We start from the raw sequence: 117,340 nt of genomic DNA on the forward strand, positions 1-117,340 counted from the left end.
CCTCTATCCATACTGTAATCGTGCACGGCGCAGTTTTTGCTTTTATGCAACATGACGTACCACACATACGCTTGATACGTTTCTGCTCGTGCGGGCGGAGATTATGCTATAGAGAGACCAGACTTCCTCCGCTGCACAGTAATGTAAGCAAAAAAAACTAAGAGCGTACAACCTCTGTTTTTATTGCCTTAACTCACTTCGCCCTGTGTTGAATAGCTTAAGGCCTAGACGACCAGAAACGCTTTGTATTTAAATAACAAGGCACCGCCTGCTAATTCTGTGGCCTAGCACCCACACCTCTCAACTGTTCCCGCCCTCTGGATGAATATGATAAGTGGGGGAAGAAGTTAGTTGTCATGACTGTTACATAAATGACCTATGGTGAACCTCTGGCTGTGTGAGGCGGCGGAACAAAAGGTTCAGAGCCCCATTTTTTGCTTCAGGGGCCCGCAAATGTTTCTAGTGCAACCTGGAAACCTTCCACTAACTTTGATACATTGTTGCCTAAATGCCTGGAGCCCCATTAAGAGCGACATTGTATGCGATATGGCGGCGCTACAGTGGAACTACAGCAGGCTGTTGTAGCAAGGCGGGCGGGGATATATGTAGCTGATACTTGGCGTTAAACTGCACCGCCCCTCTGCTTTTAAGACACTTTATACAACCACCGTGGTAGTGATTGCTCACTAAGGTCATGGCTTCCAACAGGCGACACCCAGAGTTAAAATACAACTTCACCCCTGTGCCCAAGCAGGCGCGTAAGCTTTTCGTGGATCGTCTGTATTTATCATATTTCTCTGAGGGGCGCAGAGGAAATAACAGTCTGGCGCAGTCGCTGGGCTACAGCACCACACACACCACCGCGCGCCCCTCTGCGTGGAAGAAGGCTTCTCAAAATGGAGGCAGTGACTGGTGCACAGGGCCTGCCTCTCTTCCCCCACACACATTCACAGAGTTTGGCTGTGGTTCACGTTGGCGCTCAATGCGTCCAGTGTATGCATATCTCACACTCTCCTGTTTTACATTTCGCAAGTCTGGATTTGGGTTTTTAAAAGACCTCTTTCCTCCATGTGAGAGGCTATGGAGACTTTGTGGGCACACTGTACTACAGGCCCCGGAGGAAACGTGTGCGCTCGCTTTGTTAGAAAATGGCTCCTGAGCACAAAATGGATCCAAACCCTGGAAGTGGTTGAATTGAAGGCTAAATGTTGCCCCAACATGGTTGAAGCGATCGAGAGCATTTATTATAAAAACATTATTTTTCAACAGCATACAGGAAGAAATCTGCTATTGTGCCCATATTCGGTTGCAAGCGCATTAAATGAAATTCTCTCAATATATCTGACCCAGTATCTATTTAAGAATCTTAGTTTCTTCATGATACCGTCCAGGTAAGCTTAATTGTATCTGTTTTATTGTTATTAGTCAGTAGTATTTTTATTGTAATATTAGTCCTGGAACCATATGTATAAAGCCTGTTTAAATTCGACCACACAACATATTATTCTTAAATTAATCTAATTATCATATGTAGCCACAGCCGTATCCTTATTGGATTAAACAGCCTGAAGTGGCATATGAAGCAGAATAATAACACCACAGAGGAATACTGTAATTATGCAGCTTCCAGACCATTTAATATAGCATGATTGTTTAATGGTAAAGCTGCTAAATAGTCAACTTTTAACCAGTTTTGATGCTGTATTCATTTCTCTGAAGCTGCTCCAGATTCACTTTACCCTTTTCAACCCCCTCTTCCTATACTTCTTCTTCTACCCCTGTTCCCGGTTCTTTGAGAACATAGCCTACAAGTGAAGTTTTTCCCTTTTTTTCCCCATTGTCCTGAGATGGCTTGAACACCACCTCCACCACCCCCACCCTCCCCTTGAAACACACACAGGCTGGTCACAGGGGAGCTGCAGGGGTCACAGGCTGGGGCGTCCAGGGGTCAAATGACCGCATAGGATGCAACATATTTTGAGGCTTTTGAATGAAAGGAGTGTGGGTGAGCAAAGATAAAAGATTACATCTGTTCCACTGAAACTTAAAAACAGGAATTCTACTGCTCACTGTTTATCTAAGGTAACATATTCTCTGTTTTTAGGTTATATCATATATGAAAACCATACATTTGTCCTTTAGTCAGTCAGTGTTGAAATGATCTGTATGTATATATTTGTTTGTTTTGATCCACAGGTTGTGTCTATACATTATGAATAATGAATAAATTTACATGATTTTTTTAATACAAGTTTCAGCATTATCACAAACAAATCAAATTAATTCAATGAACCTTTCAGTGATGAATAATAATCATGTTTCCTTCCTTTTCCTCAGTATCCCATGAGCACACTCTGCACCAGTAACCTGTAGTAAACACAGATGTCATTTCCCTGCGCCAGACCTTTTAAGAAGTTTGAATGTGAATTCAGAGAAAGCTGCTGTCCTTGGACACTAATGAACTTTATTCATAAAGCCAGTCAGATTTGAGGACATCTTATAGTATAAATCATAAATCAAGCTTGTTTTTCATCCTGATATCAGAAAAGATATTTTTAATCCCACTCGTCTGTTGGTACCAGGGAATATCTTTCCTTCAAACCCCAACAAAAGTACCTCTCCTGGTAAAACCTGTCCGTAGTCTTTTCAGATTTTTTCCTTTATTATTATTATGTCGGTGTTAGCTACATGACCCAGTGAAATCCTGGTATCTCCAAAATACAGTTGTTTACAGCCCGTCTCTCTCAGGTGACGTGGTTTAACATGAGGGTCAGTAAATCTAAATTGCAACATGTGCATCAGCCCTAAGAGTTTCATGCCGTAATCGCTAAAATAATCAAAAAATAAAGTTGAGTTTTGCCTTTTTGGCTTCATAATGTTGTTGGCTGAGTGTGGACATTGTAGCTCGTTGAGGCAGAGCAGATTTTTAGTTATGCAACTAAAGATTATTGTCTTACTTGCTTAATCTAACAATCATTTATTTTCTAAACCATCAGAAAAATGTCCATCACAATCTCCTGGAGCCCAATTCATCATCATGTGATGTCATCAGATGTCTGATGTTTTGTCCAATTAACTGTCCAATATCAGAGATTAAATTTATTTTACACATTTATATTGTATATAATGTTTGCTACATTAATCTATAACAATGCATCATAGTCTTTAAGATCATAATATGTCTTTGCAGGGAAATCTCAATCTGAAAAATAACTAGTGTCTGAATAACTGTGGAGTAAATGTAAGTATAAAGTAGCAAAAATAGAGATATTCAATTAAGTACAAGTATCTCAAAATTGTAGCCTACTTAAGCACAATACTTGAGTAAATGACATAAATTCCTGTTTTACACACCTTGGAGGAAGAAAAGTCAGGAAATGAGTTTTTTTTTCTACTCATGCGCTTCCTAAACACTGCCATCAATGGCATCACAAGACCCTGTCAACAGTCTTCCCTTGTGTGTGTGTGTTGGGGGAGGGGTGGAAAGGCGGAGGTCAAAGGCTGTGAAGAAACAGGGTGAATTGGGCGGGAATGCAGGAGGAGGAGACACACTGCCTCGGGTGATCTAAAAGGAGTAATGTTGAACTTTTCTTCTGCAAAAGGCCTAAATTTTTATTATTTTCTATACTGTAGGATGTTTTTTTTTTTTTTAGCAAGCCTATAGTAATTCATCATAATTTGATAAATGATCATCATAAAGATAATATTTTGTATTAATAATGTGAATCTGCAAAGAAACTAGTGACTAAAATTATCAGATAATAGTGGAGTAAAAAGCACTGACAAGTCCTGAACAGCCATATAGGCCTATGTTGTTTGCCCTTGATCCGACCTGTGGGAGCACTTCCTGAAACTGCAGCAGGAGATACACCACAAATCAAAATAAATAACTAACCCATTTATGACGTGACAGAGGTATGGTAAAAACATTTGAAGCTTTGGCACAAAAACAAGTGCTTTGTTAAGGTTAGAGGAGCGTCATCGCCATGGTTAAGCACCGTGTTGAAGTCCAGTGCTTTGTTGACCCATGTGTCCATCCTGACCTCCTCCCTACACAAACTCTGTCACCATATAACAACGTCACCTGACTTCCTGCTTTGCTCTCATCGTAATTACTATGGCAACCAGACAGCTTTGTGTGTTACTTGAAGATAAAGATGTCGTTTTCGGACATTTCTTGAAAAAACGCATTTATCTCATGACTCTAGATGTCACTTAATTATAAAAAGTAACTATGGGTTAACTATGGGTGAGCTGCTTGCACAAACACAAACAACCTAGAGAACCGTCTGAAAAGTCCAGTAATTACTAGTTTTCAAGTAGTACAAGTACCTTACTTACAGTACTCGAGTAAATGTACTTTATTTTCCACCACTGTTTCAATCAAATTTATTCTGAAGCTTTAAAGCAACAGAACTGCCTCAACAAAATTAAATAATTAACTCTGTCAACTCATTAAACTACTTGGAAAAGCTGAAAACAAACAGTGAGCATGAAGACACTGACTGCTATGTTGCCGTCCAGCCAGATGTTTGAGACGGAGTCACACTCCAGAGTAACAGCTGTCTACCTGCCAGACTCCCAGTATGGATATTTGTATGTTTGCTGATGGTCATTTCTCTCCTGAGCGCCTGATAAGCAGCATAATCAAATCACATGTTCATTTCACAAAGGGCCGAGCCTTCAGGGAAATGTAGTGTAAGCTCAGAAGACATTCGAAGCATTCCAGTTATGTGCAGCTTATAATTGAAAGATTAACCTAAAAAAAAAACCTAAAGAAGAATTACATGTGTCTCTGAGGTCGATGGCGAACCTGCCAGTCATGTAACATTTACCTTCATATATCTATTAAGCTTTAAAGTACAAGTCTGGTAATATTCTGTATCTTTCTTATTGTCAACAAATCCCAAATCATTAATGAACAAAATAAACAGGTACTCTGTGTGTGTGTGTAAGAGTGTGTGTGTGTTGATATATCTTATTGCCTCATGCCAAAGAGCTCCACTGTTGTCCAAAAACTATTAAAAACATATCAATGCGCCACACTGTTGCTCTGGGCGTTTCTTTTTCACCATGAACACACAGATTGTAGTTTATATTTGACTCAGTCACACATACACACATACATATACACACACACACACACACACACACACACACACACACACACACACACACACACACAGTCCCGCTGCCCCAAATACTCACTAGAGCATCAAATGTGGATTAATCCGCTGCGGAAAATAGTCCCCAACACGTTTGTTTGTTTAAAACTACAACTAAAAACTATGATAACCAGCTGTTTTAAGAAATTATTGAACCTTGAAAATTTTTTTGAAAAATTAAACTATATTTTCTATATTTTTTATGTTTTTTTCCAAGATTTGTCGTCAGTAGGAATCAATGGACTTGGAGCTGAGAGCCACGACATTGTGAAATCTGTCAGTACTGAGAGACAGACTGACACCTTGTTGGGATTCATTGACAATAAGAAAACCACAAGATACGCCAGCCTTACTCTTTCATTTTAAGATCCCTGACCAGAAGAGAAATAGATGGGAATGGTGAAACTGATGCTCAGTGAAGGATTTGCAGGTTAAATTAAAGCTAGAATCACCTGGTTAGACTGAAACGCCTCTCTCTCTTTCTCTCTCTCTCTCTCTCTCCTAGTGGAAAAAAAGTATCGAATGATTGGAGGAAAAAGATGCATCAAATTCCACAATGAAAGGGCCTTTACATCCAAAGAGTCTCTTCATGCTTTAACTCCATGACATGATGATTTTCTCTCTGCAGCATCTCTGGGCTCAGCGCTCCTCCTCCAGAAGCTGAAGGTAACAGCATCTTGTGTAACGTCGGTGTCTTCCTGCAGAAACAAAACAAGACGGAGAGGAAGAGTCCTCATTAAAACGGCCTGTACTGTAATGATGAAGATGTTCAGGCTGGAAAAGAAAAGCCCTTGTTCAAAAGCAAATAATGAGATCTGTGCATCATACGTCCAAAACTGAACGAGAAATTGAGTTTAACATTGTCTGGACTTAATTAGTAGAGTCACGGCTTTTACACTGGCATCTTTGATATTTAGTGCACACAACATATTCAAACCCTATATTTGTGGTCCACATCTGTATTTTTTGATCATTATTTTAATGTAAATCCAGCTGATTACATGTAATGTTGTCATGTAAACATCCAGACTCAACACACATTCATTTATTTTCTCCTGACTTCTTCCCTCTGCTGTCTCCTCTCTCCTCGCTGTGTCAGATGTGCACAGAGAGCGACTTGCATGTCAGTCACGTGTGAACCCTCTTCCTGTCAGTAGTTAACTCGGGTTGATTGCATGTATTCAAATGCTTTCCATGCATATTTGCTGCAACGAGAGCAGCAACAGGATGTCTGCTGCTGGACTAATGAGATCTACCACCACTGTGCACAGACAGATTGTTAGTGCTTCAATGTTGGTCCTGTTCATTTTACCTTCTCTCCCCATTATTTCTCCCCCCTGACTCTCCTCTGTAACACATCAGTCCTACTTTCCAGCTGCTCTGACCTCTGGCTTCAGTGTTGTAGGCTGCTTGTAATGTTTACAGTCTGGAAAATTAAGTTGTTTGACCTGCTGGTCGACCCTACAATCTGAAAATGTAAATATAGAAATGCTTGTGTACAAACAGTGTTTACTACAGTAATTGTTTTTGAGTGTGTGTTGGAAATGGTGTCTGGTGCACATGCTCATTAGAAAAACCAAGAAACGGTTGTGACAGATTTCTTCCTTCAGGCGAAAGTGAGAGTTTCATTTTACATGTGACACTTGATCCCCGCTCACCTCCACCAAAATCTACCTTCAATAAATGTAAGTGCAACTTTTATCTTTACAATACAGAAAACAAATGTTCTGACTCATCTGCTCTATTAAAATAAGTTTAAAAATATAAACCTCATTATCGCTCATCAGTTTTCAAGAACGCAAAAATAATCTCACCTCAGACTCTGTTAAGTAGCCGTTGTGGGGCTTTTGATCACATGACACAGTCTTCATCAGCAGATGGAGACGAGAAGTGAGTGGAGAAATATTGGAGATTTGAACATACGCATTTTAATGACGACTTGTGTCTGCTAATGAAGATCATTTGATATGATAGAAATCTCTGGACCCTGGAGCTGAGATTGTTTCATCAACAGATGATTTCAAAATAAAGAATGAACTTGTTTGAAATTATCACCTCAGTTTCTGCTCACTTGATTTTTCCAGAGCTTTCAAACACATCGCTACTGTTTTACATCACAATACGATGTGTTCAAAAACTCATGAAAAAGTTAGTAAATAGTGTTAAGATGTTTTTGTACCTGTATCACAGCCAAGCCAAGGTCATTTTTTGATGTTCCCAAATATGCAGATCAGCATCTACACAGAACAGGAAAAAAATTAGAATATGAAAAGTAAAATATAAACATGCTTGGTCAGCCTCACAACTTTACTGTTGCTATAGCAACAAAATGTGTGATTCTTGGTTAAAAAAAATGTGAAAATGAAAAATGGAAAACATAAGAAAGGTAGGAGGACGGAGCTGCTTCACTTTCTGCTCTGTCTACAGTCAGAGGTCGATCAGTCATCAGTCTACACTGACACGTTACACATGAGATCAACCATGCTGGAACAGATCTGCAAAATAATAACGTTGTGGTTTTAGGTTTCACGTTTCCATCCAAATGAAGGATATTTAGTCTCTTTCTCCATCTTCACCAGCAGAAAAAAATCTTTTCAGAGTAACATAAATTATTTTAAACATCTAAAATCAGGAAGAGCAAAGTACAACCACTGAACGTATGTCGTGATTTATAAGTAATAATTTTTCTCAGTGCACTTCAATTTGTTCGATCAACAGCTGAGATCATTTTTCATTGTGAATTCTGTGAAATGAGAAGTGAATGAAAAAGCAGCCCCAGCTCGCTGCTTCATGTTTAAATTTCATACTTTTCAACAAAGTCAAAACACCAAACAACTCCAGGAATGACTGTAGTTCATACTTTTGATCATCACGTAGTTCTTTTATACTGGGAATTAAATTGGAAACTCATCCATTTAATTTATCAGATACATTCAGTATAAACTAAAACACAACTTTTATCAAGCAGGAAAACATTTCCTGCACATTGACCAAACGAGATGCAAAAATGATCTGTTACTTACAAGAGGTGGAAAACATGAACGAAACTTTCAGGATTGACTGACATGGTCTTTGTGCTCATTGTATCACACTTTGTCACCTTTTGGAAATGTAATGAAATGATTGTTTTTAGTATTAAATTATTTTATCTTCATTATTAAACTGATTACTTTGGCTAAACACACCTGACACTGCTTCAGAGACCTGGAGTCAACTGCACAAAACTTTTTCACAAAGTTTATTTTGAAACAAAGAACAGAAAATTTCCTCATCATCAGGTCATTTCTCTAAATGGCCTACGGGTGAAAATAAACTAACTTTCACTGCATTAAAGCTTTTTTTTTTTAAAGATCTTTCCAAAGCAACAACAAAAGTTAATTTATCTTCTTTAAAATTCTTAATATTTCAATGTTTATTTGCTCTAATTGATCTGTGAGATTCAAGTTTCCACATCACACTTTGTAAGTTGCGTACTGGGCTGTGATTGGCTACTACACTTATTGTGATGTCACAAATTCATTGTGTCGATCAAGTGTGTACGGACAGTTAGTGAACTGGTGGTCAGAACGGTTTTAAATCTTGTACAATTTCATCTCATCAGGAAATGTACCTATGTGCACATTAATGTAAAAAAACAAACTGTAAACGGTGCGACTTCAACTTGTTTGTTTGTTTCTACCAACCAGAGTAAAATCATAAAAATCAAGGTTCACTAATTTAACTTAAATCCAAAAAACTGACTTAAAAAACTGTCAACCCCAGCTTGAGCTTTCAACCATCCGACCAGCTCCAGAAAAAGCTCAAGGTAAAAAGTGAAGCTTGAGTTGGGATAGTTCTGTCAAACTGCTATTTCTTAAAATGAACTTTAACGATTAAAACTGTGCAAAAAAAAAAACACAAAAAGAAAACAAATTCATATTCATGTTAAGAAAATGGGACCTTTGCATTTCATTTATTCATTTTCATTGTCAGCCTATAAACCTATGAACTAGTTACACTGTCTTAAACTGGGATGAATGTGAACTGAAACTGGATCAGAAACTTACTTTATTTAACTGAACATTTTGTTTTCCCAAAGATTTTACTTCACAGGCGTCTTTTTGTCTCCTTCAGTCGCCCTGAGCATGAAACAGTTTTGAAGTACACTGCTGAATTTACGATTTTAAATCATTACTGTCGACTCAAAAACACCTGAGAGACTCTTTATTTGGAGGATCCGAAACACTGGGTCTTTTGGTACAAACGCAGAATTTGTTGGCTTTAATTCAGATTTTAATTCAAACTTATGTTTCCACAGATGTCAAACATGTCAGACTGAACTGCTGTGATAATTTTATCTATGAAATTGTACCAAAAAAAAAAAATCTGTGTATTTCATTTGATATAAGAAAACAGGGGCAGAATGAACGGTGCAGAATAAAAGTGTTTTCAAATGCTGAAGCTGCTTTAGAGGATTTTAGGTTTGACACTGGAAACATCCTAGTTCAGGTAGAGATGAACACCTTACTGCAAACAGGTTTCACTTCCTGTGCTGACATCACAGAAACAGGATGTGCCCTGAGCAGCCTCACCTCACAGATAAAGAAGTCATGTGAACAGCGAGCTGCTCATGTTGTGGAGGATGACTGCACAGCAGAGGTCTGGCTGCTCACAGACTTTCTAATGAGAAACTTTCATCTGGAGTTTAAGTCTTTTTTTCACAAGAGAGTCTGAACTGAAATATTTCACACAAAGAAGAAGAAGTGTGATGAGAAAAGACAATTATGCAAAGGAAAGAAAGAAAGAAGAACTATATCAATCAAACCAATTTGTTACCACAACAGCATCACTATTAATTGAGAAGCCAAATTAATGCATCAGTAAATACAACTTTTCCTGTAAGAACATTTTATTGAAATGTTTTCACTACAGGACAAAAACAGAAATATTTGGCTTTAGAAAATCGTTTAAACACATCATGAAAAGTAACTTTCTGATGCTTCATTACTCATTTCTAACAGCACACAGCCTACAGATAAATTATAATGATCAAATCCGCTTTTTTCCTGAATGAAAACACACATGAGCTTTGTGAAATGACAGAAACAAGCGAACTGAAGGGAAAAAAAAGATTAATCCCACACATTTTTTTCTTTATAATTAATACGTTTTCTATTTAAGAACGAGAGATATTTAAATGGTTAGTTCCCTTCAGTAAAATATAAAGTAGGCCTGCAACAGGAGAGGAAACCTGTTCACTAAATAAAGCATATTTGTCTGTCAGGCTCCGTCTCTAATGTTGGTTTTCCACATTTTGAATCCATCTCGTGCAGCGAGGATCTGGACTCTCCGGTGCAGCCTGGATTTCTTTTTTTTAAAAAGCTGCATGTTTTCCTTACGACCGGTTTGGATTGGATGAACGAATTAAAAAAAAAAAAAAACATGATTTCATGGAGTTTAACCATTTGTGAATCGGACTCACCGACCACGAGCGCCATCAAAATAATAGTAGCTGTCCTCCAAAAATCCCTCATGTGGCGGAGACCGACAGACTCAGGACCTGGTGCTGTTTTCACACGGCTCACAAAATGGAGAGCGGGGCGGGGAGGAGGTTTCCTCTCACAGGGAGCCGCCGGTTTGGAGAAACACAAAAACAAACTCCATGATGACAAGAAAAATCTGCACTTTTTTTTGTGGCTAATAATGAGTGTTCATGTCTGCACTGGAGGCGAGTCAGAAACACGAGCAGAAATCAAACTTAACTCGGTTTTTAAATGTGAAAACTACAACTTCACAGGAAGTGTGTGGACAACAAACTAAAGGTTTATCTGGTTGCAAACAAGAAATGAAAGTTTTAATCCTTCTTCAGTTTTCTAGAAATAGTTTTAAAACGTTAAGGTCGCACAGGATGGAGGGAAACGGTGTTTAGTTTCAACAAGAAAGAGAAAGAGAAAAAAATAAGTAAAGAGAAGAGGAAGAAAACTTAAATATTGTTTTTCTAAAAGCTGGCAAGATGAACAGCTGCTTCCCACCTATCATTACAATTATTCTACATATGACAAATACATTGGATATTTATGGTTTAATAGCTTCCTTCAATACTTATAGTTAATCTTTATTCATTCATTTATTGTCTAAATCTCACTTTTTAACCTGATTTTAACTTTAGTTGTGATTAAAATGACACTACAAGCAGTTTATTGTGGCTGAGGGTGGAGGTGGTGAAGCAGGCTACAGTTAATTAAACTGAGCGCTCTTCCGCTCCTCTAGTCTGGGCCACTACCGCCGCACAGCGGCCGACACGGAGCGCTGCACCCGGGCCTGCGGGAGGGGAAGCGGGGCCTCCGGCTGGGAGGCCTGATGAGGCGCAACAGTCTGACACACCCGGGCGGAGAAACATAATTATTCAGTCGGAACAAAATATAAACTATTTCTTTTAGCAAATGTCTCGAAAAATTATTTTTATTTATACTTTTGTATTAACTTATTATGACAGAGATAAAAATAAAACGCAAACTATCGTTATTGACTTTCATTTCTCTTTTAATTATTAATTTATCAAAATTAATGACATGAAAACCAAAAATAATTTGTTTAATTAATAATACGTAGGTTTAATTCGCGGGTTTTATTGTAAAGCAAAGTGCAGACTTTTTTTGGTTTGACAAAATAACATTTCCGGTTGACAGATGCAGTGACACAGCTGCTGCCAATTAACCAGCTCTTTATGCAGATTATTAGCGTCACAAATCATTTGTATCTTTACCAGCTGTGTGTGTGTGTGCAGCCCCGGCCCTGAGCCGCTCTGACACCGGGGCTGGATCCGCCGAGGCCCTCGCAGTCCCGAACGATCCCGGTCATCGAAAACACTAACGATTTCTCATCAGTAACGAGCCTCGACACCGAACTAACGACCCGACCACCGATTAGTGGATTTTAATTCGGTGTAATCTGCACCGGAGTCCCGCGCTATTGATGACGTCAAAGTCTTTAATCGGGCCGATAAAAGAGCGCGAGTCGGTTCATTCATTTCTTTAAAAGTTGGATTTTAATGCGCGCTCCCGCCACACGCGCACAGCCTGGTGAAATATAACAAGGGTTGAATGAAACCTGTTGACTTCAGAGTGACACCCGGGAAATTAAACTATTTATCTTCTATACCAATAATAATGAGAAGAAGAAGAAACTGCTCTGAAACCACGTGTCTTTAAGGTTTTGAAAAAAATAGATGTAACATTCAAACACATTTACACGAGTCTGGGTTTTAAGTAGTTTTATTTTTAACACTTTGTATTATTTACACATTTGTGTATGAGGACTGTGTCATCAGTTCCTAGACCAAAGTCTGTTGGCAGCAACACATGATGGGACTGAACATGGAAGAATCCTCCTCTGACAACAGGGCTTAACTTGCTACAGGGTCAGGGGCAAAAGTTGTTTTACCCCCAGGTCACCTCCGAGCTCCCAGTAAATCCAGTGCAGACAGCTCACACCATTATACAGAGACCCACCCAGTCACCAGCACCTGATGCTGGATGTTATCACCTGACTCATGTTTTCTGGGTAATAATTTCATTAAAAACATCTTCATTTAGGAAAATGCACCGTATTACATCAAATAATACAAATTTTGACACAGGACCTCTTTATAAGAACAGGACATAAGGTTTTTAATAATGCATAGTTGATATTATACTTTATTATAGTGTTGCAACTCCTGCAATTCAATTATTTGCAACTAATTGACACACCACAACCTGGGGCTTTTGGGCCCCCAGGACTTTTGTCTGCTTTACTATGTATCGTCAGACACATGATGCTTTGGACTGTAAAGTTGACTTGATCATGTGGGCTGCTATCTCCCAATTTGGGTGGTAAAGTAAATGAATGGGTCAGAAAATTAGCCTCAGGAGTTGTTAGATGATTAACAGCACAGAGAAGATCACAAAACCACATTCTGCTACACATAAAAAAAAATTTTCTGAATTATTTTTGTGAAATACTGGGAGGTTTTATCTCTTCTAGCCTATAAGAAATATTTAAATGTTCAGAAACTCATTCATATATACAAGTGTGATAAGAGACATTACTTTATATGAGACTTTACAAATGGTGGGGGACACTGCTGGTAATCCACTCAGAAATGTTTTTGCTTTCTCTGTGATGTTTGTAACATTCATCACCATTTCTCTCTGCTCAACCTTAAACTTAACATTCACATTTGGAAGCAGCATCAGGATTTTGTGACATCATTAGTCCAGTACTTACACCTGTGTGATGAGGAAACTTGAAAATTGGAGAGAACTTCTCAGTGAAGCAGGAAATGAACAGTATGTGTATACCGATAGATTCTGGATACTTTATCTCTGAAAACATGTCTGGAGGAAACCTGGAAAGAAAACGTACATTAAATGTAACATTTACGTGTTGTGATCAATAGTAACTGAATGAACGGTCAGCGTCCTCATATGTTATCAACCCAATTAACAGAGGATGTATGAGGTGTCATCAGTGCTCAATTGTAAATACTCACCTGTACCTGAGGAGTAACTCTTGTGGAAGACAGTCACATCCATTTTAGAGAAAAAAGTTAAAGTGTGCACCTTCTGATGATACTTACATATGAACTCATTCATAGTTTTAAAGATCTCAGCTCAACCTGCTCAAAAGTCTTTGAATTAAGTCAAAAAATAAGCAAAGTCGGTCTGAAGGTAAACTGAGGGGAAGTCATCGGCCTGTGGTGTCTGTTTTCAAACTCTTGTGAAATGAACATAAAATCACATTAAAGATGTGGGAAACAACTGAAGATAGTTTAGGTTGTCACTCAAGGTCCACTTACCTGCTTGTTCTGGAGCTTTTGACCTATCACACAATCTCCATCCGTAGGTGAAGCTGGTAGATGTATATGTTCAAACTTGTTATTCTGAGATCAGCTTCCAAATTACATTTAATTACCATGTAAAATATCTACATGTGGCTTTTTAGTTCTCAAAAAAATGAATGTTCATTTAAAAATGAAAAAGCAGCATTGAAAAGTTTAATGTTACCTCTAATTATAGCTGCAACAATTAGCTATCAAAAATCAATCAGCAAATATTTTGATGATTGGTTAATAATTTGTCATTCCCTGGTTACAGCTTCTAAAATGTGAGGGTTGATGTCTTTTTAATAAAGAAAACTGAATATTTGGGGTTTTGGACATTTAATAAATGAAACCGTATAAAAACATGACCTCAGACTGATAAATTATTATTGATTTAACATTTTGTTAATGAAACAATAAATGTAGAAAACGACTGTCTGCATCCCTGATTCTGCTGTGAGCGGAGGAAGTGCAGCACTGATGGTGATAATGATAAAACATTTTATTTGTATAGCACTTTTCTAAATACTCAAAGACACTTTACAAGGAGAGAGAAAGCAACAATGAAAACATGTCATGAATAAAAATAGAAACAACTTTTAAAAGAGAAAATACAATGTCAGTAGAATTGTGGGTATTTCAATGAGCACCATGTTAGCAAGATAACCTAATGTAACTACCTACTGGATCCATGATTTAACTGTTATTCATCAAATTGACTGTTTACAAAACACTTGGATTTATCCGGCCAACCGTGATTGGCTGCTTATTGAAACACCCTGCAGGTAGGTGTTAACTGAATCCGTCCTGGGAGCAGTGAGATGCAGCCTTAACGGTTTTTCTTTCTACAAGAAAAGCAACACTGGAGGGTGTGTTGGAGCCGAGGGGAGGGGTGGAGTTGGGTGGAGCTGCAGACCTACTGTTTTTTGGCCACTGCAGTTGCAGCCATGTTATGGGCACAAACTAGGCCCAGTTCTGCTGCTAAGTCACTGGTGATCATGTGAGTGGAGTTCTGATGGGGGGGGGGGGGGTGATGGTTTGATGTAAGGCAAAGTTACATCTTTTTAGCCGACACAGCTCTAGGTAAAGGATGGGGGTGGGTGGCGGAGACAAAAGTAATACAGCACTTGTCTTAAAGTGCTTCAAAGTGAAAGGAACAAACATGTTAATGGTCAGTTAGGGTGGAAAAAAAAAGGGGGGGAGTGGGGTGGGGTGGAGACGTGAGCTGTTTCCCAGTTCAGGGGCTGCATCCTTCAGAGGCTGTGTTGGAAGTCCGACTGCGTTGCAGTGGTGCAACTACACTGTCCCATTTCGAAGGCTCCTTCAATTGCAGCCTTCTTTTCCTGGGCAATGAAGGCTCCAACAGGTGGATTCTTTGTGGCCCAACCTATCCCAAGATTCATTGCGTGCTGGTAATGAAGTCAAAAAACACTGACAGAGAGCCTGAGGATTACACTTTTAAATATTGGGTTTCAGCTCAGTTCAACAGCTAATGGTACAACTGTTAAAACCAAGGGCCTTAAAACCTCAAGTTATTGTAAAAAAAAAAAAAAAAAAAAAAAAAAAAAAAAAGACGTCGTCAAGGTTGCTAGGCGACCTTAAGAGTTAGGGCGGGCACAGCTGGTGATGCACAGCAAAAATCCTGCATAGACCAGACCATCTCATTTTGGTTCGGTCTTCACGGTCTAAGACGGCGTCCTCTGAAGGATGCGGCCCCTGAATCGGGACACAGCCATGTCCTGTTATCTTTATATTATTAAAACGACAGTGTCGACATGCCACCAGGAAGTTGAGCTCTCAGTTGTGTATTGAAAGAAGGAAACCGCACCAAACTGTCCTTATATCCGTGGCTGGTTGGCGAAGAGGTCCTTTTCAACAGCGGGGCTTCAGTCTTCACAAACACAGAGAAGCCAAACTGGCACGTATACTGTCAAAACATGTTTTTTTTTTTTGCTGAACAACAGTTGTCAGTCGTGGTCCTTGCTGTTGGTGCTCAGAGACGAGAGGTGTGGGTGCTGTAACGTCAAATAGAACGGAAACAACTTTCTGAAATAGTCATGACACCTCCTAACGTACAATATACACAATGTTCATTCTGGAGCATGTTAAAGGGGTACGTAAAAAAAAATAAAATTAAAAAAAAAGTTCATGTTTCCCCCTTTCCCTTTACTTTCCAGAAGCCTCATTTTACAAAAACAAAATTGGGTTTTATGTTCAAAAACATATCAAACTGAAGGGACTTTTTGTCACATTTACTTTGACAACTTTGGGGTTCAGGGTTGGAAACACACTCTTGATAAAAAATAGCCTTTTGTTTCATTTAACATATGGATAAAGGGGGGAGGGGGTGAGGAGAGACACTATTCATAATGGGAAGGATAGATATTTTCATAACTAGAGTGGGAGAGAAGGAGGGGGAGATAAATTCTTGGTGTGGGGACATTTTAACTTATATCAAGTACATGGCATAGATCATACATTAGGGTCAAGGCAACACATTTTTTTAACCTAACTACTCAGTAATCAATCTCAACTAGTTCTCAATAGTGCCCTTCCCTGATCCCAAACACAATGTTCCGAAGGAGGGGTGAGGTGTGGAGGGGCCTCCAAAGTCCTCCGTCCTTGATGCTGGATCCAAAAAGGGGTGGGGAGGAGGAGGTGGAGGAGGATGTGTAGGGGTGGTGGTGGATGCGACGTGAAGGTGGGGTGATTGATTCCTGGGGAGGGGGGGGGTCTCATTGATTGTAGAGGGAGCGCTGTTCCCAGGGCATGGCCTGGATGGTGCGTGGCACAGGGGAAGGCTTGAGCGTGGGTGCTCCGTTCGGATGAAGGGAGTGGCCAATGGGGTTGATGGTGGTTAGGGGCCGCTGGGGGGCCAGAGAGAAAGTGTCCTGGTGCTTCGGCTGAGGGGAGGTGGGGGAGAGAGAGAGAGAGAGAGAGAGAGAGAGAGAGAGAGAATTCCTGTCAGTGGAGTGAAGTTTTCAGATTAAAAAACACCAACTGATGCCTATAGATGAGGAAAAGATGAGTTCAGAAAAACTAAAAAACACTGCTGCAGATGAGAAGGATTGAAATCTTCCTCTGTGGGAACAAACTGTGTGTCTGCACATTTACTCATAAAGGCCCTGGCAGATCTTAGCACAGTGTAGGAACGCAGTAGTTCAACGGTTCACAAAATGTAGTGCCACAGGAAAGGCAAGATAAAGAGGTGAAAATATTCAAAATATAGCGTACACTAGGGCTGGATAGAAAAAAAGCTGATTCTCCAATTCAAAACGATCTTCATTTGAATAATCCCATATCGATTCATAAAATCCTGAGATCGATCTTTTAATATATGTCTTTTACAGTCTCCTGTGGATGTGTCAGGCTGTAACCTCATAAGTCTCTCGTGACCGGCCCTCTCGCACAACGAGATCTGGTCACGAGAGAGAGACAAAAAACATGGCAGCCGTGACTCCACTGAGGACACAGGTCTAAAGTCAGACGTGCTTCGATTTCAGAAGCTGACAGAAGAAGCAGCTGTGTGTACCCGGTAGTTCACACTGTAGCCGCTGCACCAGGGTACGTTAGCAACGCACATCACTTACCTACCTATTATTTCTAGAGAAATAACAGGGTCTGAACTGCTGGCCACGTTGAATGAAAAAGTTAATGTAATCAATTAATGTAACTGCTCTGGGCTCCATTCCTAATATAAACATTAATATTTTAAATAATGCACCAGGTTAGAAGAACAAGTTACAGCATTAGTTCTCTGAAAATCTCATTCATATCTGAGCAAAACTGTTATTGTAACTGAAATATCTCTAACTGAATCGATTCAGGAAAGCTGTGGCGATATTGAGTCCTAGCGTACACTTCAACTGATATTAGCTTTTTTCTGTGAGCATTTTTTTAAAGTGACTATAACACATTTTTGCAGCTGACCCCCGTAGCCCCAAAGCAGCACATCTGTCAGCTTCTGTGCTGGTGCTCCCGCTGCTTCTCTAAACTGGGAAGGTGCCGATCCAAATCCAAATAGTAATACACCGACTATGTATAAGGACCTCACACAACCCTGTGTCGAATAACCTGAACTATCACTTTAAAACAGCTGATTCCCCGCAGAGAAAACGCCACAAAAACCGGCAAACACTCACGTCGACGGTGTGAAGGCACCATGCAAATTTAGTCATTTCATCATGCGGGTTGCTGCTCGGAGGTTGTTGCTGCCTAACGCCTGTCAACATGTTGATGTTCCAACCCTTCTTTGAACTTGTCTGCATCTTATCACACACACACACACACACACACACACACGGTGAAAATAATACCAGCCATGCTGTCGCGGCTGATCATCAAACTTGATGCATCTCAACAGTTTAACCACAGAACTCAATCGTGAATGAAAAATAGTAAAATGTTATGAAGAAGAATGACTCATGTGCAGCCCAAAACTACGACACTGAGATGTACAACAGAAGCTGAGTGAATGATTAGTGTGAAAGAGTGAAAGTTAACAGCACAGCCCCCAGTTAGTAGTGTTAGAGAGCTTCCTACCGCCAGAGTCGATCAACAGTTTAGAGCCCAAGCAAAGGAAATACTCATCCACTGAATTTGAGTCTGTTGGTTTTCTTCTCTGGGCACTGGGAAATTTGTTGGAGAGAAATGTCAACGTTTACCCTCAGACTACTTTCTTTACCCTCAGACTACCTTTGTGATGTGATGGCTGTTGCTATGGTTACATGTAACCCAGCTCTCTGTTTTGTGCTGGGTTGAGCAGCTCTGCAGCTCTGAGACCCTGATTTAAATAACTACTTTCCAACACTGATGCAATCTGCTTAAAAGGATACTAGGGACAGTTTGACTATTGTCTACAACTACTGCCTTTAGTTGTTGGCCAGGACTTGAGTGTGTATGCGTCTGGAAAACGATGTACACAGTGAGGCTGACACTAGATTGTCTATATACAGACAGACTCACCACTCTGTTGGTCTTTCTGAACTGCAAATTAGACTCAAATCCAACATAAAAACAGAACAGAGTGGCATTTATCTGTGTAGCACACACTGGCCAAGCGTAAGCTGTGACAGGACATCTTATGTTTTGAGCGGGTCATTTTGCTCTGTATCAAAGCTTGAAGTCATATTTCCATCAGTGTCCCAAGAGCATTTTGAATGACACCAACAGACTAAAACCCAAAAGATTTACGAAGAAGACCGTGTCCACCAGGCCTCTCTATAGACAGAGAGCAGATGACTTTATCTCTCTACTGAAACAGTGATCAGTGAGCAGAGAGTCCCAGTGGACACATGAAGCACTGACACATTAGTCCCTCTCTCCTGATGTTAGTAGGCAGACAGGGAGAAGGCAGCTAGCCAGCGGACAGCGGGTGTGTGGCGGTTCTCTCTCCTACCATGGGGTTGGCGCTCAGCCTAGTGTATCCCGAGCTCATCTCCTTTACCTCAGGCACCAGGGGCTGGAGCAGGGAGTAGGAGGAGGATGGGGTGGCGCTGGAGGAGGAGACGTGTTTGTTGGAGGACGAGCTCCTCATGCTCTGCTGGCTGCTCTGGGAGGACACTGAGCTGGGACGGCCCTGCAGGAACACACAGGTCAACACACTCTTATATCAACAACATTATGAACCCTCAGTGTTTGTCCTGCCCATTACGTCCACACTATTATGTTTTCGTTTTAGCTCCATATCAGAAACAATCCTTGCTTGACTACCACACCTGAAAATACACACATACATGACCATTCACATCCACTGGGCGTGCGTGAGCCAGTGTAAACAGGAAGCAGATTGTCTATTCTGCAGTTGATTAGCTGCAAAAAATCCTCTGAACAAGGAACAGCAAAGAGAGTTGTAGCTTTAAAATGCAGAATTTAACCGAAGAGCTGCTACTAGCAAAAACAACAAGGTCAGTAACACTTGTAATTTATAATTCATGTTGCTTCCATCACTTGTAGTCGAGGCCCTATCAGGGAGCGACAGTGGGTGTCTATGTCATCCATTCCAAATGTCTCCATTTTCGCCTGTCTGGACGACAACACAACCCCAGAGCTTTCAAACTAAAACAGGTTCAGCAGGGTTTCCAGAAGTCCCTGTTTTCAGTGCTCAAAAAAGCCAGAGTTGTGTGGACAGGATGAGGAAAGGTAGCAGAAGAGATCCATTTTAAAATGAAAACATAGTAGTGTGGACGTGGCTTGTGAGCTGATTTCTCCTCCCTACCTGGTGGGGGTCAGGCACAGACTGGCTGCCGCCCTGCCCTCCCTGAGACATTGGCGACACGCAGTGGGAGGGCAGAGGATCCTGCTGGCCGTGTCCTCCATGCTGCGGTTGCATCATGGAGTTAGCACTGTTCTGCTGCTGCTGTTGCTGACGGCGAGGATTGGCGGAGAAATTGGAACGACGGCCGCCAGACTGGATGGGAGGAGGGGTGAAGAGAGAAAGAGAGGGGGAAGAGGGATGTTTTAAAATCATTTCAGACTTAACACAGTTTGTGCCACATTCATGCAGAGACTTTGTGACGAGAGAGAGAGAGAGAGAGACAGAGAGAGAGAGAAGTCACAGAGCGGAGGAGAGGGGACAGATGAATGTGATGAACTGTTGTTCCTCTCCACAATGAATCAGATTCTCCAAGCTTCTTGTACTGTTCAGTGTAAATGAAGTTAATGCATCTTAATACTGACTGACTCCTTAAATCTCACTGCCCTGACATGAGGAGATGGAGTGATCAAGTCGTACACACACACATACACACACAAATACACTCACAAAGATTTGCCAAATTACCAACTCTACAGATTATAGCTGAACAGAATGTCGACATCCAACATTAACCTGTGTCTATCTCCTCTAACCATGACAACAACAGAAGATGTGTGTCTGGTCAACCTGTCCGCTAACCCTGACCTTCTAACCGACCTTTTCCCTCGAGGTTTGCAGCGACAGGAGACCTCTATGCTTTAACTTTGCCTCATCATGCTTGTAGGAAAATTCAGTCTTTGCTTTACAACTCAGGTCTTATCTTAACAGTTCAGACCATCATTCATATCAGGGATGTTTACATTTTACAGACCAGATGTCCTGCTGAGACAGTGGGGTTCATAAAATGAAATGACAGTGGTTTCATACATTTATACAGAACACTGACTTGGAAGTGAAAAGGAAACATGAGTGGACCTTTCTAGTCATCGATTTGATCAATTGTGTTTTTACGTTCACCACTTGAGTCAAGTTTGACAAATTAAAGTTGAAGTACTTTTATAATGCATTGGGTTAACATTTGAAAGGGCAGGAAGTTCCATAATAAAAGCACAGAAAATAATAAACTGATGAAGCTTCGGATCAGCTTCAGCTAATAAGAGATATGTTCACTCTGTCAGTATTAAAGACAGAACCTATTCTTTAATGTGTACTTTCATTTTCACTTCCAAAATAAGAAGTTTTAATAAAATGGACATGTTCAAAACCCATTCATGACCTGTGGACACCCTACTGGTCAGAGCTGGATTCATCCACAACAGGGCCCCTGGGCAAAGATGAGCTGTGGCCACTTACTTTGTGGTAGCTCAATGTGATAGAAATTCAGTAGAACTAAGTCCAATAAATACACTTAAATATTAAACTAGACTCGATTCTAAACTCAGGACCCCACTACAAGACGGGGCCCCAGGATTAGGTTTGAATGTTGCATGTCTGGGGATTCAGCATACTTGGGACTGTAGCCTTAATATTAGAGGTCAAACATGAGACCCAAGTTGTAGGGAAATAGAATTTTCCTCTTTCTGATAAAGTTGAATTATTTCCAAACTAAGATTTTAGATGCAATGGTCAGACAGACACTCTGACATCAGTCATCATCGTCTGTGTTTACTCTTATGTTAAAACGCTGCCTGTAATAACAACAGCACCACACAGTGGCTGAAGTTTAAAACAGGCGCAGGGGGTGGTTGAACCAGTTGATCGTGACCATCACATATAACACTCCTGCACAGGTCGGCCCTTCCTCACAGCTACACTGACGCCGCCTCACACACAACACACACAGACACACACACACGCTCACTCATGCTCACACCAACCTGGTTTTTGGTCGCAGCGCTGCACCGGTGCTGGGCCAGGTCCAGCATGGTTCGGTAGCTCTTAAAGCAGGACGGGCAGTTGAACCGGTTCTTATGAACCAAACCCCACACGCACACACAGACACACACGTACACACACGCACAAACACACATATAATTGGATTACTATACTTGTGAGGATAATCAACTGAAGTGCATCCATTCTCTGATATCTGAGCCCTGACCCTTTGCCTAAACTGAGCCTAACCCTGGTCTAACCCTGACTCCACAGCCCACGTTCAGTACAGGAGGGTGGGGCGCAGTAAAAACTGTGGCTGGAGAGAGGACAGAGGGTCAAGAGAAGTGGGCTACATTATGTTACATGCACACATTTCATCAAAGCATATAATAGAAAATATACCTTGTCATACATGCACATCAACACTCACACCCCAGTGTTTCCCCTGTACTGGGCCAATTACTTCACCACAGAATCAGAAAAGACGCAAACGCTATTTCATTCCATTTATGTTGAAATTGTTAAAAAAGTTGATCCAATTAATGCACAAGACGACAAACAGCACTGCTGTGACTGATAGTTTGTAGTGTATTCCACCAACTTTACACAGTAACTTCAGGATCCTCGTCACAAGTACAACTCACCTTGTGACAACATTATATATATATATATATATATATATATATATATATATATTTGTGTGTGTGTGTATGTATGTATATACATACACTTACAGAGACTTTTATTAGGAATTATAATAGGAACTCCTGTATACCTGCCTATTAATGCAATTAGCCAATCATGTGTCAGCAGTGCATACAATCCTATTGATACAGGTCAGGAGCTTCCGTTCATATTCTGTTCACGTCAATCAGGGGGGGGGGGCATAAACAAAAGTGAAAACTTACCTCTGATAACGAGAACTATGATGTTTTACATTTTATATGTATGAATTAAAACTATGTGAAAGACATAGGAAGATATCTTAATGCAAAGTCTTATTCAACAACCTGCATCTATGGGAGCACACACTGCATCTCCTGATAAGTAAAGCAGTTTCTTCTGCAAGCTGTTTCTTATGAATAGGAGTGCAACAGGTCAAATGACTCAATCATCCTCTGAATATCAAAGTTCTGTGTCTGTCAGTAATGTTATCTGATGTTGCATGTTCTTGGTAGAAAAAGATTAGAGCTGACAGAAAGGTGTCTCTGTCCACAGAACTGATGCTCACTGGATGTTTTTATTTTGACCATGTACACTCAGCCACCCTGTGTCACCACGAATCATGCCACAGTCAGTCACTGATATCACACTTTTTCCTCATTCTGATGTTTGATGTGAACATTAACTGAAGCTTCTGGCCTGTATCTGCAGGATTTTATACATTCTCCTGCTGCCACATGATTGGCTGCTTAATATTTATTTAATAATTGCATGAATTAGCTGCTCATTGAGTGTGTATATATATATAACAAGGCCAAAATGCCTTGTTGATGCCAGAGGTCAGAGGAGAATGGCCAGACTGGTTTGAGCTGATAGAAAGGCAACAGTAACTCAAATAACCAGTCGTTACAACCGAGGTATGCAGAAGAGCATCTCTGAACGCACAACACGTGAAACCTTGAAGCAGATGGGCTACAGCAGCAGAGGACCACACCGGGGGCCACTCCTGTCAGCTGAGAACAGGAAACTGAGGCTACAATCCGCCCCGGCTCACCAACATTGGACAATAGAAGATTGGAAAAACGGTGCCTGGTCTGATGAGTCTCGATTTCTGCTGCGACATTCGGATGACAGTCAGAATTTGACGAAAACAACATGAAAGCATGGATTCATCCAGCCTTGTATCTACGTTTCAGGCTGCTGCTGGTGGTGTAATGGTGTGGGGGATATTTTCTTGGCACACCTTAGGCCCTTTAGTACCAGTTGAGCTTCGTTTGAATGCCACAGTATTGTTGCTGACTATGTCCATCCCTTTATGACCACAGTGCACCCATCTTCTGATGGCTACTTCCAGCAGGATAACGTGCCATGTCACACAGCTCAAATCATCTCAATCAAACTGGTTTCTTCAACATGACGATGAGTTCTCTGAACTCAAATGGCCTCCACAGTCACCAGATCTCAATCCAATAAAGCACCTTTGGGATGTGGTGGAACAGGAGATTTGCATCATGGATGTGCAGCAGACAAATCTGCAGCAACTGTGTGATGCTATCATGTCAATATGGACCAAAACCTCTGAGGAATGTTTCCAGCACCTTGTTGAATTAAGAATTAAGGGAGTTCTGAAGGCAAAGGGGGTCCAATCCGGTACTAGCAAGGTGTACCTAATAAAGTGGCCGGTGAGTGTATATATACATACATATACACACACACGCTACACACATACTTTATAAACATATATTCATGTTGTGCCATCTGCTGCTTAAATTTTGAGCATCCTTTTCTAACCTGTCCCTTGTGGCTCCTCCAACTTGATGCAAAGATTTCACAGAAATAAAACACTGAGTTTCACCTTTAAGACCAGGTGGAGATTCATTTAAAAAACAAGATTTACCTGGAGGGGTTTAGTTAAAGAGTGTGACGCTCCTCATTAGTGTAGGAACAACAGTGATACACCTTGTTAACATACTTAATGAGAACAATGCTTAACATTAATTACACATCATTCTGAATAGTATTTTAGCAGCTTAATGGAAAATACGCTCCCAATCCATCAAATCAGTGATATGTAGTCAGTGTAAACTGCAGCAGAGACATCTTCTATCTTACAGTACAACAGTGCATTTAGCCTGTGGGCTCTTGCTCTCCTAAGCTTTCAGATTTTCTTCACACAGGTTGGTTTAAATGTATCAGTGTACTTGGTTTCCTGTGTGAAGAATATGTATCATTAATTAATTGCATTTATATTAACAGGCTTTGATTTCATTCAGTAATTAAAAGGGATATGGCACCTCTCTCACACTGTGATACCAGCCAGTCAGCAAGTTAGTTCACAACACACTGTCACTTTTCCAAACACACCGTCACACACACAGGCCCACACACTTACTGATCAATTACAGTGTTGCATTAGTGGGATTAACAGTGGATTATTTTGGATGTAGAATTCAAATGCCAAGTTTAATTTTAAGATCTTTTCAAAAGCCCTTTTAAAAAAAAAAGTAATTTTGTTCCAAGATTGTGATTTACTCCGTTAATCAGCTTCACTTCTTAGATTCTGCTGTTTGTAGATGTCGTCACATATGAGAGTTTATGGAGCCAAAGTCTATTTACTTTTATGCAATATCACTAAATTTAAATCTAAGTGGGACATTATTGAGGAGTTTACTGACTCTGCAAGTATGAGCAGAAATTTGTAAATGGTTTCTGTCCCCTCCTTTTGTTTCTGCAACTGGTCCCTGGTCAGACCTCATGCAGTGACTGATGTTACATGCTGTTACACACCTGAGCACTAGTGTCAAGCAGAAAACATCAGGACCAGGTGTGTTGATGCATCAGGACATTTTTCCACTACATGGTACTGGCTCAACCTTACTCAACTTTATTGGTTTTCCATGGGGCAAAGGTTGTGGCTATGGCCTTGTACCTGGTACTTTTCTTTATTATAAGCTCAGCTGAAGTTCCAAGCGAACACCTGATACCAAAAGCAAGTAGAGGAGAGTTGAGTTGAGTCGCTACCATGCTGAGGAAAAACAATTTTAACAAGTATTCAGACTAAAATAATCACTGCATTAAAAATCACAGGGGCCTGGAGGGCTCCGGCCCTTTTGCACTAGAGCCACCAAGTGGTTTGTCAGGGTGCCTTCATGAAGGGAGGTGGAAGTGGGACAGGTCACATGTGAGATATTCTGTCGTCCTGCTGAAGCAACTTGCTCCTTAAAGTTATTTCACTTACACAACTCTCTAAAATGTATAAGTGCAGTCATATTCTATATTTTTCTTGCGTATCAAAGCTGTAAACTGTAACATTTCCACATGAAAATGTCTAAAAAACAACTAGACCTATGTTCTATATTTTGTTGAGTTGTGTTCTTACATATTTTACGAAATGTTTCCATCAATTTTCAAACCAGTGAAATCTGTGATTTTAATTATGGTAATGTTTCACTGGTTGCCTGTCAATGACATCATATCCTCTATGCACATGTGTCAGTTTTGTCTGACAGAAGCTCAACGTTGACTTTTATCTAATTTTAAGCCACATACACCTTTTACACCTTTGTGGTTTTCAACTATATATTTGAAGCAGATGAAGGATTTTAGTCGTCGGACGTCTGGTTAGTTATCAGAGAAACAAGCTGAGGAAATGTTAGACAGCTCAGCTCCCAGCTGCTGGAGACGTCCTGTCCTGTGTCATTGAATAGCGTCTGTTAATCTCTGATTTTTAAAGTGAAACTTTCAGTGTTTTCACAGGTTATAATCACAAGGTCTGTTTGTTTTGTGGAGGAGGAGACCTCTGTGGATAATTCAGCTCCGGGTAAAAACCTCCTGAACCACTGCCACTGAAGGAATCCAAACCAGGAGAAGCTCACTGCAAAGGTGGTGAATACAACAACTCCCAAGATCCCACGCTACTTCACGACATCACCAAAGGGCATCTTTTGTTATTGTTTTGTTTTTGAGAGACCCCTAGAGGCAGAAGTTACAGACTGTGCGTTTAATCAGTCTCTGAAAATAGCCCCAAAAAAATGCACCATTTCCGTTTGAGTAATGTTTGCTAAAAGCTACAGTGATCAGCTGTTTTAGTCTTTTCAGTACCATTAGCTGTATGTCATCTTGTGTGAACACACTCTGATTTTTGCATTGATTTCACTGGTTTATGTAATTTCAGACTTAATAAATCACATACTACTGTTAATATAGAAGACAGACTACAGCTGTTTAGAAACAATAATGAGTAAAAGGAGAGAAGAGCAAAGGTCAGACACATCACAGAGGAACAGCTGATCAGGAGATGAGCAGAAATTTTGTTCACCTCCTCTGAGAGAAGATGTGGTTCATGAATTTGATCTCAGTATCAGTCACTTTCAACACACCTTGAAATAAATATCACATTTCACTTAGATAGAAAATGTTCAGACTCTCACAGAATTGAGACAGTATCAACATTAATGCAGCCCGACACACATCATCCACTCCTCTCAGAGCAGCTTCTCTCACTCTCACATACACACACACAAACACACACCCACCTGGTTGGACACAGCGGCAGTGCAGCGATGCTGGGCCAGCTCCAGCATGGTCCTGTAGCTCTTGCAGCAGGAGGGACAGTCGAAGCGGTTGGGCCCGTCGTCATGGATCCTCTGGTGGTTACGTAGGTACCGGGCCAGACGGAAGGCCTTCCCACACAAGTCACACATGTAGCGCTTCTGACCGTGGATTCGCATGTGGTTGCGCAGGGACATGTAGTTGGTGTAGGGCTTGCTGCAGAAGTCGCACCTGAGTTTTGGAGATGAAAACGGTGCGGAGGTTAGAGAAGGAAAAGTACGGTGGCCCTGAGTGACATTTAACCAAACAGAACAGAATGCGTTTATTTGTCACTGCACAGCTATGCAACTAAAATTAATGCATCTCCGTAGTGGCACAAACATTCAGGATAAAAATATAAAATAAGACAAAACAAACACACACTATAAAGAACCACCACTTGCAGCAAATCGTGCACGCTGCCATCTCTTTTGTGATTGGACAGAACTCAAGTCAATTCAGAGTTTGTTCAGTGGATGTGTTGACGCAGATTGGTGTTAGATATGACCAGCTGTAAACTCTGCTCTGATTGGCTGTCTCGCTGTATGAAAGTTAACTACAATGGTCAGCTGGATGGAAGTCCCTTAGATGACTGACTGAACATTTAGACTTTTAGCTTTATTGAAAGAGTGACGCCTTGACAAGACAATTTCCTACTGCTGCCTCTTCTCTGCGGTTTTATTCTGTGTTGTTGTGCGATTTCCAACTAGGGTTTGTGCTGGACAGGCCATGGCCTCATCTCCCCCTTCTACGAGCAATTATGTATTGTCCATATTATGGAAAGAAATTTCAGTTCCCTCCAAATTTTTGCAACTCCTCTGGAAGCAGGCTTTGACCTTATTAAAACAAAGGTGGCATGAAGAGTATAAGGACACTGCTGAGAGTAAAACTCAATAGAAATGACATTGAACTGTGTCCAGGGACTTTGTTCTGTCCAATCACACCCAAGAAGTAAATTAAGTAATTTTTTTCCCGTAGTCTGAAATGTTTTGTTTTGTGAAACGTGGTATTTTCTGAACTGCTGTTGTGTTTTTGACCCTCTGGGCCACCACAGAAAAGGGGTTCTGATATTACAGGTATTTCACTCATGCTCTCCAAGTACAGTGACATACACTGAGGTGTCAGGAGTTCTGTGTCTTGCTAAACAACATCTTTACTGACATCAGCTGAAAACAGTGGATGCCTGGAGGACATAATATTCTTAGTCCTTACCTGAAGTCTCCAGTTTTGTGGGTGAGCTTGTGGTTGAGCAGGGAGCTGGCATGCTTGTAGGCACAGCTGCACAGGTCGCACACGTACGGTCTCTCGTCTGACTCCATGTCGTCTGACGCCGTTGTCGCCGGTGCCGGCGCTCGGGACTCCATGGAGAGACTGGAGCTGGAGAGTGACGTTGAGGAGAGACTGGAGCTGGAGAGGGCTGCTGAGGACGTGGGGAGCTGATCGCACCAGCTGATGGTCGAACTCGGCTGTGAGAGAGGAGACAAACATATTAAAACAAAGTACAACATGCATATATAAGATATCATTTTGTACAGAACTAAGTATTTCTCATGTAGTTATTCGGAGATTGCTGCTAACAGAGAAGATGTCAAATGTGATGTGAGTAAATACATGACTGAAACGACCAAGTGTATCATCAGATTGCATTACATAAATGACAAAGACAAACTGTTCTATGTTGTTGTGCTGTGCAACCAAAGTTTAAAATGTCTCAGGGTTAGGATAGCCTCTTATTGTAGTCTGTCTTTTCCCCTGCATTTCCATATCAGGTCTGTCACCTTTTTGTTTTATCACTGTCTACTCCCACATGGTGCTGCTGTATGTGTGATCCATACATGGCCTGAGACACAAAGCTATATTTATTTATCCTGAGGTAGCCCTCTAAGCTGATGCAGCACACTGTCTATATTCTGTCTTTTCTGCTCCTTTCTCTGGACAGCAAGAACTCGCAGCACAAGACGCACGTGGACAAGTTGACCGGCCCAGTTTGTAAATCACATTTGAAAATAACCAAACTAAAAATGAGCACAAAGCTTTACGCAACAAAATGACCGGGAACAGAACCCCGAGTCAAGTGTACAAACAAACTTCTCCATGCTCGGCTCTGATGTGTCGGCAGGTGAATAAGTTCTCTCAAATAACTTCTTACTGGTGCAGCGCCATATTTTAAACATCATTTTACTGTGTTTTCTTCAAATGCACTTCTTTGTACAAGTTTACAAAGTTTGTTGACTGGGTCTCAGTGAAACCTCAGAAAACAAATGCAAGAGGACAACACCACAAGAAAGTGAAGTAAGCATCTCCATGACTTTGTCAACACATCAAGAGAAACTGCTGCAAATTAAGAAACACATTGAACAATCTGACAACACAGACACAAACAGTCAAAAGTTTTAGAGAACCTCTGTTTTTTGTATTTGGCTGTAAATTTACATAATTCATTGTCTTTCTGGAATCAAAGCAAAGCACAAATAAACAACTACATTTTGAAATCAAGTACTCATTGAATGTGAATTTAATCTAAATATTTTTTTTACTAATTCAGTAGCTGAACATGCTCATGATGTTATTTATATAATGGAAAGTTTGTTCGAACACTGTTGCAGAAGTTCCCGCAAATATGCTGCACCTGTAGTTTAAAAAAAGAAGAAGAATTGGGTTTTCTGAGACTTTTGACCAATAGTGAACATGGCTGGTAGAATCACCTTGCTAATACAAAAATGCAAACAAATCAACAGAGACACTACAAATGATTCACAACAATGCAAGTTCTCCTTGATCACTACACACTGCTAATTAGGAAAAGGCTGACAATGGATGTACAGCCTCCTATAAAACTGGACCTGTGCAACCAGCTAAAACAAACAGAGCCGGCTAATGTTCTGTAAGGGCATGCAATTTTAGAGTTCACCAGAAACTTCTGCTGTTGTCAACCATTTGCAGTATGTCTGCATCTGCAGCACAGCTCTTAATGCTATATTTATGTGTTATCAAAGTTAGTTTTTGTAAGTTGCAAACCAATGAGTTCTCTCAGCCAGAGTGGTTTCAATATCAGACAACAGAAATAACAAAAATTAATTTAAAGAGACACCGCGAAAATAAAAGTTGTGCATCAATACATGGACCTACACTTTAAAGAACTTAATTGACATATTAGTAGTTTGTTTTTTGTCTTTTTAAAAAGAGGGAAAAACACACACCCCTCTAGAAAGAATCTGCTTGTCATTTCCCTCCAAATCATTTCCATACTGCTATTCATGAAGAGCGCCTAAGTGTTCCTCAGTGTGTCCAGCTGGGTCACACAAAAACATAATGAAAATCATTGATGTTAAAAAATGTTGGGGAAATTCAGCAACTCAGTTGAGATTACCCGATATCCCCGTACACTGTGTAATTAGATGCAGATTGACTGGCAGGAGGAGGAAAGATCATACAACTGTCGCCTGTAAATTCGCTCACATTCAAATATAAAAAATGTTAGCATATATAAATTAATGTGTGGGTGTCTGTGTGCGCTGTGCAGATAATCTCTCGGCAGAGAGCGACCATGAATGAACCGCACAGTCTGGCATCACAAAGAGGTCTTTCAAAGTCCTCCGCGGGGCGTCATCCGCTACCGTTTCCTGTGGGACAGCCCGGTCGTGTTTACTTTGCGCTGTTCGCTAACAATATTGCAGGCCGCGTGCATGCACTTTTGCCTTAACTGCTCAAATAAATTCACTGCTGTTCAACACATTGGAGCTGGCCATTTTAAAATAACAGTTTTATACAAGGCTGTGCCCAAAAGCAATATACAGCTTTCCAGCGCTGCCTTGTTTTGTACAGGCTCCAGTGTTAGCTAACCGTACCCATTTAGCCAGTGTTGTCTGATGTTAGCATTAGCTCGCTAATGTTTGGCTACATTAATGAACATTTTCCTAAACCTCTGGCGCATGTTCAGCACACAGCAATGATAGACTCGCAATGACAATTTCACCAAACCATTAATGGAGTGTAACAGATATAATGTGCAGCAGCTCATAATTACTAGCCACTTAGCTCGGCAGCTAAGAGTCAAACTAGGCCATGAGCCGCTCAGCATGACGGAGGCTATGTTTGCAGGTTTGCTGTTCTGTCACACAACTTGTAGCATATTATTACCCGGTGTTGCTAAACTCAACCAACAAACATGTGTAAAAGAGATAGCTGGCTCAATGCTTAGTAATCAAGCTGCTGCTCCATTAGCCGTCTGATACAGCTAATTGTCAGCTGGGCTCGCTAGCTAACGGTGGTGGCAGCTGGCTTTCTTACTCCGGAGTCGTTGGGATCCTTTTTCCAGAACAATTGAGAGCAGTGACCGAAGGACTCTGTCGATGTCACATAATTTACTCCGTTTCTATCTTGAAAGTCTCCGTGTGTGCTGCCGGTGTTTGTTCTGGCGTACATCGTTGGTTTTCGGATTCTTCGACTTTTTCTGGCTGAAAAGAAATAGGGCCGCTTTGTCGGGATCTTCTTCCGAAAAGAAAAATATTTCTTCTGTGAAATGAGCATTTTGGTGGCGGACAAATCGAAGCACACAGGGCATTACCGCCACCCACTGGACCGGAGTGTAACAACACTTAGACTCAATATATGGATATCTGTCTTTTCTTCTATTAGAAGCCCAAACTTGATATATGTAAAAATGTACATTAAGCTTTTTATTTATTTATTATAAATATCACAAGAAAATTCAGCCATGGTGGAACTTGCTGGTTTAACTTTTTTTAGTATGTTTAGAGTATTTTCATTTCATGCTGTTTTCTTACCTACTGCTACTCCACTGCATTTAGGAAGTATTTTACTTACACTTATGGGCTCATTAGATATGATGCACTGTTATACATTAAACTATCATCAATATATGAAGATTAAAATTCGCTTCACTTTGACCAGCTACAAACTGCTACTTACACATTATTGCACCAGTGATTATAATCTACTCATATAAACGTGTTGTTTTGTTGACCTTTACATATACTTTAAGTACATTTTGCTAATGATACTTGAATACTTTTACTTAAGTGACATTTTCAATGCATGACTTTTATATCTAATTAATTCATCTAAGAGTATGTAAGTATTTTTATAAACCTTAATCTATACCAACATTGATAAAAATGATTTAGTTTTAAATGTTTTATAACTTGAGGTGTTGATGCTGGACTCATGAAGATGTTTACTGCTCTATATGGGAGTGATAGTAATTCAATTTCACCAGGATAAATCTGCACCACCTGATCTATTGTCTCTGCTAGACAACAACACTGGTTTACAGGTTTATACTTTGATACTAAGTTGATGGGAAATTACCATTTATTCAGTCCAGCCCAGAACATATGTGGCACTGGAAATCTATGATTCTTTAATGTTTTTATGTTGTTGTTGTTTCACTGTAAAGGCAGACACAACTCTTTTATGAACAACAACGTGTTACTAATTTATCCAAAATATTTTATGTATATTTGTTATATATATTTTTATCAATATTGCTGCTCTTCGGATGCTGAGTTAGTCATTCAGAATTCATATGAATAAACAGATATCTGTACTCTAGTCTTTTACTCACCTCATACTCTGATGTTTCATCTCACATGATCGTCACCCAGCTGGCCAAAGGTAAAGTTCAAATTTTACAACTAATTATAAAATTAGACTCTCAGCGATGACAAATAGAAATGATCAAACCATCATGTTTGTGTCTCACCCTGCTGCTGCTCCTCTCTGTCAATCAGCATCCAGCATGAGAGACCTGACTCACACCAGCTGTGCCTTTTCTGAAAGGCAATTTATCAAAGTTCATCTTCCATGTTATTATGTTACAGCTGCTTGAGGAGACAGTTATCATGTTTGTGACAGATCAGCTGAAAATCTTTCAGAGGGTTCTCAGTCCAGATTACACTGAAGATTCAGAGGTCTGGAGGGAAAATGAAGACATGGTGGACAGCGAGGAGAAAGATCACGCTCCACCTCCGCAGAGTGAAGCAGGAGGAGCTGGCTGATTCTGTTCAGAGTGACAACAGGTTTAATATGATGAGAAGAAACAGTGACAATTTATTATACAGATAACACTGTGTGTGTCCAGGGCTGTCCTCAACTGCAGTCATGTTGTCAGTGAGTCGAACCCTGATGATCTACAACTAATGATCAACAACTAGGTTCCCTGAAATTAACACTGCTGTTGTAATGCTGGTATTTTAACATGTAGCTAGCAGTATGTATCAGTTAAATCCAGATGTTTTCTCCTGAAAGCACAGCTGTTAAAATCTCTGCATGTGTAAAATCACGATGGCTCTGCTATAGCTGAGGCTGGTGGGAGGTGAAAGTGCCAACTTTCATTATCTATCCAACAGTTGTTAAAATTTCAACCTCATGGTGGCACCAGAGGAAAGCTCAGGCAGTAACTGTTATTAACTCTCCTGGTCCAGCCTTTAGCGACAGGCTAAGGAGAATACCAGTTACTGACTGACTTTATCTTTACCCGTTTGTTTTTTTTTCAGAGGCTGCTCTTCCTGTATGCCAACAAAAACCCAAGTCTCACCTGAAAGAGACCTGAACTACACCTGTGAATGACGCCTACACAGAGCGCTACATCACAGGGGTGTAAGAAAGAGTGTAAATGAACTGAATCATCATTAATGTTATTTTTTACATCTGTGCTTTTCTGCTAGGATGAATAAAAACGTCTGCTTTGCCTACATTAATAGCAAAAACCCCTTCATTGCTTTTTTGAGTAACTCTTCTTACAGTTGCAGGAGCCTGACAGTGTTGTGTGCAGTGTGTGTGGTAATAGACTCTGCTGGTGTATTGTTTGTCTTGGCTGTACTTTTCCTTGGGATTAGAGCGAGGCTGGATTACCAACTGGGCAAATTGTCATTTAATTACCTGCAAATTTGTTTGAGGATTTGCACCACTGGAGTATAATATCAATATCTTTTTCAAAGAAGAAATTTTGACTTATCATACTGCTGAGCTTCTGTTAAGGTAATTAACAACACCCGTGAAAAGGGTTCATTACTGTACCCAGTATCGTGGCCCTGTTTTGAAAAGTTCCCTGTATTATCCCTGTGTGTGCACCGCACCTGAAGGGAACTTGAATGTCAGTCGTGGCACAACAACAGCTTACTTTTACTTTTTTTTTTATTCTTCTATTATTTCTATTGAGCACATTGACTACACTGTGTATGATAACATGAAATACAAATGAATGTGCCTAATAAACTGGGAAACTAGTTTAAATTGCTGATGAAAGCACCAGATAACCATCCCATAATTTCTAAATCGTTTCACCTGGGTGTGTCTCATTTCCAAAGAACCATGAATCTACCAGAGGACAGAACAAACAACCAGGACCAACGTCATCATGCCAAAGCGAATGAGTTTTATTTACACATCTAGTTTGTACAACATCGTCACCTATAGTTCCATGTGCGGTACACGAGTAAAAGAAAGTGAACACGTGAGTAGTGACAGACTATTATTTTTCCATCATGTTTAATAACATTATTCCAGGTAAATACTTTGAACATGACACTTTAAGTGCACTATATATTGTGATTATTATAATCTACAGCACATAGTTTGTTGTTTTGTGTCAGATCTCTCAAAGAGACTTCATAATAAGCCGGATGACTTGCACATAAATAGTAACTAGATTCTGTACAACATTTACAATGTATGACATCACAAATACTGTGTCAAAATAAAAGTGTCAATATAAAAAAGCTCACTTACAGTGGCAACAATGGACAAAATCAGAGCTGGACTGCTTAAATAATACTTGTTCATACCTCGTATGCAAATACACAAAACCTGTGAAAGTAAACAATGAAAAGAATCACTGGTTGAACGAAACTAGTTTCATTTGTTAGATAATAAAATGTTGACTACAGCAGCTCAGTCCTCACTGTGACGCATGTGGAGGAAGTTTTTGGTGTGTTTGGTTTAGCTAGGTCACACCAGGGGTGAAAAAATATTCAAGTTAAATATTTAGGTTAACTCAGTGTAAGTGACACTAGTTTACAACAGTGGCAGAATAACGCTGTTCGCTCAGGTTCACAATGACGCTGAAGGATGAACTGAGTTTCCCCGTTTTAAGTAAGTGGGTTACTGACAGTAAGTAGGTGCTTTTTTTTTCTCTAAAGAACAAAGTTTAATACATATTTTCTATTTTTCTAAAACTATTTTGAAATGATTCTAATTAACATATCTGTAAAGTCTGATTTCAGTGTTTTTAATAGGCTACGAAACAGTGAATTAACAGCTCGACTTAAAGACACCCTGTGGATATTTTCAACACAAGAAGTTATATTTACACACTGTGTGTATCTGAGGTCTAAACAACACACTGAATGTATTTCCTTGGCCATTATACATTTGCAAAGCTGACTTTTAATACATTAAGTCTTATACTGTTTATATTCATGTTTGCCTCTTCCCCACTGCCTTTGTTCCCTGTTTGTCGACACTTTACTGCCACAAACTGTCAATCAGCGCGGCTGCGTGACACCAACAGCAGGATGTGAGCTGCACCATGTTGCAAGCTGAATGGTGGCTCACTTACGGTGGCCCTGAGAGCTCAACGCACTGCAACTTGTGTCTCTCTCACTGTCTCTATCGGAATAAAGGCAAAAAGTGCCCTAAAAATAACTTTTTACTTTTAATACAGCCATGCGCATTTGTGTGTCCCAGCCAGGTTCATCACTTTTAGTGTCCCCTGGAAACGCTTCCATTGTGTTGAGTATTTGCAGCACATGTTTTCAAATTGTTTGTATTTTTGTCTGTCTGCATGTGTGGTGTTTTGTCTGTTTGAATCTGAGTGAGTACGGGCCACCATACTCACTCATAAAAACGTTGCCCCACCTCTAAGCGGATTTGCGAACGGCCGAAAAAACAATGAAACAAGTCGTTTCTTCTAGAGCTCAGAAACTCTGTCTGTCAAACTTCTGCAGTTATTGTTTCATCTCTCCAGCTCCAGTTGTTGATATTTCATAGTGACACATGCACATTATTGCATTTGTATGAGAAATGTAAACAATAACAATGAGTATCATGTCCTTTAACTATTACCTGTCCATTTTTTCAGTGCATGAAAACAGTGAAAGGTTAAAATATGGCACATAATGTTGGCTTTTGGCACCTTTACATACTTCATTATGAGCAGTCTATACTGGTTAAAGGCCGCACTGAATTGTCTCTCGCAGGCTCAGTGACACAGTGAATACTACTAAAAAATGATGTGGTGTAGTAAACAGCTTATATTAATCATGAAGACATTCATTTGTGTTGAGACAAGCCAAATTAAAGGGTTAGAAACACAATCAGCTGATCACAGCTAAAAACACGTCGGTGTTCATGTGTGCTGTATCTATTTACTACATACCTACAAATACTTTACATTACTTTTGACCATTTTACAAATCTTTTGTTTCAGATTTTTCAAAGAAATAATTCAACATCTTCTATGTAGTCAGAGATGCTGCTCGATGAACGGATAAAACATCACTCCCCTAAAACTACATATTGTCCGTTTACATTTCTTTGTGTATACAGATTAAACAAACACGATAAATGTTAAATATGCTAAATGAAGCTAACCATATCCTGACTCCATACAAACATCAGATTGAAGTCAATCTTCTCATGTGCCTTGGAAAGAAAGCAAATACGTGCAAGCCCCGGAAGGCTGAACTATTCTTTTGATGCCCCCACTGGTTTCCATTCATTACCACACAGCATAAGAATTAAAGGAGCTATTTGTGTGTTATGCTATTGGTACATAGCCAATGTTAGAATTAACAGCTGTTTGTTTACTGTCTCCAGAGGTGGAAAGCAATGCCAATATTAACTGCTTTTCTTCTATTGAAGTTAGCATGCTAAGCAGCTAGCCACAGTCTGGTTGGACCACCTTTTCACTTTCCAATACCGAGTCACTGTAGCGTCTAGTCTGCCCTTAAGAAGTTAGCTGCCCAGAGGGCGTAATATAACCTCTTGTCTTGTAAACACAATGATGGCTGAAGCTCTCGTCAAGCAACAATCACCACCACGTTTAGAGCAGAGAAAACTTCCAAATGGCCCCTTTAACTTTCATTTGTGATGGTAGATTGGTTTGAAAAATCTGCTCAGCATTGCCATGAAATATTATGATTCTGACAATAATAAAAAAAAACCATAATGATCACATGAATATCATACTTGAGAGGATTTCAAGTCTCTACAAATTGATTTTCATTCCACCATGTAATGAAAAAAACTAATGGCTGCCTGGAAGATGGCAACAAGACATTCAAAATGATATACTGCTCATTGACTGCTTTGGCAAATGGTTTATAGTAAACATGCAAGACACTGGTATGTCCTGGTCCTTTACATCACTCATTGACAATTAACTATAGAGCTCTGTATTGAACAGTTAGTGCTTTGTCTACATCAAAATACTTTTTATTCCCAAATATTTTCTGGTCCCCAAATTTCAGTGGCTTCAAATATACAATGATAAAACATTGATGGCACATGTAGATCTGCAGTGATTGACAGATTTCCTCATGAATAGTGTTGGTGGACAGAGAGAAATCCTGCTGTGGTTATGTAGATCAGTGGTTCCCAACCGGGGGTTTGTGTACCTAGGGATACTTACGAAGCTTGCAGGGGATACATGGAAAGATTGGCGATTACAATTAATTTCCAAAATAATAAGAATATATTCCAAGTCATTTCATAAATAGGAAATAGTTTCCCCCTGGCAGATGTCAACTTTTTAGTAGTTTGTGAAGAGTTTATCCAGTTGCTGTCGCTTCAGATTCAGGTTGCACCAAAGCACCAAACACTCAAGAAGTGATGGTAAAACTGAGGACTTTTTCAACTGAAAACTGTCAGAATTCAAGTCGAGTCAGATTATACTGAAGAGAGCAACAAGTGTGTCAAGCAAAGCACTACAGGCGTCTTACACTGTGCCACTAATTCAAAAATGTCACATTCTGTAGTCAAAGATCTGGTTCTTCCTGCAGCCACAGATTCAGCTGAAACTATGATCGACAAGAAACATGACACTCAGTTTCCTGCCAGATCAGTGATATGTTCCTTACTATTGTTGGGCAAGTTGGAGCTCAATTTGCGTTGCAGTTGGATGAAATGAAAGATCAGCTCAGCTCTTGACCTCTGTGCATTATAAAGACGTGTTGGATATAAATGAGCATTTCTGCTTTTGCAAGCAGCTTCGAGGAGAAACAACTGACAAGGACATTTTTCAGGTTATATTCAGCTTTTGCAAAGACGACGATCTGGAGTGGAAATCCTGTGGTTACATTCTTACAGATGGTGCAGCAGCAGTGACGGCAGAGTGCCTGGGCTGCTCGGGCGAGTGAATAAAGGAAACCCTGACATAAGAAGGATCCACTGTATTATTCACCATGAGGCAGCAGAATGTTGAGTGCTGTTATGGATGATGCAGTTAAGGTAATTCATTCAATTCAGTCCAGGCCATTGAATCACAGACTGTTTAAAAATCTTTGTCATGACAGTGAGTCAGAGCAGCTGCTGTTTCATACTGACTACCCTTGTCTGTCCTGTGGAAAAACACTACTGATACTGTCTGAACGTCACACTGAGGAGTAGAAGAGCACTCCTATTCTTTTGCTGCAGTGTTTGAGGACGCAGAGTTACTTACTGATGTGTTCACCAAATTGAATGACTTCAACCTAACACTTGAAGGCCAGGACTTACATATATTTAGCATGTATAATAAAGTGAATGGATTCATGAGGGAGGTCAGACTATGGGAGAAGAAATGTGAGGATGGAGATGTGAGCTGTTCCACTGATGTTGACAGAGGTCCTGTGGTGAAAATGCTGAAAGTACATTTGTCCAAACTCAACACTGATTTCAACCAGTACCTCCACCAGATGAGGCAGACCAGGCAAATGTTTGGGGCCTCCAAGGGAGACAGGGGCCCCTGATGGCCACTCATATTGCCATGTTGCAATGACAACTATGAGCCTGTTCAGACCTGGTATTAACATCTGCCTCAGGTGATCCAATCACAAGCTCTAAGTTCAGGTGTGAACGCACCCAAGAGCATTTAGGATCCGATCACTCAGACCACATTCAGAGGAAGTCTGGTCCACATGTGGCCACATTCTTTTAGCAGTGTGAATGCAAATGTGTCCTGGGTCACAGTGAAGGAGCAGCTACTCTACTGACGTCCTCTGTCACAGACTGATTAGTCCGACACACTTTATAATGAACAGCAAATATTTCACTATTTCAAATGGATAAAACTTAATTTCATTATTAGACCTGTGCGCTGCACATTAATTCGCTCAACCCCACTCTTTATCTCTCTCCCTCTCTCTCTCTCTCTCTCTCTAATACCAGGTCTGAGCAGGGCCTATAAACCCCCTTAAACCTCCTGTAAAGACTCTATACAGTGCCCTGCTGCTGCCCCTAAATGGGGCCCCTGATGATGTGTGCTGTAGTTAGCATCTACCCATTGCCTACATGTGAGGCCTTTAGGGGACATCTGTAAATTGTTGCGTCTACCGATAGTCTGCATGTGAGGTGTTTAGGGGACATCTGTAAATTGCAGACAAACATAAAGTGAATGCAATTTTGCCTTTTGGATCTACTTGTATGTGTGAACTAGCTTCTCAGCTTTGACTCACAACAAAACCAAGCAGAGGAACAGGCTGAATGTGGAGCCAGGTTACTCTTGTGGGAGTCTGAAGATTATTTACTATTTTCATTCAATATTCAGTTGTATTAGATACTAAAAGTGAGTGAGGGGGTAATAACAGCTCTAGTATATATAAGACAAAAAAGGTTGGAAACCACTGATGTAAATAAATAGTAGATGTGTGTGTGTGTGTGTGTGTGAGTGTGTGTGTGTTTGTGTGTGTGTGTGTGTGTGTGTGTGTGTGTGTGTGTGTTGTGTGTTTAACTTTTGATCTCCAGAATAGATGGGTTGTGGTCCAGAATGGCCAGAATGATTTTGTCCATGTACTGCCTCAGACGCAGGTTGATCTCCTCCTGCTCCTTCAGAGCATCGACCAGCTGACAGACAGACGGACGGACAGAAATGCATTAGACGGGCACATCACTAAAAATCAACATTACATCCAACCACCAGCAGCAGACTGACCTCGTCTCTGGATGCGTTGTCGATCTCGGCTGCCAGGCACTGGGCCTTGGTGTGACAGGCAAACAGGTTCTTAGCCTCGTACAAACTCAGGCTGAGAATCTGAGCGTTCAGGTCGTCATTCTGATCCCGAAGCTTATGGTTCTCCTGTGGAAGCAAACACAGAACATTTCCTCCACATATTGCCGTCTTATAAGTTATAAGTTATTGGCTGACATATACACTCATGCCGTTGTCTCTTTAATTGGCCCAAATAAGCCAAAATTAGAGAATAATATCATCCATGTCAATAGACAAAGTGTCAATGTGTGTGTGTGTGTGTGTGTGTGTGTGTGTGTGTGTGTGTGTGTGTGTGTGTGTGTGTGTGTGTGTATGCTCTCCATGCGTGTGAACCTGTTTCAGTCTCCTGACTTCATGTTCCATTTCAATCTCTCTGGTCTTGGCGTTGTACTCAGATAGCCCCTTGCCCTTCCCAGGATGCTCCATCTCCAGCTTGAACAACTGCAGATACTCCAGCTCTCGGCGCAGATCATCAATCAGCTGCAGGGAGGAGAGCAGATTAAATCCGACTCCTAAACGACGTCCATGTAGCTTATCTGTTATCTGGAGTTATCTGTTATCTACCTCCTGCATGGCCTCCTTCTCCTTCTGAAACTCATGGCGGTTTTGCCAGAGCTTGTCCATTATCTTCCTGTAGAGGTCCATCTCATCTTTCAGCCTCAGACTAGTGTCCTCCAGCTTGTCTGTCATCCTCTGCTTCTCCTGCAGAGGAAACCATTGTTGAAAGTTGACAAGCAAAATAACAACTCTCCTCTCGCTTGAAGAAGTGAAGACAAGACTGAGATGGTATTTGGGAACAAGGAAGGAGGGTTGCAACTTAGCGCCTAGCTGGAGTCTAGAGCATCCACCCATATTAAAAGTCTGGTTGTAATCATGGATGGGGAACTTAGTTTTAGTGACCACATCAGAGCTACAACTAAATCTGCATTTTGCATCTCAAAAACATAGCTAGTGTCAGAGACTTTGTGTCTGACCAAGACTTAGAGAAACCCATTCTTGCCTCTATACCTTCCAGAGCCAATTATTGCAATGCTCTCCTTACTGGTTTATCTAATTAGACCATTACACAGCTACAACTTATTTAGGACACTGCTGCTCGGGTTCTGACTAAAACTAATAAAAAATAAATATCACTCCAGTTCTCAGGTCTTTGCACTGGCTTCCAGTCAGACACAGAGTTGACTTCAAAGTTTTACTTATTGTCTATAAGTCACTTAATGGTCGGGGCCCTAAATATTTCTGAAATGTTTGATGTGTAAGATCTGCAGGAGCAGGTCAGTTAGTGGAGCCTAGAGTTAAAACTAGACAGGGTGAAATGACTTTCAGCCATTATGCTGTCCCCTGCTGGAACCAGCTCCCACTGGATATCAGATCTGCCCAAACGGTAACTGGCTTTAAAAAGAAGTAAAAAACGTCTCTATTCTCCTCTGCCTTCATCTCTTCATCTTTTAATCTTGCATTTTAATTGGGTATTATCTGTTTTACAATCTGTTCTTATAGCGTTTTCTTACTAAGTGTTTTAGTTCTTTTTTGTATGCTTCGTTTATTTCTGTTAAATACATTGAATGACCTCTGTGTGTGACAATGTGCTACACAAATACATTTCATTGCCTTGCCTTTAGGTTTTTGAAACAAATAAGTCTGGATAACCTTGGGCTTTGTTTAAGATTTCATTCATTACAACATTATCATGACTGATCTAATAAACTGGAATTATCCTTTCATTGAGCCACACTCACCTGGTCCAGTTTCTCTGTCTGAGACTTGAGTCTGCACACGTTTATCTTCATCTCTCCATTTTCTTCTTCTAATTGCTGTACCCTGCATACGCACACACACACACACACACACACACGGTGATATCATCTAACACAAGGTATAACGGTCTGCCAAGCACTGCAAGTCCTCGATCGGTTTGTCAGCCTGTACAGATACTTGTTTCAGGTTGGGTTTACTGAAGCAGTGTCTGTATGGAACTGCAGGCTTCATGCTCTCATCAAAATACCAGTTAGTCTCCTAACGTACTGTAGATGAAACTTCACCAGGAGAACTATACCGTCCAGCAACAGTGCAGTAAATCATTTAGTTAACTGAGGTTTGAGAGGAAAATAAAAAAATCCACAACCATCCACCACCATAAGAGAAGAAGGAGTCTGTTGTGTGGCCCTGTCAAAACAAAAGGTATGAGGAATGTTTCTACTCTTGAAAACCCTTTGTTGTCTTCTGTGTAATAAATAACCTCTGATAAGAGCTGGAAGATATGAACCATAAATAATATTGCAATATTTTTAGGCTATAGAGAAATAAATGATATACATCTCTTTATTTTGGAATCTCCTCTGAAGCACTTCATAAATGCACAATTTAACCCTTTGATGCATAAATCACACCAGACGTGTGATGATGACAGCATGATGTGTCTAGTCCCTGCAACATTTGTCTGCATTAAAACATTCTTGATTACTGTTTATTCATTGGTGGTTTCTATTGGAACAGTTTTAAGTTTGCAGATAGGGGGAGAAATCCCAACCAAGTTAAACTTGACTTTTAACAAAAACAGAACTCAAAGCAACAACAAATGCATTAAACAAAGATCTCAGGGAAAGACACTTAACCCTAACTCACTAATGTTTCTTTTCTGAACCAATTCATCCGCCCTCGGATACGACCGCAGGAGAGCACGAGAGAAGGGAAACGCCAAAGCAAATTTCATGCCAGCAGCTTAAGACAATAACGTGACAATGTGTACCTGGTGTTTCATGATTTAGTCGTTTACTACATCCCACGTGGAACAAGCTGCGATAGACTGAGTATGTTTATCGCCCGCCCCTACTTGTGGTCATTTGACGGATAAGTACAAACACAAGAGGCAGAAACAGCAACAAGACTTTTAGAGGCGAGGCCAGGCCCTGACGCTACATGCCGTGGCAGCAGTGGTCAGCTTAAATCTTTAAAATGGGAGTAATCAAGTTGCTGATGTGTTTTGAGTCAGAAGCAGAGCCAGCAGCAGCACCTGTCAGGGTGTGGATGACGGTGGGGGCTGATGAGGTTACCTGGTACAGAGCTGGTCCATCTCTGTGTTTCTGTCTCTCTCCATCTTAGTGTAAACCTCCCGGTGCCTCTTGGTCTCCTCTTCCAGACTCTGATCCGCCCTCGTCTCTGCATCCTTCACCTGCTCCTCCAGCTCATGGACCCTGGGATGCAAACACATGTACACAGTGTGAGAAAAACACGCCATACATGCAGTAAACACATGCAATGTTTATCATATTAAAGATGGAATATGTATCCCTATCTTTAACCTTATGTGAATTTGTCACACATAGAAGATATTTCACATGTTAGTTTCATTTGGTTTTCTGACATTTCGTATGTGCTACATTTACCTGATAGAGTCACATGGGATTTTCAGATAATTCACACTTACAAAATCTAATAGAACGTGAATATTTTCGTAAGAGTAAAGCTGACTACTGTTAAGCCAGTGCGAAAAAAATAAAGAATAAATAAACATAGGGTTTGTAATGCCCAGTGTGTGTGTTTTCCCACCTGTGGACTAGTTGTGTGTTTTCCTGTTTGAGTTTAGACTTGAGGTCACCATTGGCCAGACTGTCGCTTTCCAACTCTGTCACCTTCTTCTCCAGATAGCTGACCTGAGGGAGACAACCAGGCTTTTACCTCCTCCTACAAGACATGCAGGTGGCTGGTGGTGCAAACGAGGACCTTTTTTTTAATACACTTTGTATCAGACCATGAACTGTCTCTTGCTTTTGACTCCACTGGTTTAAATATGACAGCACATGTGTATAATGTGTGTCAGCATTTTTAAATTCAGAAGGTCATCCGTTTACAATTTTCTTACAACCCACAGCAATGACATTCTTGTACACTCTTTAGTCACATCTCGCCTTGTTACTGTAACTCTGTCCTCTCTGCTCTTCCTCACAAACTCCTCCATCAACCTCAACTGGTTCAGATGCAGCAGCTCGTATCATTACCAGAACCCCTTCAATAGAACACGTCACACCTGTTCTCCAGCAACTGCACTGGCTTCCTGCTAAACACCGTACTGACTTCAAGATTCTGCTTCTCACTTTTAAGTCACTTCACAACCTAGCACCTCCATATCTCTCTGATCTACTCCATATCTGCACCCTTGCCCCTGCCCTTAGATCTTCCTCTTACATTCATCTCACTGTACTTCCTGCCGGTGAGGTTCAGAGCCTTCAGCCGTGTTGCCCCTCCACTCTGGCACTCACCTTCACAAGACATTTGTAATATTGACTCTCTTCCTACTTTCAAATCCCACCTCAAAACACTCCAGTGCTAGCATCTGATGCAATCATATTCATCTTATGCAGCTATATTTATTCTACTTTATTTTGTATTCTATCCTTTGTGGTTGCTATTTTATCTTTTACTGTGTGTTGTACGGTCAGTTTAATGTCAGTAAAGGGTTGACAACACAGACAGCCTAAAATCAAAAGGAAAAAAATGCTATTTAACTTTTTTTCTGTTCTTTGTTGCAGCTTAAACATTTCAAGATGAATAAAATGGTATGGTATAGACCAGGAGCATGGCTTCATGGCCACACCTCCAACATAATACGCTGTTAGAAAACACTGTTGAGCTAAATATATCTCAAGCAACATCACAACACTGACTTCAGGTTCCTCTGATGGTCTGCTCAGTCTAAAGCAAGAGTCTCCAACTTTTGTTTTCCTCTGAGAGATCCTCATGTCTTATATTACTGGTTACATTTATTCACATATCGTATCAAAACACTCAAACTGATCTCCAAACCAAATCAGATGAATAAGATCATTTAACAAGTCATTAAGTATCAATATCCAAAACTCACATTTTGTATCAAAAACATTGTTCAGTCAAACCTGAACACAGACATGAAAAAAACACTGAAAATAAACCTCTGCAAATCTGCTGAGAAACCAGAGAAAGAAGAAGCTCCTCACTCAGTGATCCAGTGATAGTTGTCAGTGCATCAATGATTCAATGGTTCGCTTCATTTTCCAAAATGTAAAAACAACAGGGCTTGAGTTGAAGCCCACAGCTTAACTTAATGTATCCATGGCAACATATTTCCTGTTAGTTGGAAAAGTTGAGTTTATATCTGTTCTGTTATCAGAAGAGTTGCTATCACTGCATGTCACCTACGGCACATCTGATGGAAACAAACCTGACAGTGACTCATTTGACTGAAATCTGACAAATAATGATGGGGAGGTGTTGTTGCTGCTTGAAGTTTGAACTGTACATCCATGGTTTGTACAGACTATACACTCAGAACCTTTGGGGGAGCTACTGGCAGCTCGTGAGCCATGTGTTGGACCCCTGGTTTAGAGGTATAACTAAGATATTTTGCTTAACTAACCGGCCACTGTTTGGAGCTTCATATTCACCGCACAGACATGATACTGCTCTTCTCATCTCAACTCTCGGCATTCTTCACAAAGACTGCTCCTTTTAACTAATACACTGTACAGAAACTGTGTGATAGTGCAGGTGGTGTTGGTGCGCAGGTTTGTACTTTCTCTGTGATGTCGAGGTCACAGGAGTCGATGCTGTCTGTGAACAGATCCTCGGTGCTGCTGCCCTGACTCGACCCAAACACGCTGTGGTTGGCCTGGAACAGCTGACTGCGGGGGGGGGGGACACACGTAGGAAACCATAAAAAGCATGAACACAATGAAGATAAACAGGATGTGTGAGCTTCAGCAGGTGCTCCGCCATTACAGAACTCTGTTTACCACACGGCTAAATGCTGCTGAACCCATCAGCCTCTTACGATGCAAATACAGATTCACTGCAGTAATTTTATTTTAACGGTCGTTAGTGGGAAGGTCAGGTCACTCACCGTCCAAATGCTGTGCTGGAAATCTTTCTGTTAGGGCTGAAACAAGAGAGGAACTGAGTCACACACACACCGTTTCATTTTGTGTGTTAACAATTCACCTACTGTTCACCTCTGCTGTTATTGCGACGACTAATACTATCGCTGTTACTGTACGTCTGCTGTCTGTGCTTAAATGTTGTGGCTCTGAACGTCCCAACACTTATGATCTGCTTTTTTTTTTTTACCAAAAATTGTTTCTTTGTTGCTACAAGCAGTCACCTCACCAGATTGGGATGTGGTTGCTATAGCAACAACCCCCTCCCACACACACCAACACACCCCATCCCCACCCCACCCCTTTGATTTGGGTGCAGTGTCTGGTGCTAAGAAAGAATGAGATAGTGAGATTTGGGTGGATGGCTCTGTGTGTTTGTGTTTAGTGTGGGTGTATGTGTGTGTGTGTGTGTGTGTGTGTGTGTGTGTGTGTGTGTGTGTGTGTGTGTGTGTGTGTGTGTGTGTGTGTGTGTGGTCAGCGTGCTGCACCTGTTGGCCTTGAGGTTTCGAAGTCGAGCCTCCAGGTCATTCAGTAGATTCACTTTCTTGCAGCACTGAGAACAGTAGATGTCCAGGAGCTCGCTGTTATAAAGCTGCCGCATCTTCTGAGGCGTCTGCCCTGCACTGCAATTACAGAGAATACAACAACATAAATAACTGAAATACAGAACTGTGCTAAGATATCAACAGAGGTCAGTGAGAGAGAAGTGCTCCGAGTGCAGTGAGAAAAGCCTTTTGTTTTGTGTTATTCTGGATTCTTCTCCTCACTAGCTGCAGTGTGTTCAATGTTTGCTTTGTCAACTGCAGGAGAAAAAAAGTGTAAAAGACTGTCTTTTGATGTCAACACGGTGATGTTCAGACCCCTGATTACTCAGTCGTCATTACTACATTATTCTCACTGGTTAGACCACAGCTATCTATCTATCTATCTATCTATCTATCTATCTATCTATCTATCTATCTATCTATCTATCTATCTATCTATCTATCTATCTATCTATCTATCTGTGTAATATATGATGTATAATAAAATAATATATTTGTATTAACATCATTAAATATAATAATCAATATATCAATATCAATATATATAATAAATATAATTATAATATAATAACTATATGTTCTTTTATCATTTCAAGGACAATAACAGCTGTATAAGTAATAACTAAATAAAAGCGGCTTTTGAAATATTATAATTAAGTGTTTAATATTACAAAATGAAATAAAAAGTGTAGCTTGACTTCCCATTTTTCTTCTTTATGGTTAAAACTCCAACAATCTCAACCATTTTATAATAAACAATTTCAACACATCTTAATAACTGAACAGCTTTAAATCGTCCTCTTCTCTGTCTTTCCCTCTTCTATCCCACTTCCCACACCTATTTCTCCAACGTCATCTCTCCCGTGTGTGTAGCTCATTCACTCACTCGAGTTGCAGTGATTGGCTGAGTGGCGTCACATGACCAGCGCAATCAAGGCTGGAAAAGCTGTTCTGGTTAAAATAGAAATGCTCCGTCAAAATGGAATAATTCTTAATAATTTGTAGGTTATATGATGGATAGGATGCCCCTTACCCTAACCTCAACCATCATAACTAAATGCCTAACCTCAACCCTAAAACCAAGTCTAATCCTTCAAACAGCCATTTATAGTTGTGAGGACAAACATGTCCTCACTCCCAGGGTCTTAAACTAAATCTGGTTACTGGTCCTCACAACACACACACACAGACTCAGAAGGTGAAAACAAACATGCTGTCATGGCATCAGCACACTGAAAAATTAAAAAATTTTTAGTCTGCATATTATTTCTGTCATTTTCATGATACTCAAAACCTAGAACTAGTATGTAGAATGGAACAGGGACAAAGGTCTGAACGGTGCCATAAGTAATGTTATTAGTTCCATCTGTGCTTTATCCTCCATGACAAGTCCAAATGTTTGCCACTAAAAAGGCCTGACGGAAAAACAAAACGAGTATGTGATTTAGGGTGTGTATCAAGCCTGACCACCAACCTAGAGGGAAGTGAGGACCCCAGGTCAGAGAAGCCATTTGTTCGGTTGTCATCTTCAGGGCAAGGGCTGCTGGGAATGAACTCCACATCCTCCCCCTCACCATAGTCCTCAAACTGCTCCTCCCTGGAGATGACGGATACAGACGCTGAGCCAATGAGGTGGCTAGGGTTGCATTGGAAGTACAATAACAACGATAACTGACGGAGTCAACTTTTTAAAAAGGGGCCCCGCAAAAAACCCTGAGTGTCCAAAGTGTTTTAAATGTCACATAAAATCAAAAACTCACATCCTCTCACCTGCAGAGGCACTGATCGGCCCTAACAGAGGCTCATCCTCACATGTTGATGTGACTGACCTGTCTTTCCTTGTTGGGTCCAAAGAGTCAGAGCTGTTTGTGTTTTCAGTGCTGCTGTCCATGTCGCACTCCCCATCAGCACCACAACCCTCACTGTACACATTGCATTCTGGGTAGGACCGGGTACACATGATAATCGGAGGGCTCTGCCTCGCCTCACCGTTCTGCACAAAGAAAATGAAACATTAGTTTAACAAATGTGCACAGACTGCAACATATCACTCCAACCACTGTCAGTGTTTTGTGTGTAAAGTACTGTTTGCATTTCAAATTCACTTTAACTGCAGCACGACTGGCAGAGAAACCCAAAATATCTCAAGGTTTTCAACAAGTACGAGTAGTGGGCTAATGATAGCCTCCTGTGATGGGGTCTTTTTATCCAGGCTCTTTGAGCAATATTCAGTAATAAAATTCAGTCAGTTATTTTTAATGTACTGCAGCCTGTTCCCTCTGTGTAGCTCAAAAGCAGAGACGCTGTGTTGCTTAACATTAAAGGATATTTGATGGACATTCTGAATTTCTAGATTGGCATTGTTCAGATTGATATATGGTTCATCCTGTAATATCTCGTCCTCAATAAGGACCACTACCACCACTTATCATCCATTGCTAATCAGCAGCGTCACATCAGCCACCTCCTGTGCCGCCTGCGCTCCGTTTCAGAGGGTTTCCCTGCCCCTGCCGCCACGTAACAAGCAGCATGACAGCACGCCCAGCTATGCTCTCTCTCGCTCTCTCTTGTTGCTAAGAAACTGTTCTGTTAGGCTGATCTCTAGCGAAGATGAGCAGTCATGCACTGCAACAAACACACCCTAAATATGATATATTGCTTAGTCATATTTTTTTATTATTATTTAATGTCACAACTTTTGTTCACATATAAATACCGGCATCAGAAATGAACAGTCATCTTTTCATACCCACAAGTCCTTGGGGCTGTTTTGTGTCATCTAGCTGAACAGAGGTTTAGAACAGCTTCAACTAAACCCGACCTTTCCAGGGTTTAAAACACAGCTGTGTGAAAGCAAAGTTAAAGCTGAGCGCTGTGACAAAACAAGCACAGGTTCAACTGAACTGCAGCTAAACTCCAACTGAGCTGGATGAAGAAGTTACCTAAGACCCCCCATATCACGCGGGTGATACAGAGGAACGCCAAATACTGCCTTACTCTCGTGTGACTCTGTGCAAGTGTGTAACAGCAAAATTCAGCTGAGTCAACAGTTTAGTGACGACATGACTAACTGCTGTGGAAAGCATTTAAAAGAACGACGGGAACAGTATTATGCTTGATCATTTATTATCAGCACACCAGCATGGCCGAATGGAGTACAGCTATTCTCTCTCTTTGTCGCTCTCTCTTGTTGCTAAGCAACTGTTCAGCTGGGCTGATCTCAAACAGACATGAGCAATCATGCACTGCAACAAACACACAGTAAAGAAGATGTATTGCAAATTCATATTTTTAGCTTTGATGCTGCTGCGCATACTGGAATCCAAATATATTGCCTAAATCAGAGTTATATGGAAGATCATTTATGCCAGGAAAATTTAAAAAATAGATGTAGTGTTAGGAATGACAAATAATAATAAACACAGTGATTTTATTGAGGCAAAAATCACATGTACCCCCCTCTCATTCTTTATGGATCAAGAACATTTTTTACAACTACTTTTTCACTAAAATGGAAAAACTTAGATGAACTATGAACAGTTCAGTGAGTTTAGTGGGTTTGGAAAGATAGTTTTTTTCCCCTTTCTATCTTGTGAATTTTGTATTTCTATATAATGATTACTTGGTGACCAATGAGTATGTTTTGTGTTTGGTTTACTTTTCTTGAGATATTACACAACTTGTGAAGTAACATCTTTTTCTATAACATTTTTATGTATTTATACTGCACTTCATGACATGTTCTGTTACTTTCAATATTATACTTGACACAACAATCCAACTTATTTTTTTGTGTTATAGAAAATCCAATAAACAAAGTTGGGAAAAAATTAAATAATAAACACAAGGCAAAATTGGGAAATATGAATTGAAAAATAAGTATCAATTATATCAAAATCAAACTGATTCTCAGTTTTACTTACTAACTATGATGGTACTTGTGCCATCAGACGGTAACAGTGTCTAACGGTGTCTGCAGAGTAGTTTGGAAGGGCAGGTGGAGAGACTTGTCTAACTCACAATCTGTGGGGTCTGGTCCCTCACTCTGTACTTGACTGTAGTGTAAATGGGTGGAGCCCATTTAATGTGACATGACTTATAATTACAGGTTCCGATATAACATTTATTCATATTTTAATCTACGTCTGCTTTATAATGCCCCTACTTCCTACTATGAAGGTGATCAGTGACTACCCCTATCTTCAAGGGCTGTCGTGGTTGAAATGCTATCATCGTCTTGAGAATACATCCATCTTTTCTCAGAACTTAGATTCACAGCGAGAGTGGGCAGGGTACAGCGAAAAGATTGTACCTGGTAAATGTAACCATTGTCAGTAACAGACGGCTGGTTGGAGGTTGCACTGCGAGGACCCACAGCCATCTTCAGTATCTCCTCACAACCTAGAAAGAAAGAAAGAAAGATTTATAGGAAATTAAACCCCATATGACCATTTCCATTCAGCAGCCCAAATGTCTGTTGTCATTTTGCCTGGAAGGAGGGTGATACTATCAACCTGAATTAATGTTTCACTTTATCAAAGACTCCTTTTGTTGTGTTTCAAGATGATAAAGACTGTAACTTTCAGATACGTGCTGGAGAAAGAAATTAGCTGCAGTTTAAGGCTTATTAATTTATTACCAAGAGTTAGAAAGATGAGAAGATTGATACCAAAAAGTCACTCCTCAGTTCCTCTAAAGCTCATTACACACATGAATTAAGTCCAGCATTTAGCACACATCTTCTTTTCTTACCTTTGATAGCAAACACTCCGTGACAAAAGTCTTTGAAGTTGATTTTCCCATGAGCATTTGGATCCAGGTACCTGGTCAATGCCTTCACCTGCAAGAGACCGAAGTCAAGTTGAGTTAATTTTTTCATACAGCAAAAAAAGCACAAATCCTTTTGCCTCACTGGTCTTGACAATATGGAAACAATATGGCACCGTCTATCTCTCAACAAAAAAAAAGGATAACAAGAACAAGACAACAAGAAAATCACAGATAGGGCTTAGGTAGACTTAGAGATAAAGACTTGAATGGGCCAAACCTGTACTATACCATTAAAGATATAGTGGCATCAGTAAGTATTCAGACCTTCTTCATCTTTTGCATAGTTTGTGTTGTACATTCAATTTTTAAACTGATAAAATGTCTATTTTTATACATCAATCTACACTCAATCATAAACTAAAATAAGCCTAATACTCTCTCCACAGATGTTCTATGGGGTTAAAGTCTGGGCTCTCAAAGCTCTCAGTGGAGTGATGTTTAATGTTAACTCTCATATCTCAGATTTTGAGGTCTCTCCTTAACATATGACCACACTGTATATTAGCAGTGTAATTTCATCTACAATTTGATCTGCAGCTTTAAAACAATATATATTGAGTTTGACTGACTGTTTATGTGAAGCAAGTTTAAGATCTTAGTTGCTGCTTTAAAGTTGGCAGAAAATTGTCTTCAAAATCAACAATAATGTTCCATGCTTGGAGGATGTTGTGAGGTAATATACAGTATATAAGAGCAATTGGTTAATATAAGAAAAGACCATTTGTAAGGTTAAAATGAGAACAACATGGGTTGGTCCTTTGAGGACAAACAAGAACCAAACTATGCTTGATACACAAAAACAATGTTCTCCCAGCACAAATAACACTGAACAAGTACAGAAAGAAGAAGCATCTGTATAAAATGCATTATATGTGCTCTGATAAATAATGCATTTGTACTGTAATAATCCCTAGTGTGTGTGTGTGTGTGTGTGTGTGTAAGTGTGTGTACACAGTATAAGAGCAGCAGTGTGGTTGCAAGATAAACATGAGGAATAAAGATGTTATGTTGCAATCTGACGCTCACTGCAACAAACCAATCACCATAGAAACTGATGAGTCTGGATGTGTCACTAGGGGGTACAATCTTTTCCAAATTAAACAAATGTAAATATACAGGACTGGTGCACAACACCAGCTCATAGGCCGTTCTCAGTAGCTAGGCGGATCATTTCATTACTTAGTAACCAGCCAATCGGCTCCCAGACTCCCTGTGAAGCTCTCATCGCCATGGTGACAAAGAACACAGAGATGAGAGAAGAGGGGAGGAGGAAGATGAAGCAGCAGCTTCCTCTTATTACGGCTGGGTTATTTTTAGTGATGTTGCGCTGGATGCTCAGCCGCCATGACAGCTTCAAGGAAAATCCACTCCCACTGTTAGATATCATTTATGTGGAATGATCAGAGCATCCAGGATTTAACCTGCCTCATCCACTACTGCCTGCCATTTCTCCAACACAGCAGTCTGCAAATAACCTGGTGCAGCCAAACAGAGTTATTCTAACACAGGTATAACACTATAATGTACACTATGCCTCAAAAGAAACTAATACCTAAGGTTAAAGGCGTAATGCAAAGTGCTGGTCTGACCATCAGATGGAATTTGGGGTTCAGTGCCTTGCCCAAGGGCACTTCGGTAGGAGGAGCCGGGGACTGAACCCTCAACCCCAATTAATGGGTGGCTCGCTCTTCCTACTAAGTGGTTTTATAACAGCCAAGCATTGTTAAAAGTTGAACAGCATCCTCTGAAACCTTGGCTGTCATGGCTAATGCTGTGTGTTTACTGTAATAGAGAATCTATTGTAACAAAGTCTTTGCTGGTAGGATTTAATAGCATACTCACGGTAATACAATCTGGAGTCAGTGTTGGCATACACACAGTCACAGTTACACACAGTGAATCAGGCCTAGTTCAAACATGTTTAGTCACCGTTGACAACTGAATGGCCCATAAGCATCTACATGCCATTAACAAAGAAACTCAGTCTGTAAACAATTCATGGACTGGAACAGGCTGATGAACTGGGCAGAGAAACTGTGTAAGCATGTAGGCTAGAATAACACTGGCACCCCTGCTGGCCCCAGGTTCAGTACTGCACTGCTGGTGATCAATCTGGGACTGGCAGTGTGCTCTCCATGGTACTGAACCTAAGGCTGACATCAGCTCCTGCACCCCTCCTAGTTCCGTTATCTCCAAAATGGCACGCCAGATTCAACATTTAGAAATCCCTTTGGAGCCAGTCTGTGCCAATCTGCACCCTCTACATCTTTGTTAGTGCTCCTACCTCAATGCACCTGTCCTTCACACAAAGACCCCGAGCACACTGACATGTCTCCTTTACAAAAGTCTTCAGACCCTTCATTCAGTACTTCGAAGAAGCCCCTTTGGCAGCAGTTACAGCTTCTTCGTTAAGTCTCTAAAAGCTCTGCACACGTGGATTTGGGCAGTTTATCCCATTCTTTTGCCATCCACAGATGTTCACAAAACTTTTTTATTTTATTTAGTGTAGATTGTTGACCAGATGTTATCTATTAAAACTAATGGAATCAGCCACATCGTAGAATTCACAAATATAATCTGAAGTAATTTCACTTCATTGCATTTGGTCTGATTTACCTCTAATGAACGCTCTTCTAGAAATATCTTTAAAAACTGTTAAATTGACACTGGAAGGCTTCACTCCAGACCATTTGTCTGCCACAGCTAAAAAAGTCAAATCCTCAGAGGCTGCAGTGGAGAATAAACTACCAAACATCATTCAATGGACCAAGCAAGGCAGCACATCGCTTTAGGCTGCATTGCATTCTTGTTTAATGAGACCTCTGGCAGTAATTAAACTTCCAGTGGTAGAGGATGATATCATTATATCAGGATGGAATACAATTCATGGAAAATCAGCTGTAAAATGTTTAAAATGTTGTAAAATAACCATAGAAGAATGTTACATACCTGACAAAAAATCAAGGTATTTCATCAAATTGATGCAAAATCATAAAAATCAAATATACACCCAGAAAAAGTAATGTGGTAGATACCACTGTAAAAACATCACTGTCCTTGTATAATCGTTGACTATAAGTGCAAGGACCTAACACTCAAATCCTCTTATTAACATTAGGTCACTGTGATTATAGATTGATGTCAAAAAGATAATATACACCAAAAATGGGTGCAGACTTGAAAAATGTCCAAATCATTTTCATGTGAAGGTGTTTTAGCATAAACTTTAACACTGCTAAATACAAGCAATTGACTTAGTCTTTGCATTTAATTAAAACAACACCTTTACAACAATTTTCATGTGAATACCAGTGCTTTTGTTGCAAGTGCAATAAAAAAAGGATTTTCTACAGTTCTGAGCTTGATCTCTTAAAACCCCACTTGGCTTTTAAACTGTAAGCGTTTAAATATCATGGAAAACAGACAGAGAGCAGCACACCAGCCTGTCACACATGCTACCAGCTAACGTCTGAGTGATGAGCCACTCAGTGCTAGCATCTGTAGCACACCTGACATTAACAGGCAGGTTGTCTGTTATTGTCACGAGCTTATAACGTCTACCAGCCGCTGCAGTCACTATTTAACCTCATAAAATGTCAGTTAACCGACCACCGTTTGTAAAACCCAGGACACACGTGTAAAGGAGCTGTCTACAGTCACCCAGCTTGAACGCCTCTCACCTCGTCTCCTTGACCGAACTGAAGACCGAGGTCCACCAAGTGCTCCACCCGTATGAAGCCGTCAGCATCCTCGTCACACACGTCGAAAACCTCCTTAAGCCTCCTCAGAAACTGCAGCAGCTGCTCCTGGTCGGGAAAAACATGTCCTTCCATTGCAGGGCCGGCTTCGTCGGCGAGAGACCTGTTTTTTCTTGATCAAATGGACTGTAAGAGAGTCTGAATGACGTTCGCCACCTTCATCCTCGTGCTCGGCTCGACCGGACAGACTGAGACATCGACTGATGCTGCTGCTGCTGTGACATAAGCAGCAGCATCGGCGGCTCTGGAGACGCGAGAAGTAACGGAAAAGGGCGAAGATTTGGAGACGAGGCGTTGCGTCACAGGCCAACTGCCAATTAATAAAACGGGTCTGTTACCATGCAGTCCTTTCAACATTTATTCTGCCAATATACACACATTCAATTACCTTTTGGGCTCGATTGACCAATTATACAATCTGCAAAAGTAAAAATAATTTCAATATCGAATACAAAAATATAATTACATATTATGAACACGATAATTATGATATTGTATTCATCGGTAATTTGATGATCCTTTATGGTAAATTTCATATACTTAATGTAGAGTAACACATTTTTTTGGATTTTTAATGGAATCTAGAGACTATATTAAGACTGTTGACCTTAATACTAAAAAAGTCATAAGACTAATGAACTCTTTAAAGAGGAATAATATGGTATATATATTGTCTCAGTGTTATTGCATGTAGTTGGTTTTTTCAATTTGCCTTTTATATTATATCCTCTTATTCCATTATATTTTTTTTTCTTTTTAGTTTTTACATCTTGTATTTATTTCACTGTCATTACTCCTGTAGCACATGTTTGTATTGTATGTATATTTGAATGTTTTCCAATAAAAGGTTGGAGAGAGAAAAGAAACAGAGCACATTTACCCAAAAAAGAAAAAAAATACTAATGATAATGTTAGGAATGACAATAAAATACTCATGGTAAATTAACATTAGAGATACTGTGTCAAGATCATAAGGAGTCTAACGACTTTAGAGAGAAAAAAATATTTCTCTAATAGGAAATGAGAAGTTGCAACCAAAAGCAATAAACACACCTTTGTTCAAATCAGTACAGTAAAGGTTTTTGCCAAATCAATGCATGCAAATGAACATCTATATTTTTTTAAACACGGATTGTCACAAAAATGCCAGTTTACATGCAGGTTACATAAAACAAAAAACATTAAAAGTATCAGAACACAAATAACAAAAGTTAGTCTCACTTTAAATTAAAATTATGACTTTTAGTTTTTGACTGACATCCAAAGCTGCATATAGCAACTGTATCATTTCCTGTTAGTATAAAACAGTGATGTTGATTTGTGATATACCAAATGCAAAAACAGTACAATTACTAAAGTATAAATACAGTTTTGGGACACACCAAGTGATGTTAATATTTCATCATTTTGAAATATAAGTAAATTATGAGTAAATTTTGACTTTGCATAATATCTCAAATTAATGACCTAGTCTCATAATTTAGATTTAAAAAGTGACAATATAACTCACCATCTCACAACTTTATACTTGGGATTTTATCTAATGATTTTGATCAAATATGGTGAAAAGTGTTTTTTATTCAAATTTTATTTAGACAAAAGAGACAATGAAGTTTTTTATTAGAAAATTGTTTATTATAAGACTGATTTCCACAGTCGAATAACTGTACAAAACATAAAACCATTACGTTCCAGTCCTGGAAACAATCATTTTCCAATTCATTTTGATCTATAACTGGATTTCTGATCCAGCCCCAGTTTAAAAGCAGTTTCAATACTTCCACTATACTTTGCTATACAGTAGCTCTTCTGTGCAAAGTGGTGACTTGTATAAAAGCACAAAGAGAAGAGAATATAATCAACCATCATCATATCCCTTTTCCTTTAGCGGACATAAGCCATGTGAAGAAGAGACTCTCAATTTAACTTAAGCACTGGAGTACAAGGTGAAGGATTCTGACATGAAGTTAATTAGAAAAAAAGGCAAATCAATCTTGCCAAAGCAGGTGGATGTAACAAACTGTCAGATTTAAATGACCAGCCTCGGCTCCAGCAGGGAGTCCCACCGCTCTGTCACCTGGGGAAGGAAAGTAAATCAGGATTACACTAAGATCAAAACAAGACAAGTGTGGATATTACAGGAAATAATACCACTAACAACACCCAAATGACAACAACTGAACCTCCATATATGCAGCTGCTTTTTCTCAGTCCCCCACTTTTCTCCTGTTTGGATGAGTAGTTAGAAAAGAGGGGCTCACTGGGTGAATGGATAAGACCTGGGCTCAAAGACAAAAGAGATGCTTTGAATTGAACTGTTTGTGTCATTGTAAGAGCTACAGTCTACAGCCAATTATACAGACAGGGACCCATAAAAAACCTGGTAAGATACCACAAACCTTGGGAGACACATTAAGGCTCACCACGAAGAAACTGAGGCAAGTTAACGCAACATTAGCTAACTACTAAAGTCAGTGGTGTAATATCATGTATTAGCACCTCACAACAATGGGACGTTGCTACATTACTATAGTTTCACTGAAGGTTATTAGCCCAGTTAGATACGTTGGCTAACTTTTCACTTTCTTTGTTTAAGTGTATTAAACATTTTATCCACGTTAAAGCTACAGAACCTAACTGCCATACACATGATGGGAATCAGGTGTTGATTTTGGATGAGTCCATGGCTAAACGTAGTCTATTTGTGACATCTACTGGTTATTAAACTGCACAGCACATAATGTAGAAGATTGTTCTGGGCTCTGATAAAGTCTGTTGGGCAGTAGTTAGCTGTCTTTTACTTGGCTTGTTTTGTGTACTCCCTATTATAAACACTGTATAACATAATCTAGTACAACACAAAGGCCAACAAAATGAATGAATAAAATCAATAATAATAATAATGAATAAAATCAACACCTTTCTTGCACAGTCCTGACAAAACTCAACATTATTAGCGTGGAATTTAATGCAGGACTGTTGTACAAGGTTGTTCCTGATTGTGAAGTTTTCTTTTCTCTAGATACTTTCTGACTCACTCGTATTGCAAAAGTTGGATTGGATTTGCTAATAATGTTGCATTTTTACAGACGTAATTGTTTATCCTCTTTCAGACTTTGAGTTGAATAAAAAATTGACTAAAAATAAAAAGAGCGAGGTCGACTGAATATGGCTCAAACTAAGACTAGATCTAAAATTAGCTGTGCTGAGTAAATGGTTTGCTAACACATCTGCTATAGCAACTTTGTTTGGTGATAATATATCAGATATTGTGTGTTTTCCTGCTGCCCCCTACTGGCCCCCCCAAAAAAGTAAATGAAGTTAAAGTCACATAGAAATAAGACCATCCCTCATTTTGCTGTGGTCTTGAGGATTAACCAATTTAAAGAATTTCTGTTTTTGAGGTTATTCATAAAGTAGTAGCTTTATGCTAAGACTTACCCAAGCACCTCTGGACACGGCGTACTCCACTCTCTCTGAGCCATCAGCGTCCTGATAGACCAGGTCAAACTTCCCGGGCCCCACAGGAGCTGAGAGAGATGGAGAAAGGTAGGAACAATGACAAATGTGTCTCTACCCAATCTGTTCTGTTTCTGTTAAGTAAATTAAAATTCCATGACTTCTGCTCAGAAAGGAAATCCAAGAGCAATAAGAAAGTTTTACCCCTTAAACTATAACATATTGTAAAACTATTTTAGGCGTTGCTGGTATTGTTTTCACCTTGTGAGTCTGTGTGTGCGTATTACTGAAACTTCCATTCATAAGTCTTATGTTAATATGGGGAGAGAGTGTGAGAGAGGAATTTTCCCAATTTGGTATTACAGAAGCAAATCCTAACCAACTTTAGGAATCCTATCTTATCTCAGGTTAGGAAATCCTAAACACTCAATCCAACATTGGTTATCAACTTTATGGCTGTTACCCAGCAACCAACGCCACTTTTCTTATCTCATCTCGTTGAGGTATTTTTGTAAGCCTTATTGAAACGTTAACTTATTATCTTTGAACAAGGCATTTTAAAATGTGATTGAGAGTGTTTGTGTCAGCGGTGAAATCATCCCTACCTTGAGAGACATGAAGCAGTTCCAGTTCAATCTGTTTGCTTGTGGGGTCAAAGCTCACAATCTTTCCCTCCTAAAATGGGCAGTAACATGGTTAGCTTTGTGATTCCAGTGTGAATGAACAGTTAAGACTTCATTAAGACGATATCTCCAAGGTTTTTGTGGAGAACTGCGGCAGAAATGATGACACTCACCTTATATTCTGATATCTCTGGTGTGTAGTTCTCACCTAGCTCCAGCAGCTGTGAACACACAAACACACAAAGACATGACGTTAGGAAATAAACCTCACAACTACACACAAAGTTCAGTCTTTTACTTTGACAAAAGATTGATGCACTGAATTAATTAACACTACTGCTTTTCCTTTATTGATAGCAGATGTGAGCTCTGTGTCACGATGAAAGACACATCATGAACATGGCTCATTACTCCCTGCATTTATATTAGATTAGATGAATTCATCTTAAAACAACATAAAAAAAAAAAGCAAATAGTAATTTTGACTCCAACAAACAGTTATTTTTATTATTGATTTAAAAACAAATAACACCTGAAAGTGACGCAGCGAAACTCATGCATGAGTGTGCAAGAAGTATTTGGTTACAGAAGCTTGGTGATGCAGCTACTTACACCCACAGGGCTTGTTGGTGAACTATTGTAGCTGGTGAGCTAACTGCTAACATGTTAGCACTATATTATTTCCTTCAGTAAAGAGTTGAATGAATTGATTCATTCATCCATTCAGTGATTCAATGTACGTGTTATACCATCAACCCCTGTCTTATGTTTATACTCCCACAGAGGAGGTTACATTGAATTGGCTGGGACTACACAGCTAATAAACATGTTGCAAAAATATGAGAGCTTGTAGAACAAAAATATGAACTCGTATGTTTAAATTTTCAATTGTATAAAATATTCTCACAGCTGATCTGAATCTGAAGGTACAGAAAAATACAAACCACCAATCAGAAATCAAAAGAACAGCTGTCCATCACAACTCTCGCGTCACAATAATCCCAATGTCAGTTATAAACAGATGACAGGAGTGGGATCAGTAATGTTGGACTGGAGATAATACAAATAAAATCTCTAAAGTAACTCGTTCAAACAGGAACAAACATTTTAGTCATTTGTTGACATTAGCGGACTCCATTTCTATGCTTATAATTCATCCCGAGTCCTTCATGTAAAAATGTCCACAGGCTGTTCTAGACATCTGGGAAAGTTGAGGGAAGATCTTATTTTTAAATTACATTACAATCCGTTCACACATCGCCAATAAAAAAGTGATCAATACGTATAAGCTGCTCCACATTCTTACATATTGTCCCTTTAATGTAAGATACTTCACACTGTTGCCGTGTCTTTGAGTTAATGATAGAGCCTTTGATAGAGCCTGTGTTTCAGATATGTTTAGAAATCACTGACAGATGACAGAGAGGCTGATTGCTTTAGATGGAAAATATTATCCAGAAAAGGCTTTGCCTGTTTACAATGCAGTCATTTCTACTGTGAGTTTTGGCATTAATGTAGCACATCTGACATATCCAGTGTTTGGTTCATTTTGAGGAAACCACAGGATTTTCATACATGCTACTGTTATAAATATAATAACCAGAATGAGCCTGTCAGTCCTCTTAACTTGACATACATACAACATGTTTTTATGCTAACATTAGTTGTGCCTTTAAAGTTATAATATGTCTAAAACCAACTAGACCTATGTTAAATATTTTGTTGAGTTGTGCCCTTACATTATCACAAATGTTTCCATCAGTTATTAAACCGAGAGAAATATGTGATTTGAACATGGTAACTGTCCGTTTCATTTCGTCACATTTGTGCATGCGTCAGCATTGTGCTTGTTTGCTAGAAGCTCAAATGGACTTTTTAGCCAGTTTTAAGCCACAGTTTTGCGATACATTTTTAGATCTTCGTCATTTTCAAATACATATATTTTAACTAGATGAAGTTTTTTAGTCATCGGACGTCTGGATCTTAAGTTATCAGAGAAAGAAGCTGAGTAAATGTTAGACAGCTCAGCTCCCAGCTGCTGTAGACGTCCTGTGACCGCCGAACACCTGGTAATCACCTGGTAATCACCTGGTAATCACCTGGCCTGTTTGTTTTGGAGAGGAGACGAGCTCTGTGAATAAAATCGGCTTCTGAACGGTTGACACTGAAGTAATCCAAACTTCCATGATCCCATGCTACTGGCGTTTTTTTTTTTTTAATCTATGCTGTCCATTGATGTTTTTGGACACACGCAGGTCTCTTCTTCTCTCTACCTGTGGAGCTAACTTCATATATAGCCTCGTTTAGCATCAACATTGCCTCTAACTACCGTTTCTCAGTGGGGTATGTGTCTCATCTCTCAAAGGTGGTTACATACATATTCACCATTTAACAGTAACTTTATTGGTTTCCAACAAACCTTTTTTTTTTTTTTTTTATCTCAAAATACTAAAAATGTGTATAGAAGCTATTAGGACATTGTGGACAGGTGTTTTCTATCCAGTTCATGCATGTGCACCGTGACTGTTTGTCAATGGGAAACCTATCCATACAGACAAGATATTTAAAGACAGTTATATCAGTATTTGTTGTTGCTCTGGGAGAACTGGTGTTACATTTTTTTCATATTCTCCGTCATGGTTGAGAGCAGCTTCTCTCTGTAATTCAGTGGATCAGTGAGAGGATTTTCCCATTTTTGTTCAAAACAGAAGAGTGGAGCTACAAAGCTAAGCGGGCTAGCATGGAGGCACAGTGTCAAAATCACAGCAGACACATTCCAGCTCATAAGACTGAGGTAGACTTACCTTGAAGGCAATCTTCTGCCCCACCTGTGGAGGGGCTGCTAGCAGGGGCATAGAGCTGTAGTCCTGTTTGGGGGCACTTTCTGCTCCATTCTACATTCAGACACACATGCAAGACACCACAAGATTATTGATCCTGATCCCTTTTCATACACAGTATTTCACAATGGACACAACCAATAATTAATACCAATGTTATTGTCCTGCCAATAAGGAAATAATGTGATGGAGGCAAGACTTATGTAAATACCATTCTCAGATTTCATTTAAGTAATCAACCACATGCTAAAGCCCTCCCCTGTATAGCGCTTGTCCAATCATAGCTTAGAAACCGACCCAGCCTGTTAAGCTTTGGATTTCTTCACAAGCTACAGAGGTATACTTGAGATTGTCATAAGAGCAATACCTCATATACAAATAGTCTTTTTTTTTGCTTTTCCAAAACCCAAAAGTGTAACGAATAGACAATAATTTGTCTTCTCAAACGTAAACTGTAAACATTCGTATATTCAGCTAAGAGAATAAAAGACTGATCTTACATTTGTCCTTATTATACAATGCTAGAACTTACTACTCTACTGAAGAAAAATACTGTTTTATTTATTTTTATTTCCATGTCTTTTACATGGATCATAATCTGGATGCTGACATTTTCCCTGCTGCATGAAGCTTTAGCCTGTTTTAGCACAATATCATTTAAACAGCCATCAAGTCCATATTTAATTCATTCAATTCGTTTTAAAACGACTCAACTTGAAACATTAAAGAGTACACTATTTGTAAAAATGGTAAATCTGGCACCAGTCATTATAAACAATACATTTAACATGTGAGAACAGACAGGATGTAGCAACCGTAACTAAGTGGGGCTGTGCTTAACGAACAATCAATTAATACATCTCTCATGACAAGTAATAGTTTGATTTAATTCCTTTAAACCATCGGTCCATGCATTTTTGCCTATGGGAGACACTTGAGGATACAGTTAGGGTGGTGTAATACTGAACTAATAAGAAGTATTTAAGTCAAAGTTTTTGTGTCCTACAGTGTTACGCTACTTCCTCGTCATTAAATCACAGACATATACTTGAAGGTGCAGACACATGCAGACTGACCTGGATGACCACTGATGTGTTGGTCAGCGAATCGGTCTGGTAGCTCGGTTCCTTGGCTCCATTATAGCTGAACTCAAAGCTGTCAGCTTGCCCTCTGATGAACCCTCTACCTCTTCCCCTCCCCCTATCTCCAGGACCACCACGCCTGGGTCCTCTCTGGCTGCAGCCCCTCCAAGACGGCTGCCTACCCAGACCGCGTCCTGACTGCTGCAGCGGTTTGCGGATCACCAGCTCGATCTCTTCACTGTCTGAGTTACCAGGCTCCGCTGATTTGTCATCAGGAGGCGTTGCTGTGCTGGTCGCCTGTTTCTCTGCACAGCTGGTGGACTGCAGGACAGGAGGAGCCTGATGAGATTTTGAGTTGTCGTTTATTCTGCTTTTTGGAGACGCAGAGGTTAAAGGCTTGTTTTTCGGTGGGATTTTTACATTGGGGGCCTCATCGGAGGAGGAGTCTGTTTCTGAGGAGGATGAGGAGGGAGGGTGTGATTTAGTCTGGGTGGGTTTGGTGTGTGGAGGTGCCTTGGAAGCAGCAGGGGTGGACGAGGGTGTCTTGGGTGCTGGTTTTCGCACAGGTGGCTTTTTGGGAGCTTTGTCTTCCTCACCACTGCTGCTACTGGAATCTGAAGAGGAGACACTGTGTGTTTTTGCTGGTGCCACCAGGGGCTTCTTGGTGCTTTTAACCGGCTGGGTCACACTAGTTGGGGTTTTTTTGTTAGACACAGCTGGTTTGGGGGGAGCAGCAGGAGCAGCAGTTTCCTCTGCCTTCTTCCTCTTCTTCTTTGTGTGCTTTCCTTGTGACGTTTTATTCGTCTCTTCACCTGAAGACAGTTTGCCATCCCCCTCCAGACTCTCCTTGCTATGTTTTTTCCTCTTCTTTTCCTTCCATTGCACGCTCACTCCATTTCCTTCCGGCCCATCTTCCTCTGTGGGTCTCTGTCTCTTTCTGCAGTTTTTACTTGATGTATCTGAACAGCTGCTGCTGTGCCCATTCACCTGAACCACGGAGTCCACTTTCACCCTGGAAAACAGCAACACATCATGTGAACAATTTCCAAAACACAAGTCAGTGTTGAGTGTCGACATGTAAACATGTTTATTTCTGCTGTAAAGTTGGACATTTTAACGTGGGAGTCTATGGGGATTGACTCATCTCAAGTGACCATTCAAGGAAAAATCAAGCTTAGCTTGATGTAAATGTAAAATACATCACAAATAAAAAAAAAAATCTGATTTATTATCTAGATCATGAATGTTAATCCAAAATTAAAAGCAGGAAAAATTATTCTGTAAATGAAAACATTAATTTTAAACAGAAAACGGAAACTTGCAACCAAAGCGCCTGTCATATCATCATCTATGTTCTAAATATTGTATAAAACAGATGATTTGTATTCTCTGATCATTTCAGTGTCTTTATCTTCTTTGCTCTCTGTCTTCAGGTTTTGGTCTCAGTTCTCTATCTCGCTGCTTGACCCTGTTTTGATGTGGTGGTGGGCTTAGTGCCTTTTGGCCACCTAGAAAATGATTGACAGTTCGTGTCCATGCAACATGTACAACGTTTGTCACCATCATGAGGAAACTCTTGAGATTGTTGTGTGTAAACACATAGCCTGCTTAAGCTCCCATTAAGTACAGTGCCTATAGCAGACTGTGTTATACGTTGATTCATTTGACTAAACACAACTTTAGGATTTCCTGCAGCCTGTTAAAGTAGAGCCATGCTGCCTCGCCTGATATAAGGAGCATTTACACAAAGGTCAGAAAAAACATTAAATATATAAATAAAACATGTAAAATTAATAAATATATTAGCATTAAAGGAAAACTAGCAGGTTGTAAATCACACAGCTTAAGTCACATGTTTAAGGAATGGGTCAGCAGGTGACACTGACTGATCACCTAAGTTTTTAAAAGCAGGTGGGGATGAGAGAGGAAAATCAGGATGAAGTTAGTCTGATAATCACCAGCCAGACAACAACCCTCCGGGAAAACTATGCTGTGAGGTGATGTCACTTTAGTGTCCACTCTCAGTTTTACAGGATCATTGACACACTGGCCAAGTAACACTTTACCCATACACAATCACTACAAGGCGAATAAATGTAAAGCAATGAACAGATTTTTCTGAGCATTTTGATCTGCAGTTCCTTGATATTGCCCTTTGATATCATAAATATTCATTTAAAGTTGGGTATTGAAAAGCTATAAGTAGCTGAGTATTAACAGACTGATACAGCCACCACTTCTGCTGACCAGTCTTAAGGGGGAAACTTTAGTTAGGTACTAATATGCACCAATCAAGGACAATACACAGTGTTTGCTTTTTGCTTTTATTGACAACTTTTTATTTTTTTGGTTTTATTGATTTTTACTGATCGCCTTATATGACCTGTATGTTTAATTTTGCTGCCTTTTGTTTAGAAAAGTGCTCTATTAATAAAGATTATTAATACTGTAAACTAAAATAATAAAGGTCTTAGAGCCCCATACATCTGCAGGTGAGTTAGAGTCACCACAGACACCCCTGCACTCAAAGTGCAGCCCAGAAAAGGTCAAAGCACGCGCACCTGACGCTGTCGTTGTCCCGCACCACGAAGATGCTCTCAGTGTGCGGCAGGTAGCAATCTTCTATGAAGAGGTTTAGGATGCTCCTCGAGCTGAACTCAAACTTCTCTCTGACGACGCTCTCCAGATCTGCCACCACGCGACATTTGTTCAGGTCCACGAGCAGCCAGCACATGCGACAGTCAACGACAGCCGGCGGTGGATAGTCAAAGTGTAGGCGCACACGGATACAATTATTACTATTAGCAGCCATGACACCGGGAGCATCAAACCTCACGCCAAACACGCTACCGGTGTTCCGCCAGCAAAACCAAGGACAATACTTCCGGTCGGGTTCTTTCAGAATAAGAGCGTTTAAATACACGATAAAAGAAAAATACTCTTTCAATTCTGCTCTTCAACCAATTTAACACTCACATCAAGACTTATAACACCACACTAACATACGTAGATGTTTCAAGCAGGCCTTCAAAAAATAAAGTATTAGCATTAGAATGAAGTACCGTCTGTAAAGTCTTTCAGTGCTGCCTGACACAAAATATTAATTTACAGCAATGCCACATGTTTAGATCCCAGTCTTGGTAGAGAAATCATGATGGACCCTTTAAATTTCAGTAAAATTATTGGATGCAGCCAAAATAATTGTGCATTTGGGCAGCCAGCATTCTCAATTCACAACTCGGTGGCATGGTCTTATTTTTTATTTTTTTTATTTTATTACATTACAATTTTGATCTCAATCGTTGATGGTTTTGATGATGATTTTACACATATGTATAAAATAAAATAAATATGCCTTTATGTTGAAGGATAAATGCCTTACCGGAAGTTTTCACTTCACGTGGCCAGTGTCCTCTTTAAAGTCAACCCATTCACAACACTGCCCTCTGTTGTGGTGGAGGTAGGTCTTCCCATTCATTCATCACAAAATAAGAAATTTTCAAGGACAACCAGGGAACCCCCAAACCTGTATTAAACTATTAACTATTATTATTTATCATAATTTAAACTAGTTTAAATTCACAGTTTATTCGTGTATTTATTTGTTATGCTTAAATTAACTTTTTGTTTTATATATTTTTGCATTATATATTTCGATTTTCTTTCCCTTTAATTAGGTTGATGGCACAATAACACTTTGCAAAGTTAACTTTAAAACTGTGGGATAGAAGAGAAAAAAAAAACATGACGTCGGTCAGCTGACTCCAGATGTGGTCATGTGATTACTCATAGCAATAAAGCGGTGCGGTACAGCACAGCGCCAGCCACAACTCTGCGCTTCAACAATGGGCCTGGCAGAAACAACCAGTCTGTTTCTTTTGCTCGGTATCATCGTCAGTAAAGGTAAGACGTACAGCCTGAGGAAACACGTGCTTAAATGTAACAATTTCTAGCCAGACAGAGTCACACGCAACAAGTAAACACATGTTATTTCACGCCTTGACTCAGCTGACTGCAAAATGAAACTAACGTTTTGTTTACGCTGTTAATTTACAGTTGAATCTCACGCCTGCTGTGAGTTAGAGACGGCCGGTGCTGGGTTAGGGATGGGATAAGAGTAGGTTCAGGTTAAGATAAGGAGAAGCACAACATCGGTGGAGTGAGTTTGCTGACACTGGGTTTGGGGAAACGCTGAGATTTCAGTTCCAGATAGTTAACTTGAACCCTGAGTTTCTCTTTGCCTCCTCTGTCTGACACACGGTTTATTTCCTCTTTCATACAGTCGATATCAAAGTCCTTATTGCAGAAGTTTATGTCGAGAGAAGAAGATCGAAAAAATGTTTATCTCTACTAACGTTAGAAATATTACACATCATGGCTTCATCCTCAGCGCAGAATAAAATCTACTGTCAGGCATTTTTGACACTGAATCTGTGGACATTACTGTTGTCAGTCACTGCTCCTGCTCTGAAAAGTTTACCCTACATTACTGTAGTAATTCCTGTAAATAATAATTAACAATAAGTCTGCGTGAAGATGCACTTCGTACTGCTATTTTCTCGCTCCACTACTCCACTGCTCTAGATAGCAAAATGAATCTGGCCTACATTTGGCCAAAATGCTTGTTTTCTTCTGGACCAGGATACGGCCGTTTCCACTGCCCAAATCTGGCCCACAGACAGCATGACTGTCAGATGCTACTTCCACATCTGGACCAATTCTGGCACACAGACTCTTCCGGATGTCAGTGATTGACAGGCTGAACCCAATTGTGGAAGTACATGAGTCTGGTCGAAGAACCAGGAATATGTTGGTTTCATTTTGCTGTCTGCGAATGTGAATCGTAGAATCAAAGCTCCATTGAAGATGACTTCTTTTCTTTCAACATACGTGCACTTAACTCAGAGTGAACATATTCAGGGTTGATTGAACTACCTGGACCTGAAAACTTCCCCTCTCAGGTTTAGTTAACTCAGAGTTCAGGCTCAGGTTCAGAATCTGTTAAATCTTCTTTCTGGAATAGGCCCATATATTGTTTTGCTATTTAGCAGACTCGTTATGTAAGTGACACTGTAACTGAATACCAAGCTATAACACAACATTGAACCCTATGCAGGGCTCTCCAGTCCCCTGGCCGGCAAAGAAGCCTGGGACTATGTGGAGGTGAGAGACGGGGCCCACATGTTCTGGTGGCTTTATTATGCTGACAGCCAGTCTTCTGGATACATGGACCTGCCTCTGGTCATGTGGCTGCAGGTAAGACACGATTAGGTCCACTGACTTCTACTTCTGACAACTTCAACATCAAAGGACCACACCATGTTTCTGCATGTGTTCACTCTTGTACAACGAATCACAGATGCTGGGGATGATTTTCCAAAGCATGTTATTTGATGTCTGTTTCTCAATGTGTTTCTCCACAACTCCCAGTAGAGATTGTGGAGTTGGGCAATACTTTGTAGTGAACTCCATATCTGCTTGTATTATCAGTTTACTCAGAATGGGGATCAATATACGGTCATTGAAAAATTGGTGATTGGAAATGACCACAGCTTACAAATTTATAATGAAGCCAGTGTTGCACACTTAGAACATAGTTTGACAGACTTGGGTATTTACCAGGCATTTAACAAAAGATGCAAAGGGTCTCTCATCAGGTTCTGCTGCCTCAGTTTTGACCATTCTTCTTCTTTTAATTTGTTCAAATTGCAGCTGCAAGTCCAACTTTATAGAAATGCACCATCAAAATGCCAAAATACTGAGGCAGGTTTTAAGTCTCTGCAAGTTGATTTTCATATCATTACGAATATGAAAGAAATATCGAAACAAGAAGATGCATTTAAAAGTCAAAAAACACTTGTTTGCCTTTTTGAAAATGGTCACCAGTAATGCACATTCAGAAACATTTTCTGTTTCAACAAGTTGAGTTATAACACACAGGAGTCTGAGTCACATCCACCAGTTAACTTAAAAACAAGCCTTCGGTGATGAGGCTGAATGAGTAACAGCCTTGTTGCTTCTTTTTTTAACTGCAGAAGGAGGAACTAACTAACTAAGCAGTTAGGAGCCAGCCCTCCTAAAATTTTAAAAATATAAACGGCAAATCCATTACAATTATGTAAAAGCTTGACGACTCCTGGACACGTCGCATATTAAGTTGAAGTAAAGTCAATCCCTGCATCAAAATGGCCATTTAAGATAACGGTTTCTTCAAATGTCAATGTACTTTAAAAACAAATTAACTAGTAGTGCCAAGTATAACACTCAGAACTTCATTAACTCATCACACTAAATGACAAATAATTAAGCAATATCACACAAGAAGGAGTGATGTCACAGCCTCTGTCATCCAATATAGATAACGACCGTTAAAGTGGTGCTGACTCATGGTTAATGGAACACCTGTAGAGCGAAGTCATACAGGTAGTTAAAAGTCCCGGTGCTGTTGTACTCTATATCAGCGCTCATGGAGTTACTCTCGTCCAATCAAATTACTTGGTTGGAACTAATTGTTGTATAATAGATTTTATCAGGTTATATCTATCTAACATTTTAAACATCAGTTATTGGATTTTGTTAGGCAACACATTTGAAGAGGAGAGAAGGCTAAACACGACAATCCATGTTCTACCATCAGGAGCTCGGTCTATTTTATTTTATTTTTATGATGTCACATTTCACACTAATGGATTTGGACTCACAACCCATATTAGATGAAACCACGCCCACTTCCATATGGAGCGAGCCTCAACAGAACGGCCGAAGCCCTAACCGTAAACAATATGGAAGAGAGTGTGGTTTCATCTAAACTGACCTCCTCCATAGGTCCAGTTATTTAGCCTGCCAGATATATTTCAGGTGTCAGTGATACATCTCTTGGAAGTTTCACAACTGCACAAACAGGGTGTACGTGGACGAGTCATCAGAAGTAAACCTTACCTGTGACCTCATCACTGAAGTCCGTGTTTAACATAATAAGCAACATCTGGATTTTTTTTTTTTTTTTTGTATATAATGTCTATTTGCTGTATTTCTTTCTTTTCACTTCAAAAATCAATTAAATATGTAATTTGTCCATACGTAGCCAAACCCCATAACACTCAATATATAACGTTTGCTGTATTAAACAGCACCTCTGCTCTTAGTGTTTGAACATGATGAGGATGTGTCCATGTGTCTTCAGGGTGGACCAGGAGGATCAGGAAGTGGCTTTGGGAACTTTGAGGAGATTGGTCCTTTGGACAGGGACCTTAAGCCCAGGAAGACCAGCTGGGTAAGATGATGATGTCCAAGGTTTTAATGTAATTGGCCATTTTTGTTCAACCAGCTGTTCATGGATCAGTTTCTGGAGCACTGATGAACTCAAAATATAACAATAAGTAATGTGCAATTTGTCTAAACTGCCCTGGAGTATGGAGGACAATCCATTCAGAGGTGTTCATCAAAGGCTTTTAATACGTCATTAAAACCACCGATTATTCCCTTTTGTAAGTGGAATGTTTTGTATTGTAACTGTCACTCCACGCAATGTGAATGTTGAAATGCAGGTTAACATGCTGATGTGGTGTGTGTGTGTGTGTGTGTGTGTGTGTGTGTGTGTGTGTTGGCTGTTTCAGGTTCAGGCAGCCAGTGTGTTATTTGTAGACAACCCTGTGGGCACCGGCTTCAGCTACACTGACAGGCCTGACGTGTATGCGACCAACGTGGCCACGGTGGCCTCAGACATGCTGGTGCTGCTCAAACAGTTCTTCACAGCGAGGGATGAGTTCCAGGTATTTTACTCATTTACATTTACTCACGTACTCGGGTATGACGGCCGGGCGCTGTGGTGGCCTGAGATCCACAGGCGTCTTTTTACTTTTCAGTGGCATTATCTGCTTTAACAAGCTTAGTATAGAATAAATTATTGAGCTTGTCCAAAGTCAATTAATTGTACTAATTAACTAAATAATAATTTTCAAAGTAGCCGTTTCTGTTGAGACTTGTGTTGCAGACTTTATCACCTGTCAGACAGTTGGGACACTTGCTCCATTTTTGTAGCCAATAATTTCATCACTATTCTCAGTATTACTTCTGGTATATTCAGATGGAAAATTGTAAATTAAACAAAATTTGATTAAATAAAAAAGTGTACCCATAATTCCCTCCAAAGTTGTTGGATATTTTTTTGCTGATTCACATCTTTGAATTATAGGGCTGTGTGCCTGTCTTGTCTCCTGTTTTTCCATATTGGGATGACCTGTGCATTGTCTTTGTACGAGCGTGTTCTCGGTGTTGACCCAGCTCTTCTCACAGTGGTTGCAGGCGATGAATGAATTGTAAAAATGTATCAGCTGACAGCTTGAAAACAATGTGACAATGTGAAACAGTCGCTCATAGTGGTGAACCTACAGAGAATCTGCTTTTAAGGAACTTTTATAGTGAGTTTCAGCTCATTGTTTAGCTGTGTGTTTTGGTTTACTCCCACCAGTCTCATAGCGTTGTTTTCAGCCACAGCAGCTGCCGGCTTTACATGACCTGCTCAGTACAGCAGACAGACGCAGTCAGAGAGCAGCTGGTGGAGACCAAACGCAGAGCTAAAACTGAGGGAACACTGGACTTATTTGTTGAGTGGCCAGAAATACAGCTCCAAACGAATAATGATGTTGCACAATAACTGCCAACTGCTTGCTAACAAACTAACATATCAACTTGTGCGGATGTGTCACTGTTTCTGCTACCACATGCGTATATACAGTACTGTAAATACCACTGATAGATTTGAACTGATGGTTGCTTTATTCTCTGCAGAACGTCCCCTTCTACATCTTCTCTGAGTCGTATGGGGGCAAGATGGCGGCTGCGATCTCCATGGAGCTTGTCAAAGTGAGTTCACTGCTCCATGAGTCTGACAGCAGAGTGTTAACTTCTTTACAACGTCCCCTTCAGGTTCACGTGAGCTCACTGGCAACGGAAATTCCCCACTGTCAAACAGCTGTCATGTGATGGATGAGTGGGCAGGAAAACAACCAGACATTAAAATAGTTTTTCTACAGAGGTAATAAACTTCAGTGTTTATTGTAGGCCAGGTTACAAACAGAATAATACAACAAAGCAAATATAATCTTTCTCGAAACAAATATTAAAATATTTTGTCAGTTTTATGTGAATGTTTTAAGTGGAAGTTCAAAAGTAAAGTAGCATAACTCCTTTTTATTTTAACTTTATCTTTCCTGTTTTTATTTTTCATTTTAATGAGAAAATAGAGTGACACAGCTGCTGCATTATGGTTTACAGAGGTGTATACATGTTTCAGCTGTCTGAAAATAAGATGGATTACATGTATTTCCTTGACTATAACTATGGACATTAAGCTTCAGCAGCCCACCATCTATCACCTCAGTAACTCATCAGTCTGATGGAGTAACTACTCTGGAGCTCTGGTTGTAACCTGGTTTTGATTTTCATATTTCCTAGAGAAAGATTTTGAAAGACTTTGGAGAATATGAACTCTCACTTCAACACAAGAAAATCTAATCAGCAGACTGTGCTTGAATATTCACCTGTTTGATTTAGATGACAGTTTTAAATTGAGATGAAAATATTCATGTGGTGTGTTTATTTTTTAATCCGTGTCTGTGGTTCGTCCAGGCCATAGACCAAGGCACAGTGAAATGCAGATTTGCTGGTGTGGCACTCGGAGACTCATGGATTTCCCCACTGGGTCAGTATCATTCAGACTTTACACCTGTAGGAACGTGTGTTTTAAAAGAAGAGAGTGTCAAATTCAATCTAGCTAGACGTATTAAGCATCAGCACAAGTTAAATTTACTGTAGGTCTCCACTGTCTTCAAACCGGTTCAGACCCGTCTTATTTAACCAGTCTAACCTTTAACTTAACTCAGTGGACATGTTATCAGAGGAGAGAGAGGCGTCTATGGAGCAGATAATACTACTGTGTAGAGTTCACCTCAGATTTCAGTCTTTAAAATAGCAGAAATCCCACTTAAAAGCTGGATGTTGTGCTGCATTTGTGCTGAATTTCCCAGGAAACACTTAACAATAGTGAGTCACACCACAAAACAATTGAAAATTTCAGATTCTGGGAGGACGTTTAGTGAATTTCTGCTTGTACCACAGTATCTGGTGTTATTATTTTTAGGTTGAAGGATATGATCTCATGTGTAATTTAAAAACAATCAGGTTAGATTGAGTACACTGAAAATACTTGACCCAAAGTACAACCTCAGCACAACAAAAGTGACCACTACAACAAGAAAATCAGTTTACCTGATCACTGCAACAAAGTTGATCACACCTGTACTTTCCGATTAAGGCTATTTTGCACGAGCAAGGTTATAAATGAACCTGTGAAGACCATGCAGCTGGGAGCAGGTACAAGAGCCCCAGCAGGCTACTCAACATAAGTCAGAACTGTTGCAGCAGCAGTGAGGCGGGTTTAGGAATTTCTTCCAATAACAGAAGAAGCAGTGGCCGTTCTTGCAAGATGATGTCATCCATCGTTTGCTCTTTACTCTTCATGAAAAAGAGTAAGTGCTTATGACCTGGCACAAGGATTACGCAGTCGTCAAACATAAAGGCAGACATGTAGAATATTTAAAAAATGAAGGGTTCGAAGGTGTTCTGACTTTTGTTGCAGTTTGTTGCTTAACTTTGACCCTTCACTATAGTTTAATTAGTCAAACATGTCAGATTTTCAAATAATCGGCTTCATTATTCTTGGTTAAAAACAAATAAAACTGTATTACGTGGACAGGATTCTTAATGACGTAACAGTCTAGTGATATTGACCATACGTGTACTCAGTGTTTTTCTCTACATCAGCCAATGATAGACCGATATTACACTGATCTGAGCCTCTTTAAAAGAGACGGCAGGGTGTAAATGATCAAACTGTGCTTCATCCACAGACTCCGTCATGACGTGGGGACCGTACCTCTACACCACTGTGAGTAAAAATTTTCTGTTTAGAAATGTCTAAACATTTAGAAAATGTTGTTTGAGCATCCGCCCCCATGTGCAGAGGCTAAGGTCCTCGCTGCAGTCGGCCCCGGTTCGAGTCCCGCATCGGACAAGCCCTTTGCTGCATGTTATTCCCCCTCTCTCTGCCTCCCCATTTCCTGTCTCACTCTACTGCTCTATCAATAAAGGCACAAAAAGCCCCCGAAAAAAAAAAAAATTCTGCTAATGTCAGACTGTTTGGGTGTAAGTTTTGAACTGACGGTGGTCTCTCTGCTGTGCAGTCGCTGCTGGATGACTTTGGCCTGGCGGACGTCAACAGAGCAGCGGGGGAGGTGAAGAAAGCCGTGGAGCAGCAGCAGTTTCAGAACGCCACTGAACTGTGGTCTATAACTGAGAGTGTGGTGGAGCAGGTTGGTACACAGACCACTCATAGCATACTTACCGACTAATGACTTTTCAGAACATTTCAGCAACCTTTTTTTTTTTTTTTTTGGGGGGGGGGTTTAAAAAAAAAAAAAAACTGAGAAATTTCGCAACCCTTCAGCTACTTTCCAGATTTTCCCCAAAAGCATGAGGTCATGCTTTCAGTGCAGAGCAGCAGCTTGGAAGTGACTGCTGGTTAACATGTCTAAATCTGAATGGGCTGCTTTAAGTCACTGTTTCATACTTCAGTTGTACTTGTGTCCAGCCGTGACAAAAGTGAGGGAAACACAGGATAGATGTTAATAATAAGTCCATGGGGTGTGGTCATCACTTAGGTCAGTGAAAAGATGTTGGCTGGGTGAACACAAAACTACAAATGCTCTGGGGAGCAGAGAGAGCGAGTCCTGGCATAAAAAGGCAGAATAGTCTCCTTCTCTAACCGCCTCTCCTCCTCTACCTCGATGGAAAACGTCAAGAGGTGAAAGAGAGATGTGAAGGAGAAGGACTTTTCGAGCTGCTTTCACTACTTTTCCAAACCATAAGGTATTAAAGACATCACATGCAGTGATGCAGTGGGGGGGAAAAAAAAACTACTTCAAAGAGCACCACAGAAGACCAACAAACATCTGTCACAATCCACATCTGCATAAATTATTCACATCCAACATCAGCACTTTGTTTATAAACTAGAAAATCCACTTCATCTCCACACACGAATCCAAAACTTGAGTTACAGCAATCAGTGCAGCGACGTAGTGATCAGCAACCACTGTGTCCACGATATACTGAAGTCACAGCATTCAACCTGTGTCTGAGCCAGAGCCAAATGCACAGCGGAGCATTTTATGTGCAGCTGACTGTAAGTTCCTCCTGCACAGCTGCTCAAAAACTGCATCCAAAAGTGGTAAAGCGATCTATAGAATGAGTGAAGCATCTGAAGATGAACACATGACTGCAGTGCCGATTTTCATCTCCATTTGTGACTGTTGTGCGCCTCAAATGCATCCACTGCTCCTACAAGATGCAACATTTTAATGAGCGAGCTTTAGAGGAGCCGGTAGGAAGATTTCCTCCAGTTTCCAGTCTCTATATCAAGCTGAGCATCACATTTACCAGACGGACATGGTGTGGCGGTATCAGTCCTCTCTTCTTAATGTTTGGCATGAAGCCGAAAAAAATGTTAATTCCCAAAATGTGAAACTAGATTAATTACACGTGTAATTGTGTGTAGTAAAACACAGAAATGAACAGAAGAGCGTACAAATAACTTCTTACCAGGAAAGTTCAAATACATAAAACATCCTGATGTTGACAGATTGCTCACTCGCCTTTGGTTGATATTCAGTAATATCAAATATTGTAATATTTCCCACCATGTGCAACATATTTCATATCCAAAAACTTTTTCTTTTTTTTTTTCTTTTTTTTTTGCATTTCACTGCTTTGCCTACAGGACATTGTACGTTGGCATGTGACAAATAAAATCTTGAACTGCTGTTTAGTGTCAGCATCACTTACACCTGAATTATGTATTTATCAAAAAAAAAAACCCACAACAAACTTAAACACAAAATAAAACCAATATAATTATAATATAATTATATCCTTTATTGCAATATTTGGGCTGGACTATATCGAGATATTACATTTTGGATATCGCCCAAGCCTGTTGCTCAGAAATCAATTTAAATTTTCCCCATGTTGCACTTTTTAAAGTGTGACATCTGTGCTGCTCTACCGTCACAAACCGGTTTGTGTGCAGGGATCATGAGGTTTGATGTCGACTTGTTTTTGTTTTTCTTGTCAGAACACCAACGGAGTCAACTTCTACAACATCCTCACCCAGGAACCAGATGAGAAAGTCCGCGCTGCAGCAGGAGAGGACTACATTGGTAAGACGTTGTCACATGATCCAGTCGGCATGTTTCTAAAACGCAACAGCGGCTAACTGGGTTTGATGCCGTGGAAGGAGTGTGTTTATTACAGGGTAACAGGTTTGTGTATTATTTAAAGTTTAAATGCATTATTTTTGCCCCCTCTGCTCACCAGCTCTGCAGACACGTCGCCATATTCGTCCCCTCCACAGCCAATCACTGAGCGAGCTCATGAATGGACCAATCAGGAAGAAACTGGGCATCATTCCCCAGAAGGTCACCTGGGGAGGTAAAGTTTGTCTCTGTCCCTTCAGCTTCAGCTTCAGCTTCCTTGACTGAGAATTTCCTGCCACTGTAGAAATGTTTCCATCTTTGTTTTGCCGCTCCTTCCTCTCCTGTCCAGGCCAGGCAGAGGAAGTGTTCAGCAAAATGGCAGGAGACTTCATGAGGCCAGTTGTGGACATAGTCGACCAGCTGCTGAGCGCTGGAGTCAACGTCACTGTCTACAATGGACAGCTGGACCTCATAGTGGACACCATGGGTAACCTTCTGTTCGGCTCTAGCAGGAATCAGTGTTGTCGTAATGTAAACCATCCAGACATTAAATTCCAGCTGTGCCACATGAGTCGGTGCTTCTCGTCACAGGTCAGGAACAGTGGTTGAAGCAGCTGAAGTGGGAGGGGCTACCTGGATTTAACAGGCTGAGGTGGACCGCCCTGGATGACCCCGCCTCCCCGGGCGTTACCGGAGCTTTCTCCAAAACCTATAAGAACTTTGCCTTTTATTGGATCCTCAGAGCTGGTCACATGGTGAGAAAGATGCTGGTTTGTGAAATATCTGCAATGTGGAGTACAGATACCAGACCTCTAGTATTTTAGACTAATTAAGTAAACACTTCACAATGAGCCGCTTTATTTGTTTTCTAAATTCATTTGAATTGAAAATCAATTGAAATGAAAGCTCGAAGTTATATGGTTAAGCAATTATGAACTAAAACCAATGTCTTTATATATAGCGCCACCTGGTGGACAAGGATCTTACTCAGGCATTAGACAATTGAAGATAGCAAGCATTATCTGAAATGACAAATGTTTATGGGTAAAATTATGCAATAAATCAATGTGGAGTGAACTAGAGAGTATTATGTATATTATTATTTAGTAATTGATCAGCAGACTGAGGACTTTTAAGTAGAAAAGCCCACGGTGTCCTGAGTCTGAAAAATGAGATTTCAAAAGTATAATTTCAACATAAAAAGGTGATCTTGTTTTGTCTGTTGTGACAGATTCCCTCAGACCAGGGACCTATGGCCTTACAGATGATGAAGATGATCACCCAGCAGGCCTGATCCACCCGCTCTGACGCCAGCTGGAATGGCTCTGACAATCACAATGATCACATGACCTTTTCTTTGTTTGTTTTTTTTTTGTTTTGCTTTTTTTTTTTTTTATAACTTTTCTTCTGCTAAACCAAATCAAAAATCTCAGTCCTCCTTGATTACAACAGCGATGACCTGTGTAAACTTCAGCCATAACACCAATAAAGACTGTTTCTTTTTTAAGTCGCTGTGTTCTTCTCTGGTACGGTACTCAACTTTTCAAAGATGCTCTTTTTTTTATTCTGAAAAATGTATGAGAACCTTGGAAACTGCATATCCTGCATGTACAGTACAATCACAATAGGAAAAACTGCAAAAAGTATCATCTTAAACCACTCGCCTGTATGTTTTCACTGCTTTTTTAAAGTCACAGATGATGCTTTTTAATAGCTTGAACAAATGAAAGATTGTTTAATATCAAAATGACCTTAGTGTTAACACCATTTCCCATGATCCACCTGGTGTGGCCGACTGTCATCAGAGGATGACCTGGAATGTGTTCACGGGATGTAGACGTGAGAATTCTGTATCTGAGCACAGAGACTGACATTAAATAAACTGATGATCACTTGTTGCAGTGTGTTTTATTATGATGATGATGATGATGATGATGATGATGATGAAGAAGCAGCAGGGTGTCTGTGGTCGCCATCATTCATGTTGACTGGTTGGAACATTTCAGACAGCAAAACATCAGTGATTTCATGAATAACATTAAACCTGAGTGTAAGAATCTGGGAACAACACAACACTAAACTATGGTCTTTATATTATATTATATTATTTTATTATTTATTTATTATTATCTTTATACTTATTTGACTCATGAATCATGTTTGAATTTTGATGAATTGTATTCTATGTGTGTCTATATGACATTGAACTATGGCTTATGTTCGAAGCTAATCAAGTAGCTCACAATCACCTGTGTGATGAGTCTGTGTCTATATACGGTGTCTGTTCTGCTTTGTGATGGTGGTTTGACATGTGCCTGACGAAGATCCTTGCAGATCAAAATTGCCGAGAGCTATTAGCGCAGTGTGCAGATCTCTTTTTCTTACTTTTGACTTAGAAATGTTGCTAAAATGACCGATGCTTAATTTTAGAGACACCAGACCAGTTACACAAGCCTTTTCCTCCTCCAGCCTGTGATGCTTTTGTGTTACTGTTATAAATGAAAGATCTGTTCACCACCTCCAGACTGTTCAAAATGCTGCTGTTTTTAACTAAAACCAAGAAATTTGATCATATTGCTCCTATTTAAGCCTCCTACCCTTGGCTGCCTGTATGTCTTGGAATTGACTTCATCAGCAGGCCCCTTGTGACATTACAGAGCTACTCCATCTTTATGAGCCTTCACGTACCCCAAGATCCCCAGGCTGGGGTCTCGGCTGACGACAGCTTTATTTTTCTTGCTCATTTGTTGTAGTTGGTCTGATTGATTGATTCTATTCATTTATTTAGATTTATTTTACTGCTTTTGTTAAAGTCTTTTGTAATCTTGTGATTTTGAAAAGGACTATACAAATAAAGTTATTATGATAAAGAAAGTTATCATGAACATTACATAAAATGATACTTTGTAAAAGGTGTTGTCGGACTTCATCCAGTATTTTTCATGTTGTATACATGTGGGTAAGATGCAGTTTATAAAGCACAAGCACATTTGTGGATCAAGAAGGTGAATAATGCATAAGCAATGATGCAAATCCAAACAATGGTTTCAATAAGAAGACAGAAACGTTGATATAATGAAACATATATTTTGTACATTTGGAATAGCAAATTTTGAATCGCACTTCTCTACTATATATGCAAGTCCCATAGTATGAATTCATTTGAATTAATAAGCACCATGCATGAATATAAACAATAGGAAAATGAATTCGCACTGCTACTGCAACAGAAAAAGCATCTGTAGATGAAGGACACCATTGAGAAACCTGAGATGTAACATGAATTCATTTGTTCTCCTCTGTGCAAATATCATGCTCAGTATGAACTGTACATGGTAGACCTTCAATTCACTCTGCATTTTTTGATACCAGAAAACAAAATGGCCACACTCTAGATGAGACAGTCAGGGTTTTTAGTTGCTCTTGCATTAATGGTTGTATGAAGAGTTAAGGAACCTTGAGAGACAAAGGAGGGAGGCAGAGCAGAGATAGAGAAAGATTAATCAGTGTCTGCCTTGCTTCTGTAGAATACGTGCTTCCACTGGGGCAAATCTTGCAACGCCATGACATTGTTTTCCATTGCTACATGCCTGACACCCAATCATAGGTCCTGATGAAGCCTGATACCACGGATGCGTCCTTTATTAGTCTGGTTGCCGTATCCAATAAAGAGACAACTAACCCAGATCAGGTCGTTTCCTTACTGCGCAGACTTAAAAAAAAAAGAAGAACACCCATTGTTTCACCTCTTCCAGACCCGATTAATGTTGTGTTCTGGTATCAGTGGGCCAAACATCCAGAGATTGCAGTTGATACAAAACGCTGCTGACAGGTTGTTAACAAAGGTGACCAGGCCTTTGCTGTCCGGGCCACACAGCTCTGGAACGTCCAGAAGATCTCAGCAGGCAAACTCAGTGTTCTTAAAACTCACATTTATCGTATGACTTTTCCTTAACTGATGGTTAAAGTTCTGGTTTTTATTTACTTTTAATATTTGGTTTTATTGTAAAGTACTTTATAACTTTGGTTGTGAAAGGTGCTATATAAATAAAGCTTATTATTACTATTAAAATATTTAATCAGACAATGGTCAAGTATTAATATAGTATTAATTTGTCTAGATATTGCATCTTTAAAAAGCATAACTTTCATAACATTATAAGCTGAGGGGTACATTAGTTTGCTTAAGCACAGAAAATGTAGAGATGCATGAGAGAGCTAGATTAGAGGATGAATACCACTCATGTCTGTAAGGGGAATATGGAGATTTAGCCAGCAGCCAGTTAGCCTAGCTTAGCACAAATACTGGAAACAAAGGGAAACAGTTAGCCTCACTCTGTTCAGAAGGTAACAAAATCAGGCTAACGGCACCTGTAAAGCTCATTAATTAAAACGTATCTTTAATCTGCACAGAAACAAGAGTCTTGTCGTCTTTGTGAGGTTGCCAGGCAACCAGCAGAGACTCCAGTAAGATTTGTTTCTTCTACAAACCAGATACGAAGTGTTAATTTGAGCTTTAGAGGTGGTGGTACACAGATTTTATCACTTCAGGGCAGAGCCAAGCTGTTTCCCTGTTTCCAGTCTATGATAAGCTAAGCTAACCAGTTGCTAGCTGTCGCATCAATTTTCACATTTAACTCTTGACAAGAAATTGAATGGACAGGTATTTTCCCAAAATGCCAACTACCACATTACAAGTTCTTCAAACTCAGTAGCTGTAATGATTTCATCTATAGCCCTGATGAAAAGCATGTGATGTGGCTGAAAGCTAAAAAAAAAATCAACTAAGTGGTAAGTGAATGAAGTGAAGTGGTAAAAAGAAAACTGCTCAGTTAAAGTAGGTAAAACAAAGTAAGACAGAATAATTCAAGCAGATTAGCGTCACGTTTATCATGTTGTTTGATCAACAGTCAGGCTTTGCCTCTCAAATCCAAACTTAAGTGACTTTCAGATATAAAAGTAGCCAAACAGATGTGGGATAGTCAGCTATAATCTCAACAGCCATCACAGGGGCCTCTTAAACTGAGAGCCAGATTCTTTTTTACAACCGTTCCCAATGAGGAGAGAGTGTTGTCACTTATCTGACTATAAAAAAAACAGTAATAAAAAGTAATAGAACAGTAATGAAAAGCAAGCGGGTGATGCTGGTCTATCATGCTACAGCTTTGGTGAAGTCTTGTCAAGATACCGTTGTCATAGAAACAAAACCCACACGCAGCTGAGATGAAACTAGTGCAGAGGAAAAACACTATATGCACACACGCCTCTAAGAGAGGAAGAAACGTTTAAGTGCTCCATCTTGGATGTGTGGAGTTTTACATCAGTCGAGGTTTCAGCACCATTTAAGGAGAGAAGAAGAAGCAGCCTGATGATATGATAACATCTGTTCACAGTCATTGTGTGACTTCCTCTGTGTAGCTGAGGCTTCTTCTTCCCCAGTGGCTCTCTGGGACCAGGAAGCCGTTCCTGATCACCGGCTCCACCACCAGCTCCAGTAACGCGGGGGGCTCCGGCACGGCCAGCTCCGTTACCCTAAACAGATTAGAATACGCCCGTCCCACCAGAACCAGCTGACCCGGGGGGACTCGGGGATCAGGTCCTCTCAGCCGTCGCCAGTACACCCTGAAGTGGCGTACGAGCTTGGTCTGGTAGTCCCAGCGCAGAGTGGCATTGAGGCGCAGGAAGGGAGAGGTGGACTCTGGAGAGGTACCAGCGCCATGCAGCCACACCACGTCAAAGATGCACAAGCCCTGAAGTGGCTCGGGGGGAACCTGCAGACTGGCTACATCCAGCAGCTTGTAGAGAGAGACAGAGGTAGACAGACAAGGATGATTAGAGAGAGAGGAAGTTTCAGGAACCTTTACTAAAGGAGGTTAAGGTTCATGAGGAATATATAGGAACCTTAGTGCTGAAAATCTGCAGTTGGAAATTTTTTGTGGTAGCTGAAATAGTTGCAGATGAAAGTGGCAGTAGAAAAACAAACACTGAGAGAAGCTGAAATTGCTGTTAAAATGGAAGTATCTCTTTAGGTGTACGAACAGACTCCTGAACAGCACTATGATGTCTGATATAAAAACAGCTTAAAGTATTCCCTCAAATTAGTTATACTGAGCCATAAAGTATTTTACAGAACACATTATTGAACACAACCAGCTCTCATCGTCTCACCATGATCTCTCCCACCCTGCAGCTGAACGGTGTGTCCTGAGGGTCTCCACTCCGCTGGATACTGACACAAAGTTCTCTCAGAGAACAGCCACTGTGCTCCAGCTGCGAACATCTGCACAGAGAGACACGAACAAGACACAAAGACCAATGATTAAGAATTAAGGCTCTACAATGAAATCCAATTGCAACTCTGTAGCCCGAGAAAACATCTTGGGGGGGCAGTGGAGCTGAGACAGTAAAAGTATATTTTTTAAATATTTTCAGCTCTATGCTTTGGACACTTGGCTGTGTAAACTTTAACAGGTTTAGACATGTGACAGAACTTTGATCTTTAACGCTAAAATCAGGTCCTTCTTTTCTTGTGCTGATCTCGTCCCCCTTCCCTCTTGAACTGGAATTTTTGAACTTGACTTATGAAGTAGACTCATTTAATCATTAACAATTATTATAATCATTATTAATGAGCTGCTGGACACATGGATTTCTCCTAGGGGATGAATGAGGTATCTTTCTCTCTCTCTCTCTCTCTAATGGTGGTGTGGTTTTGTTTTCCTCAGTAAAGCAGATTGTGACATTGTTTCAAAAGCTATTGTATATAAATAAATGTTATTATTATTATTATTATTATTATTATTATTATGATACAACAGATCAATAGGCCAACAGACAAATTACTACAGGACACTGTGGAGAATGTAGGCAACCAGATAAACTCTTACATCACTTGCAATAGGGCTGAGGATGACAGGGACTAACAGAGGGTGTGTAATGTGACAGTACAATAACATTAATCCAAATGCACCTCAGTCAGCTGGAGGTGTGGTTGTTGCAGCACCCTCACTCTCCTCAGGACCAGATGTGAGACCAACACACAGCTGTTACTGAAAACTCTCCTCATTAATCCAGTGGTTTTTCACACACCTCAGTAAACACACAAACTGTTAATCATTTTTTTTCTTTTACTGAAATTAATTTTGGGAGGTGGAGGGTGTGTAATGGGGGGGGGGGGGGGGGTTCCCCTCCTTGGTGATGGACTGGATCAGCTTAGCTGTTGTTGGTGTTTCTTACCTTACAGTCCAACCATCTGGATTCAAGTCTCCACATAGCTGAGAGAACTGTCTCACCAGCGGGTGCCCCCCATCTAACACCTCAGGACTCACACTGGTAACTGCAGACACAAGAACATGTACAGTTAATACTCGGCTGTAACCGAGTCAACATTGAACCCCGTGGAGGTGGAGCGGTTCTGGTTTGGGTTTGTGTAATGTACCAAGTATCAATGAGAGTCTGGCGGACGTGAAGCTGAAAAGAGGCTGGATCAGGGCCATTTCCATTTTCATATCCTTCCCCTCTCTGAATGTTGTTACGCTTGTTTGTTTTGTGTGTTCCAGGTCGAATTCTGCAAACTCTCTTATATTACTGTAGCTGTCAACGCGGTGTCGTTGCAGAGCTACACAGTGACAGAAACAAAGACGTTTGACGAAGCGAGAGGGTCAAAGGGACGTTACAGCTGATGTTACAGGTGTTAGCTGTCAGGTGTTTTAACAGAGGATGTTCCTTTCAACAGCAACCTGCACTGTCCAGCTAAAATACTAAACAAATCTAATTCTTTCGTCGGCTTTATGTTATTAGAAGTGTTCCGCCCCTTTGGATAAAGGCTATAAAATATGGACCAATCATGACTTTCAAAGAAAGTTACAAATACAAGAAGATTTGTGAATGTGACGAATTCTCTTAAATCACATGAGTGTGTTTGTGTGAGTGGTTCTTACATGAGACCTGATGATCTTGAACACAATCAAGCTTTAGCTGCTTATAAACATAAATAACAAATGCTTTGCAACAAGCTTCATAGTCCTCAGAATGATAAATTGTTCTAGCAGTTGTGGTAATATTTCACTTCTGGTGGTATTTCCGTTATAGAGACTTAAACACTTGTAAGGAGGAGTAGAAAACGTGTTGACAGGGTGTAAGACTGTTAACACATTAAACCCTGGTTCTGTCGTGTCTACATTTGTGCGTCATCTCATTTGATTTGATTTGTGCTTCTGCTTGTTCTCATCACTTTAATAGCTCTTGAGGGTTTAGCACTGTGTTGGGTGCTGATGGAGATGTCGCTCTGAGAGGTGTGATGAATTTGGTGTAATGCTCCTGACTAATCCTCCTTCTATTCATATCATCTACTGTATATATCTTTTTTTACCTTAAAAGTCAGTTCTTAGTTTAATTGAAAAGCACATTGAATTTTTTTTTTTAGTTTATAGTATTTTAGTATTTCCATAAAGAGACAGCAGTGATTCCCATACATTCAGCCACATGTTGATTTTCTATTGTTTTACCTTTTCAAAAATCTTATTTGATTGTAGATCTTTGCAGGGCGCATGGATTCACTCAGCCCCTCCTTTCCTCTTTCTATCTCTCTCCCTCATCTCTCTCACAAACACATTGACAACAGACCCACCTGTCAAAATGATTATAGCTGGTATAGGCTCCACCCCCCTCATGACGGCCCTGCAAAGGTTAAGCAGCTATTGGACAGCGGGCAGAGAGTAAAAAACTCACGTCTGGCATCGTCGATGTCCGTCTGCGTGCAAACATCTGTGGTCTTCAGCTCCAGGGAGACTGTGATCCCAGCAGACGGCTTGTAGATGAAGCTCACCAGGGTCTGGGATGGCAGGGCCACATGGAGTGAGAAGATCCTGAGAAAATACAGAACAACATGCTAGACTGGTGTTGCAAGATCTTCACTAGGTGAAAAGGTGAACAGAAAAGTCACACACTTGGCACAAACTGGGGACGTGTGAGAAGCGGGGATGAGGCCGTCGAGCAGCAGCGAGCAGCATCCGTTCCAGGCGTCCTCCGGGCAGCCCCGGCTCCTCAGCCAGCCGTGGCCCCCCAGCTGTGTGCGGTAGTACAGGGGCTGGATCTCCTGAGCAGTCAGGTTGAACCAGCTCCTCATTGTCTCTTTCTGCAAACACATTAAGAAAGAACATTTAAAGAAGACAGCATCAATCAAGCATACCGAATAATTTTCATAATGAGATTTTTCATTTTACAATATCAACAGTCCCACATGTAGCTATAATGCATTATATAAACATAATGCTTATCATACTTGTATCCATGTTGAGGCAGCAACAGTTACCCACAGAATCAGTTCCACAATAACAAAATAAAAGCGTGAGGAAGTTCATTTTTTTCTGCTTCAATTCAAGTTGAATTGGGAGCTTTTATTCTGAAGTTCCAAAGGTTCTGTTGCTTTACAGACCTCTGAAACAGCCGACATGTGACGTGCGGTATGAAAGAAATTACACCAGTTCAGTAAGTCATTGAAAGTTATACTTATATGTGACTGTGAACAGAAACAATCACTTTCTTAAATTAGCCTTTGATTACTTTCTGACCTCTATCTAATGGCGCCTGATGTAGCGCCTTTGTTTAAAAGTTAAACTTGATAATCAGCTCTTAAATTAACTGAAGCTAAAGCAGAGAAGTGAGGACCGGTGGGATTTGCTCTGTTTTTGTTAAAAACACTGAAATTCTGAATGAGCTGCTGCTGATCCACAGACTTATAGCAGCCATCTCCATCTAGTAGGGCTGAATATGTCCAAGTGGAACATCCAAGTCCAATGAAGCGTTGCAGTGCTACTGAGATGCCTCGGCCAACAAGTCAGATTCTCCGGTAAAGGAACATGCTTGTTTTGTTTCAGTGAAAATTAAACGCAAAACTAAAATGGTGGCTCGTATCGCATACTTGTGCATATCGTTCAGCCCTACCATCTGTGGTCACTAAAGGATAAATCGAGACTCCTGTTTTCATGGCGGTACAGCAATCAGTGAGAGCAGAGCTCCTAGAGTTTGATATATTCCTGACCTTGAAGTTAGGTTTGTCTGTCTATTGTGGTATTTCGGTGCCCAGCCTTTGCAGGTCTGCAGCTTGAAGAAGGAAATGTTCTTTTTGGAAAATGTTACTGTTAGAAGTCACACATTCCTTTCACTATGAATATCTAATGAGGAGTGTACAAAATACAAATATTTTAAAAGAATAAATCACTTTGTCGTGACATTAATCTGATGCATTGCAGTGTTCCTGACTAGCTTTTTTCTCCACTTTTATATGTTTGATGAGCACTGGCTTTTTCCAGCAGTAATTGGTGATGTCATGTGTTTCCCCTTCTCCACCTCCGTCAGTACCTTTCCTCTCCAGAAGACAGCCTTCCCAAAGCCCTGGCAGAAGGAGGAGATGAAGGGGAGAGGCGAGGCGGGCCGGTGGACGTACAGGTAGTCTGACAGAAGAGCCCAGAACCTGCAGGAAGTTTAGAAACATCTCAGTCTCTATCTATTCATCTCCTCCGCTTTCTAAATGAACAGCTTACTGATGAGTGTAAACACTGCGTAGATCTCACATGTCCTGGTTCTTGCGGAATTCAGTCTTATCATCGTTGGTCTCGTACACCCAGCCCGGAGCAAAGACGGCTGCAGAGAAGCCGTGCCTCCGAATGACCTCCAGTGCCTGAAGACAAACAAAACAGAGAAGATGCGCACAGTCAATGATCTGCCTTTGATCAACACTTATTTATTCATTAAAAAAAAAAGACTCACCTTATCCACGGTGCATACCTTATTTGTTTCCAGCATCCCTCCTACCACCTTGCCCCGGGCGAACACGTCTACCCCAACGTAGACGTCAGCCGTGCGGCCTTGGATCCCACTGTAGTCCTTCATCGTCTCCAGGTTCTGCTCCGTCCAGTTGTAGTTGGTGAAGAAACCGTCACAGGCATCGAAAAACACCCTGTGTGATGGGGAGATTGAGATCACGCGTACGTCACTAATCACTCTGGTCGTCCAAACTGACACATTTAAATGGACGCTGTCTACCTGTTGGTCTGGTTGAGTTCGTTCTGCCAGTTCAGCTGTCCGTTCTCGGTCACGCTGTCGTACCACAGGACCAGGCTGCCGGAGACTCGCTCGTGCATCTGGTCTGTGAGGTAGCGCAGGAACAGAGGTGTGTTCTTCACTGCAACCTCCTGCAAGGGAGGGGAAAGCACACACACACACACACACTCTGTTTGTGTTACAGCACATTACAAACAACAGGTCTTCGAAGAGAGGCCACTACAGAACGTTAGCTCGGGTGAACTGTGAAACTACAATAATTCAGGCCAGGAATTTGACTCCATGATCCCAGTCCACCCTCACAAACTATCAGACTGCTGACTCTGTAGCTGTTGATGTACAGTTACCAGAGTAGTTACACATTTGGCCACTGTGTTCATCTGGGAGGAAAGTTATTCACGTTACAAAATACAAACATTTGAGAGTGACCAATAAATATTAAAAAAAAAAGTTAAATAGTGATAATATTTATCTATTATCTTACTGCATGTTATTACAGGAGAAATGGGAAGCTAGCTTCGTGTTTTAGAGAATTATTATTGGTTTTATTGGAAAAATAAGCAAGACTACGAGTCTATTATACAGACATGTTCGTGTCTCAGTGCGGCTGAACTTAGGCACAATATGCTAACACTGGCTATTCACAAGAAGCATCTGCTGATGTGAACCTTGCCTTGTAAAGACTTAGGATCAAGAAGTGATTTGCATCAAGCTGAAAGAGTTACAGTCATCTCAAAGAGTTAATATATTCATCGGTCCACAGCCAGACAAACTGTCTATAAATGGAGATGAATAGTTTCTCTCTAGAAGTGGGTGCCCAGTCAGGACGACTCCAAAAGCTCGACACAGAATGATCAATGAGGTAAAACAAAGAAGCCCAGTAACAGTGAAAGGCTTAAAGGAATCACTGGAGCTGGTTAACTAGCGTCTCTGTTCACGACTCGGCCTTTGGCAAATCATGGTGCAATGTTACGTGGGGGATGGAGTTCTGCCATGGACACTGTAGAGGAAGCTGTAGCTCTCTATAAAAGCACATCACTGCACATCTGAAGTTTAACAAAGAGCAGCTTGTCTCTCCACAGCGTTACTGGGAAAATGTTTTGTGGACTGATGAAACTAAGGTTGGATTGTTTGGGAAGAATGTATGGTGTAAAACCAGCACTGTATACCAACATCAAAACATCATCCCAAAGGTGAAATACAGCGGAAGGAGCATCATGACCGTGACCCATCTGCACCTGGACAGCTCCACATCATCGAAGGGTAAAATTTATCCTCAAGTTTATAAAGGAATCCTAAGTCCATCTGCTGCAGGACAATGACCCTAAACATATGACCTCAGACGAAGAAAATCCACCTTCTGGAGTGGCCCAGTCAGAGCCCAGACCTTAATCCATTAGAGATGCTGTAGAATAACCTCAAAACAGCTGCTCACAACAGACACACCTGACAAATCAGTCTGAGCTGCAGCAGCTCTACAAGGAAGAATGGTCCAAAATTCCTTCTGTCTGACCGGCATCTACTGGCAGCTGGTTTGAGGTGATAAGAGGTTCAACCAGTTATTAAATCCAAAGGTGTGGGTGAGCAGCAGCGTAGAGGTCTTTTACTCACGCTGAGGATGTTCTCTACATTGATGAGCCAGCCGTCGAAGCCGTAATAGTGGCTGATCTGGACTAGCTTATCAGCTACAGCCCGGTACGACTCCTCCTCCTTCAGGAAGGCCTCGCATGCTGCGGCGCCATCACTCCACTCTGTGATGAACGTCCCTGGAAAGCAGCACATTTTATACCTCAGAGGAGACGTGAGGACGGGAAGTCTGATTCAGACAGGACTGAACCGTCCTCTCAGATTCTAACCACATCTCCACTATAATATAAAATACAATAAAAAGGAGCCTTTTCACTCACCTATAACGGAGACTCCATGTTTATGAGCAGCATTGGTCCACACAGCAGGAGGAATAGTCACCAGCTTGTGTGTGAAGTAGTTGAATATATCAATGTACTGCCAGTGGTAGAAGGCATACGGAGCTTCTGCACTTGTCCCCTGGGTGAACCTTAACAACAGAAGAAAGCAGGACATGGCATCGAGGTACATGGATGCAACTGCAGGTAAGAGGAGGGCAGCAAAACAGAAATCTACATTACGACTAAATTAAAATTCATGGACCCAAAGATAAAACAGGCAACAAAAATCATTCCAAATCCAAACTGGAAACAATGACACCCTAAGATCCAAGCTACAGTATTCATTCATTCATTCATTCATTCATTGTTGGTTGTATTCTGCCGTATGGATGATGTTCTGATGACACATTGTCAGTGCAGCTCACGGACCGGTGCCGCTGACTCCGAGCATCTCAGCATCTCTGAGTCATAACTCAATTCTGAGCACACAGACACGACACACATATTTATTGGATGCAGTTTGACATACTCTTTACAAGAAAGTCATTACCCAATATCCATCGCAATGAACCTCCACAAAATCTTCTTAGAGGCAGAAAAACTGCAGAACTTCCCTGACAATCATCAGGTTTTAAGGGTTTTCTTCAGTGTCCAAATGAATCCAGTGTTGTCTGTACACACATGGGTAAATTGCAAAGAGGAACTGCTAATGCATAATTCAGCACACTTTTAATGGTGCCAATTTACCAAACAACAACACAACAACAGTTCACATCCACAAGAGCAAAATTGGAACTGTAGCTCCACATTTAGAGGTTTGATTATCCCCTTAAATATAGGTAAGACAAAGAATAATAGAAGTCACAAAATCCATTACATCATGCAACGGTAGAAATGTGTCCACTGGTAGGGATTTGGCAAAACCGTTACCACCATGGCACCTTAGTGTAGAGGTCACTAACAGGACCACAATCCAGGTCCAGATAGGACAGCGTCTGGGTCGGCGCTTCCACTTCAGCTAACACTTCAGTTCCTCCGTTTAAACTGACAATTCCAGCTCAATGTACCACCTGCACCCGAGGTCACCACTAGGGGGACCGTTGTCCGGGTCAGACTCCAGACAGAGATGGCGACCTACCCACACCCGACTTATTCCCTTTAAATGATTAATGGAGCGTTTCTATTTCAACTGCCGCAGCTTTTCAAGCCTTTGCAGCACAAGTCGCATGATACTACTCAGCCAATCACTGTGACTCAAGTCATTGAGTGAGATACACACGGGGGAGAGATGTTAGTCAGAGAAATAAGTGGGGAAAGTGTGGGAGTGGGATATAAGAGGAAAAGAAAGAGAAAAGAAGGAGTTAAAGCCTCAGTTGTTAAGAGATAGTTTATGATGAAGATGGTTGAGACTGTTAAGATGAGAAATTGAGTTATTTATTGGAAATGGAGTTATTATTATTTCGTTTTCAAAAGCTCCGCTTATATTACAGCCATTATATTCCTTGAAATGAGAAAAAAAAAGTCTCTATTATTAGACAAGTTATTAATTATAAATCCCTCAAGTTTGCTTCTTGTTACTAAAAGTGGCGCAACTTCTGCCGTGGGGACAATATGATACAGTAATTTTAAACCATTTCTTCATTGAATCTACAGAACAATTACTGTACTGTGATACATACCGCTATGGTGATATAAAATTACATATCCCATGATAGAAGATTTTGGCCCATCAACATGGTTTTAAGACTCCAGGACGGCTGTTATATGGTTTTGGAATGACATGCAGTAGTTGAGTTGTAGTTAAACATGGGTATTGTGTTCAGGTGTCCACATACTTTAGGCCATGTATTGTATACTCACTGATTTTGTTATAGCAAAAGTAGTGCCCCTAAATCCTGAAGTGTTGTTTCAGCTCACAGTGAACTGTGTTGAGTTTTAGGCAGTGTCCCTTTAGGAATTCTCCATTCATCGTAGTAGACCAGAAAAACTCATCATCCTGACAACACAGACTACACGTTCTTAATATGGAGTCATACCTGTCGTCCAGGTAACCGCCCATCATGTCATGAGACACCAACGTCCGCCGTGGAGAACTGGCCAGAGGAGGTTCCCGAGGTGCCAGAGGGACTGCTGCCACATTAAAAGGGTTCGCCTCACTTCGGTTCCATGACAGCAGCTCGTCCAAAGTCTGAAGACCACAGCTTATTGGTTCGGTGGTGTCGACATCATAATGTCTGGCTGGGAGAGAACAGGAAACAGCATGTAAAATTAGATCATCTCAGGCTGTCCTACAGATGAACCACTGCTGATACAGTCAGCTAACCTGGCAGCACTGAGGGTGTATACTTGATGACTTCATGGATGCTGCTTGAATCGGTGGGTTGATCCAAACAAGACTCCAACCTGGTGAAAGTAAAAGCAGGCTGGTTAAATACCAAATGAGAATCATACTGCACATGGGAGACTGAGCAGTAAAACATATATCTGCATTTTATTTTTTACATAACTGGCCACTAGTCTTTTTTTCTATGATACATCCTCTGAGGTCAGACGCATGAATGATTTGCACTTATTAGCACAAGCTATTCTCTCACTTTAAACTATACACATTAAATGTCCAATGTACTTTCATTTACATTGCAGTAAAGTAGATTACAGCAAATCTTCTTTTAAAATAAATGTGTTTTTATAACTTATAGAGGTAATTTCAACACAGTATTTCAGTTTACTTGCTACAGAGATAACATTCAATCTGTGAAAACAGCTGTATAATGTCTTCTGTGGCTCTGGACGAGCTCTGACAAGTTTGAGAGAATGACCCTGACGATGTCATCGGGGTTCTCTCATCTTGGACTCGGATGTTTCGATTTATAACAGAGAGCTGGTGTTATAAACTGAAGGTGTGGAGTTTGAAAAACATGGAAATGTCTATTTCTGTTTTCCTGTCTTTCTTTTTTCTTTCTGTTTTCCTGTCTTTCTTTCTATTTTTCTCATTTGGTATGATGTCATTTTTATTTTATGTTGAGGTGAGGTTTAACATAAGCCCTCCATGGCTTTCTTACCTCACCTGCACATTCTCTCCATTAAAAACTATGTACAACGTATTTGCAATGTTTTATGTGTGCGAATAAATAAAATCAAAGACCAAAATCAAATCAAAATCATATCAGAGATCAAATCCTGTCTGGGAAAATGTAAAAGAAATGTGGTAGATACCAACTTGTCAAATGCATTGTGGGAATAGCAAAAACCATGCAATATTTCAGCATACACAATCCATCCCATAAGCAAATGTAATATATGTACAATTATTCCATATATGAAATATATGCACCTATAAAATAAAAACATATCTGTAAACATTATACATGAAGCCTATTACAAATTAGATAAATATTGTAGACATGTTATATAAATATTTATCCATCACATAGCCTGTCAATATATGTTGATTTTATAAACAGTAGCGTCTGAGACCACCTTCCAAGAAGTTAGACATTAAAATTCATAAGAAATTCATAAGAAAAATATATTAAGGATAAAGCATTTTTATTAACAATTTTTACATATACAATTATATGTTATAAACTTATACTTTCATATTTCCAGAGGATGTATATACTGTATGGGACAAATAATATACCCCCTTGTAGATGACATATATGACAATATCACTCTTGATATGTGGACATATGTATCACTGTGTATCACTGAGTTGGACTATTTCCTGGAGGGAGTACAGTACAGTGCCAATGTAAACTCGATTCATAGTCATACTCACAAAAACAATACTAGAAGAGACTCGTTAGTTCATTTTTGGTCAGTGTTAGTTGAAGTGACTAACTCACTAGTGACTACTGAGATACTGAAAGTAAGTGAAGAGCTTCTCCTGAGTACAGTACCGGCTGGCTTCAGTTTTGTCCTTCTTCACGCCGACAGCTTCATCATCTTCTCCGTCTGCTCGTTTTCGTCGCAGACGCCTTTTGTTTCCATCTACACTCAGATCCATTTCAATGCATATAGCTGAAAACACATGGAAAAAACAAACTGCAAGAACAAGGAAACAGAAAGGGGGGTTCTTCTTCTTCTTTTTTTGTTTGTTTAATGGCGGTTGGCAAACAGCTTTTAGGTGGATTACCGCCACCTTCTGGACTGGAGTGAGGATGAGATTAGTAGTGGAAAACTTGCTAAAATAACGTGAAAAATACTGCTGTTGGTCCGTAATTTATTCTGTCATCGTCAAAAACTGAAACTGTACTGGTTTATGAAAACAACTTAAAGTGTTATGTTCTTTTTAAAGCAACTGTTTGAAATAAAGCTAAGGTTTTACCATATTATGTTGCAGTTAACTCACTAATTAGTAATTAGTTTATTTTTATTTTATATTTTACAGTGTTCATGCAGTCGCCTCTACATGAGAAAATGGACCGAGGCCAGCTGGACAAAGGAACCAATCTTTTGTTATTGTGCATGACCAGACACACTGACTTGGAGGAGAATAGTCCTTAGCGGTAAACCATGGAATAACAACATTAGTGGGGGAAGTAAATATGGCGATTTGAGCACCTCTCAGTAGAAGAAGAATAGCAGCATGTGAAAAGGAGCCTGTTAAAAGTCGGATAAATCAAGGGCCATTACAAAAATCTACAAGAAAAAGTGTAAATGTAAATTTGTAAATTAGGCTTCTAAATCCATGGAAATCCAAACAATTATTGGTAGTCAGCTATTATTCGTTTTCAGTTGTTTTCTTTTGACCTAGAGGTTTTTAAATAATCCTATGCTGCAAGTTGTAACATCTGAAGACATACAAAATATTTCGGATTTTGTTGTGGCTGTTACCTGAAATTTTCAATTATCAAAGTAGAGCAAAATATTATGAAAGACTGGCAACCTAATTGAGATAAGGTGAAAACAGGGCGACATTTTTATGCAATTCAGAAGGAAGTGGACACTGTGCAATCAATAGGAAGAAACACCAAAGAGGAAAACATAAAAACAACAGTGAGATTGCAAAACATGAGAAAAAAATGTGTGAGCACTGTCATAAGAGTCAGTGGTTCACTTATCATGACAGTGCCAAAAACATACTTCAGAAAAGATACATAACCAAGGGGCAACTCAGAAAGCAGGGATTAAACACGGTCACTCTTAGATTGGGGAGATGTAACAGTTTAGTGTTTTACTTTACATTGGATTAATGAAAAGATTTGAATGAATAGCATCTTAACATTTGTTGCCATCCGCCAAAGAAAAACAATATGTAGATGTTACCCATAGTGGTATCTGTTGGTAGCTCTATTGTGAAAGGCTATCGGGTGGCCAGGACGGAAGTGACGTCAGACAGAGGCAGCGGATCACTGAACAGGATCCTAACAGGGAGAGAGAGACAGCAGCTACAGGGGAGAGGATCCGGGTAAAAATCCTCATCGATAGTTCCTCAAAATCCGTCTTCATCCGTGGAGAATTACAGCCGAATCATATAAAAAACAGTGAGAGCAGAAAGTACACACTTTAACCTTTTTAACAAGCTCCGTATTACCACTGTACGAGGTTAGCAGTATTTTAAAACAAGTGGCGAAAGATTGTGAGAGCTGACTTCATCCGGAGACAACAAACGGAAGACAGTCCATCGCTTGAAGAGATCTTGTGTTGGATGTTCTGCGTATACTGCTTTTGAACAGACTTGGGGTTTAAACCTGAACATTTTACATTTGATATTTTGGAGCTAGCGGGCGTGCTTGCTAGCCGACCACAGCTCGTTTATCATGGAGTTGAGAGTGGGAAACCGATACAGACTGGGCAGGAAAATTGGAAGTGGATCATTTGGAGATATCTACCTGGGTAAGTTGTAGTCAAAGAAACTTGATACGGTGTTTTTAATTGTGCCCTTTTACAGCAACAGCGCGAAGCTGTGAGACTTTGTTAGCTAGTTTCCTTTCCGGGGTCTCCGAGACGAGCAGACAGTCAATCAGCTGTTCGGTGTTTAGTGTTCGCAGCATTAGCCACCAAGCTAGCAGTCTGTGTAGCAGCTAGCACTAACAAAACGCCTGGTACGTTGTAATAACAGTAAACGATGTATTTGTTCATTGTGCTCGACTTGGGGAACACTTTGCCTTTCATAATGTGAAATCAGCGTCCAAAATGAACCGTGCTAACGACATGAATCGAGACTGACGGTTGCTGTGGAGCTAAACCTTTTATCACATATCAACGAGCTAATGTTTGAGTTTCCTCTTTGCCTTAAAGGGAAGCGTCAGTTGCCCGGGGACAGAATAACTGACCAGGCCATAGGCGTAACTATTTGGTGCCTGAGGTGAAAAATAACATGTAACTGCTAATGTCAAAGCCACATTCAAATACATAAGGCCGATTCAGGTTCCCCTCTGTCATATCAGAAGTGTGGCTACGTCTATCAAGAGGGTTTCTTCGAGGTTTATACGGATTCATTTAAATGTTTTCTGTTTATTCTGAAAATAACGCGATATTAAAAGTGTGTTAATGTCTGCTGTGTTCAGTTTGAGACTTAAATTGAACAAATGAAACTCTATGGTGGTTAATAAATTCAGCTGCTAGTGAAACTGTTCATCTTGGTAATAACTGATAGGAAGTGTTAACTCTCATTCAAGGTAAAGGTTTAGAAGCGATAGCATCTATTGTTAAGAGATAATGGGAAGCACATCATTACTGAGCTCAGTGCAATTCAGGTACAAAGGTCGGGGAAAACTTAAACACCAGAGACATATTTCTGTCATTGAGCTCTACCACCTTTATTTCATACTAACCTCTGATGGCCTAGTGAAGACTACAGCTCTTGGCAACAGTGGTCGAGAACAGCTGATCACATTTCCTTGCTTGACACTTAATCATCTGAACAACAGTAGAGAAGAGACCTTGTTAATTCATGAAGCACTTTTACAGGCTGTGTGGACTGACCACTTCATCACTGACACCTAATCAATTCCTACAGAACAATACCCTGAGATATTCATATTTTTACTATCTATACAGTAGTGACGGAAGTATCTTTCAAAATATACTTTGAAAATGATGAAATGTATTATCTGTAAACAGACTAATGTTTACATATACATTACTTGCTTACCATTAATTGATTATTGGATATTAATTATATGATATTAATTTGCTATTGATCAACTAATCTGATTGTTTCAGCATAAAACTAGACTGTTGAATCCACAGATTATCAGTAATTTAGTATTGATAAGCAGTATAAAGGTATTATCTATTGAGAGCATGTTTTGTTTTCCTACCTATTTGTTTAGTGGTTTTGTGTGTTTTAGCATCACATACTTTAAACATTTTAGCCTTTTGCAAACAATGCTACTGTATTTTAGAAATATGTACGCATTGTGTTGTACAGTTCCATGTGTTTATTGGTTCCATTTATTTCTGCAGGATTTTAAAATGTGTTGACAAGCTCTTGAAACTTGCAGATGCAGTGTAGACTTTTCAAATTAGTCTGCAATTGAACTGCTTTACAGTGCAGTGGTCAAGTAAATTTTTATTTGTATAGTACCAATTCACAACATATGTTATCAATGATGGTGTGTAATGTTGAAAAACATGAATGCAGATTCAGTTTTCCCTCAGAAAATGTTAAGCAGAGCTGGTAAAACACCCAGTTTGTGATACATCTCCAGTCATTATCAGTTCATTTAGTAGATGAAGGCGATGAAGAGGGAAACTCGTTAAATTTCCTGCATGTGACTTTTTTTTGTGATGGTTAATGTTTTATTTTGTAAAAGAGTTGATTAAAATGCTAAATGTTTCACATTGGTTAAGATGTGGAACTCCTCCACTACTATGTTTTAGTTTTAAAACTAATCTCCTTTGCTGCATTTACACTTGTTGTCCACAGTACTCTGGAGTTTGTGAGCCCTTGAAACTGAGACTTTTGGAAACATTTTTGTCCAAGTTTTAGTTTGAAACTCCAGGGTTGTGTTTTTGTCTGGACCGGCAGAAACGGAGATCTTTGGAAACATTGACGTATTGGTTCTTATCAGCCTCGATCACCAGTGGTAAATGCAACATGAATAAGGAATTAAAGCGTTACTGGCCTGGTTTTCATTTTAAAACTGTTTTAAAATGAAAACGTAATAGTGTGGACGTGGCCAGAGATTCACAGGTTAAGCAAGTTTAAAAGGTCAACCAGTTGATTTTCATAACAACACAAACAGCCTCCTGGAATATTCAGAAATGTAAGTCAGAAACTTTAAAAGTTAAGTGTATTTGATGCTACTTTGGTTAATGATTCGGTCGTACTTAGTTCCCCATAAAAGATGAAATTAAGTGTTTTAGTTTGATTAATATGTCAACAAGACTGACTTCCTGATATTTGGTGGAGATCAGCCTTAACATATATTTCTTCATGGACAGCCCTGTTGAAAATACAAAATAAATCAGATAGCTATAAATCATTTCAAATCTTATTTTGGTTTGCTGTGTTACAGAGCAGCACTTAGATGACCTCTACCCCATAACATCTACATTGTGTTATATTCCCGCACAGATCTGTATATTAGAAGTGCTTACATATGTTGATATGAATATTATTAGCATAAATTAGTGGTTTGAAGTTGTTCTGAAAATCCTCTGGACAAGCTGGCAAACTGGTCAGCCTGTGTGTGTTCAGGAGAGGGAAGGTTAATTAATGCATTAATTGGATCCCGTCTATCTTCCACATGAGCTGCTGTGTGGACTGACAGTGAGAGCTGCCAGCTGCTTACATAATCACTTTGTGTTTTTGTCTTTGCTCATCCCTCCCTCCTCTCCCCTCTGTGAGGCTGGTGACTAATGTGACGCAACATTGTTAACAAGCCAGAACAGTGTGTGTTTATTTAAAATCACACACATTTAAAAAAAGTGCCTCACCCACCCATTGCTTCGAGTTTCTGTAGACTGATGGCAGTATCATTTTTTGTTTTACATCTAATGCACACAAGGTCAATCTCAAAGAACACATAACAAAAAAGACAGTTTGACAATTGTGTGTGACCTGTCAGTACCTGATACTAAATGTCATTGTGTTTCTCAGTAAGTCCCACATGAATACTCCCACACAGTGTGTTAGCGTGTTTCAATAACGCTGACAGTGTGTGTGAGCAGCTTGGTGCGTCGGGGCTGTCTGAGTGGTGGATTGTGTTTGTATTGGTGTGAGAGGCTGTTTGTTATTGGCAGCAGGAGGAAGAGATGAGGTCAGCTCTTGGAACGAATACTTGTACTCTGTGTTCTGTGACTGGGTTCAAATGTGGACCATCAAATATTCAGAACTGGAAGAATAGCTGGTAATCACTGAGGTTCTGACACGACGTGTGTATCAGCGGTCAGTCCTGTTGAATCATCTGTTGCTGTTATCTGGTGGGTGATGTGCACATTTGGTTGATGTTGGAAAAAAACTACATAAATCCAGATGCTGTGTCCAAACCCCCTGAAGCAAACTGCACCTCAGCGAGTTTCCCTCTTGTAGCTATTACACGGGTTTGGCTCAGTATATTTTCTTTGAATTCTGATATTGACATTGGCTGCATGTGAAACAATGTAACCCCCTCATTAGTGCCGTCACTGCTTGTTTGTTTCCGAGCAAAATTTGTCTAGTAAACTGTCAAGTACCATTGAACATCTCGTTTCCTTCTTAGTTGCTCATTTTAGAATTTTTATGTAAGGTTCTTGTATATGTGCTTGTCTTTAGACAACATTTAAAGCAATAATATTTAGGGATCCAAGCTGTTTCACATTCTTCCTGAGAGTTAGTTAAGATGTCCTTTAACAGATGCATATTGAATATTTGCTTCTTACTACTTTGCCTCTGTTGCTTTTTGGGAACCAGTGTAGAGGGATGTGTCTGAACACGTTCCCCCGCTGCACAACTCAGGATAAAAACACACCACATATGTATGCACCAAAAAAAAAAAAAAGTTAGTTTTAGTCATATTTAGTCAACCTCACCTTTATTTTCACCAACTAAAAGGCTGGACACTTTAGTCTTGAGAAAAACATTTAAGTTTAGTTTTAGTCAGGACCAAGAATGAACGTTTTCCAGGGTTCAGGTCCTGTCAGCAGCAGCAGACTTACCTGCTGTCAAATTTAGCTTTTGTCTGATGGTGTTTGAACTCTATATACATCATCTTTGTGTTTGATCTGATCATGCGGCCTGTGTGACATTATGACGTACAGAGATTTTACATATGCTTCCTGCAGCTACATTTTTTGTTTTGTTTTGGTACTCTGAATTTCCCCACTACCTGTTACGTCTTCTTCCTGTTTATCACTGCTGTGGGGAGAAGAGGGGGGGAAGGTTACTTGTGTACAGTTGTTTTGTGTCATGTTGGAAAAACTGCGAAACATTTTTGTAAAACTTGAGCATATTGATTATAACAATTAAGTCTGGAGAGATGCAACAACATAAGCAAGTCCGTTCCTTTGTGTCTCTTACAATATGAGTCAATCAGGAAGTGTCCAGAGAAAAGAAAACTCTTCATAATCAACAACGTTGTGCAACAGCCCTGCAGTAAATCCCACACTAATAATGTCCAGACTGTTCCAGGAAGGTGTTGATTTTATTCTGTAGGCCTTAGTGGTGGTATTGTACTAGATTGTGTTTTACAGTAAGTGTTTATAATAGGTTGTATACTACCATTTAAATAGAGGAAATATTTGCCACTCAAAGGACATTTAGATAATTTGTTTGAAAAATCCCTCTGTAATTTCACTTTGTCTTTTTTTATCAACAAAAATAGAGAGAGACTTTGGTGAAGTTTGTATTTTTGAAACTACATTTTAATGTTGTGTTTTTCCATTAACGTTTACATGTTGATGACGTCAGTGCCGTCTCATCTTAGTCATGGAAAAAAAAAGGTCATTGATGGAACATGGTTAGTCATAGTTTTCTTTAATGAAATTAACTAACATGATCACACACACCCATATACACACACACACACACTTCCCCTCTCTGAGAAGATCGGTGGGGCAGGGGGGTACAGAAAAATCTGTCCAGACAAATCACATTCCTATTGTGCAAGAGAGCACAGTGCACAATGAAACATGCTGCTCAGACTGTGAAGAGCCTTTACAGACACTTTAACCATCCATGATAATTAATTGATTGATTGGCCCAGGACAAACTAGGACAACACACTTTGGGTGTGTTTGCATGTGTTGTTCCCAAACTGTTTACTTGTCAAAGGCGATGTAAGCAAACGGCATACTTTAAATACCAAAATAAACCTGTTACATGAATGTGAGGCAATAAGTAACGGCTATTTACATTATTAATCAATCTATCAATTATTCTCTCCATAAATCAGTCTATAAAATTATAATGGACATGACATGTTATGCCTTAAAATGCTTTACTGAATGTACCGACTGTTGCTTAATATTCAGATTACAGTGATGTGAAACAAACTAAACAAGCAAATGTACCAGTGTGAGCATCAATGTTAACTTGATAGGTTACTTATCTTAGAGAGACTATATTAGAGACTATTGAACTTGTCATTTGTGTCATAAAACTGCCTTTAAAAGTTGATGGCAGACCCACTGATTACTTAGGTGGAGTCAGATCCTAACTGTGTGCCCCGCCCTGATGAGGCCAGCCCACCTAGATGACATCATACAGAGAAATCAATGATGCTCTCTGCTGTTAGCCTCCATGATTGAATAGCTGCTCATATGAGATCATTTGTGTGAGAAGTTCAATTATGTAACCTGGTGTCCAGTTGCTCTGTTTATGTGGAGGGAACTGGACCCCATCACCATATTTAGGAAGAAACCAGCTGAAGCACTGATTTGTCAGATCACACGGCAGCAAAGAGAGAGCAGTCCCAGGCAGGCAGACAATTCCCACAATCCTCTTGTCTGTTGAAGTTAGATGAAAATGTAATGATAGCTGTGAGGAATGTGGGCCGTGCATGCAAGTAGATACATGAAAGAAGAGCAGGGTACATACAGTGCACACTGTTGAGCTGTTATCATAAATGCACTGCAACCTAGAAGTTTTTGTCTACCTGGATGAGCTGCATGTGTAAACACAAATGTCCGATCGGTTGAAACCAACATTAAACGGATTTCACCCTGCCAGCTCCCCAGTACAAAGTCTGTGTAATGTCTGATTGAGCCAATGTGAATAGAGTCTGGAGAATTCAAAGTGAGCTAATGAGTGTGTTGACTAAGTTTCTATAATTTCTCCTGCACACTACACCCTTCAAGTAAGTGAGAACGGGTCTGACACCGACAGTCTCCTGGTGCAGGCTCCAGACAATGTCCAGTCCTGATTCCCCTGACGTTGTGCGTTCTCCTTCATTATGGCTTTACTGTGTTACCCACCATATTTTCTTGTGTACCTAAGCAGCCTTTCTCCACTTCGATCACCACCTAAGGGATTTGTATATTTGTTAATTATCTTCATATTAAATCAGTGACCTGACTGCAACTGAACTTTTCACCCATGACCATCAGAATTTGTTTAGTATCAACATCGTGATAGTATTAAGTTAATACAGAATGATATAGTTACCTGGTTTACTCTATACTCATGCAACACACATACAATTTTACCATTTAGGACGTTAAGTTCTGCTTGCCAAAGAAAAGTGGGCATAGAGGGAGAGATGGTTCGCACAATGTAGAACGGGTTCGCAGCTGGAACCAGTTCTTGATTGTCATCCCTGGTTACGTAAATGGTAAATGGATTACACTTAAATAGCACTTTTCTAGTCTTATTGACCACTCAAAGTGCTTTACAATGGAAGGCACATGTACCCATTCACACACACACACTCTACACATATGGCTCTTTTCTACCACACGCGCACATTCACACATCAATGATACATCAAGGGCAATTTGGGGTTCAGTATCTTGCCCAGGAACACATCCGAATGTGGACTGGAGGAGCTGGGAATGGAACCACTGTGTACGACCCACTGTACCTCCATGTTTCCTTGCAGCTAACATCTCTGCCTGTCTGTGTCTCTGTCTAGGTACTGATATCTCTGTTGGAGAGGAGGTTGCCATCAAATTGGAATGTGTGAAGACCAAACACCCGCAGCTCCACATAGAGAGCAAAATCTACAAGATGATGCAGGGTGGAGGTACGGCATACTGTAACACACAATGTACACACATCCTGACACACGTGACTGTTGTTGGTGCCTTAATCAACTAAATTCTCCACACTCACTTACAAGAAAAATATAATCCAACATCCATCAGTCACTGTAACTCATTAGAAAATGAGTTTGAATTAACTGAGGAACTAACTGAAGGTAAGTGGTGTGTGTACATTCAGCTCACCTTAAAGAAGAATGTGATTTTGTTATAGTGGCCTGAATTTCCTCCCTGATCACTTTGAATGGTGAGCTTCTTAGACATCCCCAAGAATCCACCCTCCCGCCCCCTTTCACACATGTAGAAACAAACACTGAGACTTGAAAGACGTAACTAAATGTTAGATCGAGAGGTTTCAGGACCCAGAAGCATTTATTAAATTAAGATGCACCGAGGAGAACAGAGACTGTAATGACATCCAATTCTGAAGGAATCCTTCCTGATGAACCATATTTAAGCCCAGACTATGTCACACTTACTACATGTCCATATAGCGTTTTACTCTGGTGGAGCACTTCATCAAAAGAGCGCTGAGCATGGGTTTTGTGTCTGTGACAACATGACCACCGTAGTATGATACAATATGATACAGCTCAGGATAGACGGACACAACCAGAACAAGCTTCTCCTCCATTTTATTGGTTACTAGGGTGATGAGTCCCGCCCCATCTGATTGGTTGCCTGAAAAGAAGCTACAGTGACGACACCAGTGCCTTTTTGAAAAGTTCAGAGATTTTCAACCAGAAGAGCTTGGAGCAGCCACACAAAACAGGCGAGAGCTCAGGAAAAAGATGCTGGCACCCAGAAAAACAGGTTACATGGACACACGCACTAAGGTTATTCTTCGTGCATGAAGATTATTGGAACCTAATCCTAAACATTAAACCATGTTTCACCTAAATCATGTTGTATATTCCTAATACTCTCTGTCCTAGTCAGAGAGCAATTGTATAACTTATTGACCCTGAGACACCAGCTGTGTGTTATGGCTCTCGCCTATCTCTGAGAGTCTGCGCTATGACATTGGTTGCTATGGCAACCGCCAAGGGGGATTGAGCAGATGTGTCTTCACAGATATCCTACAGATAAACAAACTTTTGCTTGTAGTAAGTGGAAACACAAGCGACCTCTGGACACATCCAGTGAAAGTCTGTCACATACAGGCGAAGAAATGTACAGTTTTCTACCGACTAGCTCGTAGCTCATCCGTCGTTGTTTTGTACGCTGCAGCCTGGAGCCCACACAGAGAGTTAACTACATTATACCAACATGGGTTAATGCTGAAAACTGACCATTATCCAGCTGATTGTTCTGGATTTGTTCTTAAATTCAGTCTGAAATGGACAGAGCATCATCTGAACTGTCATTTAGAAATTCAGTTTCAGGTCGGGGGGGTGCTAGCATGCTCACAAATCCATGACACCAGTCGTCTCAATTGTGCAGTCTATAAATAATACCAGAGTCCCAACCCTGCATTTGATTTACATAGTTATAATGTTTTAAGCCTTGTTGTTTGTCATTTTTCTTGGCATATGAATTTTGAGGTTATTTTATCCAGAATATTGAATGTAGATTTTAGGAAATCTATGGATAACATCTGAAATAGGTAGAGTAACCTTGGTAAAGCATTTGATTCGATATAGGCACTTAGAGAAAGAGGGAGTGGTTTGGTTGGTGTTTTGTCTCTGTAAGGACGACACATGCGTCTGTATTTTTGCTCCAGGCTAGTAGGTGGGATATATTGAGGCCTGGTGGCTGACCCAGACTGTGGGATATATTTGAGTTTGTATGTATATAAATAGCTGATGCTGAGTGTATATATGTGTGAGTACAGTGCCAGGTGCTGAGCAGCAGCATTTTGTTGCGGTCTGCCTGTAGAAGGAAATGCCATGTGGCCTCTTTGCCTTGGCAACGTCAGCTAATTACCAGCTACTACTGAACCAACTGGCCTCTGCTCCAACACCCCTCCTGTGTGTGGGGGGATGGTAACTATCTTACTTTCATTCAGTGAGATTTTTATAAAGAATGTAGCATATCTAGTAATTTCAACATAACAATTCATCATGGGGAATTATCTCATATAAGCTTTCCTCTTTTTTAATGGTGGACACAAGGAATGATGGGTAATATTAATCATGACAAGTGTAGGAATTTGTGATTCACTCAAATGCTATTATGACTTTTTTGGGAGGATTATGATCATTCATTCATTATTCATCCAGCTCATGTTGGAGACTATAATATTGCAAACAAGTCATGATTGGTATTAATCTGAATTATGGAATTTATTGAAGAAAGTCTTGTTAATAATCTTAATTATTGTCTGTGAGGTACAGATCTTTTCACACACTATTACTAATTCTACAGTGACAAACACTAAGCAGTGTGCGTCTCACACATTTACACACTGATGGCGCTGCATCAGGAGCAGTTAGGGGTCCAGTGTCTTGCTCAAGGACACTTTGACCTGCTCTCTGCAGGGCGTCCATTCAGGGTTCCTGGTTGGACCACTCTAGGTTACTGAGCCCCGCCGCCCCATAAAAGACAAAAATACAAGTGAGAGAATAAATAGCAGCCTAGCAGAGCTCAAATAAAGACAGTTGAAATCGCTGATTCTGAGAGACAGTAAGTTAAATCAACGACAGCTTATGTATTAATTGCCAATTAAAGATGAAAATCATGAAAGAACCTGGGTTTAAAGTGGATGGAGGGTTTGTGAGTCCTGATGAATTTGTGTTTCACTAACGGGCAATTCAGAATCCTGGAAAATGAATCTGGAAGGTCATGAATAAGTTTGAAAGCTTCCTCATGGTATGGTGAAGTTTTAAAAGATCTTCTTGGTTCTCTACTCAGACTCTTATTTTTGGCGTTTGTCCTCGTCTCCCTCCCTTCCTCCTTTTTTTTTTTTTTTTTTTTTTTTTATAAAGTCTTGTGGGAAACTTTATAGAGTGGTAAGTATTGTAATATGGGGAAGGTGTGTTGTGGCTACACCTACTGACTTAAGGAAAGTGGAACCGAAGTCAAACTAAAATATACAGTATTGAATGTCTTGAGTCAGCATCTAAAAAATATAAATTAAGTCTGCATTAGAGATTCCATAGGTTTCAGTTCTATGTCCTCCTTTGTCTTACAGTGGCTGCTTGTGTGGGGCTAGACCACATGTTTGGGATGTTGTGTCACTGGCCCATGACGTGTAGTGAGTCTTGGTTCTCCTGGTTGTCGGTTGCTGCTTTAATGCTGAATCACTTGGTGACCTACTTTACTTCTTTGCTCTGTTATTATTTTAAATACCAGAAATCAGAGTTCAGAAGCTCTGTGGGAGCTGCAGGAGTGTCACGGTCCATCCCTTAAAAATCTGGAAAATCCTGCCTAGGTATTCAGCTCACTGTTGCTATTATAAGGAAATAAATATTATCTTATTAAATTGTTTTATTTGAGACTTGTGGTCATTATTGAAGGTGAGATGAAGCTTCATGAAGAATTGAACACAGGAAGAACCATTTAATGGAAATTAAGAAACAAACAGAGCGAACACAGTTTATAATTACTCTTGATTTAGAAAATAATCAGGGTCTTTATGAACGATAAAAAAAAACTCAGCGGAATGTGTTTTGGTAACTGTAAGGACCGTCTCCATCACAGTTATAATAAAACCACATGTAACCCTCTCCTCTCTGCTCCCTCCTGTCCTCCAGTGGGTATTCCAACGATAAAGTGGTGTGGCGCCGAGGGGGACTACAATGTGATGGTGATGGAACTGCTGGGACCCAGTCTGGAGGATCTGTTCAACTTCTGCTCTCGGAAGTTCAGCCTCAAGACGGTCCTGCTGCTGGCCGACCAGATGGTGAGACTCGGAGAGGATGAGAAAAGACGGGGAGGGAGGGAGGGGTGTCCTAATGTGTTGATTGATCCACTGCAAACCTCTACATTAAATCTGTCTTTGCAACATGGTTCATGTTATTAAAGGAATAGTTTATGGAAATTATGCTTACTCACTTTCTTGCTTGTTTGATGAGAAGATTAACACCACTCTCCAGGTAAATAAATCTGTAAGGTAAATATGAAGCTAACGCCAGCATCTGGTTAGCTTCACTTGGCATACCAAGAGCCCGTGTTCCAGTGACCCGAGGTGGAGTTATATGGCACTGGCAACTATACAGACCCATACATGACCCTCAAGGTATCTGGAAACCAACTTCAGAAAGAGCTAAACTTACCGTTTTCCCCAGTTTTCAGTCTTTATGCTAAGCTAAACTGTCCAGCCGTGAGAGTGGTATCTTCCCAAAATGTTAAACTATTCCTTTAAGAGTACTGAAAAGATTTTGTTCACACATCACTGGCCTGATCCATACATGATCCAGAATCACTTTGCCATGACTGGAGCTCTGTTTTAATCTCACTGATCGAATGTTTCTGACCACAGTCCTCTCTGTCGCTGACATGAAATCCTCTCCTGCTCTTCCCTCCAGATCAGCCGTATTGAATACATCCACTCCAAGAACTTCATCCACAGAGATGTGAAGCCAGACAACTTTCTGATGGGGCTGGGTAAGAAAGGCAACCTGGTGTACATCATCGACTTCGGCCTGGCCAAGAAATACCGCGATGCCCGCACGCATCAGCACATCCCCTACCGCGAGAACAAGAACCTGACCGGCACCGCCCGCTACGCCTCCATAAACACACATCTGGGCATCGGTATGACACGTCCATTATGCCATGAATGGACAAATCATTCAGACCCTAATGAAACCATGATCTGACCCTGTCTTCTCTCTCTCTCTGTCTACAGAACAGTCCAGACGGGACGACTTGGAGTCACTGGGATACGTCCTCATGTACTTCAACCTGGGTTCTCTGCCCTGGCAAGGCCTGAAAGCAGCCACCAAAAGGCAGAAGTACGAACGCATCAGTGAGAAGAAGATGTCCACACCCATTGAGGTCCTCTGCAAAGGCTACCCATGTATGTTTGAGCGATCCCTCCATGTTTCATGAGCTCTGTAGCTCTTCAGTCCTTCAGCCTTTGTATCAGAGGTGACAGTCTGTTTGTGAACGTTCTCGTCCTCTTCATCTCCACAGCCGAATTTGCCACCTACTTGAACTTCTGCCGCTCTCTGCGGTTTGATGACAAACCCGACTACTCGTATCTGCGCCAGCTCTTCAGGAACCTCTTCCACAGACAGGGCTTCTCCTATGACTACGTCTTCGACTGGAATATGCTCAAATTTGTAAGTTTTATAACCACATTCAGGGGATTTATTTCCTCCCAAGTGACTCCCCTCACCTTTTGCAATACAGACTCCTAACACCCTTTCTTGCTAACACCAACACAACTGTAAACTCATGTGACAAAATAATCTCAGCTCAAAGGTCCACTTACTTGCTTTTCTGAGCTTTTCTGCCGCATGCAGCAGATACAGTACTGCTCACTCTAATGTATGTTTAGAGTAAATCTAAAATCATGCTCGTGTGGAGCATGATTTTTGTGCATTTTCATTTCATTTTTATTGAAATGTTGAAATCTGCACGTATAAGGAGCCAAAGTACATAGAGGCATTTTTGTACAAGTTTAACTGCCAAAAAAACTTTGAGCCGAACCAATGTGACCAGCAACAAAGAATAAAACCAATATTACAAATGTGTTTCAAACATGCTGCCATGAACTGCTCACTGAAACTGCAGCAGCCATCTTACAAATATCCAGTAACAGCATTTCTTTTTGCATTACGGCTTACAGCAGTGTTGTGGCTGCCAGAGACGATCGGCAGTCATTCTCAAACTCAGATATTCCCTGAGATTAAAGGGGTAAATTTACAAGAAAAAACTCAGAAGTTCTCTGAGGTTAAAATCACAAATATAGAAGAAGGAACCACATCACATTAGATAGATCAACCTCATCACACCACAGACACCTAGATGAAGGAAACGTTGGTGTTATCACTCAGATCGTACACACTGATATTTCACAAACAACCTTTAAATCAGACGCTTTACATGTGGTCTACTTGTAGCTGATGGAACAGTATGTCTGTCTCAGAATGACAGTGTCCTCGTGTCTCCCATACTTCCATTCTCTCTTTGTACTATAACTGGTTTGTGGCGCATACAGGCTGAACAAAGATACTGTAGTAAAGGGTGATAACACATTACAAGCTTACAGCAGCCATCAGGCGCCCGGTGCTGCCATTGCATTAGATATCGAAAGACTACGTTGGGAAGGACTTATTTTGATTTATGAATTTATAACTAGGTAGATGCTTCTGGTATTTTAGCTAAATTACAGCAGGTGTGTTTTTTTGGGGGGGGGGGGCACATCATCATCTATCTTATTTTGGTCTTGTAAGGTTTCTAGTTTGGACTGTGTATCCTTAAAAGTAAGTTTGTGCATAAGTTAGGAAAAAGAAAATTGCTCAGAGTTGATAATATTCAACAAGAGACTATTCCACCAGCACGTAACATCTATTCACTTGTGGATTCACTTGTGTGTGTTTGTGTGTGTGTGTGTGTGTCAGGGTGCCAACAGGGCCGTGGAGGACGCAGAGAGGGAGCGTCGGGAGCGGGAGGAGAGGCTGAGGCACAGTAGGAACCCCGGAGCCAGGGGCATGGCCTCGGCCTCGGGAAGAGCCAGGGCAGCTCAGGACGTCGCAGCCCCCTCCCCACTAAACCCTGCCTCACACACAGGTCAGAACACACACACTTGGCTTTCCAAGTGTTTGTATTGATTACATTTATTTGCTATTGAAAAGGAGGCAGAAATGAAGACTTGGTCGATGTGACACCATTGTGTTCATGTTTCGTGTGTCACAAAACTTCTGTGACCCGAGACGTCTTTTCAACACAACTTATCGGAGAAGTTTCTAGTTCTGCTCTTATATATGAGTCAGTTCTGTGTTCTTCTTAGTCTCTTCAGCTGCTGGTCTTATTTTTCTTTTTCTGCTGACAATGCGGTTATTTGACAGCACTACAGCATCTCAATGTTCACTTTCAGCTTCCTCTCTTTAATAATCTGACTTGTGGTCTGTCTGTGTCAGGTATGGAGAAAGAGAGGAAAGTGAGCATGCGTCTTCATCGTGGAGCACCTGTCAACATCTCCTCCTCAGACCTGACGGGGCGCCAGGACACATCCCGCATGTCCACCTCACAGGTAACACACACACACACACACACTCACACACTCACACACACACACACACACACACACTCACACAGAGAAAGACAAAGACTGTACGTTGTTAATAATAATAATAAATAATACATTTTATTTAAAGGCGCCTTTCTTGGCACTCAAGGACACCGTACACAGTTACACAAATTGAGATTAAAACACATTAAGAATTAATTAATTAATTAACAACAATAAAAATGAAATATAAAAATAAAAACAATACAAAAGTGACAGAGCAATTGACTGTACGTTGTTGTGCGATGTATGAAATCTGTTTAAGCTACATAGTAGTATTTTGGAGTTAAAATATTGTAAAGTCAATAATTTGTCCTCAGTTGCCTGATAAAGATTGACACATCTTGAAAAAGGGAACCTTTTATCACAGTGTGTATCAGCACAAACAGATCCTCTTCAGACAGTGTTTAAGGTTATAACGCTTCCCCTTTTTACTCGTACCAAATGTTCCTTCCCCTTTTCTCCATTTTACAATCCAACATGAATCAGTGACAGGAAGCAGCCAAATAACAGCAGCTTCGTAATGTCTGAACTCAGAGAGACAGACAGAGGAAAAATGAGATTACATTGAATAATCATCTGTCTTCTTTTGAAGTTTAAGTGCATCTCCTTCCATCGCACTTGAAAAACAAAAAAAACCCAAAACATCCAAGCAGCACTCTGCAGTTTAATGATTTCATTAGGTCCTCTCCTCTTTTCCTTCTCACAGCCCCTTAAGCTGTTTGTTTGTACTTATAAGAGGTGGAGGGTGTGTAATAAGGGGGGCTTGCCATTCACTAATGGCAGACATTGCACTCTACAGCCCCCTCTTGCCAATGGGCCTGCATTCTTGTAGAGCAAATGTTCCCCCAAGAGGTGAAGAGTGGAACAGCCGCTCAACACTAACAATGAAAAAAGAGATGATGTCCACTGCAAAATCAACCATTACAGGTTTGATATTTCATTGAAAGAAATCAAAACCTCAGCAGGACTTGTCTGTAATAGTTGACAGTTTAATATAGAAAAAAAAAAGCCTGACAGGAAGTTGAGTCCTCACTGAACCAGTCGTCTTTGTGATCTCTACTCCGTCCTCTGGTGATCAGAACACAGCTCATGAATAATGCAAATCCTCCTGAATAATTTAAATCATTTGCATGTGTTAATATGCAGCACTATTAATATTTCTTGTGTAAACCTAGACAGTTACTGGCATTGTTATTGTCTGTGTAAAACAGTGAGTTAATTTCATTTTAATGAGTCACTTCACCCCCAAAAAAATAATAAATATAAACAGTGTGTATGTATTATGTAATTCTAATGGTAAAAGTCAGTGCAGAAACATGACGATGCCGAGATTCCGTCAGTATCCAAACGCATTGAGGTGAATTACTTGTGTGGTGTTGACGGCATGTTAAAATGTTGTTCAGGAAAATCAGAGAGAGTGGCTCAAATAAAAATGTCCACATGAACCGAAGAAGTCAACAAACAATAAAAACAAAAAGTCAATGTCCGTCTTGATACTGTCTTCATGTTTCCCTGTATATAATAGTTTGGTCGTTTAGTGAGACATGAAACACAGGGAGAGCGACGGTGTGAAAATTTGCAGCAAAAGTTCCCAGTTGGAGAAATGTGAACATCATGGTGTCCATTTCCAACCACTCAGCTGTATAACACCCCAGCTTTCATATATTCAAATAATGTATTCAAACCCCCACATCCCACCCCATGATCACATGTCATCTGTTCATGGGCGTGGAACACGAGGCAACTAACACTATAGACTGGGAACGTTTTGTTCCTGGTGTGAAGGAGTTCTGACCTGGATCCGACCCCACTAACGGGAATTCACAAGTTCGAGGGAGATTGTTCCGTAACCCTCTTCCTTTGTTTACTCTCCTGCTCCAGCCAGACAATCTGACCAATGGTGTTTGGTAGAAGCCTGTGTTTAACAGTAATGAGTTTGAGGTCAAAAAGGCAAGAAAACACTGAAATTATAAACTTTGTGTATAAAGTCAGTAGAGTCGCATGGAAAGTCAGAAAAACATAAAGATGCCATAAAAAGCCACCAGCAAACGTTAACTCCTGCAACTCTGGTGACACCCACACACACTCTTACCCTAACCATCTCAAATAAAGGCTTAATCCCAGCTCGAACTCTAACCAAAACCCAGTTGTAACCTGAACCCTAAAACCAGTCTTAACCCTCAAACAGCCCTTTGAAGTCATAGTGGTTTTATAAAGTCTCAAATCTAACATGTTGAAACCTGCAGAAAGCCTGTAACAGGCTGTAGCTTCATATTTATTCTTCAAATCTCATCCAACTCCTGGTCAGAAAGTCATGTGTATTGAACTGTTCCTTTTGGCCACTTTTGTATTGTTGATGACATCATCATTAAAGTGTCGTCATTTCTCATGTGTCCTCCTCAGGCTCTGTCCCGGGTCACACCCAGTGGCCTCCAGTCTGCAGCTCCACGGTGAAGGTCCTCCCATCCACCCATGCACCATGGAGGCCTCAACATGCAGCACACACATACACACACACACATACACCAGACTCTTGAATGACGCTGAGGACGACCAACCAACGCGCAGGAGTCTGGCTGCGCTCTTGTTCACTTGACGGAGGAAGAGTCGCACAACCAGGAGTGTGTTTGTGTGTGTGAGAGAGAGAGATGGGCGGGTGGAGTACAATTTGGTTGCCTTAACCACCTTGGCAAAGTAGCAGCCACAGCCTTCCTCCTTCTTCTTCTCCTCCTCCTCCCATGGAAGTTGTGGACACACTCCCTCTCCTCCTCCTCTCTGTTGATGAAGCCATGGATTCACTTTTCTCTGGCATCATGTTTTTTTTTTTTTTTGTTTAACTCTGGTTTTACTTATTTTAATTCTTTAGCATTAAACTTCCTCTTACACCAGCTCCACTGGTCAGACTTCACAAGGGTTTGAAAATGGAGAATGACAAGTCGTTATTGAAAATAGTGTGTGGGACTTTTTTTAAATTCTCAAATCAAGAAGACGCATGATCCATCACGGCAGTGTTAAAGGACAGTGCCTAAGCTCTATTTTCTGTCCTGAAAGACTCTTTAAATACCACAATTCAACATTTCTTTCTTTTTAAGGTGTTTGAGGTTTAAATTTAAAGGCGGGAAAACCCCCAAGGTTTTTAAAATGGGACAGGAAGGTCCCATTAATGTTCTATTTTCCAAGCTGATCCCATAGTATGAGTGTTTTTGTCCTCCTCAGGTGCATCGGAACCAGGATGTTGTAGTAAATCTTAAAAACATGCAGCACATTTTCTTTGTCTTCAGGTTGTGACTGCAGCGTGCTGCTGGGGAAAGCTGTGAACGGAGCAGTGAAACAGTCGGGAAGTTGATCTGTCCGCGCTTGAACGGATGAGATGTTGTTTTTTTTGTGCATAGTGACGTGGTTTTCGTGTGTGTTTGTGTGGTTCTGTCTTAGGCTTATACAGGCTCAAAGGGGGTATGTGTGTTGTCTTTTCCAATGTAACGATACTTCGCTGCAATTTACAGCTTTACAACTGTAGGACGGAGCATAACATTTGTTGTCGATTTGCATGATTCTTTTGGAGAAACGCGTCTTATTAAACATGACAAACTGCTCTTTAGGGAGTTTGGTCAGAATGTCCTGATTAATTTCTTCTAGCCTTATCCCGAGCTAAGTAACTTCATATTGAGTATGTGCCATCACACAATGTTTTACCACATGGTTGCACGGTGCACAACTGAACTACAACAACTCTAGAAAACATAGTTGATAGGTGACATGTCAAAATTAAAGGCGCTCTCCTCCTGCATTACTACTCAGCCTGTGACAGCAAATGTATGATGTCTACTGGTGCTCTGGAGGAGCTTTAGCATTAAACTGTATGGAGTTGCATCACGGTCTATGTAGGATTCAGTGTTTTTGGAGCTTGATCGTATTAGGAGGATTGGTATCTTAGTCTCGGTTGCCTCATTCTTCATTGAATCTGTTGTTGGAAGCCCCACAGCGTTATGAATGGACGACAGTTAAATTACTGGAGTGTTTGAAAGTTGCACTCCCAGAATTTGGCACCTTGCCCCAAGTTGAGCTTAAAGCGTCAGCAGCGAATTTAGGAGCTCTCTTGATATATATATATATATATATATATATATATAAAACAATAACAAAAACTATCCTGTACCCCAGCCTTGTTTTAACTCTTTTTTTAACAGTATAAACACTGAAGATGTCATGAATAGCTGTAACTGTTACCATCTTTTTAAAAACACAAAAAAGGAGTTGGAGCCAGTACCAGTGCCGTCATGTTTCAGTTTTTAAATCCACTCCACAGATATTTTATCGTGAATTTTAACAGCTGGAATAGATGGAGCACAGTAAGGTGATAGATACAAGGGACTGAAAAAATCTTTTTAGGCTTAATGCAACAAATATATAAATCACACCTGACCAAGTAAACGTTGGAAGAGATCTGAGAACCCAGGTAGAAAATGGGTTGGTGTGCTTTAACATCAGGTTGAATGGGGTTAAGGCGAAGTGAGGAGGTTTTGGAGAGGTCACGTCTGAGTCCCAACAGGTACCAGAACTAACCGACGTGACCAATGAATCCTGCAGATTTTGAAGTAGCTGGTAGACTGGTTCCAAAGTGTTGTAGGCCATTTTGTGTAGTCGAAGGGGAAACGGGGGTTGTAGTGCTAATTTGTACATGTTTGTTCTGTTGTTGTGTGTAGGATGTGCCTACTCTGTCCACCACTCTGTCCACATGAGAAACGGTTAGGTTTGGGATGGTGACAGTGTGTAGAGGGACTGGGGATGCTTCACTCCATTAGAGTTTCTGCTGAGGCAGCTTTTTTAAAATAAACTTCACCTGTGGGCTTGAAAAACAAACCAAAAAAAATAGATGAACATATTTGTCTCACTGATGATGGCTATGATAACTGCAAGTACACTTTACATGGGATAATAGTTTACTTTTTTCAGTCTGTTTGACTCGGTTATTTCTTATGTTTGTCACCACCTGTGCAATTTGCTTTTAACTGTGCAGTGGAGATGGTTGCTCATGTCCCACAATGCATCTCTTCACTGTGGATTCATGGGAAATCTTTGTGTTTCCACTCCCACCTTATGACTTTTGCTCCTCACTTGTAATACCACTGTATTTGTGTATTTTAAGATTGTGTAAATAAATTAATAAGTACTTGTATTTGTTGTTTTTATTGACTTGAATGAAAGATATTTTTGGGGTTGGTTTGCATGTATTTTTGTGTGTGTGATTTTTAGTTGAACTGATCCTTTAAATTTTCCTAATGGTGATAGAGGAAAAGTGTAGAGGGAAAATCAAAAGACAGACGAATATCTCAGTTTATCAGTAGGACGAGTGCAGTGCTGTTAAAGTGTCTGTCGGTTGCCTGATGGGAGGAATATCTCATGTTTCTTGAATTTGTTTTCTCAAGTTCAGCGATCTTAACTCGGAGCGTGTCCTTTATGCAACGTAGAGACCCAGAATGGTTGATGAGAAAGTTTGTGACTTTATACTGTTTTGTAAATGAATTATGAAAATCTAGTTGTCAAGAAGAAAGGCTGGTTATCAACTCTGAATGTACGGAGTACACCACACACAGTAGCCTGCACTATCAATTAGCCCCCAGCTTGGGGACTTTAGCACACGGAGGCATGTCGACTATTCAAGGTGCCTGAACGAGAGACGTTACAATGGAGAGAAATTGGGAAATTATACTCAAAGAACTTGAGTATAAGAAACATGTTACCTGCAGCCTTCTGAAATTAATTTACTGTAAAAGAAATAAAGATGACTTTTTTCTTTGTTTAAATTTATGTAAAGATGTAAATCACCTACTCACACACAATCTTAAATATAATATATTTATTTGTATGATCTCATCGAGATTGTTGTTGAAAACCGAGGCACACTGAAATCAAGTACTTTTGGAGAAGTCCCACATTAGTGCCTCTAAATGGCTTAAAAACACACTGGTCCATAATTCTTAGAGCAGACTGATAGTTTTCTCTAATGTGTTTTTATGACCTCAAATTTCATAACAGAAACCATTTCCATTTGCAAATGTAGGGCTTTTACTTTGTTTCTCCAAGATCATACAGTAAAGATGCTTGGTTCTGAGTGTGCCTTCATTTTACAAACTATATTCTTCAAATGCAATTTGATTAATCAGATTTCTCTTTAATCATTTTAACATGTTCTGTTCATGCATCTTATTTTGAAAAACGGGCATAGTCAACATGTCTTCTTGTGCTAAACCTGCCATTTGATAAGTTTGTCCTGTGTGTGCTCCATTATCATTCAGACTTGATAACTAGCTTTTCTTCAGTTAATGTTGTCATACTGCAACGCCTTTCGTTTGCAAGGAAACAAGATAAAGTCGCTGACTTTCCCGTCAACTTGCTGTGGGTTTACCATAAAGGCAAATTCATTAGCAACACACCGTGGTCGTCTGGACAGCTTCACGAGCACAGGTGGATGTTTTCTAAATGCAGAGAACGTGTGACAAAAAGAATATTGTTCATCAGCTGCAGTTCGTGTAAGACCTGCAGCTCTTGATGGTTGGATGAGATCCAATCAAGGAAAAACAGCTGCCATATATAAAAAATTCCTGGATGTGTGAACATGGTGACACCACAAAATATCTCTTCTGGATTCAGGTCCACGTGGATTTACCTTTACAACAGAGACAGAGTTTGAGCCATGCATGATGTCAGACAGCAAGACCCCGATGACACAACTGTGGTTTCAGCTTTCATTTCCGCTGTGCTGCCTTCACCCTGCTCATGCCTGGGCGTCTGCTACTGAACTTCTTCTTTAACCCAAAAATCAGCAGCCGCAAACACAAACAAAGCAAAGGTAGTCAATGAATGCTTGGAGGGGCCGACACAGAATCACTACGTATTCATATATTGCTGCAAACAACATGTTCAATCCATTCTAATGCCATAAACATGGCATGCAGCTCAACAGTATACACATTCAAATAATCAGGGGCTGTCAGATCCCACCAGTGTGTGAGTTCCATCTGTAAAAACACACACTGTCTTTATACTTACTGTCTAAAACTATTCACTGGTTCAATCGGCGGCCTTATTACTGTGCTTCATCAATAGGACGGTCACGCCACTGTCACATACTCATGTCCCCTCCTTCTCCCAACA

General features: G+C 40.4%; 6 protein-coding genes across 9 annotated transcripts; 2 read left to right on the plus strand and 4 right to left on the minus strand.

Moving 5' to 3' along the window:
• Positions 1-14,491: 14,491 nt before the first annotated feature.
• LOC130185794 (zinc finger protein 646-like) lies at positions 14,492-31,858 on the minus strand. Of its 4 annotated transcripts, XM_056402456.1 has the most exons (8): positions 31,622-31,858; positions 28,544-28,797; positions 27,277-27,523; positions 22,081-22,170; positions 20,225-20,416; positions 19,406-19,585; positions 18,150-18,275; positions 14,492-16,910 (listed from the first exon to the last, which is right to left on the minus strand). In XM_056402456.1, exons 1-8 carry the CDS (start codon positions 31,754-31,756, stop codon positions 16,743-16,745), a joined length of 1,392 nt encoding a protein of 463 aa, XP_056258431.1. In that variant the 5' UTR covers positions 31,757-31,858; the 3' UTR covers positions 14,492-16,742. The 4 variants fall into 4 exon arrangements, with proteins under 4 accessions (XP_056258431.1, XP_056258434.1, XP_056258432.1 ...); XM_056402459.1 differs by lacking the exon at positions 18,150-18,275 and having other exon boundaries at positions 19,454-19,585; positions 31,622-31,855; XM_056402457.1 differs by lacking the exon at positions 22,081-22,170 and having other exon boundaries at positions 31,622-31,852.
• Positions 31,859-34,710: 2,852 nt separating this feature from the next.
• On the minus strand, positions 34,711-55,928 carry rab11fip4a (RAB11 family interacting protein 4 (class II) a). Its single transcript, XM_056402235.1, has 15 exons — positions 55,506-55,928; positions 51,748-51,835; positions 51,308-51,396; positions 48,825-48,988; positions 48,470-48,592; positions 46,939-47,073; positions 46,417-46,452; positions 46,090-46,198; positions 44,091-44,194; positions 43,595-43,735; positions 42,281-42,362; positions 41,106-41,243; positions 40,875-41,021; positions 40,485-40,628; positions 34,711-40,396 (listed from the first exon to the last, which is right to left on the minus strand). Exons 1-15 carry the CDS (start codon positions 55,656-55,658, stop codon positions 40,280-40,282), a joined length of 1,770 nt encoding a protein of 589 aa, XP_056258210.1. The 5' UTR covers positions 55,659-55,928; the 3' UTR covers positions 34,711-40,279.
• A 1,274-nt stretch (positions 55,929-57,202) lies between these two features.
• coil (coilin p80) lies at positions 57,203-66,436 on the minus strand. Its single transcript, XM_056400487.1, has 7 exons — positions 66,149-66,436; positions 63,582-64,599; positions 62,470-62,559; positions 59,839-59,886; positions 59,648-59,717; positions 59,025-59,113; positions 57,203-57,660 (listed from the first exon to the last, which is right to left on the minus strand). Exons 1-7 carry the CDS (start codon positions 66,397-66,399, stop codon positions 57,613-57,615), a joined length of 1,614 nt encoding a protein of 537 aa, XP_056256462.1. The 5' UTR covers positions 66,400-66,436; the 3' UTR covers positions 57,203-57,612.
• A 942-nt stretch (positions 66,437-67,378) lies between these two features.
• scpep1 (serine carboxypeptidase 1) lies at positions 67,379-78,797 on the plus strand. Its single transcript, XM_056401846.1, has 13 exons — positions 67,379-67,490; positions 68,704-68,843; positions 70,771-70,860; positions 71,204-71,359; positions 72,378-72,452; positions 73,218-73,290; positions 74,498-74,535; positions 74,831-74,959; positions 76,780-76,864; positions 77,022-77,135; positions 77,250-77,387; positions 77,492-77,655; positions 78,132-78,797. The coding sequence occupies exons 1-13, from the start codon at positions 67,433-67,435 to the stop codon at positions 78,192-78,194; spliced, it is 1,323 nt and encodes a 440-aa protein (XP_056257821.1). The 5' UTR covers positions 67,379-67,432; the 3' UTR covers positions 78,195-78,797.
• Positions 78,798-79,966: 1,169 nt separating this feature from the next.
• Positions 79,967-94,284, minus strand: engase (endo-beta-N-acetylglucosaminidase). Its single transcript, XM_056401845.1, has 14 exons — positions 93,774-94,284; positions 92,195-92,274; positions 91,908-92,109; positions 89,872-90,020; positions 89,576-89,730; positions 87,947-88,095; positions 87,689-87,860; positions 87,475-87,581; positions 87,263-87,374; positions 85,849-86,036; positions 85,631-85,767; positions 84,137-84,236; positions 83,069-83,180; positions 79,967-82,695 (listed from the first exon to the last, which is right to left on the minus strand). The coding sequence occupies exons 1-14, from the start codon at positions 93,878-93,880 to the stop codon at positions 82,294-82,296; spliced, it is 2,172 nt and encodes a 723-aa protein (XP_056257820.1). The 5' UTR covers positions 93,881-94,284; the 3' UTR covers positions 79,967-82,293.
• Positions 94,285-95,236: 952 nt separating this feature from the next.
• Positions 95,237-115,361, plus strand: csnk1da (casein kinase 1, delta a). Its single transcript, XM_056401340.1, has 9 exons — positions 95,237-95,712; positions 102,876-102,986; positions 106,698-106,846; positions 107,472-107,700; positions 107,795-107,965; positions 108,082-108,230; positions 109,515-109,683; positions 110,034-110,146; positions 112,589-115,361. The coding sequence occupies exons 1-9, from the start codon at positions 95,637-95,639 to the stop codon at positions 112,637-112,639; spliced, it is 1,218 nt and encodes a 405-aa protein (XP_056257315.1). The 5' UTR covers positions 95,237-95,636; the 3' UTR covers positions 112,640-115,361.
• The last annotated feature ends 1,979 nt before the right edge of the window (positions 115,362-117,340 follow it).

Source organism: Seriola aureovittata, chromosome 17 (genome assembly GCF_021018895.1).
Source record: "Seriola aureovittata isolate HTS-2021-v1 ecotype China chromosome 17, ASM2101889v1, whole genome shotgun sequence".
In the NCBI taxonomy this organism is placed as follows: Eukaryota; Metazoa; Chordata; class Actinopteri; order Carangiformes; family Carangidae; genus Seriola; species Seriola aureovittata.

Coding starts and splice junctions, on each gene's coding strand:
- LOC130185794 (XM_056402456.1), bottom strand. CDS start 31,756: ATGTACGCCAGAACAAACACCGGCAGCACACACGGAGACTTTCAAGAT. Junction 28,798..31,621: donor AGGATCCCAACGACTCCGGA/GTAAGAAAGCCA, acceptor CCTCTCTCACAG/CCGAGTTCGACCATCAGCTG. Junction 20,417..22,080: donor GCGCTGCGACCAAAAACCAG/GTTGGTGTGAGC, acceptor CCTCCCATCCAG/TCTGGCGGCCGTCGTTCCAA.
- scpep1 (XM_056401846.1), top strand. CDS start 67,433: ATGGGCCTGGCAGAAACAACCAGTCTGTTTCTTTTGCTCGGTATCATC. Junction 76,865..77,021: donor AGCAGGAGAGGACTACATTG/GTAAGACGTTGT, acceptor TCTGCTCACCAG/CTCTGCAGACACGTCGCCAT. Junction 77,656..78,131: donor TCCTCAGAGCTGGTCACATG/GTGAGAAAGATG, acceptor CTGTTGTGACAG/ATTCCCTCAGACCAGGGACC.
- coil (XM_056400487.1), bottom strand. CDS start 66,399: ATGGCTGCTAATAGTAATAATTGTATCCGTGTGCGCCTACACTTTGAC. Junction 59,887..62,469: donor GGCAGAAGATTGCCTTCAAG/GTAAGTCTACCT, acceptor GTGTGTTCACAG/CTGCTGGAGCTAGGTGAGAA. Junction 59,718..59,838: donor CAGAGATATCAGAATATAAG/GTGAGTGTCATC, acceptor TGCCCATTTTAG/GAGGGAAAGATTGTGAGCTT.
- engase (XM_056401845.1), bottom strand. CDS start 93,880: ATGGATCTGAGTGTAGATGGAAACAAAAGGCGTCTGCGACGAAAACGA. Junction 90,021..91,907: donor GGCGGTTACCTGGACGACAG/GTATGACTCCAT, acceptor TCTGTTGTTAAG/GTTCACCCAGGGGACAAGTG. Junction 86,037..87,262: donor CTGTCTTCTGGAGAGGAAAG/GTACTGACGGAG, acceptor ATGTGTTTGCAG/AAAGAGACAATGAGGAGCTG.
- csnk1da (XM_056401340.1), top strand. CDS start 95,637: ATGGAGTTGAGAGTGGGAAACCGATACAGACTGGGCAGGAAAATTGGA. Junction 102,987..106,697: donor CAAGATGATGCAGGGTGGAG/GTACGGCATACT, acceptor CCTGTCCTCCAG/TGGGTATTCCAACGATAAAG. Junction 110,147..112,588: donor CCCGCATGTCCACCTCACAG/GTAACACACACA, acceptor TGTCCTCCTCAG/GCTCTGTCCCGGGTCACACC.
- rab11fip4a (XM_056402235.1), bottom strand. CDS start 55,658: ATGGAAGGACATGTTTTTCCCGACCAGGAGCAGCTGCTGCAGTTTCTG. Junction 51,397..51,747: donor CGGAGTGTTTGCTATCAAAG/GTAAGAAAAGAA, acceptor CTTTCTTTCTAG/GTTGTGAGGAGATACTGAAG. Junction 44,195..46,089: donor ACCTCGACATCACAGAGAAA/GTACAAACCTGC, acceptor TGTCTCCCTCAG/GTCAGCTATCTGGAGAAGAA.